The sequence below is a fragment of the Antechinus flavipes genome, chromosome 2, assembly GCF_016432865.1.
Source record: "Antechinus flavipes isolate AdamAnt ecotype Samford, QLD, Australia chromosome 2, AdamAnt_v2, whole genome shotgun sequence".
Taxonomy (NCBI): Eukaryota; Metazoa; Chordata; class Mammalia; order Dasyuromorphia; family Dasyuridae; genus Antechinus; species Antechinus flavipes.
This window is the reverse complement of record NC_067399.1, coordinates 39578487-39697274: the sequence shown is the minus strand read 5'-3', so window position 1 is coordinate 39697274 and position 118788 is coordinate 39578487. Positions and strand designations below refer to the sequence as shown.

The window sequence follows — 118788 nt, the reverse complement described above, 5'->3', positions numbered from 1 at the left end:
GACTGTGGGAACTGAATGTGGTTCACAACATAGCATTCTCACTCTTTTTGTTGTTTGCTTGCATTTTATTCTGCTGCTTTTTTTTTTTTTACTAGTTTGATTTGATTTTTCATGTGTAACACAGTAATTGTATAATATATGCATACATATATTGTATTTAACATATATTTCTACCATGTTTAACATATATTGAACTACTTGCCATCTAAGGGAGGGCATGGGAGAAGGAAGGGAAAATTAGAACACAAGGTTTTGCAAAGGCTAATGTTAAAGAATTGTCCATGCATATGTTTTGAAAAATAAAAAGCTTTAATTTATTAAAAAAAAAAAAAAAGGAAATTACCTGCAATTTATCCCATCTGTTTCACACCTGTACAAAGTATTTGCATCTTGTATTGACCCTCGTCCCCTTAGACTGAGAGATGCTTTTACTTTTTCTGGTATCCCTAGCATTTAGTATGCCTGTCGTTGATATTTAATAAATGCTTAATTGGCTTGACTTGATCTCTACCTATCTCTATCAATAGCCTTCTAATTAGTTCTCCTACTTTCAGCCTCTCTGCTTTCTAACCCTTTTCCACCAAACTGCAGAACTAATACCCCTAAAATACAGTTACAAATCCTCAATGGCTTCCTATTGCCTCTGGTATAAAATGCAAATTAATTTCTTCTGGGCCTACACTTTGAAATACTCTATAAAATGATTCCCATCTACTTTTTTAGTCCTATTTCATATTACCACCCTTCACAATTTTTTTTCCATTCAAAATGGCTTATTAGCTGATCCCTATTCATCTGCTATGTCTAGAATGCACTCTCTAATGAACTTTCTCAGGATTTTTGTAGCATGTAAAGTCCTCTAGGGCAGGAACTATTTGTAGTTTTGGCACAATGAGAACCTTGTACATAATACATTAAAACAATAAATGTTTGCTACATTGAATGGAATGGAGTGGGAAACTTGTTCCCTTATTGTTGGAATCTTTACAAACTGTTAAGTCATTAGAGTTGATAGAGACAATAATTATCTAATTTAGCATGGTTTAGTATCCTTGATATAATCTTACAAGGAAATGTTTTGGGCCAGAACCAATATGTACCAAGACCTAAATGTCTCCTACCTTACCAGCTGGATTTTGCCAATGTCTTTAAATCACAAGATTTACAATATTCACAATGAGCTGATTTCTTCCAACTACATTCTCCTATTTTCCTGTTTTCATTTTTTCCTTAGTATCTGACCCTTCCTAATCCCTTTCTGCTCTCTGCCTTTTTGTTCTTTCTCAGGTCGTGAATAATTATTTTCTTATCTGAACTCAAATCTTTTGTACATCTCTTATGCTGTCTGTTTATTCAGCATTAAGCATCAGTTTTTCCACTCTAGCTCATCCTTCATAGAGCTGCCAATATCATTTCCTGACTACGTTACTCTGTTACTCAAAAATATTCCATGATTCACTATTGCCGATATAAAAATTCAAACTTCTTAGCCTATCACACCACTCGAGCCCACCACTTGCAACTGCTTATTTTTCAGTCATGCCCAATTCTTCATGACTCTATAGATCATAGCACACCAGGTCCTTTTATCCTCTACTATCTCTAAGTCTGTTCAAGTTCAAACATATTTTCATGATGCTATCTAATTTCCTCTACCATACCCTTCTCCTTTTATTTCAATCTTTCCCAACATCAAGGTCTTTTCCAATGAGTCCTGTTTTCTCATTATGTGACCAAAGCATTTCAGCTTCAGTATTTTCCAATGAGTAGCTCAAATTAATTTTTAAATACTGACTGATTCAATCCCTGTTCAAGGGACTCTCAAAAGTCTTCTCCAGCACCACAGTTTGAAAACATTAATTCTGGGGCACTCTGCTTTCCTTATATAGTTCAGCTCTCACAGCCATACACTGCTACTAGAAAAATCATAGTTTTGATTCTACAGACCTTTGCTAGTGTGGTGATAAATGTCTCTGCTTTTTTTGTATGCTATCCAGATTACCATTGTTTTCCTTCCAAGAAGCAAGCGTCTTTTAATTTCATGTCTTCAAATTGCAGTGCATGGTGATCTTTAAGGCCCCCAAATGTAAAATCTGACATTGCCAACCTCTATTTGCCAAGAAATGATGGAACCAGTTACCATGATCGTAGTTTTTTTGATGTTAAGCTTTTACACTCTTTTCTTTCACCCTCATCAAGAGGCTTCTTAATTCTTCTTCACTTTCTGCCATCAGAGTGGTATCTGATATTTTTCCTGACAACTTTAATTCCAGCTTTTGATTCAGCCAGCCTAGCATTGTCACACTCCTTTTCCAATCTTAAATCAATTAATTCTAATGTTGCTTCTTGGCCTACATACAAGTTCGTCAAAAGACAAGTAAGACAATTTGATATTCCTCTCTTTGAGGATTCACTACCTTGTGATCCACATAAAGGCTTTAGTGTGGTCAATGAAGCTAGGATAGCTTGGAAGTCTACAATGGAGACCAGTTAATTCATGGTACTTTGTGAAGATACTTTGGAGAATCAGTGATCTCATGATTTTAGGCACATCAGAAATTACAAAGGTAATTAGTTAAGCCATTTATTCAGTGTTTTTAGGGTGTTCAAGACACTTTTCCCTCTAATAATGTGAGATAGGCAAGGGTAAGCATTATTATCCAATTTTATATCTGGGAAAGCTGCTCACAAAATGGCTTGAACTCAGTTGGTTCTTCTGAACCCAAGGCCAATGCTCAACTAAATTAAATGAAGCAGAAGTAGATGTTTTTTGCTTTTTTTGTTTTTTTTTTTTTTTCTGGAAGCTCCTTGCTGTCTCCATAAGCCAGTGAAAGCTGGAACAAGCAACAGAAGCAGAGATTGATTACTGAAACTTGGGTCTCTGCTATTAATTAAGCACAGCCTCCCTGGCCATCCTTTCAAGTATAGCTATTCCTAAATTCATTCCCCTCAGTTCATTGGTCAAATGGGGAATTGGATCACTCCTTGCTCTCCACTGCCACTTTCAGATTCGCCCCTTTCCTCCATTAACCCAGTAATCATTCCAACTTTGAAGTTCTTGCTATTCATATCTACCACTCAATCAAAATCCTAATAGCTGTTATCTACTAGACCCTCCACACCCAGTTCATCCCAAGACAATTTTCAATAAGTTAGGTACATGGCTCATAATTTTTCCTTCCTCCCCAACTCCTTCAACATATATAATGATTAAAAAAAAAAAAACATGTAGAATGATTCTCCCTTAAACACTAAACACTCAGTTGTACAATTTATTCTCATCCTATGAGCTAACTCCTTCACCCCTACCTTAGCCACATACATGGTCATATCTTTGATTTTGTCATTACCCATCAATGCATTATTTCCAGGTAAGTAATTGGTTCTAGAAGGCATAAGAAGTAAAAATTACAGGTACTGAATGTTTTCCATAAGGAGGACATCTTCAATCCACAGCCTAACCACATTTCCCCATCTGATATCCCAAAGAGACACGTGGGGCTTCCAACTGTGGAGAAACAAGTCAGTCCAGCCCAGCCTAGCTAAGACTCTCTTTTCTTTTTCTTTTAATTTTTAATAATAGCTTTTTATTTTCAAAATACATGCAAATATAATTTTTTATATTCACTCTTATAAAACCCTGTGTTCCAAATTTTTCTTCCTTCTTTCCCCCAAACCCTTTCTTCTAGACAACAAGTAATTCAATATAGGTTAAACACATACAATTCTTCAAAACATATTTCCACATTTATCATGCTGCACAAGAAAAATCAGATCAAAAAGGAGGGAAATAAGGGGAAAAAAGTGAACAACAACAAAAATGATGAAAATACTAAGCTGTGATCTGCTTTCAATTCCCAGGATCCTCTCTCTGAAGATGGTTCTCTCCATCACAAGTCTATTGGAACTGGCCTGAATCACCTCATTTTTGAAAAAAACCAAATCCATCACAGTTGATCATTACATAATCTTGTTGTGTACAATATTCTCTTGGTTCTGCTCACTTCACTTAGCATCAGCTCATGTAAGTCTCTCCAGGCCTTTCTGAAATCAGCTTGCTGATCAGATCTTAGAGCTCCTCCTCTCTTGACCCAACTCACTTTCTGAAAGGGACTGAACTTTATACTCTGCCGAGACCCAGAGCTTTCTTGAGTGGAGGGACCTGGATGTGGAGGTAGAAGCTTTGGTCCTGCATCCCCTTTCTTCCAGGACTTTGGCCACTGCCTGGAGCTTCCAAGAGTCCTGAATCCTCCATTGCTGCCTCTATCTGGGCTCCTACTGCTCCTGCTGAGCACAGGCATTCTATGTTCCTTCCAGTATTACTATTTTGGGAGCAAGGAGACTATATATGCAGCCACATCATTCTGCAGGAGCTGTCCCACAACCTGCTTTGCACAACTTCAGCATCATGGACTCCAACCTGAAGATCTTGTGCACCTTGGCTTTTGCTGGGGAGGAGCTGCCCACAGCTGAGGGCAGCAGCAGTACACCTAGCCAACCCCACATCCCTACTGCTCAACCAAGACAACTACCAAGTGAGACAAATGATGAGCAAGAGTCAAGGGCTGAAGTACTTTTTTTCTCACCAAATTCAAAGAGTTTCAAAAAAAAAAAAAGGAGTACTGAGGTACCACTCTATAAGAATTGGGAAACCCCCTTATCTGACCATAATCTATTGGCCTTTAATCTCTCCCTCTGCTTTCCCTTGCCAAAAATTCTACTACTCTTCATCCACCATGAGCTCCAATATGTTGACCCTTCAATTCCCTCCCAGGCCATTTTCCCTACACTAGCCCTCCGCCATCACCAGTTCACTGATTAGCCAGTTATGCTTCAGTCTTGGATAATTCCTCTTATCCACTGACTTGACTCCTACATTTATGCTGCTGAATGAAAGTAGAGAAAATCATGTGTCCTTTCTAGCTGAGTACATTACAAGTTTATGTTATACAACTTTGACTAGGTCCTCACCGTTTATACTTGGCAATCCTACATACTTCCCTTATTGACTCATTCACCACAGAGGTTTTTCCCTTCCCAAGTCTCTCCTGATACTCCTTCCCCAATCCTCTCAGTTGAGAACCTTGTCTCATATTTTACAGAGAAAAAAAAAAAAAAAACCAGATCATTCACTGTGAATTTCTCCATTCTTCCTCTTTTCCTATCATTCAGATGCCTTCTGACACTAAATCCTCCTTCACATCTGCTCCTCTGTGTATATGTCCATCTCCTCCAACAAATTGTTTTATCATCCTCAGTCTCCCTTATCTTCAATCTCTCCTCCATTATCCACTCCCTATCCATGTTTTGGTAGAATAAAGAAACTGCGTACTTACATCCAGACAAATGATTTATTTAACAATGCATTTAGTTGCAAAAACAAGCCCGATGGCTCTAATTGTTAGGAAGTTTTTCCTTGCATCAAACCTAAATTTTCTTCATTACAACTTTTGCCCATAACTCTTCTTTCTGACAGCTGGGCCAAACAGAACAAGTCTGTTTCTTCTTCCATTTAAGATCCCATGTCCCCTATATTGTCTCATCCTCAGAAGACATTGATTTAAGGCCCTTCACAATTTTGGTCTCCCTTCATCAATGTCCTTTCTAAATGTGGTACCCAGAACCAAATGGAGTGGAGTTTTTTCATCTTTACCAGAAATTTTTTCTTCCACGTGTCTTTTGTTAGCTCATTCTCATTTTAAAAATGTTAAACCCAATAAACTTTTTAGGATTTCACTTTCTCTAGCTAAATTTTCATTTGATTCCATAATTTTATAGTTTTGTTATAAGTATTAGGGAATTTTTTCTATATCTTCTCCCGTAGGTCTAAACCTACATTGCACATTTAATTTTCATTCTACTTTTCCTCAGAGGCTTTAAATTTAACTGGCAGAATCTGACCCTACTGGACCAATTCTGTTCTCTAAATTCTCTTGAATTAGTTGGCTCATACTCTAAAGATATCTTCAAGAGTTCTGATGGGGCAATAAAGGGGGAGTCACACAGACAGCATAAGAAAAGAGGCTGTTCTTAAAAGGCACAGCAAGACCAGTAAGAAAGGACCACTGTTTATTTAACTTATGCATCAACAGAAGATTCACAGTTAGCAATAAAGTCATATTTCAGCAGAATTCCGAGATGACATTTCCCTGCTCAAACCAACATGTGGCCACAGTATTGCAGAGGTTGGAGAGGTTTCAGACTCTGCTTTTCCTAGCTTAAAAAGGAATCCTGTCCATTCTACATGGTGCATGGCAAATGGCAAGTATGGTTTAGTAAATAGATACTTCACAATCTTGAGGAAAAAAAAAAAAGACAAACTCTTCACAGTAAGTGGGTGTTGTGGTTTGAACAGTAACAAGCACTGGATGGCAGTGGAGGGGGAAAATAAGGGAGGAAGGGTAGGGAAAAATGAGTGTGCTAGGCAACTGGAGGAGCCTCTAACAAGTCCAGAGTGAAAAAACCCAAGGGTTTCTCAGGTTTGATTGCAGTTCTATGCGATTACATATCATGGTGTGCTTTCTTCTGGGAGCGGCCATGACAAGCTGATCCAAGACAGCTTCAAGAGACAGCAGATTGAAGTTCTGTTAATAGAGTCCATCTGGGCTTCCAGGAAGGGACAGATCCCTCCAAAGAAGGGAAGAGGAAATATGGCATTTCTTGATGGCTCAGTCCTTTCTGCAGCCCAAAGGAAGGATGATCTCATCCCTACAACATAAGTCTTTCCAGTTTCTTGGAATTTTCACATAGTGCCCAAAGCCCAGGCAATGTGCACACATCTGCCCCAATTCCCTGGGGTACAGTCTTTAGATAGGAAGAGATCTAAAGAAAACGGAGGGTAGGCTGGTGACTCACACACACACAAACAGAAGCAAAATCACAAGGAGGATGGCAATTTCTGCAAATTGAGTTCAGTGGTAAGCTTGTTTTAGTCTGACATTTTATACTTTAACACAGAATAAACAACCTAATATCAGTATGTTCTTTAATGTGACCAATATACTCTGAATATATGACAAATTCAAGGACAACTACCTCTTAGCATTCCACAGGTTAAAAGAAAATACAGACTAAAGAAATGGCTCTCAACGATCTGTACTGGCTGACTCAGTTTGCATACTTTGGCCTGGCATGAAATAGTGCCAAGGCGTCCTAGGCTAAACTGATCTGCCCCACTATTTTCAGGGCTAGAAGGTACAATTCACAATGCCCTGAGAAAGATAGTTATTGCTCCATGATACACAGTCCAGAGACAGACACACACATTTGAGTCAGGCAGCCACTGATGGATTTTCTCTCTTTTCTTCCTACATGAACATAGCAGACCTTTACTTTTTTCCTTAGCTATGCCAAGGGAAGACAAGGGAATGGTGGCTAGAACCCTGAAGCTTCCTTCATCAAGCCCTTCCCCATTAAACCCAGAGACCTCTATCTTTCCCTACTCTCCAATATGAATCATTTATTCCAACAAGGACAGCTTTTCTTGATGATTCCCAAAGAAATCTTATTTCTCACTCTAAGTTTTGGCTTGGGCCAGGCCTCCAACCCCTCACCATACAGATAGATGCCTTCTACCGAGATTTAATTCAAGTCTCTACAAGGCTTTCGTCACACTGATCTCCAAATGATCCTGATTTTTTTTTTTTAACACTCATACTGCTTTATGTGCATATCTGAATTTCCAACTAACTAGACTGTAAACTCTTAGAGGGCTGGACTCTCTTTGATAGCCAGCCCTTTCCCTGGAGTAGCAACCAATGCTAATGCAAGCATTGGAGTTCTCAAAAAAGGTGGAATAAATCAGCACAGTTTCTAATGTGGTTTACTTGATAAATAGGCTCCTGGCTGTCTCATTCATGGCAGCTCAAGGTTAAATCTGTCTATTTTACTATGAACTGGTACTTTGTTCATTTGGGAGGGTAAGGAGGAGGTAGCACTTTCTTAGCCCAAGACTTCTTCAACTTTTTCCAATCACAATCCTTTTTTGCCCAAGAAATTATTATGCAATCCCAGGTATACAAATATATAAAGCAGGTATGTTTACTGATAATAAATGATAATTTCATAACCTCCACATTCAATTACACAACCCATAGTTTAAGAACCTTTGATTTAGCCAACATAAGCTTCTTGTTCTTAGTAGGTAAAGCTTAACTTTTCAGAGGGCAGCTGAGGCTCAGTAAACAGTGGAATACCGTTGGAGTGGTGAGGATCAATTACTTTTCAGGAAATCAAGGAAGCTATATGAAATGCATTCATTTCTCTGGTATGAATATTTCACAAACTCTCAGCGGGGTACTAGTTAAAACACTGATAGCCTTTCCTAGATCAAAATCAGGAAAACTTTGGGACTGAAGACAGGATACTGCCATGAAGGAGATAGCAGGTTCTCCACTAGCTGTCCCATTTCTTGAAGCTGACACCGAGGTAGGAGACACAAGCACACTCTAAGAGAGAAAATCTGGAGGAGGTCCGAGCTTAGGCTACAGGAAGCTTGAACCCCTTTGACCTCAGTGTTAATTGGTGACCTATACCCAGGGATGGATGAATTGCAATTTCTACTTTCTTCAGAGGGCACAGCTAGCACTTTCCCAGACCAGTGAGCTATGGCTTCCCCCCTTCTCTCCAGCATTACTAGGGAAGAAATACATCAAAACAACTAGAATGAGTCATAAAGAGAATGGGAGAATAGAGATCTATATCACCTTGTACCACCGCCCCCCTCCTAAATTCCACTGGCAACTGAGAGCCAGTGAGCATGGGAAGCAGCCAATGCGCCCCTCTGAGAAGGCTGGCATTGGCTTTTCAAAGAAATCCCTAAGAAAGTGTGATGAGGTAGCTTAGAACCAAGCTGTGCTGCTGCTTGCTCAGGGCAGCACAGCCTGGTGAAATGCCTCTCTGGTCAGACTGATCTGAAAAGCCACCTCCCTCTTCCTTCTCTGTCCTAACAGGAGGGTGTTTGCAAATTTCCCGAATTCACCATCTGTAAAATCCAAGGATGCCAAGATGACTCTCTCTGGCACCCAGAATTCCAAATGGCGAGGTCCTAGGAGAATGACAAGTCAGTCCACCTGGATTATAGATACTGATCACGCCTTTAGGAAAAGGAGGGGAAAAGCTGCAAAGCTGGCTATTCCATGGCAAACTTGGTTCTCTTCCTCTAGAAGGAGGTCCTAATGCACGGAGCTGGTGATTCAATCCATCTGGAAACAAAACCTCTTTACCCTTAGGAACAGGACACATTTTTCCCACACTGATTTTCTCGTCTGTCAAAGCAGGTTAGACCACATGATTTCTACAGTCTCGTCTAACCCTATACATAATGGCTTCTGTCCTTGAGAGACGACAGGTCTGATGACTTTACTAGGGAAAGAACCAGCTGGACTAGCTGGGGTAAAGATGACATGTTCACTGTGGCTTCAGCTCAGCACTCTCTGAACCTCCAGGGTCTAGTTTAGGCTTGTCAATAGCTTCCAGCAAAGACTGAGTAAAGATAGATGTTGGAGGAGGAGGAGGTAGAGGAAACAAGGATCTGATTTCCCTTGTTTTACTCCCATGGAACCTCCTCAGTAGAAGGAAGACTTAATTTAAAAAATCTGTTTGAACTGGTTAAAAAAACCTTTTTTTTTTAAGACTTTTTTTTAGTAGTCACTATGTTGTTAAGTCCATACTAGATAATTTCAAGCAAGCTCTCTTTGTTTGTAAAACTGGGACACTGGATCTCTTAAGATTTCTTCTCCCTCTTACATTCTGTGGTTCATTTTGGCTTCCGGTATAGTGGGTAGCACTGGACCTGCCCCTTTCTGGGTCTTCTTATCCCATCAGCAAAATGAGAATCAATTCTTTCTTTTCCTCTCACAATGTGCTACAAAAGTTGTCTCTGTAAAGTGCTTTGTGATCCTCAGATACAAGATGCAATGTAATCAGTGAGTGAACAAAGCACAAAGCCCCATGTCATTATTGCCACTTCATTCCTTATAGTGACTCACTCTATACTAACACCATAATAATAGTATGCTACACAATCTTTATACCTGATATTTTAAAATTTTTAATTTATTGGTTAGTTTAAAAAAGCCTGAAAAGGAGTAAAGAGACAAGAGGGTGCAAACTTCATTATGGCAAAAGTCAAAGGATTCAGAACACAAGAAATCCTAAGACAAGAAAACACTGATTTATGGCAATAGGAGACCAGTTGGACAGGGGCTGAAACATCCCAGCTGCTCCTCTCCTACAAGGAGCTGACCTTGGTGAGCTTCCTCTGCAAAATCTTTTGGCAATAAGGTAACGACCACTTCTGAGTCTCTGAACTAAGCCAATTTTTCAGAATAATAACTAGCTGCCTTCAAGTTCAAGGTCCAACAGATCCATCTTCTTTACCTTCTCTTTAAACCTGCAATTGCCTGATTGGATCATTGCTAGTTGCATAGTTTTTGGCTTCCATGTACTCTCCAAAACATTATTTTATTGTGGAGTACCCCAAGGAATGCAAAGCAGCTCTGAGAGCCAGGGGAGAACAGTGACAAGTAAATCATTATCTTGGAGTTTGAAAAAATGCATTTTGCTTCTCTTTGAGAAGTTTTAGCTAAGGTTAAAAAAAACAAACCCAATCTGCTCATTTTCTTGCTAGAATTCTCACAAAACTCTAAAGGCAACCAATGCCTTACTTCTTCATTTATTCCAATTCTAATAAAAATGTTTAAACCTGAAAGCTAATTGAGCCAAAATGCCCAATGAACCATTCCTGCTGAGATTTCTGAAGAACCTGTAGAGTTTTTCCAATTTTTTTCTTCTGAGTGAAAAGAGCAATGTGAACATAAAAATGGAGCCTCCCCTCTGGATAATTCAAGGATAATTTCAAAGGGAAAAATTACAAGTGTATTTACAAAAGAAGTCTCTTCCCCAAAAGGCCATCCTTACTTTTTTTAAATCTAACAAATGAAATGCTCTCCACCTTCTGACTTTCTCTTCTTTTGTTTGCAGAATCTCAGCATCGTCCATAATCTTCAAATGACATGATCCTCAATCTTACCAGATCTCATGATTTTTTTTTCCTGGTAATACTTTTAGTAAGAGTGGAGATGAAGTGTTTGGCCATTATGAATTGGTGCTTTGGATCTCCTGCTTCTCAATCTAAAAAGTGAGACTGTGATTACTACTGCATAAAAAGATTGGCCAATCCCACAGTCCTCCTTTATTTGGAGACATGGAAAAATCCAGCCACTCATTCATTTCACAGCAAAATCATTCCTAATCCCACGCAATGTCTTTGGGGTTGGGATTTCTCTTTGGATGGAGTTCTTCAGTAAATAGAAAACGAGGGGAAATCTTGTCTGGCTCTCTCTTGGGCACACCAGGCTAGTACTTGGTTCTAATAGGACAGTTTATCAGGAAGTTGCTCAGCTCCAGTTGTGCAGCGTGAAGGGCATAGCATACATCACCCTGAGGAAAGACTGAAGGAAGGAATGCGTGCATTTCTGCCATTCCAAGAGAAGGTCGAGGGAATCTGAGTGAAAGGTGGATTCCAGTTGAACCAGGCTAAAAATCAGTAAATGAAAATGCTACTGATTTTGGCATCAAAGGCATGAAGTTCTCAGAACCCAAATGGTTACAGGTGGTACCTCTATGTTGAGACAAAAGCAAAAAGGGAACCAGGGTCCGTTCACAGAGTAGGAGACTCTTTGCAAATGGCTCATGACATCAAGTAAACAGTGGACAACCCAGAGATTCCACTAAGAGACCATGCTGAAAGGTTAACTTCTTAGCCTGAAAAGAGTCTAGTCTTCATGGCATTTACATGGCATATTTCTGTGTCCATTCTCTGGCCAATCTGTTATACCTGGAAGAGAAAAAGCAGAAGTTCTCAATTCGACAGGAGAAGCAAACATGGAAACCACAAGGAAAACCCAGCTCTGCTTTTCCTACTTGTTGGCCGGGGGGCCCAGCCCAAGAAGCCATTTGTCACTTCCCCAAGGGGCCCCCAATCTATCTCATCTATCTCCTCATTCTCTTCCCCTTTTCTAGGGTGATAATAAATATGGGCAGTAGAAAAGGCCCAACCTGATGTTATAAGAGAATAATGAAAACTAACTTTAGATTCAAATAAGCAAGGCAAAAATAGTGGCCTGATCAAGCCCCAGAGAGTGACATGAGTGAGAAAAGAGAGCAAAAAGACTAGTTTATATCAGGGAATCCCAGTTTGAGCAGCAGAAAGTTCTGGGATTTTCCCCATGGGACTTAGGAGAAACTTCACTTGGTAAATTATTTTTCTCATTCAAAGGGAGCCTGACATTTATCAGTAAGGAATTTAAAGTATCACTGGGATGTCTCTGAAATTCCTGCTACTGAACAGATACATTGAGTGATGCAACAAAATTCAACAGTGAAATTTCACACATTTTTGTACTCCTTTAAAAGACAAAGCTAAAGCATTGAGAATCCAGGTTAGTTAAAAAGAAACAAACCTAAACATGAAATGGGCCAAAGAACATGTCAAGAGAGAACAAGAATGGCTGTCCTTCAGAATTCAAAATCAATAAACTCCCAAAAGCCTTCTATCTCCCTCCCTTTTTTCAAGTTTTCAAATGAGGATCCTATTAACTGATATCCATCAATTCACATGCTCAAGTCGCTAGCAAATCAGTGATGAGAACTAGTGGAGAAAGTGAGAGTCCAGCCTCAAGGACTCAGCCTAAGGCAGAAGCCTAGGAATGGAGGCTCAGGGTGTCACCTCCTGAAAGGCCGTGAATAGAGTCTGGGTGCAGAACAAGACAAAGCAGAGATTTGTTTTTTATGGCTACAGCACGTTTGTAACAAGGAAATGGGGATGGATGGGAGGGAGAGAAAATAAATACTTGTTAATCATTTTAAAAGTGACCTCTTCTCTAGATGTTTCAGCAATTATCAGTTTCCAATTGGACCAGGTACTGTTGGCAAGCTTTTTCCCCCTTTGACTAATCTTTCAACAGTTATGATTAATATTGGATGTCAATTTAACAAATAAAATCTGCTTAGCAACCACATATAGTTAATTAATTCCCACATATAAAACTCCACTAACTTTGTAGTCCCTGTCTTGGCTTCTCCATCAGGGTTCTATCCATTCTGCCTCAAACAGCTGCCATGAGTCTTTGGGTTCTGTTTTTTATGCTTTAATTTAATTCCCAAAAGTCTTCCCAGTTTTTTTATATTGCTTATATTTGCTGGTCTTAATGTTATAAATAATTCCATTAAATTTATATAGCACAATGAATTCGGCCATTCCTCTATATAGAACATTTGAATTTCCTCCAGTTATTTTTTGTCCAATTTTAAATAATCTAGCTATGAAAATCTTTAAACAGATAGCTTTTAAAAATAATAGCTTTTTATTTTTCAAAATAAATGCAAAAATAGTTTTCAATATTCACCCTTGCAAAACTTTGTGCTCTAAATTTTTCTCCCTCCTTCTCCCCACCACTCTCTGCTAGTGATTTCAAGTAATATAATATAGGTTAAACATGTGCAATTTTTCTAAACACATTTCCATATTTGTCATGCTGCGTGAGAAAATTCAGATCAAAAAGGAAAAAACATGAGAAAGAAAAAAGCAAACAATAACAATAACCAAAAAAAAGGTGAAAATACTATACTTTTCTCTAAATTCAGTCTCCATAATTCTCTCACTAGATGAGGATCAGATAGCCTTTTTTAAAAAGTTGTTTTGATAACACCTTCAGGGTGTGTTGCAAACAATGGAATTAGTGAGTCTAGAGTGTGATTATTTTTTGTAATTTTAACTGCCAGATTGTTGTCCAAAAATATGGTGCAAGTTTGTGATTCAATCAGCAATCAATGAGTGTGGACCTGTCTTTTCCAAGGCCACACAAAGTTTGTCAACTTCTAAAATTCATGCTACTGTTTCCAAGTTGTTCCTGGTGCGGATTCTGACATGGAATGCAGACACCAAATCAGCAGTTAGTCAGTCAGGACTGGTGAAGTAGGTGGCTTCTATAACCTAGTACTGCCCCACAAATGGATTTGCTTGCTATCTCTACACATATTTGTGGCAAGTCTCTGCACACAGCTCCCCAGAACGCTTCTATTTATTTTTTAAAGCCCTTCTGGCCTCCCTAGCTTTCTGGTCTCAGTGGACATTACTTCTCTTCCCAAACTCTGTGCTTTACCTAAACTAGTGTTCACACCATGTAACTTAACCATACCATATCTCCCATCTCCAGACCTTTGCTGGGGCCACAGGAATGCTTCCCCTCCTCATCTCGGCCTCAGATCCCTCTGAAACTCTTCCAGATTCCTCCTGGTCCCTCACCAGCACTTTCCTTCCCAAACTATCTTGTTTTTTTTTTTTTTTTTAACTCTTCTGGAGTTATTTGTATTTATTCATTTTATATTTATACTGAAGATATTTTTAAATGTACTTCTTGTCTCCCTATTAAAATATCAGCCCTTTGCAAGTAAGGGACAATTCATTCTTTGTACCTGCACCCCAGTGCTTGGCACACAACAGGTGGACTGATTGATATTCCCATAATGCTCTCTGCCATTGATACCCTGAAGAGCCCTGGTTTCTGGCCCTCCATCTGCCAGCAGAGCCTTCAAGGACTAAGTTTAGCAGGACCACTTGGAAAACATTTTTTCAAACTTTCATGATTTCAACAGAGAAGGGAGAATTGCTTCTGAAGCAGCTGATCATCCTCTTCCTCCTTAAAGCCATCAGACAGACAGTCCTGACGGATGGCCCAAACACGCCTCCTGTTTATAATTCAAGCCTCCATCCACTAGCTTACACTGTCTTTGCTAAATGACTCTAATACGTTAGTGAGTTTCTTGCAAAACAGACTTGCCTTTGGGTGACCTCTAGGTTAGTCACAAGCCCTTACTATAAAAAGTAGAGAAGCAGAACATTCAGCAGGTGAACATAAGGACAAAAGGTGGCTTGTTCAAGGACTGATGCTCGTTCAGTTATAGAGAAAACAAGGACTTACTTCTCTCGGTCTGCTTTGTAGGTGTGGGCTATCTCAGGAACCAGAGGGTCATCTGGGTTGGGGTCACAGAGCAGGGAACAGATGGATAACAGAACTAAGGAAAAAAGAAGAGCCAAATGAGAGACTATGCTGGGTCCTGGTGAGCCTCTCCCCTCCTTCCACATCAGAACTCCAGGGATTTTGGGTCTGCTGGAGTAAGTGACCCTCATCTACTCTTTGTGGTCAGCCCGATCCAGACCTGTCAGGCTGGTCACTCACTGACCACCGGCTGCCCTTCTGCCTCACCACCTCTCCTGGAGCTGCATTCCCCACAATGAACGCCCTTCACTACCTTCAGGCAGACTCGGACAGCTCTCTACTCTGACCACCTTTCTCCCTTTCTGCCCTCCTCCCAACTTCATGTTCCACCTCTAGCTCTGGGTACAACAACCAAATCAGTGTCTCCCATCCTGGAGAGGACGTGTTGACCAACTCACAGGGGGTCCACCAATGTCCCCCGACTTCCCATACAAGCCCCAGCCCCAATGGCACGCCCTTCCCTTACCAGGGCATCAAGCACTGTGGGCAGAGGCTTTTTTCTGTTTGCATTTGTTGCCCAGCCCCTGGCACAGCACAAACGCTTTCACAAAGGCTTATTCATTCTCTAAAACACAATACTGAGACGTCAGCGCCCAGGCTGAGTTTGGATGTCGTAGCCGCCTCTGCTGCTAGTCCACTAAGAGACTCTGTCATGAAAAGTTCTCCGTGCCTCAGTTTCTCCTGCTGTCACCTCAGAAACACCAAGTGCCCGGCGCCTCAGCCCCGCACTTGCGCACACGGCCAAAAGCCAGTAACGTGGTCCACTCCACTCTCACACTGCGCCTCGTCTAGATGGAGGGGAAGGAGCACCCTCGGGGACCCCTGTTTATTCTGAGGCTGAAGGCAAGAATAAGGAGAGTACTGAGTCTGCCGCTGCGGCTCTGGGCCGGGAAGGCTGGCCAGGAGAGAGCCCCTACCCCCTGCTTCCTCCTCCTCAGGCCAAGGGATGGATGGAGGGCACTGAGGGAGGACAGGGGAACCAGAGGCTTCAAAGCAGGAGAGGATCTCAGACAAAGAAACTGAGGCAGAAAGGGGGGAATAATGACAATGAGGACATCGATTAGTGCTCTAGAGCAGGGATCCTCAAACTACCGCCTGCGGGCCAGATGCAGCAACTGAGAACGTTTATCCCCCTCATCCAGGGCTATGAAGTTTCTTTATTTAAAGATCCCAAAACAAAGTTTTTGTTTTTACTATAGTCCTGCCCTTCAACAGTCTGAGGGACAGTGACCTGGCGCCCTATTTAAAAAGTTTGAGGACCCCTGCTCTAGAGCCTCTTAGTCACTCCAGGGGGCAGGAAGTGCCATCTCAATATAGGAAAGGGCTGTGATGGGATTCGAACCCAAGGCTTAGGGAGAGAATCCCCTTAAGTGTTCTCCTCAGCTACCCAGATAGAGCTGTGGCCACTCTGATTAAACAACAGGAAAGCGGAGGGTCACAGGAGACCATGTGTGTGAAGGACTGGGTCTTCCCTGAAAAGTGAAAATAATAAGCTGCCAAATTCGATTTTTTCCCACCTGAATATAAAGGCAGAGTGTTATATGTTTCTGAATCTCAAGACTTGTCTTCAAAAGGGCCTGGGGGGTATTCTGAGGGAGATGTTGGTGATATTCAGACAAGAAGCAACAATGAACCTTTTAAAAAGAATTCTCTTCCTGCTAGGCCCTTTCCAGCTAAGACTACCTGTCCACCTACACTGCATGCACCTTGCAAGTCCCTAGTTTTTTACACGTTCTTTCCTACACTAGACAGTGAACTCTTTGAGGAGAGGGACTGATTATATTTTTGTTTGAATCCCCAGAACTTAGCATGAAGCCTGGTACACAGCAGGTGCTTATTAATCACTCAGCAAGCACCTATTGAGCTTATTGTTATTGATTGTATTCATTACTTATTATTTATGTATTAATATATTTAACATACATTTATTAAGCAGCTACTCTGTGTGTGTGTGTGTGTGTATAAAAACACACAAATATACCTTTGCTCTCATTACTAGATCAATAGCTGCACCACCTTCCTCCTTCTGTCCCCTGCTCCGAAGACTCTCTAGCGCCCCACAAATGGCAGGCGGACCTTTTACTATAATCATTCAAGGGACTGAGCGATGGTTCCCAGACTACGCCCCGGAGGACGGTGAGCTGTTGCCCTCTGGTTTCTCTGAAGTCACCAATCCTGCTGAATGCGGTCAGCATGAACTAGCAAGAACTGGTCACGGGATAAACAGTGGGACAAAACCTGCGGGGTAGGTGGGGTAAAGATGGATAAAAGGACCTAAAATATGTGGGCTTTAGGTCAGATTCATATAAAATGACTAGGATACAAAAGCAAAAACTTGAAGAACTGCTTAGGACTCTGGGGGAAAAAAAGACAAAATGAAAAAAGGTGCCATCGCCCATATGGGAGGCCGCGAGAAGGGAAAGGATTGCTGCTGGACATTCTGGGGCAGTTCTCCTTGAGCCCAGCTCCCAGAAGGGCAGGGGAGATCGTGGGATGAGCCATAATCTCATGACTTAAGAGCGGCAGCAGCTTCGCGCATTGATCAGATACTCCCAGGCTCACTCACTCTGGGCTCCATCCCCAGCTCGTTCTGACCTCTCTAGCACAGAATCTGAAATCTCATTCCTTCAGTCCCAGCCTCCATGCACCACTACTGCATTTAGTGCTACTCAGTCACTAAGCACTTATTAAGCACCTACTATGTACCAGGCATATGGGGGATACCAAAAAAAAAAAAAAGTAAAAGGTGATTCCTTCCCTGAAGGCGTTTGCAAGACAACAAATGACTGTCTAAACTATTTGCTGTTTTGTAAGATAAACTGGAAATAACTTAAAAAGGGAAGGCTCTAGAATTGAGAGGGGTTGGAGAAAGCTTTCTGGAGAAGGCAGGATTTTGGCTGAGACCTGGAGGAAGCCAGGAAGGCAACAGGCCAAGTGAAGAAGGGAGAACTTTCCAGGCATGGGGCAGCTAGATCATGCTCAGAGTGGAGAAGGAGTCTTATTGGTGGGACAGCCAGGAAGCCAGGGTTTTGGGTCCAAAGTGGACATATCAGGTGGGATGGTCTGAGAAGATGGAAAAGGGGGAGGGAGCAAGGTTTGAAAGGCAGCTTGTATTTGCTCTTGGAGATGATGGGGAGCCACTGGAGCTTACTGAGTAGGAGTGAGAGGTGAAGAAGGGATGTGCATGTGACATGGTCAGACCTGGGTATTAGAAAAATCCCTTTGGTGGCTGAATGGAAGACAGACTGGAGTGGGGAGAGACTGGAGGTGAGCAGACTCCCCAGTAGCTATTCAATAGACCAGGAGTGACAGAATGGAGTCTACACCGGAGGGGGAGGGGTATCAAGAGAGAAGGGGCCATGTTCCAGAGCTATTATGAGGGTAAAACAGACAGTCCTTGGCAGGTTTGAGATATGGGAGATGAGAGAGAGGAGGAATCCAGAATGACTCCTAGGTTTCAAGCCCAAGGGTCTGGATTTGATGATGCCCTAGAGAGTATAGGGAAGAGGGAGAAGGGAAATGACTTCTGTGTTGGGGAGTTTAAGATGTCTACAGGCTCTCCAATTCAAGACATTTGAAAGGCAGTTCTATCTTGCCCTGGATTCAGGAAAAGCCCCATCTCACCCTCTCCTAGTTTTCCATCTGCCCTAGGCAATCACTCTAGGCTTACCGGGTTTTTCTCACCAACCCGACTCTGGATCAGCTACCAAAGCTCTGCTTGGGGCCCTACGAAGTCCTTCAACCCACCCAAATCCAATTGCTAACAGATATCTTCTATCTTTGTGACATCTACATTTAACACAATTTAATTAACAATTCAGTTATCCCTTCTATACTGAGTGGATTAATGGCACAACATCCCTTGATCTGAAAAATCCACATGAATCTTTTTGGTCCTCTCTTCATACAGAAAAGAAATCTGAATTTTTCTTCTCTTTATTTTATGGAATGTTTACATTATCTTATAAAATTTGGATTAAGCATTTGGTCAAAGACTATATTATACAATACTATAAGTATGTTTTACACATTTCTGAGTTTCTTAACATTTTTCTGTGTCATCTGCAGCTTCTGCAAACCCCCCTCCCCAAATTCCCATTTAATTTCTTGTGCCAGCCCATGATATGGAAAATCATAATGTGGAAGGGACAACTATTTATCTTGATCAAGAATAACTTACATTCTAATTATTCTTGTCCTAACTCAATAGATAAACTCTCACACTTTGCTATGTTTTTAGCAGAGGGATTTTTATCATCTGGAGGAAGAGAAACACTTCAGTTTCAATTTGTTCTTCTATTCTTTAATGTCCTTTAAATTGGGCTTATCAGAACCAAGGTTTGCATCAGCCCCTAAAGAACCAAAAGGCAATTTTGGTCCATGCTCTCAATGTCTAATAGGCAGGTGATGGATGGAATTTTCCATCAAGTCCTACTGAGACACATCCTATCAAATGGCCATAGGTAATTCTATGTCCTTTTTTCATTCCTACCTTTTGATACTGTTAATGCTGGAGACCATTGAGATCTCAGGATATCAAGACAGATACTGCCATTGCTGTTGATGTTAGGGTGATAAATTTTGGTTGTAAAAGCAACCTAAAAAGACAAAAGATCAAAAGCTGAAGTTAGAAACGAGACTATCACAGACCTTCTGAACTTGCAGCAATAGTGAAGTTAAAATAAAAAGCACTATCAGGAAGGATTTGGCTAAGAGCAAGTCTTAGTGTCCATCACATCACTCTTAGTCCCTGTCAGCCGTACATCTGGTTTCAAGCCTCCTTGTGGGCTTGATGGGGATCCTCCTCCTCCAGCTGCTCTGAAGTTCTGGTACTTAAGAGTAGATGAGAGCAAGGAAGTTGGCAAGTAGAGAATCAAAGAGGACATCCAGGTCTGTCCCGGACATAAACCCTCCTCTCTGGATCCCCTGAAAGGACGTTGAACTTGCTGAGGTTTGCCTTGGCCATGGATAGCTCAAGCCTACTCCTAGGAGTGGGGAAATGTCAACTCAGAGATTCCTATCAATACCAAAACCATAACTAAGATAGGAAGAGAAAACTCTATGACTAGGGACAGAGGTTCCTATCAATACCAAGACTATAAATGGGAAGCGAAAGCTATATGACTAGGGACTCAATGATGGGCTGAGAACTCTATCATCAAGATATCCTCAGGAAAGCCATGTTACATTTGCCATTGCCAGCCATGGCCTCTCTCCTGAATGACTAACTTTTCACACAGAGAGACTGTGGGAAACACACTTTTGGAGTGAGAGAAACTACTAATCTACAGGAAGTCTACACTTCTTTATGAGAATAAAGTTCTATTGAAAAATAATCACAATCACGGCTGAGACCAGGAAATCAAGGCAGTGCGACAAAGAAACCTGTGAGGTTTTTCTTCTTCTTTTTTTTTCCAACTTATTTTAGCCTAAGGAAGTATAGGCAAAATGAGTGATGCAATTCCTGCCAGCATTCTTCTAAGTGAAATAAAAACAGGCACAAAATTAAGTGAAATAAAAACAGGCACTGAAACAATTTAACTTAATCATAGCTTTTGCTACACTGAGGGAGTTAAGGGATATTAAAAAGGAGAACTGGAATTGGAATAGTATTATATATAACATCACAGAGCCTTGATTCTAATCCCATTTGATCACTTATACTACTTGGGACAAATGCCTAACCTCTCTCTGCCTCAGTTTCTTCATCTATAAAACTCATGGAAGTAGGTCGGATGATCCCTAATGTCACTTCTGGCTCTGATCCCACAAATCTGGGGTCCCCTGACTATGGGATCATGAACAAAGCACTTCACTTCTCCTATCCTTGGGTCATTACTTAAAAACTCTACACACAAGGGCCAGCTAGGTGGTACAGTAGATAGAGCACCAGCCCTGAAGTCAGAAGGACCTGAGTTCGAATTTGGTCTTAGACACTTAACATTCCTAGCTGTGTGACCCTGGGCATGTCACTTGACTTCAATTGCCTCAGCAAAAGAAAAAAGAAAAAAAAAACACTAAAAACCTCTATACAGCTATCAATCTCACAGGGTTTTTGGAAAGACCACAGATTTAGCAGTAGAAAGGATCTCAGAGTTCTAATTCCATTGGAGTTCATGAATTTTTTTTTTTATGTTTTGATAACTATATTTTGACATAAATGGTTTTCTTTGTAATCCCATGTATTTTATTTTATGTACTTAAAGACATTCTGAAAAAGGTCTGTGATATTTGGTGACTACATTCATAATTGAAAGAAATGCTAAATTTCAGTTAGAGGTTAGTAACAATAAATATGTATTTTTCCCCCATTCAAGTTCTCTTTGCAGGTCTCTGGATCTCATATCAAGAACCTCTGCAATGAATCTCACTCCACAAACCAAGGAAAATTGATCATACCCAAACTTACTTTCTAACACAGGAAAGGACAGTGGCATTTCAACAGATAATTTTATTCTTTCATCCTCTGATTTTGTGAATTTCACAACCACAGAATCCTGGCTGGGAGAGCTCTCAAGAACTTACTGACTCTTCTGCTTTTCAAGAAAGTTACAAACTGCTAAAATGGTTCACAGTAGGAAATCTCACCTATTCTTAAAGAAGTGATTCCTGATGGGGATGTGATAGGAACATTGATACCTTGCCCATGTTGGTCAAGGAAAGGAAAGATAGAAATTGAGGCATGCCCTAGGTTTTATTTGGTTATTTTAACATATGCTTGTATCCAAAATGACTCACAATTATAAATATGCTTTGACCAGGAACAGAGACTAGATCTGTGATTTTCATTGGTATAGGAAGTTCCTACTGAGGATATACTTTTCACCAGAGCAGGTTGTGTCTTCTTAGAATACAGAGATTAGGTGATTAACCCAGGTAGAAAGCTTTGAACCCAGGGCTTGCTGATTTTTACTTTAGCTCACTCTCTCCTCTCCACACAGCACTGTGGATGTTTAAATAAACTAGAAAACAAGAATAACACTCTTTAATCCCTCTAGGTCTATATATGTCTCCTTTCTCATCCACTTGCCCACTTATTCCTGTAGCCCACATGTGTGTGTAAAGTGCTCTTCTCTTTTTGATTTATTTTGCACTATTTTCTATCTTTTTGTATTCATGATCATTTAATTTTTTCATGTATGTGTAAAGTTCTTTTCTCTTTTTGATTTCTTTGCTTTGCAATATTTTCTATCTTTCTGTATTCATGATCATTTAATTTACCCTTTTCGGCAGCAGACCAGTATTTCATTCTACTGATACATCACAATTTGTATGAATAATCACTTATTACTGGACATTTGAATTGTTTCCAGGCTTTTGTCAGTACAAATAATGCAACTACACATAATTTTTATATAGATAGGGTTTCCCCTCTTTTGATTAAATACAGGTATTCTAGACTCATAAAAAAGGGAATCACTATCCCACGGATAAAGGCTCTAAGGTTTCCCTTAGATACTCCGAGAAGGAACAATAAACTACATTAAAAAAAAATCTGACAAATCACACATCACAGATTATCTGGATATGGAAGCTATGGAAGGCAAACAAAAAAAAGATTCAGGTAAAACAGCTCTTCAGTTAGCTCAGGTTTTTAAATCATGTTCAAAATACAGAAACAAGGGCATGAAGCTACAGACAAACAGGGAGGAAAGCCACCTCTAAGATCAGTCTTAGAAAGGCTAAAGCCTCATATAGACTAAGGATTGATATAAAATCTTTTAAAACAGTAACAGGGTGTTTTTCAGTTTTGTCTGAAGGACAAAAAGAATGACAGGTCCACTGCTCGAGACACATAGTGTATTGTTCTCAAACAGACAACAGGAACAATGCTGAATTCTGCTGTATCTGTGTTGCTTTTGTCTTCTAGATCTGGGAGAATGGTTTTCTAGCTGGAGAGATTGGTTAAAAGGAAATGAGGGAGAAGCAGGGAGCCTGAAGTAAGACAGAACTTCAAGGTTCAAGGTAATTTAAATCTCTTGAAGGAAAAAAAATGCAGAGACATTAAAAAAAAAAAATCAGCTGCTGGCAATTATGAGGTAAAAAACTATGAGAGATGTGCCAGAGAATAAATCAATTAATTAACATCCATGAAATGCCTACTATGTGGCAAGCACTGTGCTAAGATAAATAGATAAAGATCCTGATTTGTAAAGTCTAGAAAATTTAGACTAGTGAGCTTAAGGATGTCAATTCTTGGTTAAAATTCTAGATTTATGTCTTTATTTTTAAATAATTATTATTTTGCCATTTACAAAGAAAAAGGAGGAATTAGAACAAGCCATGCCAGAGTCTTCTCATTGCCACTTAGAATCGGCCCATCAGCTAGAGATCAGGAAAATGCTCTAAATGCTGTTAAAGGCTTCCAGGGGTGCCCCAGTGCACTGGAGTCAGGAAAACTCAAGTTAAAATCTGACCTCAGACACCTACTAGCTTGTGATCCCAAGCAAATCACATTACCTGTCTGTCTCAATTTCCTCATTTGTAAAATTAGAATAATAATAGCATCTACCTCATAATGTTACTGTGAGGATCAAATGAAATAATAATTATAAAACGTTTAGCCCAATGCCTGGCAAAAGGATGGTTATATAAATATTAGCTATTATTGTAACCTAAATTTTTAGCAAACATTGGACAAAATCTCTCATGATATCCTTGTATAGAGATATGAACTAAATAGTCACACAGCTGGTTTAGCAAGAAGTTAGCTAAACAATCCTACAGAGTGTTGATTAATGAAATCAAGGCCATACTGGAAAGAAATTTCTGGAGGCAGTTTGAGGGCTATGGCCATTCTAGTCCAATATAAGAATGCTCAACAGTTACTGGGATGTAGAGACAGCAAGCATGAATATCACATGTACACATAATACAAAATTGGGAGGGATGGCTGATACATGGTAGACAGAATCAGGATTCCAAAGAACTATAACCTTGAAAGGATGGATCAGATTTAAGAAGAACAAATACAATGTTCTACAGCTAAGTTTCAAAATTATAGTGATAAAATCTCTGTTTAACAGTAGTTTATGCAAAAAAGATAGAGGGTTTTGGTCGACTGAAAGCTTAAAGGAAATGATAGGGCGGACAAAATCCCAAAATTAGAATACAATCTTAATAAAGAGGATAATCATTGTCCCATACTCTGGATTAGCCACATTTAGTGTGTTGTGTTCACTTTTAGAAAGACATTGATATATCGGAGGGGTTGTGGGGAAGGTAAGAATACTAATGCATTGTTGGTGCATCTGTATATCAAAGCAATGATTTCGAATCCAAATTTGGAATCCAAATAAAGTGACTAAAATGTCCATTCTCTTGGATCCTGAGATTTCACAACTAGGCCAGGCCCCCAAAAAGATTAAGAAGAAAATGCCCACACAGACCTAAATATTTATAGAAGCATTTTTCATGATGTCAAAATTTGGAAACAAAGCAGTTGGGAAATGGCTAAACAAACTGTGGTACGTGAATATGATAGAATATTACTTTGCTACAAAATACAATGAAAATGAAGACTACAGGGATGTGGAAAGATTGATACAATCTGAAGCAAAGGCAAGAAAACAACATATACAATGACAAAGCAAATGAAAAGAATAACCACCAGCAAACAATCAAATGAATGTTGCAAAATTACAAAGAAAAAGGCTGGCTTCAAAAAGAGACATAAAATGCTTCTGCAGAGGTGAGAGACCCATTATTGTCACAGACTGTATACGTTTTTTTCAGATCTTTTCAATGCATTGATCAATTTTGCTAATTTTTTTTTCTCCTTTTCCCCTCAACCCCAATTTTTTTGTGCCTTAATTTTTTTCCAGCTTGGCATTCATTTCATCAAGTTAAAAAATATATATATTTGTTATGTAAGATAGACAGCTGAGAGGGAGAAGAGGAAAGGATACTGGGGGAAATTCTGGTACTATAAAAGACAAAAGACATCAAGAATTTTTTTAAAAAGAGGTACAAACTACAGTTTCTTGAGATGAACACCAAGTAAAAAACACCTGTTTTGAAACAATGTCCCATGAGATGTAGCTAAATTCCTCACATAAAGGGTTTTATGCAGGTTTAAGCTTATTCTGAGAATTTCTGGAGCCCAGATCTAGGACCAGTGGGTAGAAGCCACAGAAACAAGATGTTGAATGATTTCCCCAAAATTAGATTTGTCCAAAAAATAGAATGGGTTATAAAGCAGTGAGTGCCCACTCCTGCAGATATGCAAGTGACACAGGCATGAGAGGCCCAGGAGTCTGGGAGGCTGCGTGGAATTGAGGTTGGGCTCGGTGACTCAATGATTTCATGAGTCTCTAGAAGTGGAGACGACAGTCACATTCTGTGCTTTCTCTTCCCAGGGACAAAACTTCTTTGTCACTGGGTGAGTCCTTACTGTCTATTCTCAATGCTTTACTTTCTTCTACTATGGGAGGAAACAGAGGCAACGGTCACCTTCTTTAAGAGATCATCACTGGGCTATTCACCATTGAGCTTTCCTTCCAAATTAATACCAGCTTATTGGAGATATGGTTTTTAGTCTTAATAATTGACACTGTTTGGATTTGTCTTTTTTTTTTTTTTGTATCTTGAGCAAATACAGCTCCTAATTCTTATTCCCTCAAACCCAACTAAATAAATGATCATCTACATTAATATTTATTTGAAGAAAGGTATTCTATTTGGATGCTTATAAGTAGGGCAGTCAGCAAATTAATCTTTTATAGAGTACAGACCAATGGGCTCTAAAATTATCACCAGTCACTTAGTCTGAGGGGCACGGAGACTGAGAAGTATGCTAATGCAATATTTACTGACTTACACACAAGTAAGTCAGGCTGGAATATGTACTTTTTAGTCTCAATCTATAAAAACATTTCAGAGCTCAAAATTAAAAGTAATTCTTACCACACTGATTTAACAGCATAACCAACATCTGGAGCATGTACATGGTTAATAGTGGCGGTGACATGTCTGTGAGACACCCAAAATTGTCCTTTTCACCTAACCCAGATGCTTCTGGTGCTCAAATCCCGCTCCCTGCGCTGACACAACGGGGACACTTCCTGGCTTGACTTTTCGGTGGTTTGTCACTGACAGTGCCCGAGGCAGAGAGCAGCCCTCCTCTCCGCTGGCATACAGAAGTCACTCTCGAGGTTCAGCGGAGACCAAAGGTAACTCACCCCCATGCCAAGGCTTGGTTATGACACACATGAGAACACCTTTGAAGCAGGCCATGGCCGAGCCCAGCTGCGGTCTGCAGAGCACTATTGCCCACAGGCCATTCGGCAGCTGACAGACAGAAGACACAGTTCTGGCTGCGGGCACTGGCCAGTCTCTGGCACTGCCAGCTGGTCAGCGATATATGAGGACAGACATATGGAGGCTGGTGTGGGAGGTGCAGAGCTACCTGGACACTGGCTTTAACAGAGCCCGGAGGCAAGAAGGGGAGGCCCAAAGGACAAAGTATGCGGACGGCTTCATTCATCTCTTGGCCACCTTCTATCTTATGCTAACGGGACATCCGTTCTTACAGCCCAAACCCAGCACACTCTTCACTGGTAAAAGCTGAAGGCTGGGGAGGGAGCCACTGTTCTGCCCTCACTTCAGATAAGGGAAGAAATCTTGACACAGTCAAAGTGAGGGATGAGAGAAGAGGAAGTGAGGAATCAAAGATGAGAAACATGGTCGGGCTGAAACTGCCACCAGCACTAGTATGGGCCAAAGGACAGCGAGGGGAAAGACAGAGTCCTGCCTGGCACGGCAGCCGTTCCAGCGTGGCACAATTCCACTCCCTCCCCATTCCCGCCCTGGCCACCACTCCCAGAATCCTGAGATCTCCACAGAAGCAAGGACAAGACCTTTGTGTTCTCCACAGCATCCACGGTTGGACCCTCCTCCCACCTCCCAAAATCTCAGCCCTTGCCCCAGGTGAAAAAAGAACTGGGTACAGTTGTAACCTCCTCTATGAAAAGCCATTTTGAGGCTGTGAAACAGTGTCAGATTGAAATAGAAACACTTGTCTACTGAACTGTCCCAGAGCCCGAGGTAGTCCAACTTCTCCCTGTGAGGATGGAGGCAGGGTCCCCACCACTGCTCCAGGGAGCCACTTTAAAATCCACTTATCACGAGTCCTCCTTTGTCTACAAGTGTCAGCCAGAGTCAACGAGACCCTTCCTTACCTTTGGCGGTTTGAAAGGGTAATCTGTAGGGAAGTGAATAGTCAGGAAGAAAACACCGCCCTGGTAAGGACTATCACTCTAGAATGACAAGACATCAAACACGCCAATTAGAAGAAGAAACGGAAATGTAAAATGAAAGGGGAAAGCCAAAGCGGGGAACTCATCAGCTAGTACGTACCGGGCCCATGATGGTGGCCTGCCAGTGGAATACTGAAAGACAAAGAGAGAGATGGTGATAGAGTAAATCCATGAGCATCCACTTCGATAAACACACCAGATCCTCTTCTAGCCATTCACACACATTTTAGAGTTTTTCTCTGTTTTGCTGCTGACTATAAACTCCTCTCCAGATTCCTTGTTAGAGGCAGTGTAGAGGTGCCGTAGGGAGAGCACAGGGTCCAGGCCCAGATACTTACCAGGTGTGATAACTTTAACTCTGCTTTCCTCAGGTTCCTCCTTTGTAAAATGGGAATAATAGTACCTATCTCCCAGAGCTGTTGTTAGGCCCAAATGAGATAATAATTGTAAGCACTTAACACAGTGCCTGGCACATAATAAGTACAATATAAATATTAGCTATTGTTATTGTTGTTTCTTAAGAAAGAATCTTTTGTCCTCTGGTCCATTCCAAAAAATTTTCTTTCAAAGTATTTCTCCCAAAAGCCAATCTTAAATCACTTGAGATAAGGGACTCTTTCTTCTTTGTGTCCTACAAATATTTGCCCCATGGTGCCATGCACTGTGTAAGAATTCAGCAGCACTGATAAGAAATCTTCCAAGTTTTCCCCTTCTGGTTTCCTGCTCTCTTTAAGGATATGTTTGGGTATTTTTTAAATCTAGCTCTTCAGTGAAGAGACACCTAGATTTTCTCATTTTCTGCTGCTTCCCATTTTAATTTTTTATTCTACTTAAGAACTCAATTACCTATTTTGGCTCTTGCTCTCATTCCCATTTCTGAACAATCTCCTCTCCACTCACCTGATGCCACAGAAGAGAAAGATAGGCAAGAATATAATCTATAATAGCTCAGTCCTGAAGCTGACACCATGTGGACATAAAGTGAATCATTTCATAACGTTTTTTGGAAAATGCCTCTCCATATCACCAAAGTGGGACGAATGTTTCAATTGGCTTCTAGCTAATCTGGGTGTATAATGGCATCACGTCCCTAGCAAAGACTGAGCCTACTGTTTCAATTGGCTTCTAGCTAATCTGGGTGTATAATGGCATCACGTCCCTAGCAAAGACTGAGCCTACACCCTGAAGTCTCCTAGTATGTATTCAAATACAGCAAAGGCTCCGCATGTAAGAACAATGAATGGAGTATGTTGGGAGAGCCAGGGCCAGGGCAACAGTCGACAAACATTTTTATCCCTCGTACTTCCAGTAAAGCTGCATAATAGCAATGGGAACCCAAGGTGCTACTGATAAGCCTGGGGCATATATGGAGGAGAAAGAAAAAAAGTCAGAGGAAGGAAAAGGACGTGGGGACCCCTCTGTCAGCTGCATGGTGAGCAGCACTGACCAACTGCCCAAACCGAGGCCATTGGGATGTTCTCAGGGTTCTGTGACAGATGGGGGCCACATGCTCAGAATATGGGGTGCTGCAAACTCCTGCAAGAATGTAAGGGTCAGCTGATGAGATACAGAGGAACCTAATCACCAGAAAGGCCTGGGTTTCCTAAGCTCTGAACCCCGGACCAGAAGCCTTTCTGCATCAACTGTGCCTGAAATCTGTTCTCGCAGATGCCAGGGATGGGCAGTCCACCCCCCAAGTCACTTCTTCCCATGCACTGACCCTATCGCCCTCTATCTGGTCCAGCTAAGGCTACTCCCTGCTCCCCATTTCCTTACCTCCCTCCTCAATGGCAGCAGAGGTCTCAAGAAAAAAGAGAGCTCTGGAGAAGAAGGCAGGGCCTAGGTGAGGGCAGCAGAGACTTGGGAAAACGGAGGAGGCTAAAGAGACCTGGAGAAGCTAGCAGGAGCCTGAGGGAAACAGTAGAGGGCTCTGGGGGCAGCTCCATTCCATTTTCTCCCCCAGGTTAGCCAGGGTTAAGAAAAAAAGCTTCCTGAGCTGCTTCTATCGCAGGTATGGATGGGTGGGGAGAAAGGGTCAGGGAAAGGCAGGAGAAAAGATGGACTGTGGCCTCTTCTTGCCTCACTTCCCCCAGGGGGAAATCCAAAGTAGCCCCTCTGAATGAATTCCTCAAGTAGAGGAACAGAGATCGGTCACCTCCCCCTAAAGGCATGGGCAGCAGCAACAGTACCACCATCAATTTAAAAAAAAAAAAAAAGAAAAGAAAACTTTGGGGCAGCTAGGCGGAATGGATAGAGCACCAATCCTGAAGTCAGGAGGACCTAAGTTTAAATCTAGCCTCAGACACTTAACACCTCTTAGCTATGTGACCCTGGGCAAGTCACTTAATCCTCAGGTAAAAAAGAGAGAGAGAGAGAGACAGAGAGAGAGAGAGAGAGAGAGAGAGAGAGAGAGAGAGAGAGAGAGAGAGAGAAAGAGAAAGAGAGAGAGAGAGAGAGAGAGAGAGAGAGAGAGAGAGAGAGAAAGAAAAGAAAACTTTTTTAAAAGCCATCATCCAAGTTATTTAGGGAACTCTTTCAAGGGCCAAGTTGCCTATGATTTTCTGCCTGTGGTAGAGTGCTTCAAAGGGATTTCTTGAGTGGACTGAGTGATTATATGGAAAGGCCACTGATTAAACTCCCTGGAAAGCAATGTCCTCATTTTCCTCCAGCAGGCAAGGTAGGGTTATAGTTCCCATCTATAGGAACTCTAACCAAAAAAGCATGCTCATTACTGACTACTGACCTGCCACAGTATGTCTGACTAATTATCTGCTAATGAAATTGGAACTTAAAACAAATGAAAAGAAAAGCTGCTGCTTCATTCATTTTACTGCATGATCTGCAGTAGGGAACTTTTTTTTTTTTTTTAAAGCTGAGCTAGCAAAATGTGGGGATTTGTTTGCAGGATTCATATAACCCAAAGCCCTAAAACCCCATTACTTACAATCATCACCCACGGGTCCTGCTGAGCACTGGGCGGGAGGGTCCCTCTGCAAGTCAGTTAATTCCTGGGAACATGAGAGAGTAATTTCAGAGTTGGCTGCGCTCACTCACTTGCTCACTGGGAGGCCAACACCGCTCCCCCCCACGCTCACACTGGCCACCTCCCAAACACCGATTCTCTCACTTAGCAAGTTGTTCCTCCTGGTGAAGAGGTAAGACCCGAATGGTTGTGCTGATGGCCTAGAGAGATAAATGAACAAGACAATTTCTTCCCCAGCAGGCTTTGAGCTTCCCGTCATAGCCTCCATCATCACCTTTGCCAATATTCCCCTGTGCATTCAGTATTTGTGGCCAGCAGCATAAGCAATGGCACAAAGCAAGACGCCTCCCTCCCTTGGGCACTGGGAAACTTCGAGAGTTTGTGACAACAGTCTTGGGGAGAGAAGGTCCCAGAGATGGGCAGCCACAGTCAAACAGCTTCAATGACTCCTTCTGCTTTATAAGTTAGAGCAAGTCAATTGGCATTTATTAAGCACTCACCCTGTGCCAGGTATTAGTAAATGCTGAGGATACAAGGAAAGGCAAAAAAACAGTCTGGGCTCAGGGACCTCAGTCTGTGAACGAATACATCAATATGGAATAACCTAGAGAGGATTTCAGGGGAAAAGCACCAGCATTCAAGGGACCCGGAAGGGCTTTGTACACATAGCAGGAGTTGAAGGAAGCCCAGGTGAGGAAGGAGAGAATTCTCTGCAAGTGTAAAGATGTTCAGGAACATGCCTGCTGTCAAAGAATGGGGATTTTTGTGGCAGTAACAGCCAGGAGGCCATCACAGAGCATATGGAAGAGGCTGGTATGAGACTGGGAAGATGGGGAGAGATCACATGATACAGGGCTTTGAAAGTCAAAAGGAAGATTTGTGCATGCGTGTTTGTGTGTGTGTGTGTGTGTGTGTGTGTGTGTATGATCAGATCTGTGCTTTAGGATGATCACTTTGCCAGCCAAGTGGAGGAAGGGGTGACAGTGAGAAGACCTGAGGCAAGAAGGCTAAGCAGACAGATCATACTGATATGCTCAAGAAGAGCAAAAGAAGAATATCAAGCAAAGAAAGATATCAGCAAAGAAAATATCAGACAGTGGACTGGTGTGTGGCCAGAACGCTTGGAGCAAGAGCTCAAAGATTAGCTCAGGAATGGCCCAGGGCCATGTCCTATCCCCAAAGGGAGGCCTTTCAGGGAGGCTTGAAAGATGGCCCCAGTTTTTGATTATTCTTAACCTGTCCTCCCCATGGCCTCCTAGGGGCTATTCCTGAGAGCATTCAGATATCCTGAGGGGGGTGATGTAACCCTGCTCTCTATACTACAATGGTGGCTGCTCATCTCTTTGGGAAAGCATCCATCCTAAATCAAAGGGATGTGACAATTCCAGCCCAAGGATGAGTAGACTCTTAAAATTCAACTTGGCCAATGTCATTGCTCACCCCTGCCATGACACTTTTTGGTCTACTTAAGCACCTGGCTCAAGACCCGGTTATTTTTCAGGCATCCTTCCCTGCCCCCCTGTCTTCACCAACACCACTTTTCTGGTAACTTGACATCCATCTCTACACAAAGGATTAAAAAGAGAACACACAGTGTTGGCTCCCAAACAGATGCACTAATGAAATGGAGAAGGGGCCTGGGGAAGTAGGGGGGAGAGACAGAGCCCTGAGGAGATTTCAGAAGATCTGGGTTCTCTTGGTAGCTGTGTGGCCAAGGGCCAGCAATCTCACCTTGCTTGGCTCACATTGCCTCATCTGTAAGATGACTTGAGTCCTCTACACCCGGTCCTTTTTGCTTGACATAAATCTACTCAGTGGAACACAAGGATTTCAATATTTCAGGAGTGACCTTTAAGTTCCCTACCATTCTGGGTCAACCCATCCTGGTACAGCAGAGGATTCCTACTCTCTTTGAATATGGAAGGAAAATAATTCAATTCTGAATCCAGATACCTACCACAGGTCAAACTCACACTAAGCCCAAGCACAGACATACTAATTCTGCTCCAGGCCCCAAGCTGGTCGGCTGTATAAGACCCAGGCAGGGGAGGTGTGGGTAACAAAGCCCCAGACAAGCCACCAAAAAGAGAACTCACTTGTGTTTATCTGTGATATTGGTTCTCAATGTCATAAATCCCACTGCATTTATTATCTCCATAAATCAAATCGGAACCTAAGTACAAAATCCTAATATAAACGTTACAAACAGCTTGACCATTTATTATCCGGGAAGCCCTGAGTATGTCAGGAATAGTCACTGAATCTGAATTATCACGGCCCTCCTCCCCCAGGTAACAACTAAAGGGTCATGTCACACTGGTCTTGCAGAAGACAGTCGAGAGTTTTCTGCTTAAATGGCGGCCACCTTAGTTTACTGCAGATATTACTACCTCTCCATGAGATTACTTCACTCCAAAGAGAAGTAAACTATCCTATTTTTCTGACCGAATAGTCCATCCTCAATAATGGCACAGAATGAGAATTTTGTGGTTGCTGTGACACTCTTTGGCTCAGTTTCTTCATCTGTCAAATGAGCCAGAGAAAGAAATAGCAAGCCATTCCAGAACTTCTACCAAGAAAACCCCCAGAGGGGACATAAAGGGGTGGATATGACTAAACAACGAAAGCAACAACTCAGCATTTCACAAACAGGGGATGATGGGCTGCATCCTGAGCACCCTGAAGAAGGAGGACCCGAGCAGAAGGCCCACTCCACTCTTTTCTCTTTCACTATGGGGTAAAATGTAAAAGAAAAATGAGAACCTGAGACTGGACTTGTCTTCCTGAAGGCAGAAAGACTAAGGACAAAGGAGGATGGAGCTGAAATGTGCTGGGTTCAGGAAAAGGATTTCCTATTTGGGGAGGAGGGTTTAAACCAGATGCTAGGATCAATTCCAGCATCAGCATGGGGGAAGGGGGGGAGGAGGAGTTGGTGGAAGGAGAAGAGGAGGACAGCATGCAACGTGGAAAGAGTGCTGGACTCAGCGTCACAAGACCTGGACTCAAATCCTGGCTGTGCCACTTACCACCTGTTTGTTACCTTGGCTAAGACAGGTATGTCTCTGGGTCTCACTTTGCTTCCCTGTAAAATAAAAAAGCTGGGCCAGTTGAATCCTAAAGTCCTTCAAAATCCAAACCTATCCTTCTGTCACTTTCCTCAAATCCTTTCACTTGAGGATGTCCCGCTCCTCTGGGGACCAGACTAGCAAGTTTTCTCCACAGCAAGTGTTTCTAACCCATGAGAGTCCTGTGACTCTATCACTTTCTTATCCAAGCCATTCATTTCTCCTCACATGGCTTCACTGAACCTCAGTTTCTTCATCTGCTAAAGGGGAATAACATCTTCATCTTTTGTCTCCAGCTTCTCTTCAGATCCCAGATAAAATCCCACCTTCAGATTCCCTGTCTTTATCCTCACAGCTTTGTTAATCTTGCTCACTCTTGGACTTTACGTATCCTGCAGCAGAAAAAGTATTAGATCTGAAGGCAGAAATTCTTGGTTTGAGATCTAAGCCTTCCATGGATAATTTTAATTATGTAAAAGCTTTTACATGAACAAACCTAAAAAAGCTAAATTAATAATTTATTCTTACCCAATTAACTGAGAAAATTTTTTGCATTAAATTTTTCTGACAAAAGTCTTATTTCCAAGATATGTAAGGAACTGATTCAAATTTATAAGAAAAAGAGCCATTTCCCAATTGGCATACGGTCTAAGGATATGAATAGATAGTTCTCAAGGGAAGAAACTCAGGCTTATCTATGGCCATATGACAAAAATGTTCTAAATCATTGCTAGTGAAATGCAAATAAAAGCACTTTGGAGATTCCAGCTTATACTCACAACAGGGATAAAAATGACAAAAGAGGAAAATGATAAATGTAGGAAGGGCTACAGAAAAACACTGATGCAATGTTGGTGGATCTTAATGGATACAATCATTGTGGAAAGCAAATTGGAATTATACACACAAAGTTATTGACTAGTGAGTAGGAGAGGAAAGGGTCCTTTATCTGCAAAAATATTTATAGAAGCTCTTTATATAGCAGTTTAAAAATAAAAAACCTGGAAACTAAGAAAATGTGCAACAATTGAGGGATGGCCAAATAAGTTGTGATCGAGTATCATGATTTTATAAAAAATGAAAAACAGATTGATTCCAAAAAGACTTAGAGAAATTTAGATGAACTAATGCAGAAGGAAGTAAAGAGGAACTGTACAATTTATACTATAATATCAATATTACAAAAATGAACAATTTGAGGGACTTTTTTAAGCTGATGAAGAATGAAATGAGAAGAACCAGGTGAAAGATTTATATAATAACAACAATGTGAAGACAAACAAGTTTGAAAGCTATAAGGATCATCATCAATGCAATGACCAGTAGATTCCAGAAGATCCATAATAAAAACATATCTCCATGTAGAATGAAACATATTTATGTGAAGAACTACTGAGGGAATTTATTTTGCTTGATTATGCTTTGTTGGAATCTTTACAAACTGCTAACTCATTAGAGTTGATAGATTATTGATCTGATCTTACAAGGAGATGTTTTGGGCCAGAACCTGAAACAAGGTACTAAGTAGAACTAATTGATACAATGCTTGTGTTTACACCTTTACTCATTGTCATTCACAAGTATGGGAGATTTTGGCCTCACGTTGGGCACCAAAATGTGGTGTTCTTTTTCTTCTTTAAAATAATATAAAGGTTCTCTCTGGGAGAGAGAGCAAGTTTCTCAGGGAGGTTTTCTGGAGGCAGCCTTAGTTTCTGTTAAAAGTAAATAATTACCCAAAACGCAGCCAGGTGATAAAAGTTCAGATCTTTTATTGTCTCCAATATAACCCAGTTAGCTTAGAGGCCTATCTCTCTGCTTGGTTCCAAGAGCTCCCTCCGAATGTCGCCAAATCCAAAGGTTTTGTCCTTCAGCCTCTGCCTCTGCTTTCTTCAGCCTCCAGCCAGCACAAAGATGGAATGGATCTCTTGTCTCCTTGCCTAGGTCTGGGCAGCTTTCTGGCGAGTCTTTCAGACCAGCTTGGTCTCAGTGGGGGAAGTGCAGGAGCCCAGCCACCACAGTGGTGTGAGATGAAGATGAATCTGATTGTGCTTCTGAGACAGCCTTCTCAATCTTCAGCTCCACTCTCCCCGAGATCCTCTGTCTGTTTTATATGAGAAAGAGGAATTGTGGGATACAAGAGAGAGGGATTATGGGTTTTCTCCCATAGTGCTCTCTGGCCCTAAGAGCTTCAAGGGAGGTGTGAACTCACAAAGTTACACAGTTAACTTTGTGAATCTCCCATACTTGTGAATTCCAGTGAGTAAAAGTGCAAACACAAGCACTGTATCAATTAGTTCTACTTAGTACCTTGTTTCAAGTTCTGGCTCAAAACATCTTCTTGTAAGATCAGATCAATAATCTATCAACTCTAATGAGTTAGCAGTTTGTAAAGATTCCAACAATGCTTATTTATTTTTGTTTTCTTTTTAGTTCATTTTATTTATTTATTTGGCTAGGCAATTGGGGATAAGAGACTTGCTCACAATCACAGAGCAAAAAAGTGTTAATTAGATGTCTGAGGCTACATTTGAACTTAGGTCCTTCTGACTTCAGGGCTGGTGTTCTATCCACTGTACCATCTAGCTGTCCCAGACTGTACATATTTGTTACAAGCATCATCCCACCATCACCATGGGGTAGGGAAGAAAGGAAAATAGGTTTGTTCACTTAAAAAAAAAATACAGATATGAAACACGGCATGCCCTTTAGATGAAGTCCCCATGTTATTAGTTTTCCTTAAATTATTTCTATTACAAGAGATTCCTCATAAATTGGGATTAATTATTATATATGTTATAATGTAAAACCAAAACATCAATAAAACTCTAAGTAGCAAAAATATCAGATTTAACATAAAATTAGAGGGGAAGAGAGGAACATTACCCTATATATAAGGATAGCTTTCTAACGTTAGCATCATAATCTCCAACAAAGTTCCTATTCCAGTGCCTCAATTCAGAATGTAAATGGTAGTTATCAAAGATTATTCCAGAGGAATGTAAGTTTTAATAATTCTCCCCAACTTAAAAGATTTTAGGAACAATGAGTGACTTTGGAAACTACTCCAATCAATCAGTCAAAAAACATTTAAGTGCCTACTGTATGCCAGGCACTTTGCTAAGCAGTAGGGATACAAAAATAGAAGTCAGGTCCTGCCCTCAAGGAGCTCACAATCTAATGGGGGAGATAACAAACAAATAAATAAAATAAAAATAAGCTACAGACAAGATGAATTGGGAAAGGCTTCCTAGAAGGTATTATTTTAGTTGGGACCTCCAAGAAACCAGGAAAAGCCAAGAGAAAATGAGAACAGAGAGCATTCCAGAAGACTTGAGGGATAATCAGCCAGAGAAAATGCCTGGAATCAGGTGATAAGTTTATCTTGGGCAAGACTCATATCAATAAGACATCAATGTACATTTCAGGGAGTAAAGTCTAAGAAGGCAGACTAAAAAGGTGAAAGAAAGCTAGGGTCTATCAAATTTTAAACTCCAAACAGAAGATTTTATAGTTGATCTAGAGGTGATAGGGAACCACTGCATATTCCTGAGAAGGGGAGAGGTACCAAAGTCAGACCTGTATTTAGGAAGATGTGAAGGTTCATCACCAAAATGGTTGTAGACAGATTATTTTTTGGCCACAAAACCTCTTGATAACAATAACTAAATATTAAATATTACAAATATTAAAAATTACAGTGTCCTTAAATAGAGGAAGTACCTACACTGGGAAAAAAAAATCATAAACACTATGAGTATTTAAAGACTATCCATGAATCTAGCCTCCCAAATCATCATCAGGTAAGTTTCAACATGAAAAGCTGGTCTCACTAAAGAACCAGTAACCATCTTGATGAGGTTTAGATTTGGGGTACCCAAATGAAATTAGGGTTTCTGGTGGTCAGGGAGGGCAGTGCAAGGGTAGGGAGTTCTGAGAATTCCCTTCTAGCAGTGCAAACAGTTCCCTATAAAGGAATTTACAGACCTGAAAACCTAGATTGATATAAGAGTTTATTATGGGGATTGGAAATAAGATTAAAATCTAGTTAAGGAAATAGATATGGGTAAAAAAAAGAGAGCACCGGAAACAGTATTCCAGTAGGCAGAGAAGCTCCTTGGGGTGCCAAGCATGGTATGGCTGGCATGTCTAGAACCTCTACAAAGAGAGGGTTTTAGTTTGGCTCATTTATAATAGGGGACTTTGGCTACAAACTGAAGGGGGTTCATGGATGGAGTCCCAGGTTGGCTCCTCGATGGGTTTCAGCTAGAGCTAGAATTTAAATTGAATTCAATGGGTTTTGGGACTGAGCTGACCCCACCCAGATAACAAAGATGAAACTGTTTGTGCTTGGGGTGGAGTCCCCTCACTGAGGCAGAGTTTCTCCTTTAAGGATTTCCTAATACTTAGGATAACCAACTTCAGGGTTGGGGGGTTATTCAGGTTTACACCACTTTTTAAAGAAAATTACACCACTGAATTGGTGGAAGTCACTTAAGCACTTAGTCATCAGACTAAAAGTGACAACTCAGCCTTTAAATAACAAGAGCTTATTTTGTAAGTGTTGAAAGAAAATGCCCCTGCTTGGAACATAACCTAAATTGAAAAAGAAAATCACTTGGAAATTTTAAAATGTGAGAAAGTATTGTTTCTGAAGATTAAAACTCAGCTGTATATCTCAATATTTAAAATTTCTAAATTGAGCTGGCTGAAGATATGTTTTCTTTAAAAAAAATAAGTTCCAAACGATGATCCATATTTATAACTAAAATATTTACAATTTCAAAAATACTTATATACTTTTTGAACTTGAGTCAAAATAATTACATGCTTTAGCCATTGATTAAAAATCTCAAAAATATATTTTTTTATTTTAATTAAGCAATTTAAATATCTTGTTCTGATCATCATTTTTATCTTCCTCATACACTATGTTAGAATACCCTCCAAATATCTCCTATTCAATTTGCATGGATTCATATCCAAATTTTACCAAGAATATAAATCTTAGTTAATAAAACAACCACATCACCATTCATTTCTCTGATGTTGTTATAAAATTAATATGAGAAAAGTTTTCATGCAATATGCTGCAACAACTAGACCCTTACATGCATGCTATATAAATGTTTTATGCAGAAATAAATCACCACTTTGAAACAAATAGTGGAAGGTGTCCTAAGGAGTGACCTGCAGAAGGAAAACCACCACCTACAAAAACCAAGAGTCACACAGATATAAAAAAAGAAAAATAAAAAGAACTACTACTTCAAGTCTGTCCAACTGTTTGGGGCAAGGACACAGGCAGAGATATAAGTGAAGCTCACCTAATATTCAAATAAAAAAAACCCAGGAAACAAAACTATTCAACTAAGTAAAATATGCTTTAATTTAATAGTAGAACCTTATAGCTGGTTCAACTAGGTAAAAATAGGGAGGAAAAGAAAGAAAAAGACAGGGCTAGGAAAAGAGGGGAAAAGAAAGGCTAAGAAGAGGAAAGGAAAAAACAGGACTGGGAATGAGATTTTTAAAAAATGAGTAAGAAAAACAGGAAGGAAAGGGAACCTAGAGAGATGGACAGGAGGGTTAGAAGTGTTAGTCAATTACTTTAGTCAGAGCCTGTTAGTTGTTAGGACCATAAGGCATCAAAATATTATCAAATATTATCGCTATCCCCTCAAATGTTAATTAGATGACTAGCTACTGCAGAGAGCTCTTTAGCTGCTTTTTATCCTTAAATAGCCAGGGACTTTCTGGGAACCCAACTACCATGGAGAGGGAGAGGAACAGGAATAAAGAGGAGAGGGGGAGGCTAAATTATTCTCCAATCTGCAATGGGGTGATATCAATTTACAAGCTAAATGAAATGCAGCCAAGTGCTGGGGTATAGTGCTACTAAAAATAAAACATATCTACCCCTGAGTCATTATGAATATTCAAATAAAACCCACCCTCTCACAAAACATCTCTTTCACTTCCACTCTAACTTTTTTTTTTTTTTTTTGGCTGATAATGCCTGCCAGGTAAGACACAGACTCTCTGTTGCCATGTAAGCATTTCTTTGGGATGAATTTTTCATGTTGTATTTCTGCCCACATTCACGTTGCATTACTAATTTATTTATCAGGATAATCACCACAGTAGCAAGGAGGCTTCTGGCTTTATGGATGTGTAATTATACCAACACTTGAGTACTTTAGGGGTCTATGATTTCATCATTGTGGGCCCTTCCTCTGCTGAAGCAAAGAGCACCAGGAGTAGATGGTGGAACATGGTCTGAGTTGCTGAAAGCAAAATATAGTTACTTTTTGCTCAGCCATCAGTAACGAGGCCAGCCCTTGGAAGACATATATCATGGCAAGCTCTGGTGGAGTACTGTTAAGTGTTCCCAAGCTCTTCATACTCTACTTGGATACTTCAGCAAACTCAGGATCACTTCTGGGCCAGGATGGGACACTGAGGCTGGTGCTCTTGTAGGCTGATTTTGACCTAATCAAAACATTCCCACTTCTCAATCTAAGAGGTAAAGCCAATTTGCACATTGTACCAGACTGCCCCTGGCCCCAAGAAAGCTGTGCTTTTCTGGTTGTGAAGCCAAATAAACGCCAGGCAATGGAGAGGATCAGTTCATTCAGAGACCATCTCGCTGACCCTGACCAGTCTTATGGAAACTACTCTCGTTACAAAAGAAACCCACCAAGAGTAGAACAGGGTAGGACTGATCACTGCCCTGAGAGAGAGAGCAAAATGACTAAAGGTACCCACAGAACTATCAGAGGCTGAAGAAAGTGTTCAGAAATATGGCTCAACTGCCACATCACGACAAGCTGCCTATTGGACAACTGCTCTTCAGCCTTGGTGATCCCATTCCTCTCTGTAACTCTCAAACAAAGAAATAACCAATCAGAGAGGCTCTTTTGACCTCTATCTTAGAATGCCAGGTCAGAACAAAAAAGGCATTCTTGACAAGCACCACGTCCACTCTTTAGAAGGAATGGAGACTTTAGATTTAGGAAAATGTATATGACAATTTTCTTCTGATGACTTGAAGGGAACCTCATAAGGTGTGGCTAAAATAAAACAAGGACTATTTTTGAGACAATGTAACTCAGCACACTTACAACCCAAAACAATGCAAGGGGAAAAATATATATATACATATGTATGGAAAATATATATATACTGAGCAGGAATGGGATGTTTACATCATCTAGCAGAACAGAGGAAGGCTACATACCTGAATACATCAGCCAATCAATTATACCCCTATCAACATCAGTCTGGAAACAAATCACTCTTCACGTAGAAGGTATGACGTCACCATTCACCCACTAAATATGGGGCACCCACAAAAGGGATCCCCACAAGGATGCCCCTACATCAGTGCCAGAAGTCATGGTTTGTTCCCAGGAATAGCAACAGGAAGAATCAGGAAGGCTCCTCCTCCACTCCTAGTTATGGATTCAGCAAGAGAACACCTCCACATACAGGCTTAGAAGAGGCTCGATTGAGAGGGGGAAGGGACCCTGCAGACTACCCAATCACTCTCATGTTCCTAATGACGTAACTGAGGGCCAGTGTAACTAACCCAGGTCACATCCAGAGTGTTTGGTGGAAGCCTCAACTCCAAATCTCATGCTCATTCTACCACACTCTGTGGCCTTTCCTGACCAGGAGGACAAAGGGCCTTGCATCCTTGTTACATAAGGATCCTTTGAAGGAAATGGGCGTATTTAGCTTGGAGGAGAGAAGAGGCAAGAAAAATATGAGCTGCTCCCACTGTGGCTGTTGGCCCAGCTGTCCCCGTCCTCCTTGATCTTGCCTGGAATAAGCCTCACTCGCTCCTTAGCCACCAGCTCCAAGCCATGTCACTGAGGGATGTGGTCTTCAGCCATTAGAATTTAAAACTCCCTGAGTGCAAGGGCTGCCTGGATTACTTATACTTGTACACCCAGTGCTTGGCACAAAATAAGCACTTAATAAATAATCTGGGCCAGATAGGTGGTGGAGTCAGGAGGACCTGATTTCAAATCCAGCAACAGCCATTTACTAGCTGTGTGACCCTAGAGCAAGACATGTAACCCCAATGTCTGCCCCCCCTTCCAATTCTATCATCTGTGTCTATCTATCTAATATCTATCATGCACATATGGGTTTGTGTATAAAATCTAATCTGGGTCTCTATGAATATCCATCTCTCTCTACCCATGATCTGTCTTTCTGTCTGTCTTCAAGTGTTCAAAAAGCTGAAGAATTAGACTTGTTGCATTTGGCCCAGGAGGGCAGACTCAGCAGCTGGGGGAGAACATGTGAAGAGGTTAGACTAGATCAGATTTCCGAGAAAGCTCCCTGACCATGAGAGCTGTCCAGCAACGTAAGGGACTGCTGGGAGAGGAGGTGGGGAGGTATTCCTGTAACAGAAGATGGATGACACTTGTAATGGGGTTCCTTTCATTTGGAAGTTGGATTATTGGGCCACTGATTTTCCTTCCAATTCTTAAATTCCATGACTCTCTTACTCGGCCTAGTGGCAGCCTAGGCCCAGTTCTGCTGATGTGCTCACACCGATGCCATTCTAAGTAAATATGCTACTCGTGGAATAGATGTACTGTCACGTCCATGGGTTTGTGTTTGTAAAATAGTCAAAACTGTAAGTACAGAAAAGGTTATCGTGAGGATAGAATGGGATTTCGTAAAGCAACTGTAAATCTTTGCATTCCTATACATAACTATTTTCGCTACAGGGCTCTAAAACTTTAGTTCCCTGAGAAAAGTTGTTCTGGATAATTACGACATGAGAATAATCTATAATAAAACATCTCCTTTTATACTAAAGAACTGGACCAATTTATGAATGTTATATATGTATAAACACACACACACACACACATAGAGGTACATATGTATAGTCAAAAGATATCTATCAAAAGTATCCTAGAGAAGGATACCCAACTGGAATTTGGAAAACACAAAGATATCATTTAAGAGAAATCAGGAAAGTAGAACCCATGAAGAAAAGGATTGGAGGGTTGTGGCCCTTCTGTGGAACTCACTTTCCTCATTTGTAAAACAAGTAAACTCTATTAGAAGATCTCATAGCCCTAAATAATTCTACGATCCCAAACCCAAGACAGAAGGCAGACTCCGATGTGCCCAGTATGGCACAAATAACGGATCCCCAAAAGCCTCTTTCCCAAGAAAACTAAACAAAAGTAAAGAAGAAGAAAAACAGCAAGGTGTGACGAAGATAGGGCCGGTCTCAGAGTCCTAAAGCCTTGGGTTCCAAATCCTGCCTCTGAGTGGTGCGAGTGTGAGTGTGTCTGTGTGAGAGAGAGTGTGTGTAGTAGCAGGTGTGAGTGTGTGTATATATGTGAATGTGTGTGGTGTGAGTGTGGGGGGGTTATTTGTGTGTGTGTATCAGTGTAAGTGTGTATGTGTGTGTATGGGTATTTGTGTGTGAGTGTGTGTGTGTGAGTGTGAGTGTTGGTGTGAGAGTATGTGTGTGTGTGTCAGAGTGTGTGTGTGAGTGTGTGTGTGAGTGTTGGTGTGAGAGTATATGTGTGTGTGTCAGAGTGTGTGTGTGAGTGTTGGTGTGAGAGTGTGTGTGTGTGTGAGTGTTGGTGTGAGAGTATGTGTGTGTGTGTGTGAGTGTTGGTGTGAGAGTATGTGAGAGTGTGTGTGTGAGTGAGTGTGTGTCAGAGAGTGAGGGGGGGGGGAGGGTGAGTAGGTGTCATAGGAGCCCAGGAGCAAGGTCCTCCCCCCCACAGGCCCCGAAGGCTCCCTGAGATCTACAAGATAACAAGTGGAACAGTGACTTTCCGCAGGGACCGAGGCACTTCCTTACAGAAATCCCTACACAGATGATCACTGTCTGGGACCCAGGACCCCGCCGAGTTACAGACTTGCAGCCCAGGGGACAAGCAGAATGCAAATCACAAAGAAATGGCCCCGGTCCGGAATCGGCGCCCGGACGAGCAGGCTCCTGGGACGGAGAAGGCCCAGCCTGCCCCCCGGCTGAGACTCAGTTTCCCGCTCTGGCCCAGATGCCCCTCTCGGATGCTTGCTTTCCAGCTCTCAGCGGCACGTGCAGGAAGACCGTAGCGCGCAGGAGAGAAGGCCGGGCTGGGGAGTCTCAGGAGCCGCCACGCTCTGGCTGGCCTTGGGAGCCTCAGTTTCCCGTCCTGATGCATATGTGAATGAGCCTGAGGTCCTCTCGAGCCCGGATCTAGTCCGGTAGACCATCAGGGAAGGGGGCAAGTGTACAAGCATTAATTAAGCATCTGCTGTGGGCCCCACGCGGTGCGGAGCCTGAGGTTGACAGCTCCTGTCTTTAAATGATAGGAGCAGGGGGCGGTGCTAGAACATGGGCCACGCCCCCTCTATGCTCATGGACGATCCAGGACGAAGGGGAACCCGCTAAGAAGCACTGGTTGGCCAGCGGGCGCCGTAGCTGCGCCCAGGCCCCGCCCCCGGACGCTCCCCTGACCCCGCGCGGCCCCGCCCCAGCTCCCGCGCCGACCATTGCCTTGTAAGGCAGCGGCCACGCGCGGCGCCGCCTCCCTATTTGGCAGGTGCCACAAGTTTTCCCGCGCCTGCGCGCGGCGCCGCCTCCTGCCGCGGCTCCCAGTGTGGAAGTGAAGCCGACGCCCGCGGCTCCTCCGTCCCGGACTCACGCTGAGGACGAGGGAAGGCGGGAGGCTTACCTTCTGGATCCGCTTCAACGCCATTCTACGACCCGCTGCGGAACCACGACTCAGCCCCGGGGCCGGGGGGCGGCCACAGGAGGCAGCACAGCTAGGCTCGGCCGCCTCGCAGCTCTCTGCAAGGGGAGGAGTTCGGCTGGTCACGCGTGCGCGGCACCGGGCCGCGCGGAGCACTGTGGGAGTTGTAGTTCTTTTTTTAGAGGGGTGCGGAGGAAAAGCCTTTTCATGAAGTGATCTCCTTGAAGGAGGGAGCTCCTCGGGTAATGCTTTTCTGTTCCTTCCCTTGGTAGCCATGCTCTTCTCTTTTAAAGACTGGTCATATACCTGGACAAGCCACTTCTCTCGGAGCCTCAGTTTCCTCATCTGCTAAACGAGGAGCCGGACAGGATGAGCTATCCTCCGAGAGCCCTTGCAGCCCCGAATCCTAGCAGAGGATGAGTAGCTAGGCAGTGTCCAGGAAGGGCCACGGGCTGTTTGCTTCCTTTCTGCTCCAAGAAGAGGGAGTCCAGTCATTCAAAAGTCACTTATTAGGTGCCTGCTGTGTGCCAGGGGTGCCAAGCTCTGGGAATGCCAAGAAGAAAGACAAAAAACAGTCCCCGCCCTCTGAGAGCTCGTGAGGGAGACAACGCGAAAACAGCCCTGTATAGAAGATACTCGTAGGGAGCAAATGAATTGGGATCCGAGAGACCTGAGTTCAAATCCTACCTCGGGACGCTTGATCAGCTGGATGATCTAGACAGGTCCCTCGGCACTTCTGCATGCTTCAGTTTCTCATCTCTAAAAATGAGGTGATGATAGCACCCATTGCTGTTGTGAAGTTGAGAGAATATTTGTAAAGTACTTTAGACTCTGAAGTGTTATTTAAATGGCAGATATTGTTAAGTGGAAGGTAGTAACCTGACGGGCGGAGGTACTAGTAGTAGGAAGACCGGGAAAGGCCTGTATGAGGTGGGAGCTGAATCTTTGATGGAAGGCAGAAGAGGAAGGGGAAGGCTACTGAAAAAAAGGCTTAGTGAGAATGAACAACAAGAAGGCTGCTGTCAATTGTACAGTTCCCCAGGGGAGTAAAGTATAAGAAGATGGGAAAGATTGAAAGGAGCCAGTTTGTGAAAGGCTTTAAAAACTGAAGAAAAGGAAGATAAGGGCACTGGAGAGAGTGGAACTGGGGTGGATGAGGTAGACTGGAAAAGAAAATGATAAATGGGCTGAAAGTGGACTGGGAAGCTGTATAAAGAGGATAAGGAAGTTGGGACTGGTCGTTGTGGGATCCACACATATGAGGGCAAGAAGAGAGATGCTGGACTCAATCTCTTCATGTGTTTCCATTGCTTCTCCAGGGCCCAGCAAGGGCTATGTTCAAAGGAACAGGTCTTCAGACAAGATGTCCCTCTGCCCGAAACTATCCTTTCCTTCCTCATTTTTGAGTGGATAGAGTGGGGAACTTGCTGGGAAGACCCACATTAAATATTGCCTCAGATACCAGCTGGGAGATCCCAGGTAAATCACTAAATCTACCTATGTCTCAGTTTCCTCACCTCTCATATGACGGAGTTGAAGTTGGGTGCAAGTGACTGTGCTGAGCACCAGGGATAGAAATATCCTTGTATTTCTTATATTCTTACATTCTAAAGACCCAAAGAAGGGGAGAGTCCTCAAGTTGGGGATTCCCTTCATGTATCTATATTTCAACTACATGGGACTAGTTGCTGTTCCCAGAACTTGATATTCTACATCACATCTCTGTGGAAGGAGTACATTCCAGATATGCAGAATGAGCTGTTCAAAGAAAAAGAGATTTGGTAAGAGACTAAATACAGATTAAAACTTGTTTCTATTCTTCTAAAACCTAGGACAGAGCCCAGTACTGAAACACAGTGCTTGGTACACTGAAAACTCAGTAAATGCTTACTGTTTGAATAAATGTCTATTGATCAAAGTAAAGAGGAGCTGAGACAGAATTATTGAAGGATTAGAGCTGGGATAAATAGACTAAGACAGGACTAAGAAGTAATTCAAAATGGACTGATATTGAAAGCCAATATTTCCTAAGTTAAAAGCAGTCTTTGTTCACAAATTAGAAATTCCCATGTTGTTCTTAGTTTCTTATTCTTTCATTAATCCAGTTCTCTTAGACTTTAAAAGGTTGCATCATTTGAAAAAGGTAATAACCACTTAAGAGTATTTATATTTCAGGTTGAACCATCATACCTTTTCTACTTGATCCTAAAGGAGTAACCATGAGCCAACATTTCTTGTAAAATCTTTAATAAATTTTGTTGTTGTGATCCTGTCTGCCTCAGTTTCCTAATCTAAAATAAGTTGGAGAGGGAAAAGGCAAAATACTTCAGTATATCTGCTATCTCATGAAGAGTCAGAGAAACTGAAAACTTAGCAACAAGAACTGAGTTAAATTTATTTCTACTTCAAACTATTTGTATTAAGCAAATATGTTAAACCTTCTTTGCCCAGTACATATAAGTAGATATGAGTACATATGAGATCATGAGAAGCTCATTCCCCTACTCCTTCCTCCATTTTCATGTGCTCTATGTCCCAGTTACATGAAATAGAGAATTTCTTCCTTCTTCCTTAAATATTTCCTTTATTCCTTTCCCCCATCCTTTTCCTCTCTTAAAATTAACAAAAACACCACCTAAGTCCTGTGTTTGTTTCTTAATTTCTTGATCATTGAAAGTTTGATTTTAACTGGACAGATCTCTTCTCACACTATTAGAATATAAGGACTTCATCATCATTTTGCTCCATCTAATTACTTCTCAGTAACTGTTCACGTTTCAGAGTTTCTATTCAGCTATGGTATTTTCAACAAGAAAGCTTGAAAGCCCTCAGTTTTGTTTAATATCCATTTACTCCCTTTATGTAGTTTTGAAGGGCAGGTTATTCATGGCTAATTTATCCTTTACCTTTTAGAATATCATATCCAAGATTTTCACTCCTTTAAATAGTCATAACATAGTCTTATTTGACCCCGACTTAGTAATTGAACTCCTTTCTTTGACTTTGAAATTCTGGAATTTGGCTATGATAGTCTTTGTTGTTTTTACTTCAGAGTTTGTTGGGGTTTTTTTTTTTCGGGAGGTGATCCAGTGGATTCTTTCTATTTTTACTTTGCCATATAATTTTAGTGACTGGTTAATTTTATTTAATTATATCTTGAAATACAGTATTCAAATTTTTTACTTATATTGACTCTACTTGGCTTATATTCCAGTTCATTTGTTTTTAATAGTAGATACCAAACATGTTTTTCTATTTCTTAAATGTTTTAACATTGAATATTTCTTGTCTCACAAAATCATTGAGTTTCTATTTGTTCTACTCTTTTCTCCCCTAGAGAGTCCATCACTTGGATAAATTTTTCTACCTTTTGTTCTCTTATTCTAATTTTTTCCTCTGAAGAGCTAATTTCAATTCTAATTTAATTTTTCATCTTTTGTTTAATTTCTTGCAGCCTTTCTTGTGGTTCTTGTGACCAAGACATTATTTTCTCTGAAGTTTTGCTTGTAGTTGTTGAGAAGTTCATCTTCTCATTTAAGATTACCTCTTAGGTTTCACTTAACCCATAGTATTTACTGTATTCAGTGTCTTTAATTTTTTTTTTCAGGATTTATAATTGTGGTCTATTTACCAGGTTTCAAGCTAGTTTCTTTGGTATACAGTCTCTCTCACTCTCCATGATGCTCTCCATTATCTCTATGCAGTGTTTGCCTGGTTTGAGGGTTTGCTTCTGTTATTTTTTTCTACGGAAGAGTGTGTGTGTGTGTGTGTGTGTGTGTGTGTGTGTAAAAAGTGGCTTTCTCTACCTTTTTACTTCTCCATCTTAATCACAAAAGAGAAATGAAAGAGTATGAAGAGGCTAAACAATCCCCACTGCCTCTGATCCCTGGGGAGAAAGGGCTGCTGCATGCCAGTGGGATAGTCAATGGTAGATTACATAGCAGGTTGTCAGGACACTGAGTAGAGTGATTCTAGAAGTCAAAGTTGTTCATCCTTCTTTCTTGAAGAAGACTGATGACATCACAAGAGTTATTTCTTGCTTTGCTGTGTGAATTGAATTTAACTGAGGCAGAACTGCACAAAGTCATGAGCCTCACTTTCTTCTCTAGAGCATTCCAGTCCAATGGCAAAACAAAAGTCAAGACAACTTTTGATAACCCAGGATATGCAACAGATGACCTTGGCTTTTCTAAATTAAGATCTTTCCCAGGCCTCAGTTAGTCTGAAACAATACCTAGAAAAATAATAGCTATATGGTGGGACAAAAAGAATGGCCCGGTGACATGGTGACCCCTTTCCTCCCTCAACCTCCATCCATCTATTCTGAATATTAGATCAAGTACTACTTGATATAAAGGCTTTTATGGCTCATATTTCTTAATTTTTCTTATTATAGCTTTTTATTGACAGAACATATGCATGAGTAATTTTACAGCATTGTCCCTTGCACTCACTTCTGTTCCAACTTTTCTCTTCCCTCCCTCCACCCTCTCCCCCTAAATGGGAGGCGGTCTCATACATGTTAAACATGTTAAAGTATATCTTAGATACAATTTATGTGTGCAGATCCGTACGGTTCTCTTGTTGCATAAGAAAAATTGGATTCTGAAGGTAAAAATAACCTGGGAAGAAAAACAAAAATGCAAGTAGTCCACATTCATTTCCCAATGTTCCTTCTCTGGATGTAGCTGATTCTGTCCATCATTGATCAATTGGAACTGAATTAGAAATTTTGTAGAAGAGATCCACTTCCATCAGAATACATCCTCATACAGTATTGTTGTTGAAGTGTATAATGATCTCCTGGTTCTGCTCATTTCACTTAGCATCAGTTCATGTAAGTCTCTCCAACCCTCTCTGTATTCATCCTGCTGGTCATTTCTTACAGAACAATAATATTCCATAACATTCATATACCACAATTTACCCAACTGTTTTCCAATTGATGGGCATCCATTCAATTTCCAGTTTCTAGCCATGACAAAAAGGACTGTTGTGACTCATATTTCAGTGACAAAAGCAAAATAAAGGTGGATGTTGGAAAATTCAGGCTAACATAAGCTATTGTGACTTACTCAAGTTGCAATGGTTTTTTTTTTAATTCAGATCTTTCATACTTTAATTTTTTTTTTTTTTTTTTAGTAAATGCATTTTAGTCTATACATGAATGAATAAATCTTCCCAGATCATGTTGTGGGGAAAATTAAGATCTTTTGGAAGAGAGATAAACCAAATGAATTTATTAATTTTGATGGGCCTTAAAGAGGAAACTGGGTGAATTGTGATCTGTGAGAATACACAGTAGTTTCCTAATATTGAAACCCAGGTGGACATAGTGGAAATAAGCACAAGCCTGGCAAGCTTTAGCGCCACCTGTTGTCTTCAGCATATATTATACTCCAAAGAATTTTTATCAGATCCCTTTGCAGGAGTTCTTAAACTGGTGTCCATTGATCCCCAAGGTGTTTATAGATAGATTTCAGGACAATGTGTGAAACTAGATGGAGAAAAATATATCTTATTTTTATGAACCATAACTGAAAATTGGTATTTTCTTCAATTTATTTCAAGAAGTACTAAGTGCCTACTGTAGTGCCAAGCACACACTGTGTGCTAAATATTGGAAATACAAATTTTAAAAAAGACAGGACTTGTCCTCAAGGACTTTACACTCTAATGAAGGAAGGCATTCCCTTTCTGAAAAGGGAAAGAGGAATTTCTGATGAAAAGTGAAAAATTATTTAGAAAGGTCTGCTCTGAGCCTTCTATAAAGGAAAACATTGGGAGGGGTTTATTACTTTCCAGTGGTTCTCAAAGTATGGTCTAGAGAATCCTGGGGATCTCTGAAACCCTTTTAGAGGGTCTACAAATTCAAAAATAGTTTTTATTTCCAATATGGTAAATGTCTATAAATATAATCCAGATAAACAAAAACGCTTTGGAGAGATCCTCAATCATTTTTACTAGGATAAAGATACTGAAAACAAAAGTTTGAGAACCACTGATCTCTACCACCACAGCCCTCCAAACAGAGGAGAGAAGTATCAAAAAACTAAATCAATCAAATGGTGATGACATTTCAGGTAATCAGCTTATTTTGGATCACTGGAGTCCACACTAAGCAGAGCCCCAAAGGCACATGCAAATGAGCAGATCCAGAGCTAGGATGGATAATCTAGAACTTTGCCTCAAGGTGCAAAAATTTAGAAGGTACTGGTTAGTAGCTATCTTCAGCAGGAATAAACAACTGAGCTTAGTTACTATTTAGTTACTATTATACTTATAATTATATTATAATATATATATTATATTATATAATATATAATTATACTATTATACTATAATACTTAGTTACTATTAGTTGACTAAAATAGTTCATTAAAATTGGAAACCCCCTGGTAGCATGCTTCCTCCTCTCTTCCTGCCCCTGGATCACAGGTGAGGCAAACCTTTCCAGGATTCAGTCCCTATCCCATGAGTCCTTCCTCCTCTCTTGGTGGTGACAATCCATTATTAACCTCTGTGATTTCTACCCATGAGATCTCCATGTTTTAGATTTTCTTTGTTCCCTAACAAGGTAGTATCGTGAATCCTCATTAAAATTAAATTTGTCTATTATGATGTTTGTGATGCTTTGCCTAACATATGTGAATTATTATCAGAATTTCCAAAATAATATTTGTATTCATTGTACAGAATCAGACATTGAGATCTTGTCATTGTTGCTATGACTAGGGAGAGAACCAGTCATTGCCCCTGCTTAGGACAAAGGTTCTTCTGACTGGCAAATCCTGGTTCTATCCTCCAGTGCCAGGTCAATTTATCATTGTTAGCCCCACCTTTTGGTCTAGGGGCAAAGCTGGGTTTTTTTGTGTGTGTGTGAAGGTAAGGCTTTCTTCTCAAATATCAATGGACTTTCAGGAAGTTACCCCATCACCTCCACTAAAGTTTACTTTTTCTGGGAATACCAATGGAGAAGATCCAGAGCTGGACTGCCTGGTTCTACTCTTCATATGATTTAATCTGCATGTATGTACATAATGAACAGTGATATATGTATATATACATGCACATGTATATATACCTATCAACTGGACTTGTTTTCTTCAAGGTTACCAAATTGCTATATCCGTCGACCTGAATCCTCTTCTTCCTGAGTTACTCCTCTACCCCCATCTGACTGTTCTTTATCAGTTTTCATTGATGGGTCATCAGCCCCTACCTATAGGGTCCCTCAAGACCTTTTTCTATATATATACCCTCACTATTATCATAGGATCATGAATGTAGAATTGGGAGGATCTTAGAGATCATCTCAATCCTCAAATTTTGCAAATGAGGAAAGTAAGGGTCAGGAAAGTTCAATGAATGACCTGTCTAGAGTCACATATCTAATGAGTATTAGAGGCAGAATTTGAATTCAGGTCTTCCTGATTCCAAAATCAGTATACAATCCTTTCTTTATAACTCCATCAACCATTCTGAATTCAGTCATCACTTCTATGCAGATGTCTCCCAATTTACTAAATCCAGTTTAAATCGCTCCATGATTTCCAGTATCAAAACACTGTTGTTATTGTTTGTCCTTCGTTCATGATATCGGGAAGGTGATGCCATGACATGCAAGTGAATTAGATTTAAATGAGGGAAGGCTGAGGAAGGTCACCAGCATCACTCTCTCCTCCAGATTCATCTGGGTGCAGTGGCCAGATATAGATTAAGACAACTGGGGCAGTTAGGTGGCACAATGGATCGAGCACCAGCCCTGAAGTCAGGAGGACCTGAGTTCAGATCTGGCCTCAGACATTTAATACGTTCTAGCTGGGTGACCCTGGGCAAGTCACTTAACCCCAATTGCCTCAGCAAAAAAAAAGACAACTGGAGATGGCTCTGGAGGCAATGAAAGGCCTTAACTTTTTTAAGCTAAGGTTTAAGAGGTCTCAGATTTGATTTAGGCAATACCCAATCAGTGATTGAGGAGAGGTAAGAAATGAGGCAGAGAATGATCTCTTTTACTGCTCATTTGCATGTGCCTTTGTGGCTCTGCTTAGTGTGGACTCCAGTGATCCAAAAAATGAAAACTATCTGGGAGGGGAAGACCTTCAGGGTTTCTGGCCAAAATCAAATCATTGCTATTTACTTCCACTCTGAGTCAATCAAGGCCCAAACAATGACCAGGTGGGACTTGGCCAGGCACATATTGTTGATCAGCCTGTGAGAACCAGAGTGATGTGAGTTTAAGATATTGTCTTAAGAGAGAAATTTAGCCTGTGAACTCCAAGATGTGAAAGAAAGGAAAGAAGGAGCTACCTGCTCAATACTTAGATGTTCTAAAGAATTTATAAACCTAACATGTCCAAAACAGACCTCATTATCTTCTTCAGATTTGTTCCTCCTTCAAAATATTCTTTTTATACAATTATGGGCATCACCATCCTTGCAGTCACCTAAGTGGGCATCTTTGAATGACAAGAAGTCATGAAATTCTTTCCTCATGATTCGGGTCAGTTCCAATTATTTTGTGATGGAGAGAGCCATCAGCACCCAGAGGGAAGACTGAGTGTGGATCAAAAATTGATCTTGGCAAAAAAAATCATGATATAGATTGTGATATATAGGTATAGATATAGATATACTCTTTTTGTTGCTGTTTGCTTTTTGTTTTCTTTCTCATTTTTTTCCTTTTTGATCTGATTTTTCTTGTGTAGCAAGAACATTGTGGAAATATGCATAAAAGAATTTCACATGTTTAACAAATATTGAATTACATTCTTGGATACTAGGAGAGGGGGTAAGGGGAAGGGAGGTAGAAAAATGTTTTGAATATGAGATTTTGCAAGAGTGAATGTTGAAAATTATCTCTGCATATGTTTTGAAAATAAAGAGCTTTAAAATAAAATAAAAAGAAGGTTGAACAAGAACAAAAAAGAAATAGAATAGCAATATCCATTAATCACTAGAGGAAAAGCAAAGGATTTTAATGGAGGGGGAAGCTGAAATTACTGGCCCTCATAGTACTGTCTCACCAAAGTAGGTTTGAAGTTGTTTTTCAATCCATTTAGCTTTCTTCTTTTGCCTGCCAGTTTCCCCAATATTGATGAATACATTATATATTCCTAAATTGTATTCAAACCTCTTTTCTTGTTCACAAAATGCCCAGAAAAACAATAGTCAGTAAAGCAAAGACAATTGACCACAGGAGAAAAAAAAAAGAAATTCTTTGTTCTTCCTCTCTTCCTCCTCTACATCCCATCATTTGTCAAATCCAGACAAATCACCTGGCAGCTGGGTGGTCCAGTGGTTAGAGCTCCCAAGCCTGGTGTCAGTAATACCTGAATTCAAATCTGATTTCAGATACTTCCTAGCTGTGTGACCCTTAACTAGTTACTTAAGCCTATCTCAACTTCCCCCTTTGTACAATGAATTGTAAAACAAAATGGCAAATGACTTTAGTAGCTTTGCTAAGAAAACCCAAAATGAGATCAGGAAGAGTCAGATATGACTAAAATGATTGAATGACAACAATCAAATCTGCTTCCACATTTATGATGGTGCGAAATTTGGTAGTTAGTTCCAGCCCAATGGAAATATGCAGTATGAATAAAATGATCTCTTCAAATAATTTCATAGAGAGAATTTAAAGAAATCTTGACAAATAGCAACTAAAACCTCAGTGTAAAAATCTATCAAATATGGGGCAGGGTCCAGTTAGGAGCTACCCTCAGAGTATCCTCCAAATTTGGGCCCACTTCATCAAATTGACACTAATCAGGATGCAGTCGAAAATGCTCATTGAGCTGAATATAACCTCATGTTATACTTTGTTATTTTATAACAAATTTTGTTATATTATAACCTCGTGTTTTATTTTATAACAAAGTTTGTTATATTATAACTCACGTTACATTTTGTTTAACCTTTTATTGGTTTATCATGTATTTTTGGTCAATATTTGTGAAGATGTCCTAATCCTCACCCCCATCCCCCACTGGACTGTATGTTTCATATGCAGAAGCTTTTTTTTTTTTTAACTTATTTATTTTAAAATTTAATAGAAAAGAGGAAAAGAAAAAAACATTTCCATGTGCACAACAGAACATAAGAAAGGATTAAAAATATAAAATAACAAATTTCCATTTCAAGAAAGCCTATTTATTAAATATATAATTTATATTAAAAATATTAAATATAAATATTAATTAAATACATTGTGTTCAGGGTTGTCCATAATTTCCTTTCTTCCTTGTACTTTTTTTTTTCTTTTCTCTTTGTACTTTTTACTTTATTCTTTTTTCCCCTCTTCCTTCCCTCTCCCCCCCATTCCAGAAGGCTACCATTAAACTCAGATATATCTATATCTCTCTATATATACATATAAACATGTACACACAAATATATACATACATAGATATCTATAATCATTTAATATACATATGCATATGTATTTCACATACATTAAGGTAAGATTGTGCTATACTAAAAATCCTCTGTTTCTCTGATGGTGAATAATATCTTCCTTCATAAGTCCAAGTCTTTCTGATGTGATCAATGGACTCCAGCAAAAAAAAAAAAAAAAAAAAAAAAACGTATACCTGGTAGCTATATACCTGGTAGCTACCCAGTACCTAAGTAGACCCCAGTGAGGAATAATTGACCCTATAGAATTATTGTACCAACAGAAATATTTTATACATATAGAGCTATTCTATACCTTGGCCCACTGTTACCTTATAAAATCTTGAGGTTAAGTTATAGATGTCAACTCTTGAGGCTATTTTGTATAAACAGAACAATCACCAGCTTCAGTTGATTTATTGACATACATATTAAAATAATTACTATACCTTGCTCTAGGTCCTTTCCCAATAAAAAATCCCATCTTCCCCCTTATAAATTGCAAGTTTATTAGGAGCTTTGTCCACCTTATGGCATTACAATAAAGCTTCGCCCCTTAATATGGAAATGGTTTGAGCCTGTTAATTTATTCCATACAATTCCTTACCTTTATGACTTGTTGTACTTGATCATGACTTGATGTACCTTTATTATTTCCATATTTTTCTAACTTCACCAGCCCATCATTTCCTATAGCACAACACTATTCCAACTTTATACTCTCTCTAGTTATTTCAAATAGTCTGAAACAATATTGATTAACGTGGCTGACATATAGTATAGTTTTCCTATTTTTTCTTCTAATATCTATTTTGGCTTTAACTTTGTCTGAGATTATGATTACTAGACCCTGCTTTTTTTAACATAATAAATTCTACTCCTGATTTTCATCTTATGTTTATCTCATTTCCTATTCCTCCTGACTTCTTTACTTTGTCCCTTTACTGTTTAACCCCTCCATCCAATGATCCTTCCCTTATCCTTTCCCCACACTCTCTCTCCTTAACCCATTCCTATTATTTTATACTTCCTTCTATCCCTCTCTTATCTCATTTCCTTACCCTCTTTTTTTTTTTTTTTTATAAATTTAAAGGACATTTCTTCCCTTCTAAATGAATATGTTGTATTCTCTTTCTCCCTGATCTGATGTGACTAGGGTTCCCTCTAAAAATCCCTCTCTTACCCTCCCTCCCTATCCCCTTACCCTCTTATTTCTTTCTAAATTTAGAAAAAAAAATAACCGTGTGTGGGTGTGGGTATGGGTGTATGTGTGTATGTATGTATTGTTCTCTCTTTAACACCTTCCAGATGAAAGAGTAGGGCTTCTGAACTACCAGCTCTCTTCCCCATCTAATTCTTCTGTGTCATCTTCTCTTACATCTCAATTATATAAGTTTTTTTTACTACACAGTTTTGCTTTTTAGAATCACATAATACAAAAAAGAAGTTTTTCTTTTGAACTATCCAGTTAGTAATGACAATCTTAGACATATGGTTTACAGTTCCACATATAAAAGATAGAGTTTATCCTTATTAAGTTCCTTGGAATTAATCTTTGACTTTTACCTTATATTTCTCTTGGATCTTATATGTTTAATTTTCTATCAAGTTCAGGTCTTTTTGCCACAAAATCTTGAAAGTCTGGCAATTCGTTGAATATCCAGGTTTTTTTTTCATTCAGAATTATGCTTAACTTTACTGGATATGGTATTTGGCAACAACCCAGTTCTTTAGTTCTTCAGAATATAGAGTACCAGGATCAGTGGTCTTTTAATGTAGCTATTTGCTAGGTCTTATGTGATTGTAATTGTGGCTCTGCCATATTCAAGTTGTTTTTTCCTTGTTGTTCTCAATATTTGCTCCTTGACCTGGGGATTTCAGAATTTGGCTACAATATTCCTATAGATTTTTTTCTCATAGAATCTCTTTCAGATAATGGGTGGATTCTTTTCTATTTTTACTTTCTTTTCTTGTTCTGACACTTCAGGACAATTTTCTTTAATTTTTTCTTGTATTATTGTATCAAAATTCTTTTTTTTTGACAGTAGCTTTCAAGTAGTCTGATTATTATTTTTCTCTTCTTGATCTGTTCTGTAGATCAGTTGTTTTTCTTATGAGATGTCTCATTCCTTTCTATTTTCTTTTTTATTTCTTGATGTCTTATAACTTCATTGGTTTCTCCTTACCAAATTTTGGTTTTCAAGGAGTCATTTTCTTCCTTAAGATTCTAGATCTCCTTTTCTAGCTAGTTGACTTTCTTTTCATAATCTTGTTAGTTTTTTTTTTCCCTCAGTCTCTCTGATGTGGGTGATGGTGGGAGATACCAAATGATGGTAGGCATCAAAAGTTGGGGTTTGGTCATATGAATAATTCACAAAGTCCATTCTCTTTGGCAAAAAATAGATTTTTTAAGAGGGAAAGATTACAGAGAAGATGAATAGCTATAGTAGATGCTAAGAATGGTAAATATAAACTAGAGTTGGGAGAGCATAGAAAGGGGTTTTTAATAATTAATAATGGAAAGAGCAAGTTCCCTAGTAGAACTTGCCATTTACCAGGAGAAAGGAATCACTCTATGAAGTTGGGGTATGTCTATAGCTCACAGGTTAAATCCTGAAAGGGACTTAGTCCCCCAAAAAGAGTTAGCTATAAAGAGGAGAAGTGGGGTCTGGAGAGACACCACAGGAGATGATGGTGTTAGGAGAAACAACATGGCATGGGGGAGGAGTAAGGAGAAAGATCCATGAGGCAGAGTGCCATGGGGGATTGACCCAAAGCAGAGCAGTAAATCCGGCATGGCCAAAAGTAGACTTTACAGGGAAAATTTCATCGTAGGGACATTATTGGGATTTCTGACAGGACATGGGAAGGCGAGGTCGACCAAGATCCCTACAGAGTGTGGGTCTCAGGAGTTTGACATAACTTTGTGAAATTTATGATGCAATTTACAGATATCAGAAATGGATCCAAATCTTCAGTTGCCCCCTGGTGGCCCAATGTGGGAATTACAAAATGATCAAATTGGAATGTAATGGGCTGCTGACTTTCATTCTGATGTTTCATTGTGACATGAAGTAACCCAGGATTCTCAAAGGCCAGGCTGGCAGAGAACAGGCTCTGGCTGGCCCTAGTAACCTGGAAGACCTCACTTACAGACTCTATGGCAGACTGGGCGTGTTTGTTATGAGAGGATGAGCCTAGGTAAGGGCCCAGGGGCCCACTGTCACCTGATTGATCTAGTGGAATGTCAGTTGGCTAAAGTAGGGATTCATGAAGTCTGCCCAATAATTAGTCATGGGTCTTTTGAAGTAAGGGATGTGATTGCTACTCATAAAATCATAGATGTCTTGGCTGCTATTTATGGGTACGAGGCCATGCTCACTGGATATGAAAATAGAACTTGTCTACGTGTGCCAAGATGGTATGAAGTCACAGGATTTCAGAACAGAAATGTGAAGTAGAGATCATCCAGTCCAACCCTCCCATTGTACACATGGGGGAAACTGATGTTCAGAGAGAGGAGAAGTGACTTCAGGTATAGTAATGTCCAGTGCTTGGCTTTCCACTTTCTATTTTTAAACATTTTTATTGATATCTTTGGTTTTGATATTTATTTCGGAATATATTTCTCCCCCCTCAGGAAAGCATGTGTGTGTGTGTGTGTATGTGTGTGTGTGTGTGTGTGTGTGTGTGTGTGTACACATATAAACACACACATACAAATGTATGTGCATGTATATATACATACTCATACGTGTATATATGTGTATACATGCACATTCATGCACACATATGTATATTGCGAGACTTCATTATTTTATATTCTGCTTATCAAACAAAAGGGATTGAGATCGGGTTTCAGGTTCAAGCAAGTTATAGTAGGTTCTGTTTTTTCTGCGCTTAAGTTGGGCATAAGGTCAGAATCCTCAGATTCATGATTGTAATCTGCCCGTGGCCATCAATAACCATCTTTAGGGAATGGTAGGCAGACCTGTAGTGTTGCAAATGTTCCCATAATTCCAAAATAATGTATTCGGGGAGCCAAAGAACAGACCTCGGAAACGCTGGCTTGTACCCCAGATCTCTTGAATAAAGCCTCCCCTGGGGGATATGGAAGCAGGGATCCAGAGACCTGAGTTAACCCATACCCAGAAGAAATCACTGCTTTAACATGTGTCAAGGTGCTGTTCTAAGCATTGGGGATACAATGAGGGGCAAAACAAAACAAAAGAAACTTCACAAAAATAGCTACAAAGTTATATACAGGTTCATTATGGGGCTCTATGACTTTCATTATCTGTATCTAACCTTAAGCAAGTGATTTCACTTTTCTTGTAATCAGCTCATGGCCATCAATAAACAGCTTTAGGAAGTGGTGGGCAGAACATAGAGACCTCTAGCATTGTAAATGTTCCCATAGTTCCAAAATAATGTATTTGGGGAGCCAAAGAACAGGACCTCAGAAATGTTAGTTTGTATCCCAGATCTCTTGAATAAAGCCTCTACTGGAAAATACAGAAGCAGGGATCCAGAGACCTGAGTTAACCCATACCCAGAAAAAATCTCTGCTTTAACATATGTCAGGCAACCTGATATTTATGTGTCCAGATGCTGTCCTAAGCATTGGGGATACAATGAGGGGCAAAACAAAACAAAACAAAACTCACAAAATAGCTACCAAAGGTATATACAAGTTCTTTATGGGGTTCTATGGCTTTCATTATCTGTGTCTGACCTTAAGCAAGGGATTTCACTTTTCTGGGCATTTGTTTGCTTGTGCATCCTAAGAGGAGTATGATCTCTCAATTCCCTTTAAGCTCTCCCATCTGTGAGCCAGTGATCCAGCAATTCAGAGTCAGAACACAAATCCCCTCACCCCATCTCCTCCCCTGAGAGTCTGTAGAGGAAAGTCCAAGCCCTGATACTTCCTGTTTGGGCCACTCCTGTGTGACATTAAATAAGCACAGAAAAAAAGGAAGCTAGAATTTGTGTGAGAAAAGCTGGCTTTTGGGCAATGCAAGGGGAACTCTCCTTGTGTTCTCTGCTGGTTCTCTGTGGCATGGAGGGGTCAGTAGTAATCCTTAGAAGGCTCTGCCCATGGAGCCTGAGGTCTGACAAGGCCCACAAACTAAGTTCTAAAGGCTAGGCACAAATCTAAGGGAGTAGCTGCATTCTTAGAATCCTCCAGGAAGTCAGCGGGCCATCTCCAGTGTAAATCATCTAGTTCCCAAGTCATAGGCTTTTGTGCCTCAGTGTGACTATACTGGAAATACTGACAGATTTTAACAGTCCAATTAAATGCAATGGAGTCTCATGAAGCACCTATTTTATTCAAGGCACTCAGGATACTCATGACAAAATCAGAATAGAAAATGGTCCCTCCACTTAAGTGCTTATAGTCTTTTGGAGATGGATTAGAGCAGGGAGAATAAGTAGATAAGCATATATGTAGCCATTTGTATGTGTATATGTATATGTATGTGTATATATACATAGGTACATTGTATATTTGAGACAGCTAGATGACATAATGAATAGAACTCTAAGGGCTGGAAAACATGAGTTCAAATCCAGCATCAGATACTAGCTGTATGACTGGGAAGATCACTTAATCTCTGTTTCAGTTTCCTCATCTAGAAAATGGGGATAATAATATTTCCTGTCTCCCAATGTGGTTGTGAAGATCAAATGATGTATTTGTAAAGTACTTTGCAAATCACAAATCACTCTATAAATGTAAGCTATTACATGGTTACATCAGAAGGGAAAGAAAACTAACAATATGGGAAGCCAGAAAGCCTTCCTGTAGAAGTTGGCCCATGACCCTTCATGGAAGCAGGAATGGTTAAAAGCAGAGATGAGATGAGCTGGTATTCCCAGAAAAGAGGAAATAATAGTAAAGTCATGATGCTGGGGATGGAATGCTGAATTCAGGGAAGAACAGAATGTTGGCACCAACATATTATGTACGTGGAGCAGTAATATATAGTGATTCTAGAGAAGGACGTTGAAGACTAATTGCAAAGGCTTTCATTGCTGATGAATTTGTGGTTTTTTCTTTTAGGCCAGAGAGCCTATAAATGTTTTGAATGGAGGAAGAAATGACTTGTATAGAATTTTAGAAAAGTTCTTTGGCCTGAAAATTGAGGGGATGCTTATCAAGTAGGAAATAAGTGAACAAATTGTGGTGGATGATTGTGCTAGAATACTATTGTGCTATAAGAAATTTCAAGCAGGATGATTTCAGAAAAACTTTGAAAAGTCTTATATGAATCGATGCAGAGTGAAGTGAACAGAACCAGGAGACCATGGTATACAGTAAAATAACACTGTATGAAAATCAGCTGTGAATGACTAGCTCTTTTTAGCAATACAATAATCCAAGACAGTTCCAAAAGACTTATGATGAAAAATGTTATCCATTTTCAGAGAAAAAATTGATGAAGTCCAAATACAGATCAAAACATGCTTTCAAACTTCTCTTTCTCTCTTTTTTGGGGGTTTATTTTGATCTTTTTTTGTTTGTTTTTTGTTTTGATGATGGTGGTGTTTTTTGCAATATGGACAATATGTAAACATGTTTTCATGACTTTACATATATAATTGACATCAAATTCCTCACCTTCTCAAGGGGAGTAGGAGAGGGAGAAAGAGAATTTGGAATACATTCTTTATTATAACTTTTTATTGACAGAACCCATGCCTGAGTAATTTTTTTACAACATTATCCCTTGCACTCACTTCTGTTCTGACTTTTCCCCTCCCTCCCTTCACCCCCTTCCCCAGATGGCAAGCAGTCCTATACATGTTAAATATGTCACAGTATATCCTAGATAGAATATATGTGTGCAGAACCGAACAGTTCTCTTGTTGCACAGGAAAAATTGGATTCAGAAGGTGAAAATAACCTGGGAAGAAAAACAAAAATGCAAGCAGTTTATATTCATTTCCCAGTGTTCTTTCTCTGGGTGTAGCTGCTTCTGTCCATCCTTGATCAATTGAAACTGAATTAGATCTTCTTTTTGTTGAAGAAATCCACTTCTATCAGAATACATCCTCATGCAGTATCATTGTTGAGGTATATAATGATCTCCTGGTTCTGCTCATTTCACTTAGCATCAGTTCATATAAGTCTCACCAAGCCTCTCTGTATTCATCCTGCTGATCGTTTCTTACAGAACAATAATATTCCATAACATTCATATACCACAATTTACCCAACCGTTCTCCAATTGATGGGCATCCACTCAGTTTCCAGTTTCTAGCTACTACAAAAAGGGCTGCCACAAACATTTGGCGCATACAGGTCCCTTTCCTTTCTTTAATATCTCTTTGGGATCTAAACCCAGTAGAAACACTGCTGGATCAAAGCGTATGCACAGTTTGATAACTTTTTGAGCATAGTTCCAAATTGCTTTCCAGAATGGCTGGATGTATTCACAATTTCACCAACAATGTATTAGTGTCCCCGTTTGGAATACATTTTTTAAAAGAATGTTAAAAAATATTTACCTGTTAATTGAGAAAAATAGTCCAGAGGAGATGATAAGAACCTTAACTAGAGTAATGGTCTTGTGAGCAGGGAGTAGGAGATGGATGTGAAAGTTGAAGAAATGGAATTAACAAAACTTGAAGAGAACTTGATGGGTAAAGGAGAGAGATGAGTTGAGGCTGGTGATGAGGTTGCAAACTGGGTGACAGTGAGTATAGTGGTATCCCCAACTGAAAAAAGGGAAATTTAGAGAGAGTAGATGAGTTCCATTTTGGACATGTTGAGTTTGAGATGCTTATGAACACCACTCCCAGGTGAGATCCAGCAATAGTCAGCTGATATTGAAGGACTGAAGCTCAAGAGGGAGACCAAGGCTGGATTGAACTCATGGGAGCTGATGAGATCATAAAGAGAAAGGGTACAGAGCCAGAAGAGAAGAGGGCCTTGGGGGACACCCACAGTTAAGGGGCAGAAGATGGATGATGAAGCAGCAAAGGAAACTGAGGAGGAGTGGTCAGACAGGTAGGAGGAGAACCAGAAGAAAGCAGTGTCAAAGAAACCTAGTGGGAGGGCACATCCAGCAGAGGGTGGTCAACCCCAGCATTTCAAAAGCCAATAAGCATGTATTAAGTGTTTACTGTGTGCCAGGCCTTTGGACCTGATGATCAGCAGTGTGAAAAGTTACAGAGAAGTCACTATAGCTCGATTCTGAGCAAAAGGCTATTGGTAAACTTGGAGGGAGAGCAGTTTGAGGGTAAGGGAGAGGTCAGAAGTCAGAAGAGGTGGAGAAAAGAGTGTGAGCAAAGAAGGTAGAAGCCTTTTTCTATGATTTTTGAGTGTGAAAGGGAAGAGAGATAAGATGAGGGATGAGACAATCAAGTCAAAGCCTTTTAAAAGATTTTTTAGGCAGTGGGGAATGCTTTGGAATCAGAAGACATGAATTCAAATCTTATCTCTGAGGATTACTACCGCTATAATTTTTTAATGTCTCTGGCCCACAATTTCCTCATCTGTAAAATGAAGGCTTCCTCAATCCAATATTTTGATCTAGTATCCTGTGGCAAATTCAGTAGAGTCAGCAGCCCTGGTTTCAAATCCTGGTCATCCTTTTTACTCTGTGTGATGATGGATAAGTGTGAGTTTTAAATTTTAACTCATCTATAAAATGGTCATAATAACGCCTGTGGTACCCATGTCAAAGAACCATTGTTTGATAATGCCTCATTTTCTTTCCCTCCCAAGTCATCCCTCTTCTTAATTTCTCTACCACAGATTCATAGCCTTTCTTGATTGCCCTCGATTCTCATACCTACTTTTACCGATTAGTTCTACTTTATCCCACTTATACCTTTTCTGTACAGAGCTGTTCCATGTTGTCTCTGCCATTAGATTGTGAGCTCCTTCACAGCAGGGACTGATTTTTGCCTTTTGTACATCCAGCACTTAGTACATGCTCTGACACATAAACAGGCACTTAATAAAGACTTGACTGAGTGATGTTGGTTTCAATATATTACCAAAGAGCCCATGAAAAACTGATGTCCCTGTTTAATTGACCATGGGGAAGCACTAAATTCCTCTGGACCTCAATTTTCTTATTTTAAAGTGGGAATAATATTATATATGCTTCCTGTCTCATAAGGACATTGTGAGGTTCAGAGAATTGAATATGTCTAAATATGTCTAAAGTTCTAGATAAATACCATTGTTTTTACATATCCTGTCCCTTATTCTACATTCAAAGATCCATGAACCCAAGATCTTATTAAACAAAGATTTGCTGAATTGTCATCCTTTCATATATCTTCACTGGAATGCAAACATCTTAAGGACCAGCCCTGTTTTATAATTTCTTAGCAATCTTCGCGCCCCGCCCCCAAACTCTGTACACACTAGGAACTCAATACATATCAGCCATGACAAAATGAGCCCTATACTTAGAAAGTTAAGAGAGTCTCCGGTTGTGTTACATTTTAGCTGCATGGACTTTGGTCAAGTCACTTAAGTAGTCTGCCTCAGTTTCCTCATCTATAAAATGAGGATCATATCAAAGCACCTTATTCCTCTTAAAGTTGTGAAGGTCCAATGAGATAACATATCTGAAGAGCATCACAAACCTTAAAGGGTTATATGAAAGCTGGATATTTTTGCCTCTCTGAGCCTGAGTTTCTTCATTTATATAAAATCTAAGGTCTAGCATCCCAAGCCATGGTGTTATGGGGAATAATGGGTTTAGTCTTGGGGTTTTTTAAAAATAGTAATGATCATCATTCCACTTTGGCTAGTTTGTTTCAAACCAGATTTTGCTCTGGAAACTTCAGGATAGTTCATGTTGCTCTCCAACATCCCGTGAAAGAACAAAAATTAGTATTGTTTTTGGGTACTAAACAGTCTTTCACAAACAAAATACAGGAAAAGAATTCTTCATAATCTATAAATAAATCAACACAATTCTCAATTCCTCACACCCCAGAATATCCCATAGTCACCCCAGGAGGACCTATAAGGTTATCCTTGAGTCTTCTAGAAAAGGCAGTGAAGTGTCCTAATAGATAATGGAATTGGGAAGACAAGTTCAAATGCAGCCTCAAAGACTTACTAGCTGCATGGTCCATGGCAGGTCACTTAACCATCTGTAAAGGGGGGGGAGAGGTGTAGGTAATAATAGCAACTACATCCCAGGGTTATTGTGAGGATCAAATGAGATGATGATGGCTGTAAAGTGCTTAGCATGATGCCTGGCACATATTTATAAATGCTTGCTCCCTTTCCCCTTCCCTTTCGCTAAGGATTTGGACTCCCATGGAAGGAAAACAAATTTGGGGTTGCTTGAGAGGCACCTCCTAGCACTTCAATGAATGCCTTCTTCATTCCGGGGACATGTAAGACTCCAGAGTTATGGTACTGTCCCCAAGGACCTTACCCTTGAAAGGGAAATGAATTTGGAGATGCTAGAGAAAACCACTATTTCCTATCAAACCTACATTGATGTGCATATAACTCATGGTTGTGTGGGAGAGCACAATTTATGTTTTACTACTCCCTTCCATGACTCAGTTCTTTTTGGCACTCTAGACAACCCTCCAGAAATCTCTCATTGAGATTATCAGTGGATATATTCATACCCTCCATGGAAAGGGATGCTTCAAGTCCCCAAAGCTCACTTTCCAGTAAATTCATCAAACTGATTAGCTTCCTTGAAACAAACTAAAAGGACCTAAGGATAGGATCTTAGAATTGGGGTCAGGAAAACCCAAGTTCAGCCTCAGATATTTATTAGTTGTATGATCCTAGGTAAATGCTTTTTAACTTTTCAGACTGTTTCTTTCTTTCTTTTGCTGAGGTAATTGGGGTTAAGTGACTTGCCCAGAGTCAAACAGCTAAGACATATTAAGTGTCTGAGGTCACATTTGAACTCAGGTCTTCCTGACTTCAGGAGGACTTCTATCATCTAGCTGCCCCGTTTCCTTATTTCTTAAATGGAATCAATGATAATGGCACGTCTTACAAGTTGTTGTGAGATAACATTTCAATTGGAATAGAATCTATCTAAAAGTTTTGAAAACTTTAAAGTATTAAATATTATATATATTTTGCCACATTTAATATATATTGGATCACATGATAGGTAAGGGAGGAGGTAGGGGAAGGGGGGGAATTGGAACACAAGGTTTTTCAGGAGTCATCATTGAAAAAGTTATCCTTGTATATGTTTTGAAAATAAAAAACTTCAAAAAAAGTGTTATATGTTAGGTGGTGGTGGTGGTGATAGTGGTTGTAATAGCAGTGGGTGATAATAGTGGTAATAGTTGTAGTAGTATTGGTGGTAGTAGTAGCGGTTGTAGTGGTGGTATAGTAATAGTAGGTGGTGATGGTAGTGGTTATAATGGTAGTGGGTGGTAGTAGTGGTAATAGTAGTAGTGATAATGGAAGGTAATATTAGTGGTAGTAGTAGTGGTTGGAGTGATGGTAATAATAGGCTAAGGTAGTAGTAGTAGTAGTAGTTAATAGTAGTAGTGGTAGTAGTGGTGGTAGAAGTGGTAGTAATAGTGGTAGGTCGTGGTGGTAGTAATAAGGGGAGGAGAAGAAAGAGGAGGAGGGGGGAGGAGAAGAGGAGGAGGAGGAGAAAGAGAAGGAAAAGAAGGAGGAGCATTAGCAAGCTGTGTGACCCTAAGCAAATATCAGTTTCCTCTCTGTAAAGAGCAAACAATAATAGCATCTACTTCACAGGGTTGTTGTGAGGATCAAATAAGATATCATATATAAGCTACTATTTAAGTGTTTTGTTGTCAATGAATATCAACCTCCTTTATCTGTAAAATGATAATACGAAGTCCTACCTATGTCATTATGTAGTTATGATGGGCCAAGGAGCTAAAACCTGTTTGAAAACTGTGCTTCTTCCTTCAAAACTCCATGGATCTGTGGTATCATTGTAGTAGAGCATAAGCTTCCAAAGGGCAAGGGTTGTCTCATTTGGATTTCTATTCCCAGCACCTAACTCAGTGCCTCAATAGATGCAAATGGAAAAATCTGAAAACTGTAGCCTTTATTATTGACCAGCAGGGATCAATGGCTGTGCATATGCTAGAGAGCCACAGTTCAGGGGAAGCTCCCCAGGTTTCCAAATGGAAATACCCTTCTTCTGGTCTTTTTAGAGGGTTGTTGACAAGCCTCAGATGCTATTGAGCTCAACTCTCCCTCATTTTCAGATGAGGAAATTGAGGCCCAGAAGGAGAAGTGATTTTTGTTCCAAGGTCATGCAGACTGAAAACAAAAGAATTACTTCTCCTAGCTCCTATTTCTTAGGGTAAGAGCTCTACAGATGACAGGGACATGACAAATACCTGTTTCATCCCTCGACTATACACATCTATCTTCCTGGTATCATAGTTTTTGAAAGCAGGCTTTTGCTTTTGTATTACTATACCTTCCAACAGAAATGGGGCTAGGTGGTACAATGGAAAGAGCCTTCATTGTGGTTTGAATCCCCGTCTGATTGTTTTGCTGCCTGGATGGTCATGTCAATACCTCATTCCTCCTCTCTAAAATAAAGGGTGAGGACCACATGGTTTATGAAGTCCAGCTCCAAATCTCTGGTGTCATTACAATGCCATTTTTTATTTTTGCATCCATATTAAAGAGCAGTCAATTAGCCTTGGTAGGGATACAAAAAAAGTCCTTTGGAACTATACATTCAGCACTCTCTGTAGAATGATGCTGCCTCCTGGTAATCATCTGATGTGACTCTTTTTCCCCCATGAGGAAACTTAGGCCCAGAGCGGATAAATGATTTCCCCAGATTCACATTGGTACTCAGTAGAAGAAATGGAATTCAATAACATGTCTTTGGAAATCCAGTGTCTTTTTTTTTTTTTTTAATGCACCCTGAGTTAGGTCTCACTTTAGTTGTGGGCAAGGTTTGTTAGCAATCTGTTCTGAGAAAGGAGAATGGGAGTAAGTTCCATAGCTTGGGTAGATTGCCTGATATCAAGATGCAGGTGGTTGTTCTGAAATCTGTGGAACAGGATAAATCACTCCTTTCTGGAACTATTTCCTCAATTAGGTGGGTTGTACTAGCAGGGATTTGGAATCTTGGGGGTCCATGAATTTTTTGAAATATATTTGGGTACATTTATCTCAATTTAATTGATTTCCATCTCAATCCTATGCATTTTACCTTATGCATTAAAAAAAACAACAACAACAACAACAACAAAAAAAACATGATTCTGCTGAGGAATCCATGGTGCAAAAAAGGTTAAGAACCTCTGTCTCATTTGGCAGCTAGTTCGGTGACATAATGGACAGACTGATGCGCCTACAGACGAGCATTTATGAAGCACCACTATATACCAGATCTCCTCTGATTTTTTTCCTTTTACTCTGATTTTTCTCTCCCAACATGATACATAAAGCAATGTGCATTAAAACTACACATCAAATTAAATTAAAAAAAAAAAAGGAAACAATAATCAAATAGGGACTCAGATACTTCCTAACTCTATGACTCTAGACAAGTCACCTTACGTGTCTGCCTCAGTTTCCTCAAGTGTAAGATGGGAATGGCAATAGCATCTACCTCCCAGGTTGTGATGACGAAATAAGATAAAATCTGTGGGGCACCTGCCCGGTATATAGTGGTGCTTCATAAATGCTCGTCTCCCTCCCCCATCCCTCCTCCAAAGGAAGTGTTTTTATCTCCGGGTTTCCGAGCACCTGTGGTTCGGCGAGTCACGTGTCGGTGAATTGCACTGATGTGAATTTCATTGATTCATTCACTCATTTAGCCGCTCTGCGGGAAGCAATGACGGCGCTTCCAGACGCTCTCTAAGGCCCCGGGCAGCCCTCGGAGTCCAAGTCGGGAGGGATTTGGTGGTGAGCTCCTGCTCCGCGCCACGCCGTGCTCCGAGGGCTGCAGAGGGAGCCTCAGACAAGGGTCCCTGCCCCTCCTGGGCCAGCCTGACAGCTGCTCCTCCACCCGAGGCAGGGCCACCGCGAGGATCCTCGGGCTCAGGTCTGCCCCGGGGAGGAGGGGAGGCGAGCCTCCCAGGCGCCCCCCGCCCCCGCGCGCCCGCCGCCCCCCCTCCCCACTCGGCTGCGGGAGCTCCGGCCAGCGAGGATGCGAGGTGCTCAGGCTCCATCCCCACATGTCCGCCGCCGCCGCCGCCGCCCGGCTCATCCCCAGCCAGCGCAGTCCCTGGAGCAGTGCCCTGGAGCACAGTCGGTTGTGCAATCCCTGGTTATCTTAGGGGCAAGCTCCACCCTAGGGCTTTCCTTTCCGAGCCCGAGTCAGAGTGACTCACCGTTCTGCACCAGAGGAAACCGGAGCAGCCGGGGGGCCGGAGCCGGAGCCGGAGCCCGAGCCCAGACCTCGCCTGCCCGCCCTGCCCTGCCCGGCTCCGATGGCGTCTCCAGGGTGAGTGCTGCTCCTGAGCGCCCCAGCTCATCCTCCTCTGTCTAACCCTCTCTGATGCCCGCAGCCGGCCGGCCATGGACCTCCCAGCCTAGCCAGGGCCCCGCGGAGGAGGGCCGCACTGGCTCCGGGAGAGACTTTGGCCTGACTTTCCACTTGAAGGGAATTTAATCCTAGTGGAAATTTCTGAGCTCACAGCTCCGGAGGCCTGAATAGCCGGTTTCTTTAACTGTTTCCCTGCTGGGTGGACGCTGAAAGGGAGAGCTGCTTCCCAGGGATCAGTCCCCGGGACTTGGGCCCGGCCCAAGCTTAGCTTTCCCTCACACACCTTTGTCCTCGGCCCGAGGGAGAGCCGGCACCCAAGCGCCGCTGGGTCTCGGTCACCTTTGACTTTTGAGACTTACTTAGCCTGTGCATTCAGGTTCAATTATAAGGGGGGAGGAGGGGGAGATTAAAAACAGGCAGCCGTAGGGAGCTCCGAAGCCTGCTGCCTCTCAGATGCCTAGGGCAATATTGCACCCCAGGGAGGAGGGCTTTGGAATCACTCGGGCCTGTGGGAGCACCGGGGGCCCACGTCCCCTCAGGGGCCAGACTCCTGGGCCCGGAATCGGCCCAGATCTGTTTCCTTATGCTCCAGGGAAAGGGAAGCCTTATGGCTAGTGACCGAGCAGGAAGAATATTTGGATTGGCAGGGCATGCGGAGGCCGAGTTCTTCTGGGGATTCTCCCACTGTCCAGCAGTGTGTGGTCCTGCGGAAACGCATTTCTCCCGTCCCTGAAATGTATGATCTTGGGCAAGTTAAGGCATCCTGTGTGGGCCTCATTTTCCCCTTCTGGTGACCACCTAGATTCCCTCTAGGCTCTCCGGCTGGATCCTGGGGGTGTGGGCTCCTCTTAAGCTCGAACTTTGAGTCTGGCACTCCAACCCCCCACACACGCTCCCCAACTCCTAGCAACACACAGGCACTCACACACCGACACATACATTTGGGCAGACTGTGCTTCATTGAGTAACTGAAGGTTAGTCATGTGGCTGGCGGAAAGACCCGCTGATGATGCTTGGGGAAAGAATCCCAAACCAGATGAGGCTGACTGCAGTGTCCCCATTTTCGGTGCTGACCCGATCTAACAGCTGGGGTGGGGGGCGGGGGGCTGGTAGGAAAATCTTGAGAGACTTAGGGGAGGGAGAGGGTGGAAACTATCCCGCTGACTCCTTCTGTGAGAAACCTTACAGGGTGGTCCAATGGTTTTCCAAGGATCTGAATAGGAATTTAGTGATAAAAAGCATAGGAAGGGCCCAAGGCACCCCATTGCCATTCTTTGTAGCTCAAGGTATTTCTGGTTTTCTGCTGCTCTTGGTGAAATTTGCTGTCATTTCTCCTGATAGAATATCATCTGTTTGTAGACATTTAGGGAGCACTCAACTCTGAAGCAGGTGGTACATATATTGCCATTCTCATTTCATAGATGGAGAAAACAGGCTCAGAAATGTTATTTTTCTAGGGCCACAGAGCTAATCATTGGTAGGCTTTTTTTTTTTTTTTGGCTGAGGTTAAGTGACTTGTCCAGGGTCACACAGCTAGGAAGTGTTAAGGGTTTGAGTGCAGATTTGAACTCAGGTACTCCTGACTTCAGGGCTGGTGCTCTTTTAGTTGCGCCACCTAGTTGCCTCCGTTGATAGGCATTTAGTCCAGTCTTTTGGATGCCAGATCCAGCATTCTATCCACTATGTCCTGGTGCCTCTGTAGTTTAGAGTTAGGGTCTTTGAGAATCTAAGCCAGGCATTCTTAACTTTTTTGTGTGTCATGAAATCCTTTGACATTCTGGTGAAACCTATGGAACCCCCCCCTTTTCTGAATAAGGCTCTTAAGATATATGATTATAAAGGGAAGCAATTATATTGAAATGTAGTTATCAAAATAGTTTTTAAAAGATCATACCCCCCAGGTTAAGAATAGGGTGCTTTGGGGCAGCTAGATGGTGCAGTGGATAGAGCACCAGCCCTGAAGTCAGGAGCGCCTGAGTTCAAATTTGGCCTCAGACACTTAACACAGCCTAGCTGTGTGACCCTGGGCAAGTCACTTACCCCCAATTGCCTCAGGAAAAAAAAATCTGCCTTAGGCCAACCCTCCCATTTTTACTGCTTAAGGAATTAGAAGTCTTGAGAAATTGAGTAACTGATGACTAATGTAGCTAATTAGCAAAAATTGTTTATACATATATCATTTCCAAAAATTGCTAGGGCCAAAAGGGACTTTGGACACGGTCTAGCACAACTCTCTCTCTCTCCCCTCCATTTTATAGATAAGGAAATTCAGACCTAGAGTGGTCAGGTGACTTATCCAAACTCACATAGTAAACAGGAGCTGGGATTCAAGCCCTCTGAACTGGGGATTTTCCCACTATCCTCTTAGTTCTCTATACAATTACAAGTTTTTTAAAGATGGAAACCAGGTAGGATAGCTGTCTGTGAATCAGTCAACAGCTAATACAGGGCTACTCAGCACTGAACAAATGCTGGGAATCTATGCAACTAGCAGCATCCAAATGGGGAAGTTCCCACCAAGTGCATCCATGAGTCCGGTTTTCCACAGCACAGGTGCATCCTAGCTCACGTGGCTTCCTGGCTTCAGAGGAAGAGAGCAGCCTCATAAAGGGTAGTACAGGGAAGGGCCTAGCAGGGCTGTGGGGCAAAGCAAGGCAGGGTACGGCAGGGAGCTTCTTTCCTAGCCTTGTTCTGGAAGAAGGTCAAAATCTCCTGAGAGTGTGGCAGGGCCCTAGTACAGACGTATGTAATGCAGTGACCCCCTGGCTCCTGCAGGGCTGCCAGATGTGACATTTTTGATAAGTCAGGCCCTCTGCCATGGAGAAGCCATCGGTTCAACAAATGCTTATCATAGAAAGCACCTATTATGTGTCAGGCACTGTAGTGGATGTTGCAGGTACAAAATCCCCTTCCCTCCATCCCTAACCACCCCTACCAAAAACCATTTCCTGTCCCCAAAGAGCTTATATTCTACTGGAAGTAGCTATAGTGGGTAGAGATAAGTACAAGGTGATTTGAGGAGGGAGAGAGTATTAATATCTGGGGAGAACAAAAGAGCTTTGAAGGAAGAGGTGACACCTGAGCTGAGTTTTAAAGGCGCATCAAGATTCTGAAAGGAAGAGATGGGAAAGCGAATATAGCATAAGAAGGGGAGAAATATAGCTAATGACAGCAGTTGAAAAAAGATTGTGTGGGGCTTTAAATATCAAGCTGGGAAGGTTGTTGTATTTTATCCTAGATCTCATCTAAGACTTGGCAATTGACTGGACATTGGGGAGAGGAACGCATCAAAGATGCAGTTAAAGTTTCATATCTGGGCAAGTTGGAGGATGGCAGTGCTCTCCATAGAAATAAGGATTTTTGAGACAGTTGTGTGACTCAATGGATAGAACACAGGCCTCGGAGTCAGGAGGATTTGAGTTCAAAACCAACCTCAGACACTTAGTAGCTGTGTGATCCTAGGCAAGTCACCTAAACTGATTCAAAAGCCTCCAAAAAAGAAAAGAAATGAGGTCCTTTGTAGAAGGGATGGAGTAAGGGTGGGATGAGAAGCCCAATTTTTGTATTATAATTCTAAATTAAAATGCTGAAAATGAGTACAATAGCTAGTCACCAAGCATTTATTAAGTGCTTACTGTAATTAATTGTAGGTTGCATTTATAAATCACTGTAAATTTGCAAAGTGCTTTATAAATGTTATCTCTCAGCCCCTCAGCAACCCTTGGGACCTGAGAGGCAGGTGCAATTTTTAACCCCCATTTACAGAAGAAATTTAGGTAGGCAGAGATTAGTTGATTTGCCCAGGGTCAGACAGCTAGTTGTGTGTGTGAGGCTGTATTTGAACTCAGGTCTTCCTGATTCCAGACCCCAGAGCTCTTATCCACTGCCCTATCCAGCTGCCTGTTATATGCTAGGCACTATGTTAAATTCAGGGATTTAGGGGAAGATGAGAGGAGAGAAGACCCAGATGGTGGATTTAGAGCAGATCACCATATTCCTATTACCATGTCTACTGGGTATTTCCAGTGGAGGTGGAGAATTAGGAGAATGCTATCCTGGGAGCCCAAAGAAGGAGAAATGTCGAAGACCAGATGCTACTTAGACTTCCAGCAATAAAGAAAGAAGTCTCTGTACAACCTGACTTTCTCTACTGGGTGAGACAAAGGTTATGGGAATCCCTTGATCTGGATTAGTTAAGCATCTGGCCTTGGGCTGGGTAATTCCTTGCCTCCACGTAGCTTTCAGTCTATCTGGAAAGACCAAGCATATTGCAATTCAAAAAATTAAATTATGGCAGGGACAGATAGGGATTATACCTATGGTTTCATTCATTTGGCAAATTCTCAGGTGAGGAGAAACCCTCTCCCAAAACTAGATGGCAGCTTTTCTTTAATAGAGAGTTTTTTTTTTTAAGTATTTTATTTTTCCAAATACATGCAAAGATAATTCAACATTCATCTTTGCAAAATCTTGTGTTCCAAATTTTTCTTCCTCCTTCCCCCCCTCCCCTGCCCCTTAGACAGCAAGCAATCCAAAATAGGTTAAACATGTGCAATTTTTCTAAATATAGTTCCATATTCATCATGCTGCACAAGAAAAATCAGATCAAAAGGGGGAAAAAAGAAAAAATAAGCAAACAAACAATAACAACCAAAAAAAGGTGAAAATACAATTCTTTGATCCACATTCAGTTTCCAGAGCTTTATGTCTCTCTGGATGCAGCTGACTTTCCATCACAAGTTCAATGGAAGTCTTAAAAAGGGTTGTTTAAAAACACTTAAGAGATTAGATGACCTGTCCAGATTCAGTTTATGTCAGAGGCAAAATTGACCTTCCCTTCCCCCAGGTTTGCCAGGTTCAAGGCCAGCAACCCTATCTACTGCATCATGCTGAAAGATAAACAACAGCTCCAGCAATGTCATAAAGCGGTATGTGATTGGTTGCTGAAGGGATGCTATGGGTCAAAGTGCTAAAGTCCCTGAGAAGGAAGGGCAGGTTAATCAATCAACATTTATTAAGTGCTTACTGTGTGCCAGGCACTGTAGATTATATCTAATAATCTAGGAATATTTCATAAAAAAACAGGAGGAGAGTTTTCATAAAATCACAGAAACTCTTGGCTGACAGAGACGGTAAGACCCTCTCCTACAATCTAGTTCTGAACCATATTCCCTTCTATAACATCCTTAATAATGGCTTTGTCTGTCTGCCTTCACTTGAATACCTCCAGTGATAGAAATCTCACTCTTTCTGAGGAAACCCATTTCAAACCTGGATAGCACTAATTATTAGAAAATTTTTCCTGACATCAAACCTAAATCTGTCTCTTCAACTTGTAACTCATTGCTCACAATTCAGCCCCATATTATTTTATTTTATTTTTGGAGGCTATTGGAGTTGAATGACTTGCCCAGAATTACATAGTTAGCTAGTTAGTATCTTAGGTCACATTTGAGCTCAAATCCTCCAGACTTCAGAGCCACTGTTCTAGCTGCTCCCTTTTAAATTTTTTTGTTTTATTTTTTCTAATCACAATATTTGAAGGCAGCTATCATAATCATTCCCCGTACCATCCCCAGTCTACTCTCTTTAGTTTTTTTTTTTAATTCATGGATATATTTTGATTGGACATAATATACTTTCCAAGAAATCCTCTTACAAAGTGCACAGTTTAGGAACAGATGTGGTGTGAAAGAAATGGGATCATAAAATATGCATAGTGACTACAACAATGCAAATGAAAGGATCTAAAAAAATCTCAAACTCTTAAGTAACTGAAAATTTAATAATGGTCCTCCTCCTTTCTGAAGAAAGGTGAAGAACCAAGAGGAAAGAATATCTGTTAGCAGATTTTAAGTTTTAGATGATCTTGTTTGTCTTTATAAGGAGAGAGGGTGACTTGGTGGGACCTGTGCTTTAGATATACCACTTTGGGGGCTGAATGGTGGATAGTTTAGAATAGGGTAAGCCTGGAGGCCCACGGGCTATTGCAATAGTCCAGGAGTGAGGCAACTAGAACCTGTACCAGGAGCACAGCAGCATCAAAGAAGAGAAGTTTTGTGTATTTCAAGAGATGCTGCAAAGGTGAATCTGACAAGCCTTTGCACCATATTGAATGTGGGGTTGTAAGAGATAGTGAATCCAGAATGATCCCTACACATGAACGTGAGGGACTAGGAGGATGGTGATTCCCTCAATAGTAATAGAAAGAGGGGAGTGTTTAGGGCAAAGATAATGAGTTCAGTTTTGGACATGTTGGTTTTAAGATGTTTTGGGGACATTCAATTTGAGATGTCTAATAGAAAGGCAAGACTGGACTCAGAAGGGAGATGAGGGTTGGTTAAGTAGGTCTGAGAATTGTCATACATTTGAAGACTTAATCCATGGAAGTTGATGAGATTAGAAGGGAAATGGTATAGACAGAGAAGAGAAAAGGGTCCCGAAAAGACAGTCAATAAGCATTTATTATTAAGTGCTTACTTGTATCAGGTGTTTATGCAAAGTCCTGCAGATACAAAGAAAGGTAAAAAATAGTTCCTGCCTTCAAGAAGCTAACTGGAGGAAACAATAAGAAAGTAGGAACATGCAAGATACACGCAAAACGATGGGAAGATAAGCTGAAAGGAGAGGTGTTGGAGTGTTAGGTTGCCCAGGAAACACCTCTTACAAGATAAGCTTTGAATTTGATGCAAGCCAGAGAAACTAAGAATTAGAGGTCATCATTCTAGGATTAGAGCAAGCTGGCGCAAAGGCATAAAGATAGGAGAGGAACGCGATATCTAAGGAATTGCATGTAAGCCGGAGTGACTAGATTTTTTATAGAGTATAGACAAAAATCAAATGTTGAGAAAATTAGAAAAGTAGGAAGAGTCAAATTTATTAGGAGTTAAAGTTAGAGGATTTTAATTTTTGATCCTACAGGTAATAGGGAACGACCTTAAGCAAAAGAGTGACATAGTTCAGAACTAAACTTTAGAAAAATCTCCTTTGCAGCTAAATGGAGGATAAATTGCTGTGGAAAGAGATTTGAGGTGGGGAGACCAGTTAGATTGGCAAAGGAGAGGTGAGAGGAGAGATGAGGATCATGGTTCTGTTTGTAGGGAAATGCTCTGAAGATAGAAAAAACTTGGCAAAGGGAAGGATATATGGGATGAATGAGAGTGAACAGAAAAGGATAACAATGTGGTTGTTCTTCTGAGTGACTGTGGGGCCTTCAATAATAAATGGGAAGTGGGACAGCTGTGTGGCCCAATGGATAGATCCTGGAGTCAGGAGGACCTGAATTCAGATACAGTCACAGATACCTGACATTAGCTGTATGACCCCCTGGGCAAGTCACTTAACCCCAATTGCTTTGCTTATATATATGTCTATATATATAGAGAGATATGCATATATAAAATAGGCAAGTTTGAAAAGAGGGAGACTTGGGGGGGCAGGGTAGAAATCATGAGTTGGGGAGACATGTTGAAATCAGATATCCAAGAGGCTGTAAAGATATATGACTATAGCTCAGAAGATACACATATACATACACACACACATATATATGCATGTATATATTGCACACACACAATATATGTATAGATACATGTCCACACACATAAACATGCATGTGTATATATGTACACAACATATATACATGTGTGCGCATGTCTATGTCTCTCTCCCTTTTTCCATATATATATATATACACACACACACCATATATCTATATCTTTCTATATCATCTTTATAAAGTTGATAATGCAACCTGTGGAAACTAATGGATGACCATGTGAGCTCCTATAACTTGAAGACAAGATAATGGCCCATGATATAATGGGTTATATTATATGTGTGTGTGTGTGTGTGTGTGTGTGTAATATATAATATACAAAATATAATTATATAATTAAATAATATATGAGTTCTTTGCAAACCTTTCAACACTACATAAATGTTAGCTATTATTTTTTCACAGAATTTAGTCTCTATTTTTTGGTAATACAATTTTTAAATCCCCACACCCAAATCCTGACTCTCTCTATCTCCCGTCCCCCACTTCCCTGCAATCAAAACCTATCCACAGAAAGAAGGGCGACCATTATTTAGCCAGGATCTTGTTGCCTTTTCGTATCGACTCTACTCACTTTGTTGATACCATTATGTATAAAGTTTCTTAAGTTTATTCTTCTCCCATCCCTCATGTCTATGAGTAGTGATGATCTGCAGCCCTTCACTATCCTGCCTGTCTCTCCAGATTATCAATGTATTTCCTAAAAGGTGATGCTCAGAATTGAATATCATAGTTCAGATATAGTTTGATTACAGAAGAATGGAAAGGAATTCTCTCCTTGCCCCATTTTATTTTATTTTTTTTTTTGCTGAAGCAATTGGGGTTAAGTGGCTTGCCCAGGGTCACACAACTAGGAAGTGTTAAGTGACTGAGGCCAGATGTGAACTCAGGTCCTCCTGACTTCAGGGCTGGTGCTCTATCCACTGCACCAACTAACTTCCCTACCCCTTGCCTCATTTTAGACATTCCACTCTCAAGGTAGTCAAGGGACACATTAGCTTTTGGGGTGGGGCTACCATGTCACATTCTGGCTTTGTTCTGAATTTACTTTTTTATTTTGGTCTTCAGTGCTGGTCAAACAGAGAAGAGCAGGGCTGAGGAGAGAAGGAGATATGGTGTCCAGCACAAGTGTGAGGGCATTTTCAAGAGATGCCAAGTGGACCAATCTGATGGGAGCATAAGATCTGGGCAGCTAAGTAGTTGGTGTGGGTGGGGGCCATATTGCAGAAAGCCTGCAGTGCCAGGCTAAGAAGAAATCTGGATTTTATATTTTAGACAATGGAGAGTCAGTTGGGATTCTAAAGCAGGAAAATGATATAACAAAAGCAGTTTGGGAGGGTTTTGTTTTGTTTTGTTTTGTCTTTTAGAAGAAAAGTCTGTCTTCAGAGATAGCTAGGAAGCTCTATGGATAATGTTAGCTATTGAGGCAAGAAGATCCATTGCTGTGTGACCTTGGGCAAATCACTTAGCTTTAGTTTATCTAAGTTTCCTTATCCCTGAAATGGGGATAATAATAGCACCTGCTTGTGTGAGCATCAAATGAGTTAATGATTGTAAATGCATAGCATGATGCCTAGCACATAGTAGGTGCTGTGTAAATGTTCGCTATTGTTATTATCCTAGGACCATAGATTTAGAACTCTGGTGTTATCTAATCTCGCCTCATTTTACAGATAAGGAAACTGAGGCATAGAGAATTTAGGTCAGAGGATTAGAACTAAAAGGGATTTTAGATAACATTTAATCCGGAGGTTTTTAACTTGAATCCACGAACTTTTCTGGATAACTGTATTTTGACACAATTGGTTTCCTTTGTAATAAATTCTAGGTATTTTGTGCACTTGAAAACACATTTCTGAGGAGAGGAGTCCATAGATTTCACCTGACAGCCCAAGGGGTCCAGGACACAAAATAGGTTAAAAGTACCTTATGGCATCATCTAATCTATTCATTTTACAGATAAAGAAACTGAGGTTTGGATGAGCTAGGCAGCTTCCCCAACATCATGCCTTCCTTTATGTTTAGACTCCTAGAATTGGGCCCGACTCTCCAAGTTATGATGGTTCCAAACAGACCACCTGTATCTGCCTGACACTGAGCAAGTTCTGTGGTCATGACACTGAAAAACAACTTAGTCTCACTTTTCTCATCTGTAAAGTGGGACTAATAACATTTGTCCCCGAACAGCACAGGGTTGTACTTCTCCAGAAATCCCAAAAGATTATTAGGAATCGGGATCATTTGTGTGATTGCAACTCTCTAGTTCTGGATGGAGCTGCTGCCTTCGGTTCTCCTTTTATATTTTAGAGGAGTAAGCATTTTTTCCTGTGTGGGCCCCAGATGTACCCCTTTGACTTCTGGTTAACATCCTAGTGACTTCATATCCCCTCCCCCATCAACTGGGCTCATGGCCAACTGGTTTCTTTCTCTTTTCTTCTCCCCAGCTTTTGACATGGACTCTTTAGAGAGAGGTTGCCTTTGGATTCAAATACCATGAACAGGCTGTTCTTCCTTCTGCCTTTTTTCTTGGTTTGTCCGACAGACTTTACCTCCCACTTTCAAATTAGAGGTGGGTGGCAAGAAAATAAGATTCAACCAAGAGAAGTGAATCTAGATAAGGGATTCTTAACCTGGACTCTACAGGGGTCTTTGGAGAAATTTCAGGAGGTACCTCGACTTTGTTTTGAGAGAATAAGAATATCTTTATTTTCACTAATCCCTAACTGAAATTTAGCATTCCCTTTCATTATTTAAAAACATGATTTTGAGAAGGGGTATATAGCCTTTATCAGCAAACGCTCAGAACTCCAGATCTATACCCCAGCTTCTTAAACTGTGGGTTGTGACCCCATGTGTGGTCCAATTACTGAATGTGAGAGTTGTGAAATTATGATTATCAGTAAATATTTGATGTGGATTTGATATATCCAGGGCCAAGTTTCTCGGGCAAAAAAGAGTCAAGAGTGGGAAAAGTTAAAAAAGCCCTGGTCTAGGGGCAGCTAGGTAGTGCAGTAGATAGAGCATCAGTCCTGAAGTCATGAGGACCTAAGTTCAAATCTGGTCTCAGCCACTTAACACTTCCTAGCTGTGTGACTCTGGGCAAGTCACTTAACCCCAACTGTCTCAGCAAAAAAAAAAAGCAGCAGCAGCCGCCCTGGTCTAGACAGAAAGAGGGATGATTGATAGTGGGACAGAAATAGTTAGAAAAGTCAGCAAAGGCAGTGGGAGCAGGGGAGGAATCAGGACTGAGAAATCTAGGCATATGATAAGGTCCAAAGTCTGGGAGGCCAAATCAGGCAGGGATGAGAAAAGCCAGTCAGAAGATGGGAGTGAAGGGGGAGGATCTATTCTTTTTCAGGTTTTTGTTTATCCTTTTGGTTCCCATCACCAGCCCTGTTCTGCAGCCCCCCCCCCTTCACCTGTTCACAACCCCATACCCCCCCCAACCCAGTTCCTCTCACCTTCCACCAGCTGTTGACACCACTTCCCTGTACAATATCAATCAATCAATTACTAAGTACTTATCAAGTTCCTCCTCTGTGCCAGGCAGTATGCCAGGCCCTGGGAATACAAATCCCCAAATGAGTCAGACTTTGCCTTCCAGGGGCACATATTCAGTTTGAATGGGGTTCCATCTTGTCCACAGATAAGTAAATGCAGAATATATACACAATAAAATCACAGAGATGGAGGGGAAGAGGGGAGTAGACAGCACGGAGTGAGAAGAGCCAAATAATAACACCCGGACGAATGAAAGGCTTCTTGCAGACAGTGGCAGAGGGAAGGCATTCCAGGGATGGAGAACAGCAAGTGCAAAGGTATGGAGATGGGAAATGAATGTTATCTTCTCAGAACAATGATTAGAGTAGTTTGGCTAGGAGCAGAGTGCATGGGGGGAGAGAAGTCACGTGCCATTAACTAGCAAAGACAATATGAAGCCAGGTTTTAATTGGAGTTTAATTGCTAAATGGAGGAGTTGGATTTTAATTCTAGGAGCACAGAGGTGACACAGACAGACCTGGACTTTAGGAATATCAATTTGGCAGCCATTTGTAAGATGAATCCCCATTCAGGGATTTATAATCCAAACTTGTAAAATAAAGCCAATCAATCCTCCTGATTTCCAATAGACATTTACAAGTAGTTAAGAACCCACTTTTATGTTTCTGGACTTGCTAATATCATGATAATTTCCAGAGGTGCCAAGTTCTCAAGCATCATTATGTGCCTTCTATGTTCCAGGCACTGTGCTAAGAGCTAGGATACAAAGAAAGACCAAAGAAAAATGATCATTATTATCACAGTTAAATAGGGGAGAAGTTAACAGCTAAATATAAATGAAAGAGATAGGAGATAAATTGTAGGATGGCATTAGCATTAAGAGGGATTGGGAAAGTAAGGAGAGAGAGAATTCCAGGTCCAGAGGATAGTCTTTGAAAATACAAGAATAATATACTGCAACCCATTCAACATGTAAAGGACTCTTGCCATCTGGGGTGAAGGGAGGGAGGGGAAAAATCGGAACAGAAATGAATGCAAGGGATAATGCTGTAAAAAATTACCCTGGCATGCGTTCTATCAATAAAAAATTATTTAAAAAAAAAAAACACTTCAAAAAAAAAAAAGAAAATACAAGAATAACAAGGAGGCGATAAAAGGGAATAAGACTAAGAAGACCAACATTTTGGGGAGATTTCAGGCTGGTTTGGAGGCAGGAAGGTATCCTTTCTAGAAAGAGACCAATCCAATGGCTAGCCCAATGGAGACTCTTTACTGGAGGGGACTTGATGACTCCTCCAGGCTGAGTTGGACTGGACCAATCCATCAGGCTCATCTAGAGGTCGGCCTCAGGAGCACGCTACATGAAAGGTGGAAAGATGTCACTCTTGGAAGCAATTATTCATGAAGAAATCAAGGTGAAGTAATCTGTCTAGTGTCTTAAATGTAGTAAGCAGCAAAGCTAGAATTCAAAGCCACATCCTCTCACAAGTCTGATACAGTGTTTTCCTCTATTCCTCTTTTGTGGTGAGGTTAATGTAGCCAAAGAAGTTATCTTAGAAATCAAATTGTCCTGCTTGGGGAGGGGAGGGGAAAGGAAAGTTCTTGCAATTTAACTGAATCTAAGGAGAAAATCTTTGTAAAGCAATTGGTACAGTGCCTGGCACACAATAGGTGTTTAATTCCCTTTCCTTCTCCCTGGGAAGTCTCAGAGGAACCCCTTCTATTAAGGATAGCTAGTGAGGGGACAGCTAGGTGGTATAGTGGATAGAACACCAGCCCTGAAGTCAGGAGGACCTGAGCTCAAATCTGGCCTCAGACACTTAACACTTCCTAGTGTGTGACCCTGGGCAAGTCACTTAACCCCCCCAACTGCCTCAGCAAAAAAGAAAAAAAAAAAAAAAAAAGAAAGGTATGTAGTAAGACCCAAAGGTCTTCCTTCAGAAATAATCTACCCACATCAGGGGGAATGGTATGGGAATACTGCAGTAGAATGGGGATTCTCCAGTAGAAACAGGGTTTTCTAATGAATTCCACTGGTAAAAATGAGGGATTCAGGGAGTTCCACCTGATGAAGGAGAAATGACAGGCCAGGGATAGACGTGGACTGAGAAGTTTCTTCCACACAGTGTAGTAGAGCAGGATAGGACTTGGTAGTAGGATAAGCTCTGGAATTACTTTCTTCTGCCCAGAGAGGGAGGACTGAGCAAGAGTGTTCCTCATTTAGAGAGTCAGGACAGCTGAAGGAGCCTCCCTTGCCTAGTCATTCTAAGCTAGAATAGCTTAGAGGTTCTTTCTGCCTGGTTAAATGTATATGTGTGTGTGTGTATGTGTGTGTGTGTGCACACGCGCATATATATATATGTATATATATATATATATATATATATATATATATACGTATATATATATACACAAAAATAATATATATTTATATATACATATTTCTATATGTATAATATGTGTGTATTATATATTGTGTGTATAAAATAGATGTTTGTGTATATATTTATTTATATATATAAGCTTCTACTTTATCTTGTTACAAGAAAATTCAAGGTAGCTATGTTAAATGTAAAATAAGTCACAATGTAAAAATCTAAATAAGTTAAAATGTAAAATGAGGCTATTACAGGTTCTAGATTGATATATTTAAAATTAGAAGTCATTATGGTCCAACTTTCTCCATTTTACAGATGAGGAAACTGAGGCCCAGAAGAATTATAATGACTTGCTCAAAGTTGCACAGACAGTAAATATCAGAGGCAAAATTTGAACTCAAATCCTCTGATTTCTACAACTAAGAATTGAATTTAGTTTTTAAGTTCCCTGGCAGTTCAGAAAGGAATTTACATAGCGTATATAGTCTTCATTTCTAAGCAGAAAAAAAAAAGGGGGGGGGGGGAGAGTTTCATTTGCATTGACAAAGTAAAACATGTCCTAAATCTCAAATAGTAATCAAGATATGGATCTTGTAAAAGAAATATTAAACAGTCCACTCCCTTCCCAGGAATATTGGGAAAAATCTTAGAAAGACCCTTGTTATCTTTTTCATAACCCTGTTTGGAGCTTTTTTTGGCAGAAATACTGGACTGGTTTGGCATTTCCTTCTCCAGTTCATTTGACAGATGAAGAAACTGAGGCAAACAAGGTTGTGACTTGCTCAGAGTCATACAGATAGGAGGTGTCTAAGGCCATATTTGAACTCCGGAAGATGAGTCTTCCTAGCTTCAGGCTCATGCTGTATGTACTATGGCACTCCCTAACAATTAGTTCTCCCTCATTTTACTGATGAACAAACTAAGACTTAGACTTGCCCAAGATAACCCAGCTATTAAATTAGGCAGTGACTCAATAACCTTTACTGAGCACTTACCAGAGTGCCTAGGCACTTTGCTGAGCACTAAGGATACATATATAAAAACAAACAAACAAAAAACAAAACAACAGAACAGAACAATCCCTGCCCTCATAGAGCTTTCAGTCTAATAGGGGAAGACACAAACAGGGAAGCTGGGCTGTGAGTGTACAGGAAGTGCATCTAATCTACCTTTCAGAGAATTCATGGCTCTGTCTGAGGCTGGTAATCCAAGGCTGTTGGGACCATTAGGACCCAAATGAGGGTCACCACTGAAAATGGCTGAATGACAAGCCTCAGACAACTCCGGTTTCAGAGGGCAGCTCTGAATGGGTAGAAGTTCCCTGTTCTAATTAAATTATAGATCTAGTCCCCCTAAACCTGGGGAATAGGGGCAGTAGGATATAGTGGACAAAGGCAGGAAGACCTTAGTCGGACTCTTTGCTATATAATTCTAGACAAGTCTTTAAGTTTGTTGAGCAGTTTCCTAGGATTTATCTGCTAATAGGCAGGCTATCAGCTGTGTTGAAAGAGGGACTTTCCACAATGAACATTCTTTACCAAATTATAGCCCTCTCATTGTATCCTTTGTGTCTTTGGGTACCTGAGAAATAGAATGGATTAAGAGTGAGTTGTTGCTTTACAAAAGTGTTCGTGTTAGCACTTTACTGAATAGTTCACTCTCTGGTGAATGCCAAGTACTGGTAGATCTCTATGAAACATGCCCAGCACTTGGCACTCTCCCTGGTACACAGTAAGCACTTAATAAAAGCTGCTGACTTACTGACTAGTCGTATGTCGCACGCACTGGCAATGTGTTTTGCTTGTAATGTTCTGGATGACTTGTTTGGCCTTGTTTCGGATTATCTGCCTCCTGCCTCTTTCCATTAGCATGAATAATTGAGAAGTTGGAATTTGATCTAAATGTCTATGCTGGTAGAATACCCTGGGAACAGGTTAGTCGTTGATTAGCTTGGCATAGAACTTCCTATCATACATTTCTCTGAATGGTGATCAGAGCTAGCATGTGTAAGGTTTGGAAAGTGCTTTATACATGTTTGATCCTCATCTGATCCTCACAACAATGCTGTAAAGCAGGTGTCCCGTTTTGACAGATGAGGCTTTGAGAGATAGTGACTTGATCAGAGTTACGCAGCTAGTGAGTATCTGGGGCAGGATTTGAATTCACGTTTTCCTGAGACTTACTCCTAATGTTCTCCCTACTGTACCACATAGCTACCTCTTGGTCTTCAAAGTTCCTCACTGATCATATGCTCATATCCACCATGTGCTTTTCCTCTGCTCACTGTAAGATGTTCATTTTTGTTTCTTGAGAATGTTGTGTTCGGTGTTTTCTGGTGATAGAACAATATTGGTAGAATCTCAGTATTTAAAAAGATGTCTTTAATTCTACAAATCTTAAGAGTTCATTTACCAAAAGAGGTATCAAACCTCTAGTACAGCAGAGGCTAGAAAAACTCCAAAATTTAATTGGAAAATGTTGAACAAAATAAATAAAAATACAACACAACAATAGATAATATAATTTGTAATTTTAAGCTAATATAAGACCACAGACTTATATTTAATTTCTGTTTGAAAGACCTTTTCAATTTCCTGAAGGCATTTAATGCTGAGTCCAACACAATCCATTTTTTTTTAAATTTTATTATTATTTAAATTTATTTTATTTGGAAAAAAAAACCAGAAAAAGAAAACAAAACTAAATAGAACATTGTCATGTACCCAGCAGAACATCAGGGAGAATTCAAAGTATATAACAATAAATTACCAGTTCAAGAAAGGATATATAATGGTAGAAAAAATTCTATTCATGAGTTTCCATCTTTTTTTTACTTCCTTGTAAGTTGTTCTTTTATTCTCTGTTTTGCAATTTTTTTTTTACTTTATTCCTTTTTTCCCTTTTCATGCCTTCCTCCACCTCCCCCAAACAGGCTATAGTTAAGCAAGGATATATTTATGTATACATTTATTTATACATACACACACCTCCCTGTCCCCTCCCCAACAACATTTTTCCTATCTCTGATGACTCTTTGCTTTAATTTTGCTCCTTAATTTGCCTTGCTATTACTTAACCCCTTCATCCATGGATCCCTTCTTCGTCTTCTTCTTCCACCCTTTACTTCCTCCTTCCCTCCCTCCCCCGGTCCATCCCTCCTCCTTTATTTCTTTATAGATTTTGTAGGGTGTAATACTTTTCATGGTATATATAGAATTTTGCCTATTTAATCTATTTCCAATGTGAGTAGGTTTTCAGAACTACGAGTCCTCCTTCCGCTTCTAATACTTCTATGTCTGTTCTTCCTTTGTACCTCACTTGTATAACATAATAACTATTTTTACTTTAACTGCCCCAATCTTTCTTTTGAGCTACCCAATTATTGATGTCAATCTTAAATATATAGTAGTATATTTCCAGGTTAAAAAAATAGTTTGTCCATTTGTTTTCTGATCTTTGATTTTGGTTCTTTAGTGTTAAATTTACTATTGAGTTCAGGTTTAGTTGAAAAACAAAATCCTGAAAATCTGCAAGTTTGTTGAATGTCCAGTTTTTTTCATTGATTATTATGGATACTTTGCTGGATATCATCTTTTTGGACACAGGCCTAGTTGTTTTGATTGCTGATATATATGATTTCAGGACCTGGAGTCTTTTATTATAGCTTCTAATAAATCCTATACAATTTTATTTATAGCTCCAGTATATTTGAATTCTTTTTTCTTGTTCCTTAAAAAATTTTCTCTTTGATCTGGGAGTTTTGAAATTTGGCAATAATATTCCTATGTATTTTCCATAAAGTATCTCTTTGAGTGGTGATCGATGGATTTTTTTCCTATTTCTACTTTTCCCTCAAGTTCTATCACTCCGGGACAATTTTTTTGGATTATTTCTTGCATTATTGTGTCAAGGTTCTTTTTTTGGTCACAGCTTTCAGGTTGTCCAATTATTCTTATATTTTCTCGATCTATTCTCCAGATATGTTGTGTTTCTTGTAAGATGTTTCACATTGTTTGTTTTTTTCATTATTTATATTCTGTTTTGTTATTTCTTTGTCTCTTACAGCTTCACTGGCTTCTTTTTGCTCAATTCTAATTCTCAAAGACTTATTTTCCTCTTTAAGATTGTATCTCCTTTTCTAGTTGGTTAACTTTTTTTTCATAATCTTCTTATTTTTCTTTGATGATTTTTTTTTTAGTTTTTCCTCACTGTCTCTCATTTTATTTTTAAATTCTTTTTTGAATTCTTCTATAAATTCTCTCTGGGCAGGTAGCCATTTAAGGTTATTTTTTGGAGTAGAAGCAGCCTTTTTTGGGATTTCAGTCCTCTGAAGATGAATCCAAGATTTTCCTGTCCCCATAGCATGTTTCTATGATTGAATTCTTTCTTCTTTTTTTAAATGAGAAGTATTAATATAAACATCTCTAATCATGGGGTGGGGGGATAGTGCTTTTAACTTTATTTCAACTCTGCTGACCTGGAACCCAAAACCAAGAACTCCATCCTCCAAGTACTGGTAGCCAGCAGCCTGCTCCACAACCTCTACACTCACTGGGTGTACTGGTTCCTTCTAGCCCAGGGCTGTAGCTCTGCAATACATCTAGGCCTTTTGTTCCTAATTGGTTCTTGCTGAGGGTCCAGCCAAACCCACCTAGCCTCCAGAATTTCTGATGTGGTGTTTCTGTGGAGCTAGCCTGGTGGTACTTGTACTGGCTAATCCCTGGCCTGAGGTCTGTTTTTTTATCTTCTTAGGTTATATCAGAAAGACTCCTCTTTAGCCCCAATTCTTCTTGATTTTTCACGAGTTTATGTTCACCCTGAGTCATGAATTTGTTTTATTTGGCGAGGAAATATGGAGAGCTTGAAATTTTCTGATTTAGTTCACCATCTTCCCAGAATTTTTCTCCATCCATTCTTGATGTTGAAGGAGAAAAAAAAAATACAAACAGGATGACCCAAGTCTATTAGAAATAATCTACATTAATTTGTCATTATTTTAGACCCAAGTCATTTCTAGCCAACAGAGACAGAGAGGTAGAAGAGAAACAGAGAAAGAGACACAGAGAGACACAGACAGAAAAGACAGAAGAAACCTAAGGGGAGACACACATACATAGAGACACAGAAAGGATATAGTTCTCACATGTCCTCTCTACCCCCAAGACAATTTGAACAAATAAAAAGGTCTTAATATGCTCAAGTACAGTTTAAGACTAATATTCCCAAACAATAGTTCCTTCCTGAATTTTTTCACCCAAAGATTGAAATGGGTCTCTTCTCACTGATCAATATGCATGTCAGAATTCTGGCTGGAGGAGAGTATGTCCTAGTTCTTTTCCTTCAGGGGATGAAGAAAGAGGAGACCATAGTGGGGTGGAAGAGTCAATATGCTAATTTAATTACTTCATGGGGTCAGAAAAGGCAAGGCTCTACATCAGAGGAGAGGTTATCTCTGTTCAGAGTGGGGCAGTGTTCACTCTTTTTTTTTTTTTTTTTTTTTCCTGAACATAGCATAGTTGATTTACATTCAATTTCCTTAGTTCTTTTTCTGGATGCAGTTTCCAAAGTCTATTTGGATTTGTTGTCCAAAGTCTATTGGGATTGCTTTGGATCACTGAGCCATTGAGAAAAGAACTAAATCTTTCATCATTGATCATTGCACAGTCTTGCTGTTATCATGTACAATGTATTCCTTTACTTGTTTCACTCAGCATCAGTTCATGTAAAATTTTCCAGGACTTTCTCAAATTTTTTTATAGAGCCATTCCTCAGCTGATGTGCATCTACTCATTTTCCAGTTCTTTGCTACCACAAAAAAAAGAGCTGCTACAAACATTTTTGCTCATGTAGGTCCTTTTCCCTCTTTTATGATTTCCATAGGATACAGACCCAGTAATGGCAGGCAGTTGTTCACTCCTTAAAATTAGCCATCTAAGGAGACAAGTCTCAAAAGACTTTTAAATGAGAGAAATGTTATTTCTTCACATTTTCAATTAATAATAATAGTATCGAGTAGTTACATGGAGTAGCTATAATGGTACAAGTGGATAGAGTACTGACAGAGTCAGGACACAAGTTCAAATCCAATCTCAGATACTTTCTAGCTGTATGATCCTGGGCAAGTCACCCCACCCTGTTTGCCTCAGTTTCCTCATCTGTCAAAAAAGCTAGAGAAGGAACTGGCAAATCAATCCAGTATCTTTATCAAGAAAACCCCAAGCAGAGTTAGCAAGAGTCAGAAAAAACTGAACAACAAGTATTCACATATCACTGTATATTTTGCAAAAGTGCTTTAAAAATATCTCCTTTGAGCCTTACAATCTACTTTGGAATGGGGTGGGTGATGTTATTATTATCCTCATATTAGAGATAATCTAATCTGAGGCAGACAGAAATAACTTAGCCAAAGTCATATAGCAAGTAAGTGTCTCAGGTTTGTTGTTGTCTCCATCAAATCTTAATTTTTGTGGCCCTCATTTGGGGTTTTCTTGGCAAAGAATATACCAGAATGGTTTGTCATTTCCTTCTCCAACTCATTTGACAGATGAGGAAACTGAGATAAACACGGTTAAATGATTTGTCCAGGATCACATAGCTGGAATGAGTCTGAAGACTTAGATAATCTCTAAGACCTCTTTTCAAACTCCAGTCCTAGGAGGCTAATATAATGGATTACACTCGATCACAGATAATTTGAAAAATTACTATATAGTACAAAAGCAAGATACATCCTTAACATTGCCCTACTTATTTGTAATTATACAGAGCATTAATGTATGACTTATTATGACCATACCTGGAGTGCAGTGAATAGAATGATAGAGTGCCATGGATATGAGCTTAAATGAAGGAAAGATTCAAACTCAGGTCCCTCAGCTTCAAATCCAATGTCTTCCTTTTATTGATTATCCTATATAGTCATTTCCCCCATTAGACTAGAAGCTCCTGGAGATCAGAGATTCTTTTGCCTTTCTTTGTACTTGAGGCTTAGCACTGTGCCTGGCTCAAAATAGGTGCTTAATGAATACTTATTGACTTGATTTTCCCCTACAATCCATCAACCAATGAGCAGTATTCATTATTTACTGAGTGCCAGACACTGTACTAAACAGAGAGAATGCAAAGAAAAGAAAACACTAACAAACAAAAATCAGTTCCTTCCTCAAGGATTTACATTCCTTTGGGAGAGATAACATGTAGTATCCCCCTTCTTCATCTCTATGTCTCCTTCCTCCTTCCCTCTTTCTTTCCCATCCTCTCTTCCTCTATATCTCTCCCTCCCTTCTGCCTATGTTTTCTCTCTGTGTCCTTTACTTCCTCTTTTTCTCTTTATATATATATATATATGAATGTTTTATGAAAGTATATATATGTATATATCTATCTATCTATCTATCTATATGAGAGACAGTGACAGAGAGAAGCTACATAGAGAGTTAACTATACAAAGTAATCTTTCAGGAGAAAGTTCTATATCCGGGGGAACTGGCACACATTCTTTCCAAAGAAATTGCTGTTTGCACTGTATCTTGGGTGTAGCCAAGGACTCCATAAGGAAGAAGGAAGAATTTGTACAGGAGGGACAATAAATGCAAAGATGCTTTGCTGATATCATTAGTCACAACATCAATTTGAGTCAAACAACTCTTTTAATTTTCCAAACACTTTTTATCATTCAAAGTTGTTTCCATCATTGTCTTGTTCTAGCTTCATGATATCCCTTTGAGATAGCCCTAGTATTACTATAGAAGACCCCTGATTTTATACAAAACATCCACTTCTTTGCAACAAATTTTGATCAAGCATATACCATGCGCAAAGTCGAATCATAAAATGTTCATCCTAGAAGGGTCTTTGACATCATTTAGTGATGTTCCAACCTGTTTTTCTTGAAGATGTGGAAACAGGTTCCAGAGAGATTATACCCTTTGCCTATGGCGTCACAGTTTAGTCAAATGTGGAGTAGGATTAGGACTGAGGACTCTGGCCCATTTCTCCTTCCACATCCCACTGCCATCTTGGATATCTCCATAGGGTCATGAGTTCTTGTTGTGGAGACAATATTGATTAGATCGATCTGAAAATCTGTGATAGTGACCAAAAACATGAGCCAAGAGGACAAAGTGAAGGGGGCAGGAAAAGCTTTTAATACCTCCTGCCAGTAGTATTATATTGTGTCCAAATGGTGGCAAGACCAACAATTGCTCACATCAATTGTAAATATAATGTATGCCTATTATATCTACATCAGTGGGTGATGGCTGCTCCCACTGATAACTGATGGCATTTAAACAGTTGTGGGCAGTTGGTACTCCATCTCATTGGAGCCTCACAACAACATTGTGAGGTACAATTATGCCCATTTTACAGATGAAATATTTAGGCCCACAGATGTTTAATGACTTACTTTGCATCACAAGAGGAATAATGTCTAAGACAAGACTTGATTTCTTGAATTCTCTCCTGTCAAGGTCTCTTCACTCTACCAGAGAGTTTCCTTTATCACATCCTTTATAGCTTACAAAGATCTTTTGAATACAATGGACCTATTTCATCCTTTGATGCTCTCTTGAAGAGGAGAGTTGTATGCCTGTATCACTGTATCACTAAGAATTTGCACGGGAGGGACAATAAATGCAAAGATGCTTTGCTGATATCATTAGTCACAACATCAGTTTGAGTCAAACAACTCTTTTAATTTTCCAAACACTTTTTATCATTCAAAGTTATTTCCAACATTGTCTTGTTCTAGCTTCAGAATATCCCTTTGAGATAGCCCTAGTATTAATATAGAAGACCCCTGATTTTATACAAAATCTATATGGCCCTGTGATTTTATTACTTTGGAGCCCTTCTAGGTAAGAAAGCTCCCTCCAGGAATGAAGATATTCAGTTATTTTGCTGTTCCTCTAGAAACTTAGAAAGTTAACAAGAGCACTGAGAGAGGACATGATTTGAAGCCAGGTTTTCTTGACCCTCAAAACCAGTTCTCTGTCCATTATACCACACTTCTTTCATCCAGCTTCATAGGAAGAGCTCTAGACCAGCAAATTAAGGGTCCCTTTTAGAATCTCTTCTCTGTACAGATGTGAAGCTTAGAAGTGATACAGCAAACATTCCACAACTCAGGGGCCATTTCTTATTTTCCTTCATGACAGAAGGCCTCCAAGATCTCCACGGTCTCAAATGCACATAATTTCCCACTTTCCAGCAGTTTTTTGTTTGCTTGTTTTTCTTAAATGGGGAGGGGATTGCAGAGTCACAGTGACATCTTCCAACTTAAAGATATTTATTCTAAAAACAGTTTTGCAGTTTCATGGTTTGGTTAGATTCTGTCTTTGCTGGATCATTCTTCCCTTTCCACCCTTTTAAATGTGGGCATCCCCTGAGGCTGTGTCCTAAACCCTCGACCCTTCTCTCTCTATTTCCTTACTCCTTTTATTGGATGAGCTCTCCAGCTTATTTTAACAGCACTAGGCAGAAGATTCCTGAACATCCTCTATTGTATATTATACACACAAACATATACACACATGTATATATAAATATATTTGTTTACTTTATACATTAGATAGTATATTTATATATTTACGTGTGATCATTTATAACTTATTTTATTTAAGTATATATAAATTAAACCATGAGGCTGAGACCAACATTTGCCACCCAAAAACCATGGAGAGATGTCTTGGAGACCTCCTTGTGAAATATGTATGTATGTATATGGGTATACACACATAGATATATGGTAGGTACCACCATCTTCCCAGTCGCCCCCTTATCAATTAGCTTCTAAGTCTTGTTGATCCTCTTAGTCGCCATTTTGAACATCTAACCCCTTCTCTGTCTATAGGTTCTACCCTAGTAGGCAAACATCTGTTCTCCCCTGACCTCATAAAATAGGGCTTGGTCACTAATCCTCTTTTTCATTTTCCCTGGATGGACTGCATCATGACCAAAATTCATCCAATCATCTTTATTTTCTACATGCCTCTTTTTAAATGACTTTCATTGCATTTTTCACATTTATGTAAAACCTTTCTCATATACTACTGAAAATATCATTTCCACAGTGCCTTCTATATTTAATCCTCCGAATACAGCTGTGCAGATTGCTACATATTAATGTCAATGGCTGGGAGTAAAGTACAATAATTTTCTTTTCTTTTTAACACTAACCCAGAAGGAGTATGTAAGTGAGAGAGAGAGAGAGGAGAGAGAGAGAGAGAGAGAGAAGAGAGAGGGAGGGAGGGAGGGAGGGAGGGGAGAGTTTGTGATTCATACTAGTAAGTTCATAGATTTTTTCCCAAGAAGGCACCTTTGAGGTCATAGAATCCAAGTCCCCCCTCCCCCTTTAATAGATGAGGAAAATGAGGTCCAGACAAAGGTAGGGGCTTGCCCAAGACAGTAATCATATCTAAAATTTATACAACACTGTTTTGCAAAGCACTTTACAAATATTATCTTATTTTGACCTCACAAAACTGTGAGATGGGTGCTATTATTATCCCCCATTTTACAAATAAGGAAACTGAGGCAGACATGGGTTAAATTACCTGGTAAGTGTCTGAGGCTGGATTTGAACTCCGGTCTCCCTGCCTCTAGCCCCTGTATTCTCTCCATTGATTCTCCTCCCGTCACCACCTGCTGGGATGCTTGATTCTCAAAGGCTCCCAATCCATGATGTTCCCTCTGTTCAGCTCATTCCCCTCTCTTTAGATGGGAAGATTTCCTAGGTCCCAGGACCCTCCCTCATGATCTCTATTCGATTTTCTTTTCAAACTGTTTCAGGCACTCTGATTTGGGAGAAGTGGTACCGGAAGGGAAGGACCCAGAGACTACACAGGCTGAACAGGAAAATACAGGTAGAGATTAAGCCCAGCCTCGGGTCTGCAGCGAATCTCCACCCTCTGCCCTGGGGGATCCCTTTCACTCTCCCCCTATCATTTTCTCTCCTTTTCCTGGGGACCAGTAAGGTCCTAGTTCTCACCACCCCCAGCCACCTCCCTGGCCAGGCTCTGTTCACACCTGAACTGGAGCAAAGCCTCTTAATCCTTCTCCTCCCCATAAATCTCTCCTTTCTTTTACCCAATGGTGTAGAATTCAAATAGAAACGGGTTCCTGCTGGCTGTGAAAACCACAAATGAATATTATCTGTCTTGGTTTGTATTTTTATTTATTTTGTTAAACATTTCCTAATTACATTTCAGTCTGGTTCAGGACACATTTTGCTGGGAGACTGTTTGACATCTCTGCTATAGTCCAGCCTCAGTGACAAAAATAACCTTCTCTAGAGCAGGGGAAACTTGATCAGGTCACTCTCCCCTCAAGAACCTTTGGTGGCTCCCATTTGCCATACAATGCAAACTCCTCAGCCTGGCATTTAAAGCTTTTCACAGTCTGACTTCTTTTACATCGCCTCCCCTTCTACGTTTCTAGCAGAATGTTCTCCTTGTTCTATAAATGCAGTGTCCCCATCTCCTGCCTCTGACTTTGTACATGCCCCCTGGCTACCTGGCCTTTTAGAATCCTTAGTGTCCTTCAGGGTTCGCTCCAGATGCCACCTCCTCCAGGAAGCCTCCCCTCTTTGCTGATCCTCCCTCCTTCCTGAACACTATTTTTTCTGTTGTCTATGTTGTATCCTGCAGGTAGGCTGTAATGAACTCCTCCGGACAGATTATCTATCTTTTTGTCTTTGTATCTCCAGAACCAATACAGTGTCTTGTACACAGTAGATACTTAATCTGTGCTGGTGGCTTTGAATTGAAAACTAGAGCCCCCTCCAACTTCAATAAAAGTTTAGGTCTGCAATACCTGAAGAGGGATGGGGTATGCAAGGTCAACTTTGCAGCCTGATAGAAAAGGAAAAAAAAATCCCTTTCATTAAGAATCTTTTCCACTTGGGTGAGCATATTCTGATCTCTGAACTCACCCAGGGAGGTTTTTGTCTGTACAATTATTGACTTCACCATAATTAAGGTCAATAGAGATATTCATTCAATGTATTCAATCAACAAATATTTACTGAGAGCTAACCTTGTGGGAGGGCCGGCAGGGATTGTGGGAAAAGGTATGGCTCCTAAACTCATATAAGGATGATACACCATGGTGGACAATTAAATCGGGAGCTGGTGCCATTGGGTCAGGAGCGGGGCTTGGAGCCCTCAGATCCTTACTCCATGGGTGACTCTGGATGACTCTGGGCCTCATTTCTAAACTGAGGTAGGGTTGGACTCTGTGGTAGCCAAGGACTCTTTGATTACCATCTCCAGAATATAATTAGTAATACTTGCCTTAAAGGTTTGTAATGAGAACCAAATGAGTTAGGAAGGCAGCCTGATTGGGCGAGGGGAGGAGGGAGGCTTTTGGGGTATCAAAGGATGTGAGTTCAGAGTTTGTCTCTGATGCTGGCCACCTGATTGAGCCCTGCCTTGACACGAGTACCTCAGTTTCCTCGGCTCTAAAATGCAGGCATTGATCCGCATGGCATATGGGATCCTTTTCCTCTGTAGATCCTGAGCATGGGCCCAGTACTCCTCAAACCTTAATGTCTAGGAATCTCTTTGCTGTTATTATTAATCTCCCCCTCCATCTTCTCTGGGGGTTCAGACTAACAGACAAGAATAATGCTAGCTAATAGTATATCTGATACTTTAGAGTTTGCAAAGCATTTACATGCTTTTGTATTTACATACAAATCATTTGAACCTTGATCAAAAAAGCCCAACAACAAACCCCCCCCCCCAAAAAAAAAAAAAACAACCGATCTTGGGAGAGTTATTGGCTATTATTATTCCCATTTTACAGATGAGGAAACAGAGAGACAGAGTCTTAAGTGATTTGCCCAGGATCACACAACTAGAAAGGGCTTAAGGCAGAATTTGAATTCAGATCTTCCTGACTCTAGATTTAGTGCTCTCTCCCCCTGTATCACTTAGCTACCTTAGAATTCAAGGAACCCCCTGGATTCTATCTCTGACCTCATCTAAAAATGATAAAGGAATGAACTGTTTCCTTTGGTCCAGTTGTGTATTGGACAAAGACAATCACTGAGAATCCTAATTCTGAGATTCTACAAGTTCAAGGAGGGAAGACCCTCCTATCTTTTTGAAATGACTGTCAGGAGGCAAACTGGAACTAGCTCAGGTTTTTCCCAATTTAGAGTGAAAATCTACACAGAGCAGTGACTCATCTCCCACCCATTAGGGCTCCTTTACCCACTCTGAAGTCTTGATCTGCACAGGTGATTAGAGGTCTGCTGGACCAGTTTGAAAGTGGAGTGATTCTATTAGATTCCATTAGAAAAGCTCTTGGCTAAAATTTGAACTCAGAGTCTTCCTGATTACAGGCTCAGGGTTCTATCCACTGCACCACCTAATTGACTACTTAGCCTCTAAGGCCATTCTCAGTTCTGAATTTCTGGCAGAGTTGGAAAAGCTCTCTGAAGGTGTCCCCCACAGCCTGCCTTCTCCTCCTTGTTGCTCTCGGAGCTGAAGACCCCTATATTAACCCTATCAAAAGCATATTCTAAAGTGCCTTCATTCCGAAGCTTAACACATCCCCTTCTAGTCACCTCACCCATTCTAATTGTTCATTCATTCACTTCCTCCAGACCTCTGTGAACTTCAGGGAAGCCTATTTTATGAATACAGATCAGTACCTGTTCTGCCACCTGATTATAGTCTTAGAATGTTGCCCAAGGCCCCAAACGGTTCAGTGCCTTCTGAGTGTCACATTTTCAATTTATGTCAGAGATGGAAATGAACCCAACTCTTTTTATTGAGTTTTATAGAAACAGATAGGAATCGTGTATAAGTGAATTTTGGCAGCTAGCTGGTACAGTGGGTAGAGGGCCTCCTGGAATGAAGACCCAAATCCAGTGGCTCAGACATTTATTAGCTGCAAGATTCTGACTCTGTCTGCCTCAGTTTTCTACAGCATCTTTGCCAAGAAATCCCTAAATGGGGTCATGAAGAGTGAGATGTGACTGAAAAATGACTGAATAACAAGAAGAGTATCAGCTCCTTGAGGGCAGGCAGGGACTCGGTTTTAATTCTTCTAGTGTCACTAGTAGAGGAACATTAACAAGTGCCTACTGACTTGTCATTGACTTCAAAAGTAAAACCATGGCCAAAGACTGGGTTGGGGATAGAGTAGAAACTGCTGATAAGAGAATCTAGTTTCAGAAAGCAACAGGCCGAGGGAATGTCCCTATACCTTGAAGAACATTGAGGTCCTGGAAGAATCATCCCTCAGGTTTAGAAAAGGAGAAGTATTCTCTCCTTGTCCTGGTCTCTGGGTCTACAACTCACCAATTTTGTAGCAAAGGCTGGGGTTGGGGGGAGGTGGGGAAGTAAGAGCCCCAGAAAGCCTCCCAAGATTTCAGAGATGCAGGTTTGGATTAGACTCCAGTCTTTTATTTGACAATGTCCAAAGAAGCAGCACCGTGCATTCTTAGCTGACAGCTCATATAGTCAGGAAGTTTTCCCTTTTGCATCAAAGCCTAAATTAGCCTTTCTTCAATTTGCACCCACTACTAGGGCTTCTGCCTTCTGGGGCAGGGGCTAATCCTACATTGCAGATTCCAGATACATAAAGATCCTTGTTGCATCCTTTTCTGAGTCTTCACCATGAGAAACTTCCTCCTTTCTTTTGACCCATCCTCATTTAGCATGAACTCAAGGCTCTTTTCAACCTTGTTGCCCTCCCGTGGATGCCCTCCAAATTATTCATGCTCTTTCTAAAATTCATTACCCAGATGTTCAGTCATTTTGATCGCATATACTCCATTTGGATTTTTCTTAGCTGAGATCCTGGAGTGGTTTACCATTTCCTTCCCAAGATCACTTGATAGATACAGAAACTGAGGCAAACTTTAAGGTAAGTGACTTGCCTAGCAAGTGTCTGAAGTGACATTTGAATTCGGGTCTTCTTGATTCCAGACCTGTGGCTCTATCCATGGCTACACAGGCTAATACAATTTTCTCCCAATTAGATCTGGGGATTGGAGATGGAGATGAGTTGAGGTGAGGTGTTTCTGCAGTAATTCTGGGTAATTCTTTTTCAGTAGTCATCTTTTTATTATTTCCAAAGATTGTTCATTTTAAAGGATGGTCCCTATTCAGACCAATATGGCATGTTACACATACACTCTCATCAAAGATGTGGGAAAGTGTGGCTGATAAGAGCTTGGAACTGAAAGCCAGTAATGGCCTGGGTTTGAATACTGCCTCAGACACTGGCCACATGATGTTGGACACCTCGGTTTCCTCATTTATAAACTGAGGACAAGAACAGCACCTATTGTTGCTATGGGAAGGGTCATGTGAGATCAGATATTTGAGGCAGTGTCACCCAGTGGAAAGAAGGCTGGTGCTAAGACAAAAGGCCTGCATTCTGGCCCTCTGCCTCTCTGTTCTAACTCTGACCTTAGAACTTTGATGGAAGTTGACCTCAGCTTTCTCATTTGTAAAATGTCCTTTAGGGTTCCTTTTACATTTATGAATCAATAATGCATGTAAAATGCTTTAGATTTTAGAGGACTTTAAAATCCTACACAACCGTGATGCCACAATTATTGTCTGTAATGTTCTTGGTTCAGTTTTCCTGGGGATCTCTGGGAGCAGCCTTCTTTTCAGTTCAGTAAATCACCACAAGAGCAGCCAGGGATTAAGGTCCAAATCTTTTATTGTCTCTTTCAAAGCCTTGTCTCCTTTCTTGGGGCCCAGTTAGCTTTCTTAGGGGCCTTCCAGAGTCTTGGTCTCAGTGGAGAAACTAAGAGAACAGCCTGCCACCAAGGTGGTGTGAGATGGGATGGATGAATCTGAGTCCAAGAACTTGTTCTTCAGCCTCCAGTCCACTTGTCTTCTGCCCCTGAATGAACCTGGCTGAGGCGCCTAGCTTATATGCTCCACACTAAGTATAAACCAATCATATCATTAGGAAACCATTACTTGTTGTAGGATTAAATCAATCATACTGAATTTATTGTCTCATCAATTCCACTTAGTACCTTGTAAGAATCCTTGTTTCAAGTTCTGGCCCATAACAATTGGCCATTTAGGTTTGCCCCAGGTTAATAATACAAGGCAACTCAAAGAGAACTTACTAAGCACCTACTATGTTCCAGGCACTCAGTACAAAGACAGAAATGAAGAACTCCATTCTACCTTGGAGGTCCAGTGCAATGAAGAGAGCAATAAAGCATGCAGATATTCATTTTAAGAGAGTTTCCTGGGTCTTGTAAAAACCATGTTAAAAGGGCTTTTCTCAACTTAGTTCTGACACATATATGTATGCTTCTCACCAAAAACTGATCATCATTTGGTCAGTTAACAGGAATTTGTTGAGATACCTACTATGTGCTAGCACTGAATTGGGGATACAAAAAAAAGCAAAAACCAATCAATCAATACCCATTTATTAAGCACCTACTATGTGCCAGGCACTTGGCTAAATGCCTACTTTCAAGGTCCTCCCATTCTAATGGGAGGGCACAACGTACAAATACATAAGCTACATCCAGGATAAACAGAGAATAATAGACAGAATGGAGAAATTAAGGGAGATCAGGAAAAATTTCCTATAACAGGTAGGGTTTTAGCTGGGACTTGAAGCCAGGTAAGTCAGGAGTCAGAGATTCCTAAGGAACAGTAAGAAAATGCCCTATATCTTGTGTAAGGAACAGCCAGGAGGCCAATGTTACAGGATAAAAGAGCATGTTTCTAGTAGTAAGTTATAAGAAGACTGGAAAAGTAGAAAAGGGCTGAGTTTTATGAAAGACTTTGCAAGCCAGAGGATGTATTTGTTCCTGGAGGTGATAGGAAGTTGCTGGAATTGGGGGATGACAAGGTCAGACCTGGGGTTTAGGAGAATCACTTTGGTGGCCAAAGGGAAGGTGGATTGGAGTGGGGAGAAACTAGACAGAAGTAGGAACCCTTCCACCTGTATAATCCAGGCTTAAAGTGATGAGTCTGAAACAGGAAAGTGGAAGTGCCAACGGAGAGAAAGGACCATAGTATATTATAAAAGTAAAATCAGGCCTTGGAGACAGCTTCAAGGTGGGGGTTGGGAGCTTGGGGAATCAAAAGTGATACCTATCCCGCAAGCCTGGGTGACTGGGAGGGTGGTGGCCCTCAGCAGTAACAGTAGGATTTGGAGGGGAGAAGCATTTGGGGATAAAGATGAGAGCAGTTTTGTTCCTGTTGAGCTTAAGCTGTCTACTGGACATCCAGTTTGAGACGTGGGAAGGACAGTTAGAGGTGTGATAATCAGCAGAGATTGGAGCAAGAGAGGTAGATTTGAGAATCATCAGCATAGAGTTGACAATTAAATTCAAGTGAAACTATAGAAGGAGAAAGAGAGCCCAGGACAGAGCCCGGACAAACGTACAAGGTCTAATGGAACAACTTTAAAAGGTGTTCGTCCTCTTCCCCCACCCCCAAATCAGCTTATATTTATTTTGTAGCCTGAGAGGGTGTGGCCTGGGTGAAGATCCGGCAGAAAAGACTGAGGAGTGGTCAGATAGATAGAAAAACCAGGAGAGTAAAACCCCCTAAATCCACAGAGAAGAGAGAACTCAAACTCTGTGGGGAGGATTCAACATGGCGTCCAGTAAGTCAGTGCAAGTAACTGAAAGAGGGAGCAGGACGGGGGGGCTTCCCAGGGCTGAGGGGGCCTCGGCTGAGCCTTGAAAGAGGGAGGAGTTCAGGAGGAGCCAGCGGAATGCGGGCACCAGAGCCTGTTCTGGAAAATTCTGCAAGGCAGCCGGTAGGAGGCTGGGTCCAGGTACCATCCGATTGGGCTGGAACGTACAGGTCCCAAAGCTCAGGGTTAGGAAGAAATGAAACAAGAAAAGCAAGTCAGAGTTTTCGGGGTTCAGCTGGAAGAATTCTACCTTCTGTCCTAGAGGCAACGAGTCATTGACGGACTCTGAGCGGGGCAGTGAGCGGTAGCACCTGTGGCTTAGGAAGATGGCGGCGTAGGAGGATCAAGTCGAGGAGCCGGGGTTGTTTACCTAAAGTTGACTCTGGGACTGGGGCTGGAGGGGGAGGGGCGTGAAATGGTGGAGGGGAGAGAGGGATTTGAAGAGCTGTTGTATTAGACCTATTAACCTTGGCTGAGAGTTGGGTGCAAATGGGAGAATTAGAACTTACGAGCAAAAATTCTGCTCCAGGTAAGGGGAAAAAAGCTTATTAATTATTAGTTATGAGTACTTGGCTGTCACAATAGTAGCGAGCGGTGGAGAACAGAGGGACCAGCCTCAGAGGCAGGAAAATCTGGGTTCAAATCCTGTCTCTGACACGTGTAATCCTGGGCAAACCACTTAATCTCTCCATCTACTCAGGCAATTCTGACTATGAGTTGTTACTGAGTTATTGTTGATTGTGGGTCAAAGGTATTTCTGTGAAAGTCCCAAGGGATGACATCACAGGTCCAGGTGCTGCCCTTTCCCCACCCCTGAGGGAATATGAAATGTGTTCCTTGGAAGGAGGATCGTATTTCACTTTCAATACATTTATTTAATTCTTACCTTATTTATTAGAAAGTTAGAGGGCCCTTTGCCAGATATGATAAAAACCGGCTTTATTAGATTGTGATCTCCTTGAGAGCTTTTTTTTGGTTCCTATTCTGTAATTTCGAGATGCCCTGGGCATCGAGTTCTGGAAACCACACAAGTGCCCATTGCTCCTGCCCTGGGTTTTCGTTTGCCTGTGACGCCCCAGGGACCCATCAGCTGGCAAAGTAGCAGCTACTGCCCCTCTCTGGTGTCCATCCTCCCACTGAGGTCTGGATCTGGAACCCCATCCCTAGGGTACACAACACCTGGTGAAATGGGGACAATTCCATAGCTCAAATAGTCACGCTACCCTAATCTTTGTGCGGGAAATGAAGAGGAATTCAGACTGAGAAGTGATTTTCCCTAACAGCGGGATATATCCCCAACCTTTTGCTTGGGACTTCTCAGAAATGCAAAATGTCCATCCTGCTCTGAAGACCAGCCTGCCTAAGTTCAGACACATCCATCCCCAGGCTGGCTGCAGACTGATGAATTATTTAGCTTTAGAAATTCATGAACACTGTCTCTTTTTGTTAGAGTCACTGACACACATACCTCATATAGGCTTCCCCAAATAAACCCAGAAGGATTCAGAAACACTCAACTCGGGGAAAAAAAACATCCATCAGCAAGTGTGCATCAAGCAATTACTGTGTGCCTAGGAATGGAAATATAACAAAAAGTCAAAGCATTCCCAAGCTTCTTGATTCTAATGGGGGGAAATCAAATATAACTAGGTCAGAGTAAATGGAAGGTAATCTTATCTGATTAACAGAGGAAACTGTGGCTCCTGGTGGGGAGGGGAAGGAGCACTTCCTCCCCAACACAGTTCTTTAGTCAATCAGTCAAGAAATATTTGCTAAGCACCTACTGTGTGCCAGCCACTATCTTAAGTAAGGTAAATTTACAGTCTTAATGGATATTCTGCTTGTCTTCCTCTCATCACTTACTAGCTGTTTCCTGGGCAAGTAACAGTCCTATTTGTCTCAGTTTCCTCATCTGCTTATCTGCATACTTATCTTATACCCAAGAAGAATTTAGTAATCTTTATTTTATTATTATTATTTTGCTGAGGCAAGTAGGGTTTAAGTGACTTCCCTGGAGTCATGCAGCTAGGCACTATTAAGAATCTGAGGCTGGATTTGAACTCAGGTCCTCCAGACTTCTGGGTTAATGCTGTATTCACTGCCCCAAAATGGGGCATCTTGAGGGTAGTAACTATTTTTTGACCTATCTTTGTGTCCGTAGCCAACTTGTAGCACCAGTAGGCATTTCATAACTACTTAATAAAGCTGGATTGATTGAATATTCCACCATTTTACACCCCTCCCCCCCAATTCCAGTCCCAGGTAAATTAACCTGCCCTGGTCCAAATGCTGTTGCCTTTCTGACCTCTGCCCACTGGTTATTTCTTCTTGGCCTCACCCCAGCTTTCAATTTCCCATCTGGAATCCAGACCCAACAAGACTATCATGTTAGACAAATTGGGACTCCATGATGATGTCCGTGGCTCCCAGAGGCTTAGACTCTGGCCTTGGACATTCTTTCCAAGACCCCCAGCTCCTCTGGCCTTGTTAATCCTCCTTTGATGTTTTGAATGTTTGTATAGCTGGAAGAATCTGTCCATGAGATTATCAGTGGCAAAGGTTCCATATAGACTGGTCCTAGAGCTCACTGCTCAATCTTCATTTCATCATTTCCATTTGCTACTTCCCTCACTTTCTACTGGGGATCTTATCCCCTGGGCCTCATGGCCTAGAAATTTCTCTTTCCTTCACCTAGAACTGCATACCCAAAGTCTTCAATCCTGAGGCTGCTTCTTGCCTCCCTTCCTAAGCAGGTCCAGGAAATAGCTGGTGGCTGGGGCTTCCTGTGGCCTCAGGCAAACACACATACATCATACACCCTGACCTCTTTGAGTGGCCCCACAGCCTCCAAACCTCTGACTCCTGTCATGCTGAGGCACCAATAATGCGATTGGTGGAAGAACCCCAGCTAGAAAATCACAGTCCTTGGAGTGTGCTTATAATGTGGTTCGCAGTAGTGTGTAAACCCCTCGAGGACAGGGACTGTGATTTGTGTCCCTAGTCAAGATAAAGGAAGACATTTGGCACAAGATGTTTTTATAATTTTTTTTAACAGAAGTTGTTTTGTAGCCCCCATTCAGGCTGTGGTTGGACTCAAGTTCATCTCTAGAGGACAGAAGGTGGAGGGAAGAAAAAGAGAAAGGAGAGGGAGGGAAAAGAGGAAGACGAGGGGAGGGAGGGAAAAAAAAAGAAGAAAGGAGGGAGGTGAGGAATTCTGACAGCAGAGAGTCTGATAGGCAGTGCTGCTGACAGGGCAAACTATTCTCTGGGGATCCTGATATACACAGCTGTACCTGGGAGCTGGAGATGTTGCCAAGGGGAATGGGAACTAGTTAGTTGTACCAGATGAAGACAAAGGAAGACAAAAGTGTGGTAGACCAGTGAACTTGGAGTTCAGACTGCAGCTTTGCCAGTGACTGCAAGTGTGACTTGGGCAAGTTTTAATCTCAGTTTCTTCATGTTACCCTGGAGAAGAGCATTGGCTGGGAGCAGAGGACTGGGCCATCCATGCGCTACTGCCTTAGTGATTTGAGACCCTCCCTAATCCTGTTTTCTTTTCCATAAAATAATGGGATTGGTCTGCATGTCCTTGGAGGAAGTTTAAGTCACTTCTTGTTCCTCTTCTTCAAGAAACTTTTGTAGCTCCCAATTGCTTCTAGGATGAAAATACAAATTCTTCTCTGGCATTTAAAGCCCTTTACAATTTTGTTTCAGTCTGTCCTTTAGACTCATGTCACTCTCCTTTGAAGGCTCTGACTATAATGGAGTCAGACTGGTTGGCTTGCCTTTTGTTTTGTGCCCTGTTCCATCTCCCGCCTTTGCCCAGAACATCTGCCATACCCAGAAGGAATTCCCTGCTTGCTGTTTCTGCCTTGTAGAATTCCCAGGTTCCTTCAAAACTGAGCTCAAGTACTACCATTTATACAGAGGCCTTGGTGGGTCCACCAACCTCCTCCTTCGGCACTAAGTGTTCAATGCAACAGACATTCAGTAGTCACCACAGAGGCACAGACATAAAAATCAAAAGGGTCCATCTTCAAGGACCTTACATTCCCTATTACATGAGCTATAGGGGAAAGGAAACAAGCATTTATTAAGCACCTACTTTGAGACATGACAAATATTATGTCATGTGATCCTCAAAGTATTCCTGCAGAAGTCATTACTCTTCCCATTTTACAACTGAAAAAAAGCTGAATCTAAATTAGTGTCACAGGCCATATTTGAATAACAGACTAATTGACTCTGCATTACCTAGCTCTCCAACAGAACATACACAAAGTAAAACATTTTGGAAGGAGTGTGGAAATGCTTAACAATATAACAAATGTATGATACAAGATGATATTTATTGGGTTCCTACTATGGGCAGAGCACTGCCTAGACACCAGAAGAAAATTTAGAGAAGACAAGAGTTCAACATAAAACACACACACACTCTCTCTCTTCTCTCTTTCCTCTTTCTTTTTCTTCTTTCCTTCCCTTCCCTTCCCTTTCTTTCTTCCTTCTCTTTCTTTTTTCCTTCCTTTCTTCTTTGTTTCTTCTTTCCTTCTCTTTCCACCTTTTCTTTCTTTCCTTGTTTCCTTCCTTTCTTATTTCTTTTCTCTTTTTTTCTTTCTTCCTTCCTTTCTCTCTTTCACACACACATACACACACACACCCTTTTGGAGCAACATCTAAGGAATTGCAGGTGAATTTTCAGAATTAGGGAGAACTGTTCTTGGGGAAGAAAAAAGGCCTGTGTACACAAGAACTCCCAGCCCCAAGGAGATCTTGATAAGGGAGGCCCCCTTCTCCCCAGCTGCCAAGTCAAGGTCAAGCTGCCCAGGCAGCAAGGAGAAGGCTGACCTCGACCCACAGCTACAGAACTTGGAGTAAACAACAGGGTTCGGAGTCGGCCTCACAAATCCTGTTTCCCAGATGGCTCAGCGGGAGTGAGAGCATGTCAGCTTTCCAGCAGATTAGGAAAGAAAAACGGGAAATAAGTAAGTCTGGGCTATCAACCAACTTGCCAAAAGGGAAGTAAAATAATGTCATTGTACCGTATTATGCCTGACCTTTAGAGGGAGAGAGAGCTGAGATGTATGTGAATGTGTGCTTGTGCATGTGTGTGTGTGTGTGTGTGTGTGTGTGTGTGTGTGTGTGTGTAGAATGTTTTTGTATTAACAAATACTCGAGAACATCTCCCATGGACTGGGGGGCAGGGGCAATGCAGAGTAGTGAGTGTCTTAGCATTTTTTAACTATGGAAGATGGAAATGCAGTTTATTTTCAAGGGAAAAAAATAGAAACATGGGACACAATATTTATTTGGCTTTAATGGCTTAAAAAAAAATTGAGATCAAACACTGTAATCTCCTGCGTGTCTAATCTAAAGCTGTCTAGGAATTTCTTTACCCTGTTGGGCGTGGGGCATAGGGAGAGAAATGGGTGTGGTCAGACTGCCCTCTTCCCAGCAACCTATAGAGCTGGGAAGGCTAACAAAACCAGATGGGATCCCTTGGGGAGGGGAGGGGGGGAGGATGGAGGGAAGGGGGTGTAATGGGGAAGGGGTTTGCAACCCAATCCCTTCTCCACACACAGTGGCTATAGACTGTGAGCATTAAGAAGCCTGGGACTGCTTCCACTTTTCCTTGCATCCTCATTGCTTAATGGACAATTGCTGATGGGTTTTTTCCCAAGTTGGGTGTTTCTGAATTCTTCCGGATTTATTTGGGGAAGCCAAGGGCCATGCGTGTCAGTGAGGCAAGTTTGGGGCACACTAGGTGCCACAGGGAAGAAATGTGCCCTCCCAGAGTGGTTCCCCTGCCCATGCTAGCACCAGGGGCAAAGTCCTGCTTGTCTCCCACTAACTGTGGCTCCGCCAGAACCTCCGAGCCAAGTTCCATTCTTAGCCTGATTTTTCATCTTGCTGGGGGGCTGGCTCTAGAAGCTTCCTGTCCTCTTTGAAGCATTCTTCTCCAGCAGGGAGGCTTCCTCATTTGCCACCTTTTCATTGGTTCCTTTTTTGGCCCTGCTTTCAGGTCAGATCCTTTGTTAGAATATCGCCAAAGAAAGGAACCGGATACGAATTAATCGGGATGATGAACGTCATGGGACCCAATGAGATTACCTATATAAATCTTAAAGTGAGATTTAAATGCCAGCAGCTATTACTGTCGCTTTTCCTGTTACTCCAGAGACTTTTGAGGCCATATAGACCAACACCTCCATTTTTACAAAGGAGGAAACTAATGTCCAGAGAAGTTAGGGGATTCCAGCACCATCATGGGAGCCAAAGCTATGAAGAGCTCACTTTTCCCCTGCTTTTTTTCACAGATGGCACAGAAGAAGCCCAGGAGAATGGACAGCCCATTGTGGCTGACTTCCTTACAGGTATTGCATTCTATCTTTCCATTTTTATCTATGTATGCTTCTCCCTAATCATTCCCTACCTGGACCTTCCTCAATTGGGAAGAGTTGCTTGGACATGGAGGATTTGGAATCAGAAAAATCAGAGGTTCTAATCACAGCTTACTGCTACTTAGCCTGACAAATCATTTTCTGTTGCTGGGTCATAAAAATGAAAGCATTGGAATAGATGGTCTTTAAGGGACCTTTCTACTCTAGTCTAGGATCCTATGACCCTATTGGTCACTTCCTAGATAGCAGGGAAGATTCTATGCAGCTTTCCATCTGTGATCTGTGATAAATTAGAGCGGGGTCCTCAAATTACAGCCCACGGGCCAGATGCAGCAGCTAAGGATGTTTATCCCCCTCATCCAGGGCCATGAAGTTTCTTTATTTAAAGGCCCACAAGACAAAGTTTTTGTTTTTACTATAGTCCGGCCCTCCAACAGTCTGAGGGACAGTGAACTGGCCCCCGTTTAAAAAGTTTGAGGACCTCTGAATTAGATCATTCACTCTCAAGCATCTACAATTCTGCACGTTAGGTGTGGGTCTAGAACTAAGAGGCTGGAGACGACAACAGTGAGTGGTTCTAGTGAGTGGTGAAGCGACTCCCTACCTGGGTTGGGAAGCAGGAAACCTGTGTTGCAATACTCTGCCAGTTGCCAGGAGCTTAATCCCTTCAAGATAGCCCCTGCTCCTTTTCTAGGGTAAGCACATTTCTCCTGACTTTTTGCTCTTTGCTAGTAAAGAGCAAATGTGGGAGAGAGAGCTCAGTAGAGGGATGCTTGTGCTATTATATGAAGGATGGTCAAATCACATGCAAGATAATATGCAAATGAGAATGGTAGTAAGGGGAAAGATTGGGGGGAGAGAGGGGAAAATTTAACTTTTCTTATCTATAAAAGGAAAGATCAAAGTTTCTTAAATTATGGGTCATATAACTGAATGTGGGAATGGAGAAAAATTTGGCAACAGTAAAAGGTATCATTCTGCCAAGATTTAATTATTTTTTTAAAAGTAAATAAGCAATCCATCTCATTAGCATGCAAATTTGCTTTCATCTTTAATAAATAATAAAATTACATGTATAACAAAAATTGTTTTAAAATTAATTTTGTTAAGATTTATTATCAGTAAATGTTTGATTTGTATACCTATTTTATATACCTATATACCTGAGGTTGTATAAGAATTTTGGGGGCAGAAATGGGTTACAAGTGGAAAAAGTTTAAGAAGCCCTAGACTATATGACCAGTGAGTCTCTGATGATGATATATTTTTCTGGTTACTAATACTTTGAGAAGTCCAATAATTGCAATATTGGTTTATTCTGGGAGGTCAGTATAAAAATTAAGTTAACACTTTGAAAGGGGGATGATGTTTGAATACAACAGAAGCTAGGAATGGATGACAAATTTGCCAAGTGATTATCCTGGGCTTGGAGTAATCCATTCTCAGAGATTTTTCCACTTTCCTTAAGGAAGGGGTGGGAGGGGAGAAAGTCCACATTAGAACTAGTAGCAAAGGGAAAATAAGTAACTGAGACACACGTGTGGAACAATGGAAAAAAGGCTGGATTTGAAATTGTGGCCTGGATTTGGACCATGGTCCTGCTATTTACTACCTGTGTGATCTTGGACAAGTGATTCTATGGAGCTTAATTAACTTCCTCACCTATAAAATTAGAGGCAGAGAAGGGAGAAAGAATAGTGGCTTGTTAATTGAAAACAGATGAATTAAAAAAAATTAGAGAAGGTTGTTGTTAGACTTGAGAGCCGTTAAGCCCCCTTCTAATTCTGAATCTGTAACTCAGTAAGAAAATAGAATGAATCAGAGAAGGATCCCCCCAGACACTCTCATTCACAGCACGGGGATGGGGGTATAGGTGCAGTGCTTAGTGTAGCTTTGGGGAATATAGAATTCAGGCATCCTAAGGACAAACTCCCATCGGCCCATTGGTATGTGAAACACGGGAAATCAACACTGATCTTTTCCCTTTTTTTTTTTTTTTTTTTTTTGGACAGAGGAAAGGAGCAGGCTACATGAAACGATGTCACTCTTGGGACTGGAGACTTACTGCAACAGGAAACTCAGCCTCCAGGATGCTCGGCAGATCAGTTTTGACAGTATGAAGAACTGGGCACCCCAAGTGCCCACTGATTTGCCTTGGAGCTTCCTCAGAAAGCTCTTGGCTCTCAACTCAGAAGTCCGCAACACTACTTTGTTATCGGACTTGCCCCAGGATGACAGGACAGGTGAGAAGGAAACCCAGGTAGATGAGCAGGAGATATACTGGGGTACCTCCGAGGACATTTATTCCCTCACTGAACTGGTGACGACCCCGGACGTGCCCCTGAATCCCTTGGACCTCCTCTGTGCGCTTCTCCTTTGCTCGGACAGTTTCCTGCAGCAGGAGTTGCTGGTCAAGATGTCTCTTTGCCAGTTTGCCCTCCCCGTTGTGTTGCCAGACTCGGAGACCCAAAACCACACCTTCCTGCTGTGGGCCCTGCGGGGCGTGATGAGGACGTGGTGGTGGCAGTCCCCGGGGGGGCCCAGGACTTGGAGAGAGGAGAGTCTGGTGCTCACGAGGGTGCCGATCATCTCCTTTGCGCGCATGGACATCAGTAGCCACTCCAAGTCCCACCTCCTCAATGCCGTCATGAGCCCCTGTCACCACCAGCCCCATGACTATTTCTGCCACCGGGAGATGCCGTCGGCGGCCAACGCGCGGGAGATCGCGGACGGCTTGGTCGAGATGTCCTGGTACTCCCCGGGCAGCAGCAGCAAAGAGAACCTGGACGTCTTCCCGGAGCCCGTCGCCTTCGCCAACCTGAGGGGCGAGATCGGAAGTCACTGGCAGCAGTTCAAGCTTTTGACGGAGACGTCGGCGGCCGTTTTCATTTTAACTGACAACATTGGCCAGAAGGAGTACGAGCTGCTCTGCTCCCTGAGTGGGTCCACCACTCGCTATTACCTCATCCTGAGCCCCTACCGTGGCAAACGCAACGCCAACCTGAGGTTCCTGAACAAGCTGGTCTCGGTCCTTCAGATCGACTACTCTCACGTCCTGGTGAAGGTCAGCAGCACGGACAGCAAGCGCCTCGTCAAGCGGCTCCAGGCCATCGTGGTGAACGTCATCAAGTCGGCGAGCAGGAAGGTGTCCCTGGAGGACATGGCGGAAACGGCTCGGACCCTGGGCCTAAAAGTGGACGAGGATTGCGAAGAGTGTCAGAAGGCGCGAGAGCGGGTGGAAAAGATCACCCAGGACATCCAGGACGTGGAGCTGTACAAGAGGGAGAAGCTCCGGTTACAGGGGGACCCTTGGAGAAGCATCGCCCAGGTGGAGAAGGAGCTCTGCCGGCTGCAGCGGGCTGGCGACTCTTCTCCTGAGAAATACAAGTCGGAGCTCCGGCAGCGGCTGCTGGCCCTAAGGATGCACCAGAACCGCTACGAGCTGGGCGGGGGCATGCAGGAATTCATTAAGGGAATTGCTAACCCCTCCCTGGTGGAGAAGCAATACTTCCTGGGCTGGATGAAACTGAAGCTGGAAGAGATGGCGAGGCAGGGCCGGCGGCAGCCCCCGGAGGCCCTCGCGCCCCTGGGACCCAAACACAGCCGGCCGGCAGAGCTCAGCGAGCAGCTCTGGCCCACTTCCTTGGGGGTCGAGCACTTCTTGAGGGAGATGGGGCAGTTTTACGAAGCCGAGTGCTACCTCGTGGAGGCGGGGAAGATGGCGGAGAGCCAGAAGCGGTTCACCCACTTTGTGGGCCTGGCCTCGGAGTTGGTCCTGAGCGGCTTTCCTCTGGAGCTGATGGATCGAGGCACCTGCTGCGTTCCCTTGCGGTGGGTGACGGGCATCCTGAGGGAGCTTCATGCCCGGCTGGAGGGCAGACCCCGACTGCTGGTGCTCTCGGTGCTGGGAGCAGAGGGCACGGGAAAATCCACTCTGCTCAACACCATGTTTGGGCTCCAGTTTGCCACCAGCAGGAGCTACAAACCCCACGGCACTTTCATGCAGCTCATTTCGGTGACGGAGGACTTCCGCCAGGACCTGGGCTGCGACTTCATTCTGGTGATCGACTCCGGGGGCTTGACGGGTGGGGCCGCGGCCGCCAGGGGGGAGAGGTATGAGCTGGAGGTGTCCCTGGCCACTCTGGCCATGGGGCTTAGCAACATCACCGTGGTCAGCATGGCTGAAACCAAGGACACCCCTCTTGCCGCCCTCCATGCCTTTCTGAAGCTCGAAAAATTGGGGCATGTCCCCAACTGTCAACTTGTGTCCCAGGACCTCAGTGACGGGCCGGTCCCCAGACCCAACCCGAGAGACCGGAAGCAGCTGCTGGAACAACTGAATGACCTGAGCAAAGCCGTAGCTGAGATGGAGAAGCAGGACGAGGAGCGGGCCCTCTCGGACACGGTCTTGTGCGACCCCGAGAAGCACATCTGGCACATCCCGCGCTTGTGGCACGGCATGCCCCCCATGGCCCCCGTGAGCTTGGGCTATTGTGAAGCCGTCTTTGAGTTAAAGAGATGCCTCCTAGAGAACATCAGAAACGGGGTGTGTCATCAGCACAGGGACATCGTACACCTGGTGGAGCTGGTGGGGCGGCTGTGAAGGCAGAGACCCCTGGAAATGAGGGCTACTGACCAACCTGCTGGGAGGGACCTCTCCTCAAGGGTAATGAAGAATGAAGCTCGCCGTCCTGGAGAGACTTCCTGGAGAAAGAGCAGCTGCCGCCTGAGCCTGCTGGAGGACAAAGACTCGGGGAAAGAACAGATCAGAAAGTTTGCATCCTCCTAGGACCCGGTCCAGAGAACAAAGCTTCCAACCAACCAGCCAGTGCACGGATGAGCACAGAGAGCGAGCGAGCATCTTTATCAGGAATATGGAACACCTCCAACGTCGCTGATCTGAGGACCCCGAATGCCCTGGGAAGGAAACACCCAAGCAGCGATTTTCTTCTCTGGCGCAGGACCACAAGTGTGCCATTTGAGGCTGCTCCCAGGTTGGCAGACGCTTCCTAATGGCTAGCCCCTCCATGCCGTCTCCTAGTGAAATGGCGTGGGCTCACCCTGGACAGCCCTGCCTGTCCTAGCTGACTTTGAGTGCCCAGGATGGGGTAGGGAGGGGAGAAGGAATTGCGCACACAGAGCCCGGCATGTCCCCCCTCCTCAGGGGAAGGTCATTCTCTTGTCTGGGCAAGGGGTTCAGCATGAATGTTGCCTGTGGCTAGAATGAACGGGATTGCCACTTTGCTGACGCTGGCATTTCTGCCAAGGGCCCACGGGGTACAAAGCACTTTATTTATTGACTTCTCTGCTAATAAGGAGTGATAACAGGCGGGTTCTTATTGTTTGTGCCTTAATTTTTCTATCTCCTAAATGAGGCCCTGAATGCCTAGCTGATGTGTTCTGAGGATGAATGAGAGTGTGTCTGTAAACTTGGAATACCTCAGAAAGTCACCATAAAAATGTCACACCTCATTGCTTTCTCGATAGCCAGGAGTCATTCTTTCCCCCAGGACGTCCGTGGGACACTTGCACTGTGCCCAGGGTTGGAATGACCGGAGGGTACTTTGAGTGGCTCCAAACACTGAAGAGGAAATAGGACAAAAATATCGAGACATCTTGGGCAGACTCCCAAGGCATGGGTACAGTTCCGTTAATGTTTGTAAAAGGGACTCATCAGAGGATAAAGGAAATACTTTTCCACTTGATTCAACACAAGCATTAAGTTCAGACTCTGTCTCTTAAGTACCTAAATATTACCCTGTGTGCACAGAAAAAGGTAGCATGGCCAAGGAACTCTAACTTTGGATTCAGGAATGAAAATGAATGAATGAATGAATGAATGAACGAACGAATGAACGAATGAATGAAAAAGCCCTTTTAAAACCCAAGAGTTCAAGAACAGAGTGAACGATCAAGAAGGTACCTGCTCTCAGGAGCTCCCAAGCTGGGCCCAGGTCCTACCTCTCACTTGAACTGGCTTTGTGATCCTGAGTAAATCACCTAATATCTCAGTGTCCCTACTTGTATTTAAGAATTTAAGTGACCTGTCTGCATTGGTGGATCAAACATATGTTTCATCAAGGATTAAATGCCCACTACGCGCCAGGTATTATGCTGAAGATACAAAAACAAAAAAACAAAGCAATCCCTTTCCATCAAAGCGCTTCCATTCTAAACGAGAGGATGATGGGGAGGAGAGGGAACCAACACACACACACACACACACACACACACACACACACACACACACACACATCATTACAAATGTAGCAGGAGCATCTACTTTGGAAGTGCCCTTCACCAAATTCTCTTCACCTACTCTCAAAAAATGTGCCCTCAGAAGGGCACCCTGAAGTCACAGATCCATTAAGTGACATCAGAGATGTCACTTAATGGATCTGTGACTTCATTGGGACGGGGGGTGGGAATGGGGTGTTTTCATTCCTTGCAAAGACTACTTTCTCCACACCTCCCATTCTTGTTTTTAGTCCGATCTGACCATTAATCCTTTATGGATGTGGTAGAGGTTTTCCTCTGATTCTTTTCAGAATCAGTATTAAAAGTACCTACTATGTGTCAGGCCCTATGCTAAACACTGGGGTTACAAAGAAAGGCTAGAGATGATTCCTGTCCTCAGTGAACTCCCAATCCATTAGATTTGTACATACATGGCACATACAAGATAAACAGGAAATAACGAACAAGGGGAAGGCATTGGAACAAAGAGCATTTGGGAACGACTAGGCCGTAGGAGTGAGCACTGTTAAGTTTCATTCTTACTCTATGATCAGCCTACTTCCTTTTCCCTACCCATATTCATTGATGCTTTCTGTGCTCATTTTGACATTCATCTGGGTCAAACCAAGCATCAAGAGCCTACTCTGTCCCAGGCACAGTGCTAAGTCCTTGGGATTGGTCTCCCTTTCATTAATTGTGATTTTTATTCTTCCCAAGTCATATTATTATTAGTCACCATGATAGCATCACAAGGGGATGAGATGAAAGAGATGGGCTTCCATAACAGTGAGTAATTGGGATCATATTTAAAAAAAAAAAATCTTGCAAATGTAATCTAGTCTAATAATCTGTTACTCAATTCCAGGCCCAGCCAAAATATACATATTGGTGGATTTGATTGGTGGACTATGTGCCCCACTGTGTCATTTCACTGGGCCCTGGGAAAAGTAAAAAAGACAAATAGTCCCTGCCTGCAGGGAGCTTACAATCTACTGAGGAGAAACAAATGGACACAGATTGTCAACACCAAAAGTATATCAAGTAAATACAAAATAATTGGGGGGAATAATGAGAAAGCACCAACAACTGGAGCAGTTGGGAAAGTCTCAGAGGAGATGATCCAGAAGGAAGCCAAGGATTTTAAAGGAAGAGAAGGCATCCAAGGCATGAGGAACAAACTGTACAAAGACATGGCGTGAGGAGATGGTATGTCACATACAACTAGAATATTGCCTGCATGAAGGCAAGTAATGTGAGACCAGACTGGAAAGCTCAGCTGAAGCCAGGCTCTCAGGGGTTTAAAAGTGGGCAGATGAATTTCTATTCTCTCCTACAGGGATTATGTATTCCATCAGCCAGTGGGTCTAGCTCCTTATTATGACCTGGATGCTCTATTTATCCATCTACTTTCCAGCTTGAGTTCTTCCCAAGGCTGGAATTTGGAGGTTTTTCAGGACCCTGGGGCTCTGCCATTAGTCTAATCTCCTACAAATGGGAGTGTTTATATCCCCGCTTTATTTTCACACAATTGAGCTGAGAAGGGCAGAGGATATTGGGTTCCATTGTGTCATTTTATTGGATTTTTTTTTTTAAGCAGCTGAGGCAGTGAAACCATATAGGGCCTAAAGTTCTCAATGAGTCAGTCACACATGTTGTAGAATTAAACACAAATCTGTGCCATATTCAATTACAGAGATAACTTTGTTCGGTGAGCCACTAAATATTGTATTAATGCCAAGCTGAAGTGTACAATGGAGAAATACACAATGGTAGATTTTGAGGCAACAAGGCTTTTCAAAGCCACCTAGTCCAGCCCTTTGTGTTAAAGTCAGGGAAACTGAGGCCCAATGACAATGATTTGCCTGAAGTCACACAAGAGGATTGGAACCCGTGCCTCTGACTTCAAGAAGTCTTCCTCTTGTGAAGTCTCATTTAAGGAAACTATATTGTAGAAGCTGTTCCAGGTAGAGAGCAAATACTGGATTTCCCAGTTAAAGCGAAGGTCTCCAAATGCCCCTATTTCCTGGGAAAGACAAAAGGATAAAATAATATACAGGTCCTAAAATCTAGTAATTTATTTGAAGGCACATCTAGTATCTGAAATTCCCATAGTCATATAAAATACTCAAGATTTAAAAAGTCAAAAAGTATATTCTTTTCCCTAGGCTACCTTCTGTTTAAGACCTTTATTGGTTCTGGCTCAGTCTTCCCTGCCTGCCTTCCCATTCCTTGGCTATTCTCACTGCCCGAGTGCCTAAATAACACAAACACTTGGAGGCCTGGCATCTCAACAATCCCAACAATTAGACAAACACTAGCCTGTGATTAGTTCTAAGTGGGGTGATGCTGTGAGTACAGCAGAACTCACTTGTCCCCACATCATTTTTCCAGTGGGGGCGGGGGGAATCATTGGCCAATCTCATTAAGTAATCTTGTATTGCCATCCCAAAGTTACAGGATCACGGGAGGTTAGACCGAGGGCTGGAGAGGGCATTTGAGGCCATCTAAAGTCATCTAGTCCAATGCCCCCTGCCATCCAGGCTTATATTTACACTGCTTATATTTCCTAGCTGTGTGACCATAGGAAAGCCATTTAATATCTCCAAACTTCAGTTTCTTCATCTGTAAAATGAGAGTGAACTAGATATACTCTCAAAGGTCCCTTCCTGTTTGAAACCTATGATTCTGTCTCTCCCAATCCCACCCTCCTAGCTTCCCCCTTTAGTTCTTTTGATCCAGGTGAGGAAGGGAGAGCCAAATGGATTTACATGCCTGGCCCCCAAGGTCACAGAGTGGAGTAAATGGCAGAGAGAAAGTGTCTTTGAATTTCAAGTCCACTGCACTCCATTGCATGGTTGGGATTTCATTTTTCCCTTTCTGCTGATTATCCAGCACCGCCTTGTTCTCCAGCCTTTCGATACCCAATGTCAGCCAGGGAAGCTTTCTCATTTCCACTGTGGATTCAAGCCCATATATTTCAAGAGTTTGCCTGGCTATTGGCCGGAAATAATGCATAAAGAGATCCCAGCTCAGAGAGTGATGGGCTAGATATTGAGTGCCTCTCACTACTGATGCTGCAAGCCTAATGCCCATATTCATTGTAAGGATTCTGGTCCCTCCCTGCTGTGATAGATAGCCCAGTGGATAGAGAACTAAACTTGGGGGTGAGGGAGATCTGAATTCAAATCCAGCCTCAGACACTTATTAGCTGTGAAATTCTGGGGTAATCATTCAGCCTCTGAATGCTTCAGTTTCCTCATCTATAAATAGGGATAATAGCATCTACCTCCCAAGGTGATTGTGAGGATCAAATGGGATAATTATAAAGTACAATGCCTGGCTCATAGTAGGTACCATGTGCATATTATATCATTAATATAATTTTCCCTTGCTTGGATACTAGTGCAGTTGGTTTAGCTGACTACTGTTATTTGGATTCTACAACCCCAAGGCTGCTTGGGGGGCTTAGAAGGTATGGGTCAGTGAGAATGTCACCCATGTAAGCCTCATCCCAACCACTGCTTACCATGGCAAGACGGGTTCCCCAAAAGAGGCTCCCTATCTCCACTTAGAGTATAAAGTTAGCCTTGATGGAAGGGGAAATGGCTAGGGGTGGAGTGTAGACTATCAGAGTTTGGGGCTTTTTGAGCTTGCACTTAGGGAGGTCTTGAGCCACTCTCCTACTAGCTGCCTAAGGGAACCTGCTTCCTTTTAAGCTGAGGCTTATCTGCTTTTACAGGGCCCTGGCTGACCAGTCTCTGAATTTAAAAGGCTTTTCTAATTTGCAATAGTTGTTATCCTCAAGCACTGATAATATCTGGGGCTGCACAGTCTAAAGGAGAACAGCTTCCCTTCCCCTTTGCTGCTATTCTGCGAGGGTTAGCTCCAATCTCCAGTCCCTAACAGCAACAGCTTCTCCATCTCTGCCACTGGTTATCTTCTGCTCCCACCTGCCCCTGCTCTGGGAAAACCACTTAATCTTCATGCTTTGGGCTAGTGCCCGCACCCTCCTGATGGATTGTGGCCAGGCTTCTGAGCCCCAGTGACCATTGATCTTCAGGCCCAGGCCCTATGTGGTGCAGAAGGTACGGCACAGGACCTAGAGAAGGGAAAACTTGGGTTCAAATAACGCTCATATTTCCTAGCTGTGTGATCTTGGGAAAGCCATTTAATGTCTCTGAACTTCAGTTTCTTCATCTGTAAAATGAGATTCAACTAGATGCCTCAAAGGTCCTTTCCTGCTTGAAACTTATGCTTCTGTCTCTCCACTCAGAGACTCAGTGACTCCCTCAGAGTTTCACAGCTAGTAAGTGTCTGAGAGTGGATTTGAATTCAGATCTCATTTTAAGTCTAGTTTTCTATCCACTGGGCCACCTATCACAGCAAGAAGGGACCAGAATCCTTACAATGAATATGAGCATTAGGCTTTTCCTGAGTCCACAAACCTATAGAAACCAGAGCTGATAGGGCGACCCATTATCTCAGAACTCGGCTAAACCATCCCTGGATCTCACCCTCCAGAATCTAATAACCGAAGAGTGCCCTGGATCTGTGGATCTGGTGGTTTGATTAAGGGTCTTGATCATCTCCATCCTTTCAGTGAGTTCCTTTGTCCTTATCTGAGCCCAGGAATAGGTTTCCCCTCAGAGTTCTACAAGAAGAAGCTGAACCCCTTATTGGGTAAATTACAATGAATTGTCGTTTTTCAGTTGTGTCCAATTCTTGGTGACTCCATTTGGGGTTTTCTTATTAAGAATACTGGAGTAATTTACCATTTCCTTCTCCAGCTCATTTGACAGAGGAGGAAATTGAGGCAAAGTTAAATGATTTTCCTAAGGTCACACAGTTAGTGTCTGAGACTAGATTTGAACTCAGATGAATCTTCCTGATTCCAGGACCAGAAGTCTAGCATTATGCTACCCAGCTGTCCATTACAGTAGGTCTTGCTTTCCCTTAGGAGTTGACCTAGATGGCTGCTGAGCTCTCTCCTCACTCTGTGATTTGGTGATATCTTCTAAGTTGTTTCCCTCCCTATCACTTGGAGCTGGGCCATCTCCATCATCATAAACTGTCTTGCCACTGGACTGTGATGATTGGAGGAGAGAATGAGGTTGGTAACTTTGGACAGCTTTCTCACTTAAATCCAATTCCTTGCAAGTCAGGATATCACTCTCCTGATGTCATTGTTCCTCTTCAAGAATGAAGGATGAACAATATCCTCTGCAACAAAGAATTCTCCTAAATCATCTATGTTTCCAGAATTCCAGAAGCCTGGACCCCGGAGCCCTGAAAGGCAGCTTCCAACCATATTTCTTACCCTCCTTCAGAGCCAGAAGAGTACCCTGAACTCCAAGGTCCAAGATCACCTGGCCACCCCAGATCTGGAAAAAAAAAAACAAAACCCTAACCTGAAACAACACAAGCCCATCATAACTTCTGAAGGGCATCAAAAGTTTTTCCTTTATTGACTTCTCCAAATCTCAGAAAACTTCACCAGCAAGTCACTTATATCTACCTCAGTTTCCTAGTCTGTAAATGGCAAAGGTAATAAAAGCATTTGAGTCTCAGATCACATAGGTTAAAGGCTTCACAAATTTCAAAAAGCTATAAGAAGTAGGGCCAAGAAAATTCCCAAACCTGCCCCTGTTTCTCTAGGACACAGACACCTCCTCGGTTTCTTGACCAGCATAGGAAATGAATTTTATTTCTCAGGAACCTTTGGGCACAGTCTGGTTTATTCCAAGATCCAGAATCCTTCTCTATAAAATCATTAGGCCAAACTTCAGATGGTTCTCCTGACCCATCAGGACTAGTGCCAACTTCTCCACCTGAGCCCTGGAAGAGGTCCACAACTGTAGCAACAGAATCCCAAAAAAAACAGCCCTGGCCTAGCTTCTCTAGATAAATGAGCTATCATTTCATCTGATGTTCACAACAATCCTAAGTGATGGGGTACTATTGTATCCATTTTACAGATGAGGAAACTGAGGCAGGCAGAGTTAAGTGACTTGTCCAGTCTTTCTGAATCCAGATTCGGAGTTTCTTGCTGTGCAATTTGTTTAATCTGTTGCACCAGATGATGAGTCAACCTCTCTTCCTACTCATATGAACTTCTTGTCTATCTTCCTCCCCAT

At 41.5% G+C, this 118788-nt stretch overlaps 2 protein-coding genes across 10 annotated transcripts; one reads left to right on the top strand and one right to left on the bottom strand.

Annotated features, from left to right (window-relative positions):
* Window positions 1-6052: 6052 nt before the first annotated feature.
* UBE2D4 (ubiquitin conjugating enzyme E2 D4 (putative)) lies at window positions 6053-44430 on the bottom strand. 2 transcript variants are annotated; one of them, XM_051974529.1, is made up of 7 exons: window positions 44068-44430; window positions 30264-30327; window positions 27420-27451; window positions 27242-27319; window positions 19555-19660; window positions 14985-15078; window positions 6053-11839 (listed from the first exon to the last, which is right to left on the bottom strand). In XM_051974529.1, the coding sequence occupies exons 1-7, from the start codon at window positions 44428-44430 to the stop codon at window positions 11794-11796; spliced, it is 783 nt and encodes a 260-aa protein (XP_051830489.1). In that variant the 3' UTR covers window positions 6053-11793. The 2 variants fall into 2 exon arrangements, with proteins under 2 accessions (XP_051830489.1, XP_051830490.1); XM_051974530.1 differs by lacking the exon at window positions 27242-27319.
* A 1339-nt stretch (window positions 44431-45769) lies between these two features.
* URGCP (upregulator of cell proliferation) lies at window positions 45770-112437 on the top strand. Of its 8 annotated transcripts, none has more exons than XM_051974522.1 (5): window positions 57497-58015; window positions 80138-80309; window positions 93162-93235; window positions 106334-106390; window positions 108430-112437. In XM_051974522.1, the coding sequence occupies exons 2-5, from the start codon at window positions 80242-80244 to the stop codon at window positions 111018-111020; spliced, it is 2790 nt and encodes a 929-aa protein (XP_051830482.1). In that variant the 5' UTR covers window positions 57497-58015; window positions 80138-80241; the 3' UTR covers window positions 111021-112437. The 8 variants fall into 8 exon arrangements, with proteins under 8 accessions (XP_051830487.1, XP_051830484.1, XP_051830482.1 ...); XM_051974520.1 differs by lacking the exon at window positions 57497-58015 and adding an exon at window positions 61981-62494; XM_051974521.1 differs by lacking the exon at window positions 57497-58015 and adding an exon at window positions 67068-68891.
* Window positions 112438-118788: the final 6351 nt, after the last annotated feature.

Bases quoted from the DNA above. Each gene is read 5' to 3' on its own strand.
- UBE2D4 (XM_051974529.1), bottom strand. From the start codon at position 44,430: ATGAGGAAACTGAGGCTCCGAGAGAAGTGGCTTGTCCAGGTATATGAC. The intron at 30,328-44,067 runs GTAAGCCTCCCG...TCATGTTCCCAG, and splicing joins CGTTGAAGCGGATCCAGAAG to GAATTAACTGACTTGCAGAG. The intron at 27,320-27,419 runs GTACGTACTAGC...TTGTCATTCTAG, and splicing joins AGGCCACCATCATGGGCCCG to AGTGATAGTCCTTACCAGGG.
- URGCP (XM_051974522.1), top strand. From the start codon at position 80,242: ATGAAAGGCTTCTTGCAGACAGTGGCAGAGGGAAGGCATTCCAGGGAT. The intron at 80,310-93,161 runs GTATGGAGATGG...AAACTGTTTCAG, and splicing joins GGAGAACAGCAAGTGCAAAG to GCACTCTGATTTGGGAGAAG. The intron at 106,391-108,429 runs GTATTGCATTCT...TTTTTTGGACAG, and splicing joins TGTGGCTGACTTCCTTACAG to AGGAAAGGAGCAGGCTACAT.